General features: G+C 45.4%; 1 protein-coding gene across 11 annotated transcripts; it reads right to left on the bottom strand.

Moving 5' to 3' along the window:
* Nucleotides 1-36,615: 36,615 nt before the first annotated feature.
* Nucleotides 36,616-142,361, bottom strand: SON (SON DNA and RNA binding protein). Of its 11 annotated transcripts, none has more exons than XM_044284441.1 (14): nucleotides 142,213-142,342; nucleotides 135,918-136,039; nucleotides 111,382-111,698; nucleotides 99,452-101,525; nucleotides 89,094-99,418; nucleotides 85,889-86,052; nucleotides 85,309-85,452; nucleotides 79,550-79,729; nucleotides 47,073-47,183; nucleotides 43,723-43,839; nucleotides 41,890-42,037; nucleotides 40,674-40,739; nucleotides 38,542-38,657; nucleotides 36,616-37,535 (listed from the first exon to the last, which is right to left on the bottom strand). In XM_044284441.1, exons 2-14 carry the CDS (start codon nucleotides 136,034-136,036, stop codon nucleotides 37,371-37,373), a joined length of 14,046 nt encoding a protein of 4,681 aa, XP_044140376.1. In that variant the 5' UTR covers nucleotides 136,037-136,039; nucleotides 142,213-142,342; the 3' UTR covers nucleotides 36,616-37,370. The 11 variants fall into 11 exon arrangements, 10 of the variants coding, with proteins under 10 accessions (XP_044140376.1, XP_044140374.1, XP_044140378.1 ...); XM_044284439.1 differs by having other exon boundaries at nucleotides 89,094-101,525; nucleotides 111,382-111,582; nucleotides 111,616-111,698; XM_044284443.1 differs by having other exon boundaries at nucleotides 89,094-101,525; nucleotides 111,382-111,516; nucleotides 111,616-111,698.
* Nucleotides 142,362-144,179: the final 1,818 nt, after the last annotated feature.

The raw sequence follows: 144,179 nt of genomic DNA, 5'->3' as shown, positions 1-144,179 counted from the left end.
GCTTTTTTTATTTTATTTAAATCACTTTTTTTTTTTTTTTTTTTTTTTTTTTATATCTACCCTGCCTGGAACACTAAGGCTACTTTCACACACGCTTCAGTTTTGTCCCAATTCATCATCAATGCGGACAAAACTGAACAGAATAAAGTGCTCCAAAATGCATTCCCTTCTGTTTAGTTCCGTTCCCATACCAGAGAGAAAACCACAACATGTTGTATTTTCCTTTCCGTCCTGGGGATGCAGAGCAAAACGGATCCGTCATGACCCCAATGCAAGTCAATCCGTTTTCTCTGGCACAAGCTGCCACAATAGAAAACGTCTTTTTCAATGGAATTTATGACAGATCCGTCTTGGCAATGTTAAAGATGATAGAATCGGATCCGATCAAACAGATGCAGACTGTTGTATTATCAGTAACGGAAGCGTTTTTGCAGGACTCTGCCGGATCCAGCAAAAACACTAGTGTGAAAGTAGCCCAAGACTTGCAGCATGCCCAAAAAATTATTTTCTGCGATTCAGACTCTGACATGAATCCGGTACAATCTTCCAAGATTGCGTCCATGGTAGCCAGCAGTACTTGTCGTATGCATTACCCCCTTCCTTAGGCAGAGTATTTGCACTACTACTGGATACAGTACTTGCCTTATGCATTACCTCCTGCTATACGTGGACTAACCGCACTGGTCTCAGTGCCAGCCATAGGCGTTCCCCCTTCCGTAGGTGGCGGAATTGCATTTCCACTGGGACAGTACTTTCCGTATGCATTAGCCTCTTCCATAGGTGGCATTATCACTGGTTACAGTGTTTACTGTATGCATTACCCCCTTACTTAGGTGGAATAATTGCACTCCCACTGGGTACAGGACTCTCCATATGCATTACCCCCTTCCATAAACGGCGTAATTTCTCTACCATTGGATTCAGTTCCTGCCGTCTGCATTACCCCCTTCCATAGGTGGTGTACTTGCACTACCTCGGGATACAGTACTTGCCGTATCTGTTACCTCCCTTCATAGGTAGAGTAATTGCACCACCACTGAGTGTTGTGCTTGCCGTAGTTAATTACTCCCTTCCATAGGTGGGGTAATTACACTACCGTTGGTTTACGGTTCTGACTGTCGCGCTACCCCTTTCCTTAAGTGGAGTATTGCTCTACCACTGGATGCTATTTCATCAGTCGTTTGCCACCACCTGCTTCCTGTTGTGTTACCCCCTTCCACAAGTGATCTGCCAACAGGGAATAACTCGGCATCTTTGGATGCTACACTTCAACTTCACCACGGCACTAGATGCCTTGGCTTCCTTCACAGGTGGGGCGTGGCAAGAGTCTGTACCCGCTGGTGCCCTGTACTCTTCATCTAGTGGCATATGGGTACCGCCACTGGATTATGTGGCTACTTCCATATTGTATGCTTCTTTTTCCCCTTTCATCCTCCATGACGGCATACCATGAGAGATGACCCGCCTCCAACCAGGTAGGGACAGGAAGTATAAATTAGACCCTCAGTGTCTTCCTGTCCCTCCAGGTAGATAGATCATCCTCATGGCACATGCTATGAGCTCGTTTCTGTTACAGGCAGGCAGAGGCGGTAAGAAGAAAATAAATGCCTTAAGCACATGAGGGAAGCAGACAGCACCCGTGCCCTAGTTGGGTATTGTGGGGCTGAAAAGATGTCAGGATCCCTGCTCATTACCTCCCGCATGGTGTGTCGGGCGTGGAGGTCCATGTGCGACCGGACACTCGGAGTCCCTCCGGTCTGTTTAGGAGCTCCGCATTGCGATCCGATAGTTTCTGCTCTCGCAAAGAACGCCACCGGAAGTCCTATGCGGTTCACGTGCGTTCCAACTGGAACTTCTGCTCTGTGGAACGCATGCGGTGGGGGCGGAGCGGCAAATCGGCACGCTGATCATAGCGGTAGTTGCCCACTGATCTGAGGTCTGCAGGTGAGATCTCTCTCCCTCTCCTAATGCAGAGTGATAACGATATAGCTCCGAAAAAAGCTAGTCCAAAAACTAAAAAATGTGTTGTGTTCAGCTAGATTGCCCGACGCTTATAACAAAAAACTTTGCAAAAAATGTACCTCTAATATGGTGAAGGACTTAGTTCCGTCAATTAGAGAGGAGCTACGAGATGTAATACGAGAAGAAATGAGATCTGCTATGGCAGAAAGTCTGGTTGTTACTCCTGAGACATCTAGCTCTAAACACAGAGATCCTAAATTGACCATCTCCGTGCCATCCTCTGACTCAGAGCCTGAGTCGGATTCGGAGGATGAAGATTCCGAGATCTCTTCCGGGTCTGATTCAGAGTATAAAAACTTCCTTTTTTTCCTCTGAGGACACAAAGGAGTTAGTAAAAGCCATTAGGGCTACTATTGGGCTCTCAGACGAGAAAGTGCAGAGGTCGGTCCAAGACCAAATGTATAGCGGTCGAGAACAAAGGAAAATAGGGTATTTCCAGTCCATAAAAACATGATAGAACTAATTAAAAGAGAATGGAAATCTTCAGATAAAAAACTATTTATCCCAAAAACAATGAAACGTCGCCTCCCATTCTCTAAAGAAGACGAGGCCCTATTAACAACTTGGCCCCAAAGTGGATGTATCTCTATCCAAACTTGTGAAAGGGGCTAATGCTCTCCCATTTGAAGATATGGGGACCTTAAAGGATCCCATGGACAAAAAAACTGATCCGGTTCTTAAAGTCTGGGAGCAGTGGCGTCGCCAGGGGGGGGCCAGAGGGGGCCACGGCCCCCCCTACATCAAGCTGTGCCCCCCCAACTAAAATGTCTCCCATTCATTGTTGGTGTATGCTGCGCTGCTGTGCACTGTGTAGGCACTAGGCAGCCCTACCGGACATCATCTTCACATCTGATGATCTGAGTCACCGACTCGGTGCAGTTGCGGTCTCACTCTCGGGTCTCCACCCACCGCCGCTGCGCGGCGTCCCCGGCTCCGCCCACAGCTCCGCCCCCGGCTCCAGGACCTGACCAGATTCATTCATCTACTGGCAGCAGCTGCTTAAAGTCATATTTTTTTTTTTTTCAACTTAAATTCCTTATAATGCGATACATTAATATATAGGGCTCTTACTCATTTTGGTTGGGTCGTTTCTTCAAAAAACAGACTTTTATAATATGTAAATGAGCTCTCTACCAGGCAAGTAAGGCAGTTACTTGCTGGTAGCAGCCGCATCCTCCTTTCATAAAGACGCCCCCTTCGCATGTTGGTTGACAGGGCCAGCGAACGCGCTCGTCTTCTGGCTGGCCCTGTCTGCGTTCAAAATCTGGTGCCTGCGCCGTACTGGTCTTCAGTCGGCGCAGGTGCACTGAGGGGACGACGCTCGCTCGGCCGCTCCATCCTCAATGCGCCTGCGCCGATGACGTTACATCTACACCCGGCGCAGGCGCACTGAGGAAGGAGCGGCCGAGCGAGCGTCCTCCTCTCAGTGCGCCTGCGCCGACTGAAGACTGGTACAGCGCAGGCGCCAGATTTTAAACGCAGACAGGGCCAGCCAGAAGACTAGCACGTTCGCTGGCCCTGTCAATCAACATGAGGAGGGGGCGTCTTTATGAAAGGAGGATGCGGCCGCCCTACCTGCTGGTAGAGAGCTCATTTACATATTATAAAAGTCAGTTTTTTGAAGAAACTACCCAACCAAAATGAGTAAGAGCACTATAATATATCGCATTATAAGGAATTTAAGTTGGCAAAAAAAAAAAATATGACTTTAGTGGGGTGACAGAAGCCCTTTAAGCCAGCCAGGCCCAGACTAGAGAACAGACAGTGTGTGGCGTGGCGTGGCCCTACCCTACCGATACCGATACCGAACAGACTGGACTGAGCCTGACCTAGTGGAGACGGTGTGTAGCAGGTTAACTTAATAATAATAAGGTACAACTTACAAGTAGTGACTGAGTGGACTGACCTAGGCCTCTTTCACACTTGCGTTTGTCCGGATCCGGCGTGTACTCTACTTGCCGGAATTACACGCCGGATTCGGAAAAACGCAAGTGAACTGAAAGCATTTGAAGATGGATCCGTCTTCAAAATGCGTTCAGTGTTACTATGGCAGCCAGGACGCTATTAAAGTCCTGGTTGCCATAGTAGTAGTGGGGAGCGGTATACTTACAGTCCGTGCGGCTCCCGGGGCGCTCCAGAGTGACGTCAGAGCGCCCCATGCGCATGGATGACGTGCCATGCGATCACGTGATCCATGTGCGTGGGGCGCCCTGACGTCACTCTGGAGCGCCCTGGGAGCCGCACGGACGGTAAGTATACCGCTCCCCCGCTCTCCACTACACTTTACCATGGCTGCCAGGACTTTAGCGTCTCGGCAGCCATGGTAACCATTCAGAAAAAGCTAAACGTCGGATCCGGCAATGCGCCGAAACGACGTTTAACTTAAGGCCGGATCCGGATCAATGCCTTTCAATGGGCATTAATTCCGGATCCGGCCTTGCGGCAAGTCTGCAGGATTTTTGGCCGGAGAAAAAAGCGCAGCATGCTGCGGTATTTTCTCTGGCCAAAAAACGTTCTGGTCCGGAACTGAAGACATCCTGATGCATCCTGAACGGATTTCTCTCCATTCAGAATGCATTAGGATAAAACTGATCAGGAGTCTTCCGGCATAGAGCCCCGACGACGGAACTCTATGCCGGGTCCGGACAACGCAAGTGTGAAAGAGCCCTAAGTCTCTTTCTATTCTAACTAGAGAGATTAGATCTGACTGAGTCTGAGAGGAGAGCTGGCTGGCGGCTGCCCCAGAATCTTCCTGATTTAAAAGTTAAAGGGGTTCTGCACTTTAATTTAACTGATGATCTATACTCTGGATAGATCATCAGCTTCTGATCGGCGGGGGTCAGACACCCGGGACCCCCGCCGATCAGCTGCTTGAGAAGGCACCGGCGCTCCAGTAGCGCCGCGGCCTTCTCACTGTTTACCGCCAGCCCACTGACGTCACGACTAGTATCAACTAGTGTGGACGCAGCTAAGCTCCATTCAAGGGACAGAGCTTAGCCGCGCTCAGGCTAGTTGATACTAGTTGTGATGTCAGTCAGTGAGAAGGCCGCGGTGCTGCTCGAGCGCGGCTGCCTTCTCAAACAGCTGATCGGCGGGGGTACCGGGTGTCTGACCCCTGCCGATCAGAAGCTGAAGATCTATCCAGAGTATAGATCATCTCAGTTAAATGAACGTGCAGAACCCCTTTAAAGTTACTGTCAGTGCAGCCTGGATGATTACAGTGTTCACTTCACCGTTTAGAGAAATCATGTTCAAATGTGAGCGGTGGGAGGGTGATCTGTGGTCTGTGGATGTCATTACACTGGTATACGGGGGGGGGGGGGGATCTGTGGATGATACTCTTATAGTGTTATAGGGAGGGGGATCGGGGGTCTGTGGATGTCATGAGTCATTACACTGTTATGGGGGGGGGGGGGGGTCTGTGGATGATACTCTTAGGCTACTTTCACACTAGCGTTCATGGGTCCGTTCGTGAGCTCCGTTTGAAGGAGTTCACGAGCGGACCCAAACGCCTCCGTCCAGCCCTGATGCAGTCTGAATAGACGCGGATCCGCTCAGACTGCATCAGTCTGGCGGCGTTCAGCCTCCGCTCGCCTCCGCACGGACAGGCGGACAGCTGAACGCTGCTTGCAGCGTTCGGGTGTCCGCCTGGCCGTGCGGAGGCGAGCGGATCCGTTCAGACTTACAATGTAAGTCAATGGGAACGGATCCGCTTGAAGATGTCACCATATGGCTCAATCTTCAAGCGGATCCGTCCCCCATTGACTTTACATTGAAAGTCTGAACGGATCCGCTCAGGCTGCTTTCACACTTAGAATTTTTTCTAAGTTATTAATGCAGACGGATCCGTACTGAACGGAGCCTCCGTCTGCATTAATATGATCGGATCCGTTCAGAACGGATCCGATCAAGCGCAAGTGTGAAAGTAGCCTTATAGTGTTATAGGGAGGGGGATCGGGGGTCTTTGGATGTCATGAGTCATTACACTGTTATGGGGGGGAGGGATCTGTGGATGATACCCTTATAGTGTTATAGGGAGGGGGATCGGGGGTCTTTGGATGTCATGACACTGTTACGGGGGGGGGGGGGAATCTGTAGATGACACTGTTATAGGGGGGGGGGGGAGATCTGTAAATGACACTGTTATAGGGGGGGGGGGGAGATCTGTAAATGACACAGTTATGGGGGGGGGGGGATCTGTGCCACTCTGTGGATGACACTGTTAGACTCCCTTCAGACGTCCATAGCAGCGGCAATGTGCGGGTCCGCATTTTTTTTCGGGAACGGAATTGTGGACCCGGAAGTGCGGGACCGCCTTTCCGTATCCGGCAGCACGTCGTGCTGCCCTATAGAAATTAATGGGTCCGCAATTCCGTTACGCAAATTTCGGATGTGTGAATGGGGCCTTATAGGAAGAGGGATCCCGATATGACACTGATATGGGGTGGATCTGTGGATGACACATAGCATGAGATGCTATAAACGGTATGTGTCATCCACAGATCCCCCTCCATAAGTGTCATCCACAGATCCCCAGGCAGCTAGGAGATGTTGAAATCTGAGTGATTGGGGTTTTTCTTCCCTATTGCGGTTTTAGGTATTGGGTAAAGTATCGCAGCATTTCGAAGCGTACTTGTGTAAATGTATCGTTGTTATAGCTGCCCCCCTACTTTTGTCCTGGCCCCCAGTGTGCCCCCCCAAAATTTGAAAGCTAGAGACGCCACTGTCTGGGAGGCTAGCACAGCACTATTCAAGCCTAATCTGGCAGCCACATCTGTATCAAGGTCTCTAAAACAGTGGCTGTTACAGTTAGAGGTTCTCCTGAAAGAAGGAGCCTCTTATGATACTTTAAAAGACTCCTTTCCCCTACTAGTGAAAGCAGTTGATTTCCTGTCAGACTACGGCAGTCAGTCAGAATGGCCGCTAAGACCTCGGGCCTAGCAGTTGTAGCTAGGAGAGCGCTCTGGTTAAAATCCTGGTCCGGTGATACCGGTTCAAAAACAAGGCTTTGTAGTTTGCCCTTTCATGGGAACCTACTGTTCGGCCAAGATCTTGAATCCATTTTTCAGAGAAGGCCGTGGACTCAAAAAAATAATTTCCCATAGATACAAATAAAAATAGAAAAATGAGCGGGCACTCATACACTTGGCTACCAAATTGAGATATGCAGAAAATATTTATTGTTCCCCATAAAATAATAAAATGATAAAAACAATATACTAAAATCAATAACATACATAAAATACAATCATATATAATAAATGGGGTATAATCGATAATGTATTATATACAATAATCTATGAAAATTAATATTCGATACTATATAAATCGATAAATTAAGTAATGTTCGATAAATCACATCAAGTATCTTCCAGTAATATACAGATCTTATATGTGCTGTTGTTGCAAAGGAGGAGGTATTTCCTCTATATTTCTATCCCAGGTTGGGAAGGTGAATGTCATAAAAAATATTGCAAATACATTCCCCTAGAAGCGTAATGTATTCCTAAAGCATCCGCAGGAATCCGATAATAAACTGAAAGTCTTTTATGGCATTTCCTTTTTATATGAAGGTAAACTTTAAATCGATATTTAGCTTACCGTCTAATGTCTGCTGTCTCCCTGTTTTTTGAACGGAGCTTAGAATGTTTGCCAGCTTGTTTGATCGCTCCTAGTTCGAATTACCGCTGGAGTTCCAAAGATCACGGGAATTGACACTGTGTTCCGCAATTTCCATTGGTACAGCTTTCAACGAAAACGGTATTTATTCCTTTACTGTAAAGATTTTTCTCCGTATGGCCATACAGTTTTATCGGCGGCTTTTTAATGCAGGTACATCATTTGTTTCACCATACGCGTTTCGGGTAGATTCACTCTCCCTTCCTCAGTGGTCAAATGTCTGCCTGCTTGGCCTCCATTTTTATCCTGTCTTTAATTGCTTCCAAAATCACAAGCACCTGCTTTTCATGCTGTTCCCAATCAGTCAGGAAATCCTCCTACATAGTCAAGGGATAATCCTATACCGCACTATCCTCTTATTTCTATATGCGGTTTTCATACGTTTTTTGAGGACACATGCGTTTTCTTGCCCAGATGTCCCAATAGTAGTGGTATACAACTGTATGTGATATGAACTTGATATCTGATTGCTAACACTATATAATCCTTATTTTGGTAATAAAAATGTTATTAAATATTTCAATACGATTAAAAATTAAAACACTCTTAAAATACATAACCCCTAACACTTACAAAAATTGTATAATTTTTGAGGAATCTTGAGGAATTGGAAATTTTGAAGATTTGATAGAGAAAGAAGGATGGGTATCAAATCTTCAAATTCTCCAAAATTTCCCAAACTTCCAATTCCTCAAGATTCCTCAAATTTTACAATTTTTGTAAGTGTTAGGGGTTATGTATTTTAAGAGTGTTTTAATTTTTAATCGTATTGAAATATTTAATAACCTTTTTATTACCAAAATAAGGATTATCTCACTCGTCGAAAGCTGTACCAAAGGAAATTGCGGAACACAGTGTCAATTCCCGTGATCTTTGGAACTCCAGCGGTAATTCGAACTAGGAGCGATCAAACAAGCCGGCAAACATTCAAAGGTCCGTTCAAAAAACAGAGAGACAGCAGACATTAGACGGTAAGCTAAATATCAATTTAAAGTTTACCTTCATATAAAAAGGAAATGCCATAAGAGACTTTCAGTTTATTAATATCGGATTCCTGCAGATGCTTTAGGAATACATTACGCTTCTAGGGGAATGTATTTGCAATATTTTAAATGACATTCACATATAAAGATCTGTATATTACTGGAAGATACTTGATGTGATTTATCGAACATTACTGAATTTATCGATTTATATAGTATTGAATATTAATTTTCATTGATTATTGTATATAATACATTATCGATTATACACCATTTATTATATATGTTTGTATTTTATGTATGTTGATTTTAGTATATTGTTTTTATCATTTTATGGGGAATAATAAATATTTTCTGCATATCTCAATTTGGTAGCCAAGTGTATGAGTGCCCGCTCATTTTTCTATTTTTACATTACTTTCCAATAGAGGGTGGGGTGAACCCCTCCATTAAGCTTGTAGCACCATACCATAACTACTAAACGAGTGAGCCACCACAACCCATTATTATCTTGAACAAATAAAAGGAAATTTCCCTTTTGTAGGAATAAAAAAAGGGAGTTCTTTCCAGGCCAAGAGAACCTTTAGGGACACTCCTTGGTCAAAAGAGAAAAATCAAAAAAGTGGTAACAGGGGGGTTCCTATTTACCCCAAGAAATACAGATTCCACTAAACAATGACGCCAGAGAGGTAGGAGGAAGACTGAAGCTGTTCTTAAAGGAATGGGAAAATCTCACAATAAATCCCTGGGTGTTAAACATTATTTCAAAAGGTTACAATATTACCTTTCGCCTTCCTCCTCCCCAAAATGTATTCAGAATAACCCCCATCCAAAGATCGGCTGTGTTACAGAAAAATTTGGACGGTGGGATACGGGATTTGTTGGCCCAAAAGGCCATTGTCCTGGTTCCTCTCTCTCAACAGAGGAAAGGTTATTATTCAACCGTTTTTCTGGTAAAAATAGACTGAACATCTCGACTAATAATAAACTTAAAAAAATTAAGCAAATTTATATAAACAAGTCCGGTTTAAAATGGAAACAATAAGGTCCATAATAAACCTGTTAAAAGAAGGAGATATTTTTTTTTAGCATCAATCGACTTAAAGGACGCTTATTTCCATATCCCAATTGGTGAGGAATCCCAAAAGTTTCTCCGAATAGCGGTTTTCTTAGGAAAAAAACTGTAATTTCCAGTTTCAGGTACTCCCATTTGGAATTACCTCCGCACTAAGGGTATTTACCAAGGTAATGTTGGAGGTAGTGGCTCACTTAAGACGAAATATCCTGATATTCCCTTACTTAGACGACCTGTTGATCGTAGGCAATTCAGAGACAGATCTCAAAAAGAATCAGTTTTTGACTTGCCAAACTCTGTACCGTACAGGGTGGCTAATAAATTGGAAAAAGTCAAATCCTTGCCCATCCCAGAACCTAACCTTCCTGGGGTTTCGTCTAGATACAATCCACCAAGAGAGAGTTCTTACAGACCAGAAGGTAATGGAAATAAGCGAAAAGGCAACAAATTTCCAAAATCAACCTGTATGTACGATCAGAGAAGCAATGAAACTACTGGGCTCTCTGACCTCATGCATCCTGGCCGTAAGATGGGCTCAGTTCCACACCCGGATCCTGCAGCAATGGATTTTAGCGTGTTGGAACAGAAGCCCGGATTCTCTAGAGGAAATAATTCAAATTCCCGGACCAGTGTTTCAGTCCCTACAGTGGTGGAAACAGTCAGAACATCTGTCAAAGGGAGTTCCTTGGAACCCCGAACACTTAGTCGTTATCACGACGGACGCAAGTCTTTGGGGATGGGGAGTGCATTGTTCTCATCTCTATTCCCAAGGAGAGTGGTCTGTCACTCAAAAAATCTCTGTCGTCAAATCAAAGAGAACTCATGGCAGTCTGGGAAGAGAGATAAAGGTGTTTGCCCACCTTATACAAAACAAAGATGTTCAGGTAAGAACGGACAATACAACAGTATTTGCTTACCTGAACCATCAAGGCGGGCCAAGAAGTTTAGCTTTGAGCAAACTAACTGAAAAAATATTCTCCTGAGCGGAGATTCAATTAAAATCCCTATCATCAATCCATCTAAAAGGATCCCTAAACATAGAAGCAGACTTTTTAAGCAGAACTTTCTTAAAAACACAGAATGGAGCCTAGAAAGACACGTCTTTCTCCAAATCACAAAATTGTGGGGAACCCCACAAGTAGATCTTTTTGCTTCAGCCACAAACACAAAACAAAAAAAGTTTTTTCCTCTGAATTTCTCGTTCGACGGAAACATAGGGGTAGATGCACTGTCCCAAAAATGGGCATTTTCAACTAGCATATGCCTTCCCCCCTTTTCAACTAATTCCCAGGGTCCTAAAAAAGATTTGGCTAGACAGGGCTCATGTGATACTAATAGCCCCTCTATGGCCCAAAAAAAAACAACTTTCAGTCCACAGCCCATGGATCCTTCCTTGGCAACAGGATCTACTATCCCAGGGCCCGATCTACCATCCCCAGATAGAAAGGTTACACCTAACAGCTTGGAACCTAAAAGGATGATTTTGAGAGTTAAGGGCCTATCAGAAGCCATTATTAACACTATGTCAGCCAGCAGAAAAGATGTAACTTCTAAAATTTATCGTAAGGTGTGGAATAAATTTTGCTGTTGGTGCATCCAGGAAAAAACTTCTTCACAGAAGTTCAGTCCAAGCAGTTCTAGGTTTCCTGTAGGCCGGCTTTGAAAAAGGCTTACTCCCAAACACGTTAAGAGTTCACATATCAGCCTTAAGCGCAGTGTTCAGTGAAAAAATTGCGGAACATCCTTGGGTGATCCGTTTTCTAAAAGGAGCAGATAGGTTAAGACTGTTCCTAAGACCTACAGTTTCCCCTTGGGATCTCAATGTAGTGCTATTAGGTTTGACAAACGCTCCGTTTGAACCTCTGTCAGAAATCTCGTTGAGATATTTATCTCTGAAAACTTTATTCCTGGTATCAATCACCTCAGCGCGAAGTGAAATCCAAGCTCTAAAAATAGTGGAATCTTTTTGCACCATATTTTCGGACAGAATTGTATTCAGACTGGACAATTCTTTTCTTCCTAAAGTGGTATCAAACTTCCACAGGCAGGAGGAGATTATTGTCCCATCATTCTGCTCAAACCCAAAAACAGAAGGGGAAAGGAATTTTCACAATTTAGATGTACGTAGGGCTGTGTTACTCTATCTAGAAGTTACAAAAACGTTCAGGAAAACGGACTATCTATTTGTCCAGTTCAATGGAACACATAAAGGGCAAAAAGCCTTAAAAAACTCCTTATCCAGATGGAGAAAAATAGCAATTTCAGAGTCATATAAAGTGTCTAATATGCCTCCACCAAAGTCCTTTACAGCACATTCCACAAGATCTGTGGCTGCATCCTGGGCAGAAAGGGCTAGTGCCTCATTAGAACAGATATGCAAAGCAGCGACATGGTCAAGTCCTTATACATTTATTAAACATTATAGAGTGGATACTACAGCTAGTCAGGAGCTCGATTTCGGCAGGAAGGTGCTTCAGGGCGCCCACCCAATAAGAGTATTAATCTGTTATATCTCATGGTATGCCGTCATGAAGGATGAAAGGGAAAAACCAAATTACTTACCGGTAATTCCCTTTTCATGAATCCTCCATGATGGCACGGATTTCCCACCCTAATTAAGTATATGAATAAATATATGTAGGAATATGTACATACAGGCCCACATATAGGCCCAAAAATTAGGTGAAGGTGTGTGTGGGTGTGAATGCAAAATAAATAAATAAATATTTGTAGATATATAATAATCCTTTATATGTGAGGATAAGACTCTAGGCTATCGGTCCAGAAAGACACTGAGGAAGAGCTGGAGGAGGGTCTAATTTATACTTCCTGTCCCTACCTGGTTGGAGGCGGGTCATCTCTCATGGTATGCCGTCATGGAGGATTCATGAAAAGGGAATTACCGATAAGTAATTTGGTTTTCTTCCGGTGCTGCTTGGGGGCACAAATATGTCGACCTCTGACCTCTCAGTTTTTTTTTTTACCCAGCAACACTTGTGTCCTAGAGACCCCCCCATCCCCATGGGCCTCCACCGTTCAGGTCGGTCAGGGTATTGGTCCTCGACAACATGTAGTGCGTACGCCTTTGCACAGAATATCATGATTACGATCCAGCGAGCTGAGTATTGCACTGACTGTGTATTCTCTGTCCACCACTCCTTATCTAGGTGAAGTGGTTATGCTGGCACTCTGGATTAGCTACTACAGTGTGTTCTCTTCCACAGGTGATGTTGTCACGATAGTGCTAGAGATTATAGTCGTTGCAGTGGGGGCATCCCCCTCAGGTAGGGGTTCCTCCCTGGCGCTGGCTTCGGCGGTTTCTCCTGTTCAGCGCCCTTCCCAGGTGGAGTGCTCTACTTAACTGGGGCAGTACGGTACCATGGCTCCTATCGGATGTCCTCAGGCCTCCCCCTCCGTTTTGCGCTGGCGGGGCATGCTGTAGCTACTACTGTATAAGGGGTATTTGCATTACCATTACATACTAGGGTTCCTCCTGCATGGCTCCTTCGTCAGGTAGTGAATTCTAGCACTGGATTTGGTGGCCTCTACTGTGTGGCCTTCTCCTCAGCTGCAGTATGGAGTTAGAATTAGATTTGTGGCTCCCCTTGTATGGCCTCCTCCTCAGGTGGAGTATTGCACTACCACTAGATTCTGTGGCTACTTCTGTATAGCGCCAGTCTCAGATGGGAATGGGCTTTACCCCTAGCCTCTTACTCATTTACACTACCGATAATTGCCGTTGCTCTGACAACTGTTGTCCTTCGGTCGCCAACATGGGTTTGCGATTGCATAATTGCTATAGCTGATCAGCACCTCGCTTCAGGTGCGCTCTACTGGGTAGCTTAGTCCCTATGGCACTCATCTACCAGTAGGTTGCCGTTATAAGCGGAACTTGGATGCTAATAGTTGAGGCTGTGACGCCATCGGTGCTACCTCTCTTCAGACATGAGTAATGATTACGTTATGTCGGTCCGATGGTGGTCATACCTTTCACTGCTCATTCCGTGGGTGGACTACGAGTCTCCCCACGCCAGGCAGAGTGGGTGGCTGTCACACCTTGCCATTGCTGGTAGGGGTTTCATTCCTCCTTTCTTGTCCCTCCTTGAGCTGAATGGTTGACTGCCTCCCCCTTCTGTCTACCTGACCAGTAGCCATGTGTGGTACGGCTCTGGAATCCCAGCTCAATTTTTTTGCTCCTACGTGACCATCCGGCAGGAGTATTTCTCTAATCTTGGTCCTGCTTATTTGCCCCTTCAGGCAGAGTTGCCACACTTTCAATATATGGACACTGACGAGGCTTCCAATCGCCGGTAATTCTCACATCGGCTTTACTTCTACCTATCTCCAAGGTGTTGGTTTTTGGGCATGCCTGATTCAGGCGTGTTTTTTCTCTGTGGTTTATCAAGCAGCTTCTCTCTCGCTAGAAGTCTCACTACAAGCCTCTACGGCTCTGGGGGCATCGGTCTACCAATTTACCGCTTCCTAGGGAGCGTTTCTCTTTACCAAAGGAGGATCCTGCGGCCCTGGATTTTTTGTTCTGCTTCCACAGTTGCGCCCAGGTAACCGGCGAATTTCGGAGTTGGTAGCGCCTTCTTGTACATACATTTTTCTCTTGTCATGCACCCACACAAGGCAGTGCTCCGACCAATACCTTCTTTTTTTTGCCGAAGGTAGTCACCGCCTTCCACGTCATCACAGACATGGTTTTCCCTTCTTTCTCCCTCGCATTCTAGACAGCGGGCTCTCGATCAGCCATGTGATTTGGCCTTCGAGGTTTGCTTGTCCATGACTAGCTCTTTATGACATATGGACTCTTACCTTTTTTTTCCTTGTGAAGGCTTGGCGGCCTCCAGGATGTTTCCAGGCGGATCTGTTTGATAGTTGCTGAGGCATTCAGCTCCCGGGGCAAGGCACCGCCCAGCTGAGTTAAGGCCCACCTGACCAGCGGTTGACGCTTATTGGGTTCATCTCCACCGTGCATTTACAGTTGTATAAGGTAGTGTCTTGGTCTTCCGGGCACATGTTCACCAAGTTTTACCAGGTGCTTGCCTAGGCATCGGCGGATGCTGCTCCGGGCCACAAGCTCTTGCAGGCGGCAGTGGATTACACATCCCCGAGGGCGTTTTTTTCCCATGGGCGTGTGATTTTTATTTTATTTTTTTCCTCCCCGTGGACTGCTTTGGGACATCCCACGGTCCTGTGTCCCCCAATGATACAAGCGAGAAAACAAGATTTTTGTGAACTCACCTGTAAAATCTCTTTCTCGCTTAGTTCATTGGGGGACACAGCACCCACCCTGTATTTATTATTGTTGGTGGTGGTGGTGGTTGGTTGCCGGTCGGGTATTCAGCTCGGGTTCGCTTCCGCCGGTATTTGTTGCGTTCTCTTTTGCTTCGCACATGTTTCTACTGTTCCTACTGCTTGGGCACAAACTGACAGCTCCTCCCCTGAAGGCTATCCCCCTCCAGCCTGGAGAGAGCATAACACTTTACAGCCTAGTGTCACCTCCTAGTGGCAGCAATACCCACGGTCCTGTGTCCCCCAATGAACTAAGCGAGAAAGAGATTTTACAGGTGAGTTCACAAAAATCTCGTTCTTTACAACGCAGAATCCTTTTGTGCAGTACATCAAATTATTTTTAAAGGATAACTGTCACACTTAGACCCTAATTTCAATTTTCATATATGTAGTTACTAATAACATGATATTCCAGAATCAGTTACTATTAGACTGACTTACCCCATATTTAATAAGATTCAGCCCTTAGCAACCAGTCTGCATAAAACTGCAATTTCACTATTCAGTTAAGATGGCCGCGACTGCCCTCACCCTGAGGCTAATCCCGCTGCCCTCACTAGCCAGTAACAATAGCCCCCCAAAAGTGTCAGTAACCAGAGCCCTCCCCCATAAAGGGTTAATCTCCTGCAGCACAAAGGGGTCCTCTTACCACATGTTGCTTTCATTTATACACTGAGCAGATGGCAGATCTCCCTTCTCTGCTCTGCGCTGCTTCAACTCTGCATTGTCCCAGTCTGCTGAGTGAGGGAGCGTCTGCCAAGCGCAGGGACAGGGAGAAGTGCACACAGCCCAGGCACTGTTATCAGCTGCTGGGGAGGACCTGGCTTTAATCATTTACTTACAGTCCCTGGCTGTCAGCAATGTGACCTTGCACGCTGCGTGCTTCTGCGTCCTCCGTCTGGACCATGCCTAGCAACCTGATTTTAAGCAGAGGTAAAAATAGGCAGTACAGGGAACAAAACTGTGGAATTAAGGGGTAATTGAATACACAGTGAAAAGTTGAAATAGGGCCACCAAGGAGATATTAATCACCACAATCCAATACTCCCCCAAAAAAGTTATACTTTAAGATATATTGATGATGTGTTTATGGTGTGGACAGGTACCATGGTGCAATTCAATGCGTTTGTGGAGCATATGAATGACATCAATAATATGAATATGCGGTTCACCAGCAGAATTGAAATGGAGGAACTTGAATTTTGAAATGTGAAAATCAAAATTAAAGACTGTACTTTGTGTACTACTGTATATAGAAAACCTACATCCATGAACGAATTGTTGCATCACAATAGTTTTCACCCGCCCCATGTAAAAACAGCAGTCCCCTATGGCCAATTGGGTCACAGACAAAGCAGAATTTGATGCACAGTGTAAAGAGTTAAAAAAATTTCCTCCAGAGGGGATATCCGGAACATGTTATAGAAGCAGCCTATATGAAGTCACGTAAATCAAGACAGGGCAGGACAGCTACACCAGGGAACCCGTCACCAGGATTTTGGGTATAGAGCTGAGGACATGGGTTGCTAGATGGCCGCTAGCACATCCGCAATACCTAGTCCCCATAGCTCTGTGTGCTTTTATTGTGTAAAAAAAACGATTTGATACATATGCAAATTAACCTGAGATGAGTCCTTTCCCTGAGATGAGTCCTGTACGCGAGACGAGTCAGGGACAGGACTCATCTCAGGTTAATTTGCATATGAATAAAATCGTTTTTTTGACACAATAAAAGCACACAGAGCTATGGGGATTGGGGATTGCAGATGTGCTAGCGGCCATCTAGCAACCCATGTCCTCAGCTCTATACACAAAATACAGGTGACAGGTTCCCTTTAAGAAAAGTCATGTGGAGGTGACCGGTGCTGAACTAGTCAGCACCTGTCTCCTCCTAGGTCAGGCAGGGGACACCAGTGTTTTGGGTCCCCTGCCAGCGCTGCTATTGGCTGGAACAACGCTCCAGCCAATGGCAGCGCTATAGCTGCACATGAAGAGGCAGCACTTCCCTGTATGCAGCCATTCTAGCTGGTGACTGCATGCAGCGGTTCTGTATCTTTCTGTGCTGCTGTTGGCTTGCTGGGACTTGTGGTGCACCACTACTGTGATTTAACCCTTTCACGCTGAAAGAAGAAGAAAAAGAACAACATCTGGAATAGCTGCACTGATTTATTTTTATTTTTTTTCATTTGCAGCTGTCCCAGATCCCTAAACCACCCTCCCGTCCCTTTTTTTTTTTACGGACGCCATTCTGTCCGTGCACTTTTTTTGGTATGTGTATATCTATATATCAATCATCTTCTATCTATCATAATCATCATCTTCATCTATCATCATCATCTTCTATCTATCATTTTCCAGCTCTGCACCACTTTTTCTGCGTGTGAGCTGTGACCGCCAAGTGCTGTTCAATACGTACCTGCCTGATCAGCACCTGGGGATTTTTTGTACTGATTTTTTTTTGGGGGGGGGGGGGGGGGGGGTTAAAAAGAACTGGTAGCTAAGGTTATATTATAAATGTATAGAGTGTGTGTGTGTGTGTGTGTATATATATATATATATATATATATATATATATACACACACACACACACCGGTATATGATTTATTTTTTTAGCCAGTGCTCACTGTAGTGAATTTTTATACTAGTTTTTGCATGCACATTCTGTGTGCGTGCTACAGAGCACCGATCAGTAGTGTGCTCTGTAGCATCTGCACATTTGATTTTTTTTTATTTAGTTATTCATTTATTTTTGTGTGTGTGAAAAAACTGGTTAGTGGTAGTTAGTTAGCAAAAAAAGAGGAGAAAATATACTGGGGTGCATTTTCTCCTTTAACCCCTTGTGAAAGTGAAAAATTGGGGTCTGCTAGTAATTTTTTCATTTTTACAAATGTCTGCTTTGAAATGCTTTCTCTAGTATTTCTGCCTTCTGTGAGTCACCTGTTTGCTGAAAAGTACCCTTTCCACCACTTATGTTTGTACGGGGGTGCTCTTTCTGAAATGGGGTCACTTATTGGGGTTTTTCATTTCTGGGGACCTCAGGAAATTTATTTAATGTGACATGTCTGCCAATTCAGGCCAGTTAGCAAAATCCATATTTAGCTGTTTGACTCTAGAGCCCTGCTGTGTGCCCATACATCATTTTTTGAGCACATATGGGGTGTTGGCGTATGCGGGGGGTGGGGGATGGGGAACAAAATGTGGGGTGCATTTTGTCCTGTTACCCCCTTGTGAAAGTGGAAAATGTGGGTGTAAAGCAACTTTTTCTGGAAAAAAATAAAATTTTTCATTTCCACAGCCAACCGTTTCCTAATTCTGTGAAAGGCATGATGGGTCAAAGTGCTCACTACACACCTTGAAATATTTCTTGATGAGTGTAGTTTCCGGAATGGGATCACTTTTTGGGGGTTTCCACTCTAGGGGTACCTCAGTGTGTGTTCAATTGCAAGAGGGCGCCTGTCAATTATTCCAATCTGCCTTCCAGAAGCCATTTGGTGCTCCTTTCCTTCCGACCGGTGGTACGCCCCTATAGCAGTATAAAAGCACAGATGGGGTATTGCTGTAATCAGGAGGAAATGGTCAATATATACATAAACTAGTCAAGTTTTCGGCAAAAATAAATAATCTATTTCCTAATTTCCCTGGTTCTCTTCTGACCCTTTGTTAGTACCGCATGTGAACAATCTCTGAGGTTTTCCTTGTGAATATTTGTGCCCCTCCCCCCAGTCTGCAAAGGGAGTGAATACAAGTCCTGCCCTGAGTGACATGTCTGACTGCTGGGATACTCAGCAGCATGTTGTATGTAAAGGACTACAAGTCCCAGCTGTACGACACTGCTGATACAGGCAGGATCTTCCCTGTTCTTGTGCAATGCTCTGCAGAACTCCTCTAGTCTGTCAGCTGTGTCTCTGCAGGATGAGGAGGGAAGATCCTGAGCATGTCTCCATTACCTGCAGCTGCTCAGCAAAGCCTCCAGCCCTCGGTGTGCGCTGCAGAAGGGGTTAATCTTTCCTGAAGAATCCAGTGGAGAGACACAAGGCAGACAACAGTGCAGGGGACCTGGAAAGCACAGTGACCTCCCCTATACAGAGACATATCTGCTCTCTCAGGCTTGTGCAGGAAACATCAGAGCAGGGAGAGAAGCTGACATCACAGGTCATGTGACCCTCAGTGAAATATGAGAAAGAAGCAACTTAAGTCAATTGTAAACCCCTTACATTTGATTAGTTAGAAACATACAAAGTAAAAAAAACTTTAGCAAACAGCATTTATCACGTAGTGAAAGCTGATACAAGACACTTATTAATGTATTGTGATTGTCCATATTGTTTCCTGTGCTGGCTGGATTTATTTTTCCATCACATTTTACGCTGCTCGTTTCCATGGTTATGACCACCCTGTAATCCATCAGCGTGGCCGTGCTTGCACACAATAAAAAAAAAAGAAGAAAAAAAGCACCAGCCTTTGTGAGCTCCCATGATCACTGTCACCAGAGGGGCAGTCTTTTTTCCTGATGGATTGCGGGGTGGTCAATACGTTAGTAAGTATTTACTTTCTTTACAGGATAACTGCCACTTGAAGTGACAAAACCCCTTTAAGTCCAGAGTTAAAGATTAAATTCAAACCGCCATGTCATCTAAACAAAAGTTCTAGATACGTACTGTCTTCTCATAATGTTTCTAAAGAGGAAGGAGAACAGGATGACCTTTCTGAAGAGGAAGGGAAGTTTTTTCTGCTTCTAGAAAAATTGCGCTGGAATTGAAAAAGGCCAGATCTATACATGACGCTGTGTTTGGGGATAAGACAAACAAGAGTTTTTCCTAATAAATTACATAAATTGAGAGTGAATGGCAAAAACCCGAACAAAAGGAGGCAGGAAACTGGCACTCGGTATCAAAGACTGATGTTGCTGTATCAAAACCAAAAAAATGCAGAAGAGACAATAAAGCAGAAGGAGTAATCAAACCGGTCATCCAGCATTATTAAAGGGGTTTTTGCAGGATTTTAATGTTGATGACTAGTGAATCGACTTCAGATGAAACATCCAAAGTCGATTCGCATAAAACTTTGTTTCAATACTGTACGGAGCGAGCACTCCGTACAGTATTAGAATGTATTGGCTCCAATGAGTGGTACCTTGGAACCGAACCCGGGAAATGTTTTTGTTTTTTTTACAATAGAAATCAATTTATGAAGTTTTTACACAGTCTTGTGAGACGTCATAAAGTAATAACGTTGGCTCATCAGAGCCAATACATTCTAGTACTGTAAAGAGCTCCTGCTCTGTACAGTATTACAACACAGTTTTATGCGAATCGACTTCGGATGAAGCATCCAAAGTAGATTAGCTCACCACAAGTCATCAATATCAGATCGGTGAGGGTTCAACACCCGACACGCCCGCGGATCAGCTGGTTGAAGATAAGCCTTCCTGTCATTGTTTACTTGCTCACCGTTGACATGACAGCGATGAGCAGTGTAATTACACAAAGCAGTCCCACTCAATTCTACGGAACAGCTGGTTCCTGTATACTTGAATGGGAATAAGCCGTCCCATTGAAGCGAATGGGCGGGCTTGTAATTGCACCTGCTCACCGCTGTGCTCTGTGTCTCTTCAGCCAGCTGATCGGCATGGGTCCCTGGTATGATAAGTCACCTGTATTAAAATCCCCGAAAACCCCTTTAAAACAACAGTTTTTATCTACCTGTGTGGCAGGACCTTTGTGCGTCTGGCTAGATCAACTAGAAGTTTACTTTTCCTTAAAGAGTCACTGTACTTTCACACAATTTCATGTAATAGAAAATAGTGTAACTAGCACATTTCTAAATAACTTCATTTAAAACATCTGCATCCGCTCTAAAAAAAACAACAAAAAAACCCTGTAAAGTCATGGCCACTAGGGGTCTCACTTCCACTGAATTTGCAGTCCACCGCCTGTAGTCGAAAGATCCATCCCTAGTAATAGAGACACGGAAGATGGCAGAGAGAAAGTTGGTGGGGGGGGGGGGGGGTCAGAGCTAGCTGAGATCGTGATAAAATAATTTCTTCTGCACAGCTTCTAAAGATTATAGGAGCCTCCTGTGGAAGGCCTCATGCACACGGGTGTCCGTGCTGCAGGGTGCCGGCCGTCTGCTGAACAATTCACTTCAAGTGAGCTAGCGATCCGCGCCACAAAAAAAAAAGTACTACATGCACTACTTTTTTTTTTTTATTTTTTTTTTTGAGTGCAGAGGCACAGACAGAAGCACTCCATAGTGCAGGGATGGCCATTGGCCAACCTGCGGCTCTCCAGCTGTTGTAAAACTACAACTCCCACTATGCCCTGCTGTAGGCAGTGTGGGCATGCTGGGAGTTGTAGTTTTGTAACAGATTGAGAGACTCAGGTTGGCCATCCCTGCCGTAGTGCTTCCGAGCAATGCCTCACCGCATCATATCTTCTGGATAATGGGTGCACATCAGTGATGCAGCATTCACACGGCCAGTACCTGTATATTGCGGACCTGCTATGTGCATGAGGCTTCAGTGTGATTCTCCCTACACTTATGTGAGCTCTGAAGCTTAATACGAACGAAGTGGGAAGTAAGGGAAAGTACATCACAGCACCATAGTGCGGACAGATTTCACAGAAAGGAGACACAATCTGCTTCTTAGTTAAATGCATCTTGCTGTGCAGCTGAAACAGAATAATATGGCTGGAAGAGACATTAGGGAAGCCCAAATAAGTGCCTTCACAGTTATTATCGTACAAAGACACACAGACATTATGCAAACGCTTTTGGCCAAAGATGGCGGCTGAGTGTTTTGGCAGACACTTCAACGAAATTAGAATGGCAGCTAGAACATCCATCTAAGGTTAATTTCACACTAGCGTTTTTTGATTCTGGCAAGCAGTTCCAGCAATAGAACTGCCTGCCGGATCCAGCAAGCCGTGAACAAACTGAAAACAATTTTTTTCCGGATCTGGTGAAATACCATATCATCTGGAATAACAGATTTAAATTTTTCAAAGATAAAAAGCCCGGCGCAGACCAGATCAGGCGATGCTGCAATTTCCGTAACACTTGGTACCGGATCCGGCATCTGGGAATTGCGGTATTGTTCTGGGATTTTGGTCGGAAAAATTACCCTACAAGGGACGGAACGGAAGACATCCTGATGCATACTGAACGGATTCCTTTCCATTGAGAATGCATTAGGACAAAACGTTTTTTTCCCCCCAGTATTGAGACCCTTTACTGGATTTCAATACCGGAAAAGAATAACACTAGTGTGAAAGTACCCTTAGATCCATTAGAAGTTTCATGGCTGAACTCCTGGAAATGAGATATGGCATCCAAAAACAAACTCTGCTCTATACACCCTCACAGTCCGTATTTGGTCCAGGTGACTAAAATCCTTGAAAAGGTAGCCGATCAGTAAGTAGGGATGAGCGAATCGACTTCGGGTGAAACGAGCGAATCGACTTCGGGTGAAACATCCGAAGTCGATTCGCATAAAACTTTGTTCCAATACTGTACGGAGCAGAAGCTCTAAAAATACACCCCAAAACACATTGCCCTACTTCTTCTGAGTACGGCGATACCACACGTGTGACCCTTTTTTGCAGCCTAGATGCACAAAGGGGCCCAAATTCCAATGAGTACCTTTAGGATTTCACAGGGCATTATTACGCATTTGGATTCCAAACTACTTCTCACGCTTTAGGGCCCCTAAAATGCCAGGGCATTATAAATACCCCACAAGTGACCCCATTTTGGAAAGAAGACACCCCAAGGTATTCTGTGAGGGGCATGGCGAGTTCATAGAAGATCTTTATTTTTTTGGGCACAAGTAAGCAGAATTTTTTATTTTATTTTTTTTCTTACAATGTCTCATTCCACTAACTTGTGATAAAATTTTACATGAACTCGCCCCTCATGGAATACCTTGGGGTGCCTTCTTTCCAAAATGGGGTCACTTGTGGGGTATTTATACTGCCCTGGCATTTTAGGGGCCCTAAAGCGTGAGAAGTAGTTTGGAATTCAAATGCATAAAAATGCCCCTTTGACATTTTGGGCTAACTAAATTTAGGGGGTATTCCTCTGAGACTACCTAGGAAAAAGAGCACACCTGCCTAGTAAAAAGGAGTGCTTGCGACTAGGGATGAGCGATCCCGAACTGTATAGTTCGGGTTCGTACCGAATTTTGGGGTGTCCATGACACGGACCCGAACATTTTCGTAAAAGTCCGGGTTCGGTGTTCGTCGTTTTCTTGGCGCTTTTTGAAAGGCTGCAAAGCAGCCAATCAACAAGCGTCATACTACTTGCCCCAAGAGGCCGTCACAGCCATGCCTACTATTGGCATGGCTGTGATTGGCCAGTGCAGCATGTGACCCAGCCTCCATTTAAGCCGGAGTCACGTAGCGCCGCACGTCACTCTGCTCTGATCAGTGTAGGGAGAGGTTGCAGCTGCGACTGTTAGGGCGAGATTAGGCATTGATTAACTCCTCCAAAACACTTAAGTCAGTGATCGATCTACAGCTGTGGATCATTGAACTGCTGCTATTCAATTGCTCACTGTTTTTAGGCTGCCCAGAGCGTTTTTCAGTCACTTTTTTCTGGGGTGATCGGCGGCCATTTTGTGTCTTGTGGTGCGCCAGCACAAGCTGCCACCAAGTCCATTTAACCATCAATAGTGTGGTTATTTTTTGGCTATATCCTACATCAGGGGTAAGCTGCCACCAAGTCCATTTAACCATCAATAGTGTGTTGTTTTTTTTTGCTATATCCTACATCAGGGGCTTGGCTGTGCTTGCTATTTTATTGAGGGGTGAAATACAATTGCCAAAATAGCAGTACCCTAAATCTGGTGTTTCAGCTGTGGCCAGCCATATGTAATACTGTCTGGCAAAGGATATATTTTTGTTCTGGGTTGAAATACAATTCCCAACTTAGCAATTCCCTAAATCAGTGGTTTCTGCTGTATCAGGCCTACTTTAAATCTATCCCTAAAAGGGTATATCAGATTCAAGGTGCTGATAGGGTCATTCTCAATAACTTCACACACAAGCTTCCATGCATTTCCAAGTCTAATTCTGTCCGTAAACGTATACCTGTCACCCAGCGCCTAAATAATAGGCCGCAAATTTATATTCATCTAAATCTGTGGTTATTGCTGTAGATGGTTAAGTTATTTTGTGTCCGTCAAAGCAGTTTTTGTTCTGGGCTGAAATACAATTCCCAATTTAGCAATTCCCTAAATTAGTGGTTTCTGCTGTATAAGGCCTACTTTAAATCTATCCATAAAAGGGTATATTAGATTCAAGGTGCTGATAGGATCATCCACAATAACTTCACACGCTACCATGCATTTCCAAGTCTAATTCTGTCCGTAAACGTATACCTGTCATCCAGCGCCTAAATACTAGGCCTACAATTTATATTCAGCTAAATCTGTCATTACTGCTGTGCCTGTATTAGTGTAATACGGTACCTAAATAACTTGTAGATAAACGTAAAAGAGAGAGTTAGGTAACTCATATTCCTGCTGTAGTACTGCAAAACTCTTGAGGGATTTTTCTGTGTATAGCTTACACATTCGGTGAAGACCATATCGTTCCCAGGCCCTAGCAGTCGAAACCTTATCCAATTCCTTATAGGCATAATTCGGCCATATTGGGGTAAAGTTCGTGTACCCATGAATTCCTGCTATATTCCTAGCTTTCCACCATACCTTATGTATAACACGCAGAAGGGGATCCAGCACGTTCACATTATCTCCCACCCAGTCTTCTGCAGAAAGCGCACAGATGGCGCCTGAAAACCAACCCCATCAGTCTGTCACATCACCCCCATGCATACCAGGGAAACTGTCTGAGCCTCAAGTTATGCAGCAGTCTCTTATGCTGTTTGAAGACTCCGCTGGCAGGGTTTCCCAAGGGCATCCACCCAGCCCTTCCCCAGCGGTGAAAGACATAGAATGCACTGACGCACAACCACTTATGTTTCCTGATGATGAGGACATGGGAATACCACCTCAGCATGTCTCTGATGATGACGAAACACAGGTGCCAACTGCTGCGTCTTTCTGCAGTGTGCAGACTGAACAGGAGGTCAGGGATCAAGACTGGGTGGAAGACGATGCAGGGGACGATGAGGTCCTAGACCCCACATAGAATGAAGGTCGTGCCACTGACTTTCACAGTTCGGAGGAAGAGGCAGTGGTGAGACCGAGCCAACAGCGTAGCAAAAGAGGGAGCAGTGGGCAAAAGCAGAACACCCGCCGCCAAGAGACTCCGCCTGCTACTGACCGCCGCCATCTGGGACCGAGCACCCCAAAGGCAGCTTCAAGGAGTTCCCTGGCATGGCACTTCTTCAAACAATGTGCTGACGACAAGACCCGAGTGGTTTGCACGCTGTGCCATCAGAGCCTGAAGCGAGGCATTAACGTTCTGAACCTGAGCACAACCTGCATGACCAGGCACCTGCATGCAAAGCATGAACTGCAGTGGAGTAAACACCTTAAAACCAAGGAAGTCACTCAGGCTCCCCCTGCTACCTCTTCTGCTGCTGCCGCCTCGGCCTCTTCTGCTGCTGCCGCCTCGGCCTCTTCCTCCGCCTCTGGAGGAACATTGGCACCTGCCGCCCAGCAAACAGGGGATGTACCACCAACACCACCACCTCCGTCACCAAGCATCTCAACCATGTCACACGCCAGCGTTCAGCTCTCCATCTCTCAAACATTTGAGAGAAAGCGTAAATTCCCACCTAGCCACCCTCGATCCCTGGCCCTGAATGCCAGCATTTCTAAACTACTGGCCTATGAAATGCTGTCATTTAGGCTGGTGGACACAGACAGCTTCAAACAGCTCATGTCGCTCTCTGTCCCACAGTATGTTGTTCCTAGCCGGCACTACTTCTCCAAGAGAGCCGTGCCTTCCCTGCACAACCAAGTATCCAATAAAATCAAGTATGCACTGCGCAACGCCATCTGTGGCAAGGTCCACCTAACCACAGATACGTGGACCAGTACGCACGGCCAGGGACGCTATATCTCCCTAACTGCACACTGGGTAAATGTAGTGGCAGCTGGGCCCCAGGCGGAGAGCTGTTTGGCGCACGTCCTTCCGCCGCCAAGGATCGCAGGGCAACAGCACAGCCCAGGGTAAACGTCAGCAGGCCATTCTGAAACTCATATGTTTGGGGGACAGGCCCCACACCGCACAGGAGTTGTGGCGGGGTATAGAACAACAGACCGACGAGTGGTTGCTGCCGGTGAGCCTCAAGCCCGGCCTGGTGGTGTGCGATAATGGGCGAAATCTCGTTGCAGCTCTGGGACTAGCCGGTTTGACGCACATCCCTTGCCTGGCGCATGTGCTGAATTTGGTGGTGCAGAAGTTCATTCACAACTACCCCGACATGTCAGAGTTGCTGCATAAAGTGCGGGCCGTCTGTTCGCGCTTTCGGCGTTCACATCCTGCCGCTGCTCGCCTGTCTGCGCTACAGCGTAACTTCGGCATTCCCGCTCACCGCCTCATATGCGACGTGCCCACCAGGTGGAACTCCACCTTGCACATGCTGGACAGACTGTGCGAGCAGCAGCAGGCCATAGTGGAGTTTCAGCTGCAGCACGCACGGGTCAGTCGCACTACAGAACAGCACCACTTCACCACCAATGACTGGGCCTCCATGCGAGACCTGTGTGCCCTGTTTCGAGTACTCCACCAACAAGGCCAGTGGCGATGACGCCGTTATCAGCGTTACAATACCACTTCTATGTCTCCTTGAGAAAACACTTAGGGCGATGATGGAAGAGGAGGTGGCCCAGGAGGAGGAGGAAGAGGGGTCATTTTTAGCACTTTCAGGCCAGTCTCTTCGAAGTGACTCAGAGGGAGGTTTTTTGCAACAGCAGAGGCCAGGTACAAATGTGGCCAGCCAGGGCCCACTACTGGAGGACGAGGATGAGGTGGAGGAGGATGAGGACGAGGAGGATGAAGCATGGTCACAGCGGGGTGGCACCCAACGCAGGTCGGGCCCATCACTGGTGCGTGGCTGGGGGGAAAGGCAGGACGATGACGATACGCCTCCCACAAAGGACAGCTTGTCCTTACCTCTGGGCAGCCTGGCACACATGAGCGACTACATGCTGCAGTGCCTGCGCAACGACAGCAGAGTTGCCCACATTTTAACGTGTGCGGACTACTGGGTTGCCACCCTGCTGGATCCACGGTACAAAGACAATGTGCCCACCTTACTTCCTGCACTGGAGCGTGATAGGAAGATGCGCGAGTACAAGCGCACGTTGGTAGACACGCTACTGAGAGCATTCCCAAATGTCACAGGGGAACAAGTGGAAGCCCAAGGCAGAGGAGGAGCAAGAGGTCGCCAAGGCAGCTGTGTCACGGCCAGCTCCTCTGAGGGCAGGGTTAGCATGGCAGAGATGTGGAAAAGTTTTGTCAACACGCCACAGCTAACTGCACCACCACCTGATACGCAACGTGTTAGCAGGAGGCAACATTTCACTAACATGGTGGAACAGTATGTGTGCACACCCCTCCACGTACTAACTGATGGTTCGGCCCCATTCAACTTCTGGGTCTCTAAATTGTCCACGTGGCCAGAGCTAGCCTTTTATGCCTTGGAGGGGCTGGCCTGCCCGGCAGCCAGCGTTTTGTCTGAACGTGTATTCAGCACGGCAGGGGGCGTCATTACAGACAAACGCAGCCGCCTGTCTACAGCCAATGTGGACAAGCTGACGTTCATAAAAATGAACCAGGCATGGATCCCACAGGACCTGTCCATCCCTTGTGCAGATTAGACATTAACTACCTCCCCTTAACCATATATTATTGTACTCCAGGGCACTTCCTCATTCAATCCTATTTTTATTTTCATTTTATCATTATATTGCGAGGCTACCCAAAGTTGAATGAACCTCTCCTCTGTCTGGGTGCCGGGGCCTAAAAATATCTGACAGTGGCCTGTTCCAGTGTTGGGTGACATGAAGCCTGATTCTCTGCTATGACATGCAGACTAATTCTCTGCTGACATGAAGACTGATTCTCTGCTGACATGAAGACTGATTCTCTGCTGACATGAAGCCTGAATCTCTGCTATGGGACCTCTCTCCTCTGTCTGGGTGCCGGGGCCTAAATTATATGACAATGGACTGTTCCAATGTTGGGTGACGTGAAGCCTGATTCTCTGCTATGACATGAAGATTGATTCTCTGCTGACATGAAGCCTGAATCTCTGTTATGGGACCTCTCTCCAATTGATATTGGTTAATTTTTATTTATTTTATTTTTATTCATTTCCCTATCCACATTTGTTTGCAGGGGATTTAACTACATTTTGCTGCCTTTTGCAGCCCTCTCCTGGGCTATTTTACAGCCTTTTTAGTGCCGAAAAGTTTGGGTCCCCATTGACTTCAATGGGGTTCGGGACGAAGTTCGGGTCGGGTTCGGAACCCGAACATTTCCGGGAAGTTCGGCCAAACTTCTCGAACATCCAGGTGTTCGCTCAACTCTACTTGCGACGTAAAGCTGCGATCGCTAATAAAGATCCAAAAAGCTCAAAAGTGATCTTTAGAGCTAACAAGTAGCTAAGTAACTGGCAGTGATAAGGGAGTCTTTATGAGGTGATCAGGGGTTGATAAGTGACAGGGGGGGGGGGGGGGGGGGTGTAATGTGTGTGTGGTGCTTTGTGCTACTTACAGAGCTGCCTGTGTGTCCTCTGGTGGTCGATCCAAGCATAAGGGACCACCAGAGGAGCAGGTATATCAGACACTATTTACAAAATAGCGTCTGATATACCTATTTGATTGGTAGGCTGTAGTTAAACTTGTATAGTGCACACTCCTGTGAGCGCGCGTTCACAGTAAATCTCAGGTCTCACGAGATGACGCCAATAGGAGTCACTGAGACCTGAGAGTGCTGCCGTCCGGACACCTATCGGCGTTACCGTGACGGCAAGCGGTTAAATATTCTCTCCTCTTTTACCTTGTTGATTCCCTTTAAGTTTTTAAAAAAGTTTCTATCATATCCCCTCTGTCTCTTCTTTCTTCCAAGCTATATAGAAACAAACATGTATATATACATATATAGGAACATGTATATAGAGGAACATTACTGAATAAAATACCTAAAACAAGATTTTTGTATAACTTACCAGTAAAATCTCTCTCGCTCTTTCCTTGGGGGACACAGAAGACCTTGGGTATAGCTCATCTCCATAGGAGGCGTGACACTAAGTGAAGACTGTTAAGCCCCTCCTCCACAGCTATACCCTCAGCCTGGAGAGAGAGACTGCCAGTTGCGTGTCCAAGCAGTGAGAAAAGGCAAAGTCCAACAAGGAACCAACAAGCCAACTACCCAACGGGTAACAAAAACTCGGAAACCGTACAGAGAAAAAACAATGAATGGGTGGGTGCTGTGTCCCCCAAGGAAAGAGCGAGAAAGAGATTTTACTGGTAAGTTATACAAAAATCTCGTTTTCTCGCCCAGTTTCCTTGGGGGACACAGAAGACCTTGGGACGTTCAAAAGCAGTCCAAAAGGGGGAGGGACCACAGCACCAAGGTGAAGCACCCGAAAGGCATCAATGAACCGCCGCCTGCAAACCCAGGCGGGGCAAGGCAGCATCTGCCAAAGTCAGAGTATGCACCCTGTAGAACTCTGTAAGGCAGACCTGTGGCCGCCTTGCCCAAATGCATGGCCGAAGCCCAATGCCTCCGGCCCAGGAGGCACCGACCGCTCTGGTGAAATGAACGGTGACACCAAAGACAGAATCCTGCCCTTGGTGCGGTAACCTCAGCAATAGCCAATCTGATCAAGCGGAGGAAAACCACCCTGGAGTCCGTCAACCCTATGCACAGACCTCCTGGAAACCCAAGAGGCCGAACGTCTACAAGAGTCGGAGATCTCCAAGTAAAAACGGCAAGGCCCAAACAACGTCCAAATAGGTGAGGTGTTGAAGCGAAAGGCAAACACCACCTTCAGAAGGAAGGAAGGAAGAAACGGGATGTAGAACAGCCCTGTCCTGGAAAAGACAGAAGGCTCGTAACAAAAAAAGGGCCATTCCGGCACCCGTCAGAGACACGACTGATACGGAACACAACCGTACAGGACAGAAGGGGTAGAGAGAACTTCTGTAACGGCTCCAAGGACAAGATTGGAGCGCCGAGAGCTCAGTAGATAGTCCCCAGGGCGGTACCGAAGGACAGTACAGAGGAACCAAAGAGCCACTCCGAGGAAGGTCTTGGCAGGCCCAGAGGGCCGAGAACGCTGGAAGAGGAAGAACAGCGCCGACTTTTGACACCTCAAGTAAAAGACAGAACCATGGGGAGAGAAATTCAGAGTGGGGAATGCACAGCTTCCCACAGAACCCCAGACAAAAAAACCTAAGTCTTACGACAGATCCTGGACGAAACACAGCCAGGAGTGGACAGTAGCGAACCCGCTGGAGTCGCCTGGCAAGCGGGCGAAAACCCAATGTGATCAGGCGCAGACCAGCAACACGGGCAGAAGGGTCGACAAAACTAGTCCCGTCGGCCCTCGAACAACGCTGTCCCGTATCCACCCGAGTGGGGGAGCAGAAGGACAGATGGAAAGAACCCAAAGGATCCGCCAGATGCCAGGAGAAGACAGGCTAAAGTCCATGCTGATGTAACCACGTTGTACAGTCCCGGTGTGGGAGATCAAGGACAATCTGGACCGAAAAGGAAGTCCCCCCAAGTTATCGAGAAGGTAAGTCTACAGCAGGACCATCGTCTTAGAATGGGCCACGCAATCTGCACTCAGCGGGAGGACAGAACGCGGTAGACTCGGTAAATAGGCACACAGCTAATACAGCCAGTGTGAACAAGGGAGACAGTACGAGGCCAAAAGGAACACCGGAACCATCCACATGAACAACCATGCTCTCCCCAGAGGGGAGGACAGTGAAAGAACAGCCTCTGAAGTCTGGCGGGAAGCCACATCGGAGCGATCTGTACCGAGCGGGAGCCAAACAAGGCCGGCGAGATAAGGCAGTCGAGACAGAGGCCGGCATAACACCCTCCAACCGAAAGGAGGAGGAGTGGGCAACAGGGAAGCCATAGGACAGCTCAAAAGCAGAACCCGCTACACTGTGAGACGCCCGGTCCACCGCCTCGCAGAAGGCGAATACCTTGAAGAACCCAAGGCGGAGGTCCTCCGGACCTGGGTAATCGAGCACCCAAGAGAAGTTGGGTGACCTTCCCGAGAAGAGCAGCCCGAACCTGGTAGCAGATCAGACAGAAGCGTAGAGGCGCCAAGAGGAAGGACTCATACCACACTGCATCCGAAGAGGAGGAAATTGCAGCAGGCAAGGGAACCGCAGTCCTGCCAGAGCCAACGAAGAATTCGAGAGGCGCTGCAGACAACAGCACTCTCGACCATGTGACCACTAGCGCAGGGAAGCAATGCCGCAGAAGGACGAATGGGCATGCATCTAGGACCCACGAACACTCCCTGGAATGAAAAGCCAACTAAATGAATGAGCACCACCCAGCTCGGTGCAGCAGAGAGCAATAGAGCCTGTCCGGTCAGGAGGACAGAATGAACTCCTTAGAGACGAGTGCAAGGCTTGCGGCAAGCATCGTATCCCAAGAAACAAAGGTATGCCGCAGGAAGCAGGTGAGGCATACGTACGAGCAGCCCCGTAAGCAGCGAGAAGGCCAACCCACCTAGAAAAAGGGGGGCTCGCCCCAGAGTGCCACAGCATGTACGGAATTGCAAAGTGCAACCTGAAAGGGAGTTATGCACAAACCTAGTATAGCATGCGATGGAACGCAACCAGTCCACCCCGAAAGGGGGGAAATTGTACCTGGCCAACAGCAGTCGGCAAGAGTGCAAAGGCCCGTCCCAAAAGGGAGTGATGCCTAAGGCCGTACCTACTTCAGAGAAGCAGGACATACCCTATAAACCAGCAGGAACGCAGGAGGTCCACCTAGTGAAAGGGGAACATGCACAGGGGTATCCTAGCATTAAGTGAGTGTGCAATAATACACCCAACACTGAACTCAGCGAGAGTGCAACTACTCTGCCAATGAAGGGGGACATGTACAAGTCCAGCACAGCCATATAAGGACAGCCGTGAATCTCATGAGCGTGCCAAATTCTGCCCTTGAAATGAGAGGTGGTCACGCACAAGGCCAGCACCGTATCCAATGGAAGTGCAAGCGTTCCACCCATGTTAGAGGGCCATTCTCATGGCCAGCAATGTATCCGGTGAGAGTGTAGCATGCCGCCCAGAAAAAAGGGGGGTAAAGCACATGGCCAGCATCTCATCCAGGGAGAGTGCGAGCACACCGCCATGCATGGGAGTCATACACATGGCCAGCAACGTACTGGCGAGAGACAAACACAGTCACTAAGAATGCGTGCATGTCGCCTGAGGAAGGAAGGCATGCCCCTGGCTGGCAGCGAATCCAGCAAGAGTGCGTACACCGCCCACGGAAGAGGGGTCATGCATATGGCCGACAGCGGATCCAGCGAGAGTGCAAGCACCCTGCCATGTATGGGGCACATGCACATGGCCAGCAACGTACCTGCGAGGAAACAACCACAGACAGAGGGATGTATGTATGCTGCCTGAGGGAAGGAGGCATACCCAAGGCCGGCAGGGAATCCAATGAGAGTGCAGCATACCGCCTAAGAAATGGCCGGCAGCGAAACCAGTGAGAGTGCAGCATAATAACATAGTACATAAGTACATCATAGCACATCACTGAGAGTGCAGCATTCCGCCTATGGAAGGGGGTCGTGCACATAGCCAGTACCGTATCCGGTGAGTGCAGTATTCCGCCTAAAAAAAGGGGGTCATGCACATGATCGGCAACAGATCCATTGAGAGTGCTGCGTTCCGCCCAGGAAGGGGGTCACGCACATGGCCGGCAGCGAATCCAGTGAGTGCTGCGTTCCGCCCACGGAAGGGGGTCACGCACATGGCCGGCAGCAAATCCAGAGAGTGCAGCGTTACGCTTATGGAAGGGGGTCGTGCACATGGCCAGCACCGTACCCGATGAAGGTGCAGTATTCCGCCTAAGAAGGGGGTCATGCACATGGCCAGCCAGGGAGAGTGCAGTAGCCCGCCTAGGAGGGGGGGGGGGGATGCACATGGCAGGCACCATAACTGGAGAGATGATGAATGCTGCCTACAGAAGGGCCGAATGCACTTGGCCAGCGCCGTATCCTGGAAGAGGCAAGAAAACCGCCTAAAAGGGGAAATGCCCTAGCAGCGACGCAGGCTGGGAGCGCAACACCATGCCGCCTGTGGAAAGAGGTCATGCAGACATGCAGCATTACTGATGAGGCTGCAGCGTCCTGCGCAGTCCAATAGAAATCATGATCTATTATTTTTTATTTTATTATTATATTTTTTATTTTTATTTTATTTAAACACAGCCTCTGAGGCTAAAGGGGAGCCACCATATAGGGGCACCTGAGAGACAGGAGAAAAGGGGGACAACTATACAGACCCATTTTTGGGAGCCGGCCTGTACCCAAAGGGTTAACAGGGATCCGGCCTGGAGGGCGGCGTGCGATCCCCTGGGGGCGGAGGAACCTCCAGGCGGGAAAAATTTGCGCCTGGAGAAGTTCCCGCCCCCTCCACCAGAGACCGGAATATTGCGGCCTAGTAGGCCGCGAAGCCGGGGCTAAATTGCGGCGCCCGGCCCGTTATACCGCCGGGACCTGAGGCGGAATGGCGCTTCAAACTGGCCGCGGGAGCCCACCCCGCGGGCCGGTCAGAATTGCGGCCCAGCAGGCCGCGAAGCATGGGACCAAATTTGCGGAGCCCCGCCGACCGGCACCTGCTGGGGCATAGTCAAGCCCAATGCCGGCCGCGGGAGCCCACCCGGCCGGCCGGAAGAGACAGGGACCCGGAATGGCGTTTGCCAGCCGCGGGAGCCCACCCGGCCGGCCGGAAGAGACAGGGGCCGGAATGGCGGCTTGCTGGCCGCGGGAGCCCACCCCGCCGGCCGGAAGAGTAAGGGGGCCCGGAATGGCGGCTTGCCGCGGAGCCTAAAAATTTGTGCGGCGCCCGGCCGCACCGGAATATTAGTGCTGGCCGGAGGCGAGGCCTTACTCCACTGCGGCGTCCTTGATCAGGCGAGATGGGGGGGGGGGACCCAGAGACGGGATGCCCGTGAGGAGAAGGCAGGTGACGGCCGACAGCCACTAGCTGCACGTCCTATGAAGGCCAGGAAAAAAAGGGGGGGGGGGGGAGGCAGGGAGCAGATTGCCGCACTGCGGCACCCCAGGGGCCAGCCTAGGTCCAGCAGGGGAAGGGTCCAGAGGCCCAGTATGGGGGGTCAGGCACGCAGGAGACCATTGGGTGGGGGGTGGGGGACGTAGGGCTGGAGAAGCCACTCTCTTACCACAGCCGTCTTCACCCTCGGTCCATTCCAGCAGGGTCGCCCCTTCAGCTACTGGCACCGTAGTGGCAGGACGCTGGAAGAGGGACTTGGCGTGCGGGCGACCCTTGCGCTGGCGGGATGTAGGGGAGCTAGGCTGCCCTGATCCACCTTGCCTTCTGTGGGGGAGGCAGCAGTGCGGTGACCGGCACTGGCGCAGCTCAACCCCGGGAGAAACAGAGAGGTCTAGTGCGTCTCTGTTGTCCCTGATGATCTGGAACAAAAAGAAAGAAAAAGTAAAAATCTAAAATTTAAACATGGAGAAAACAGCCCTGCAGAGCAGGGAGAGTCTTGCCTCCTTGGACACTAAGCAAAAAACTGGCAGCCTCTCTCTCCAGGCTGAGGGTATAGCTGTGGAGGAGGGGCTTAACAGTCTTCACTTAGTGTCACGCCTCCTATGGAGATGAGCTATACCCAAGGTCTTCTGTGTCCCCCAAGGAAACTGGGCGAGAAATATAGATTTCAGAGGTAACACTGATTGGAATAATTTCATTCCATAGTCAATACCAGGCTTGATAATTTATAATGCTACCCCATTATCCGAGATTTGTCATAGTTTGTGCAGAGCAAGGATTCGTATCTTTTATTAACGTTATTGAGTTTTTATATATCTCAAATGTGTGGTCAGGATGTTATATTTCATCTTATGTCTGAGAGGTACTGTGTATACACTGGTATTTGTGTTGGTGCCAATCTAGTGGTGAATTTTGGGTACTGCATATCACTGTGTATCATTGCAGATTGAGTTTTACATTTAATAATCTTTGATTGTATTTTAAATTATTGTATAATAAATCATTTATATTTCTGCATAGATGCTTGTACCTTGTTTTACTGATTGCACAATATAATTAAATAACCCATTGAACTCTTTTTGAGGTGTTATATATGTCCACCTCGAGGATCAAAAATAATTTGAAATTTCTACTTTGATCCTTTCTTTTATATAAAGCCTTTTGCTTTATATCCCCGACAGGTGTGATGTATAAGTGGAAAAGGAGTTTAAAATGAGAATCGCTTAACCCTTTACAGTCACGTGCTGGGAAAGTATGTACATAATACAGTTCTTACACAGTCTGCCCTCAGAAGTAGAATCGGTGCCGACTAAGGCTACTTTCACACCTGCGTTCAGGTGTCCGCTCGTGAGCTCCGTTTGAAGGGGCTCACGAGCGGCCCTGAACGCAGCCGTCTGGCCCTAATGCATTCTCAGTGGAGGCGGATCCACTGAGAATGCATCCTCCTGCCAGCGCTCAGCCTCCGCTCAGTGAGCGGACACCTGAACGCTGCAAGCAGCGTTCGGGTGTCCGCCTGGCCGTGTGGAGGCGAGCGGATCCGTTCCGACTTACAATGTAAGTCAATGGGGACGGATCCGCTTGAAGATGACACCATATGGCTCAATCATCAAGCGGATCCGTCCCCCATTGACTTTCAATGTAAAGTCTGAACGGATCCGCTCAGGCTACTTTCACACTTAGAAAATTTTTCTAAGTTCTAATGCAGACGGATCCATTCTGAACGGAGCCACCGTCTGCATTAATATGAGCGGATCCGTTCAGAACGGATCCGATCGAACGCTAGTGTGAAAGTAGCCTAAGGATGAGCTAATTTCATATTTTGAAGTTCGTGTGCAGGTTCATTTGGTGGTATTTACTGATTTGCGTTATGTATTCAGTTATCACGGACCATGACGGAATGCATAACTGGATGCCTTTAGTGGCATTCCGTTATTCATTCTGTCATAATAGAAGTCTATGGCCTGCATAACGGATCTGTCAGGTTTACGTTATGCTGGAGTCCTCTCCTGCAGGCCAGAGACTTCTATTATGACGGAATAAATAACGGAATGCCTCTAAAAGCATTCATTCATGGAATTGCGTTATGGCCCATGGTAACGTAAATTTAAAACTTCAAAATAGGAAATTCGCTCATCCCTAGTGCAGATGCTGTCAAGCAGTATAATTTTGAAAGCAGCTTAGGATGCGAATGGACAGAAAGATATGGCACATCTAAAAATCAATTCAGCAAAATTTCCCACATTTTATCAAGTTTTAGACTATAAATAGCTAGCGGCTGTGACCTCATCCTTATCTTCCGCTTTCATACAGTCCCTCAATGAAGTCATCCAATAAATCAGCCGAGGCGTCAGAGTTTATTATTAAGATTTATTTACAATTACACAACATTTGATCTCTTGCAGACCACGTTTCTGGCCAAGATAGATTTAGCTCCTCAGCTGAAGCTATAAAGATCCGTACAGATTCATGTATAAAATCACAAACGAAACAGGCACAAAAAAAAAACAAAACAAAAAAACAACAACAACCTGGAAGAACAGAGGGCTTTGCCGGTTACCTTACCATCAGCTCTTGGGGAGTATGAAGGGAAGCTGTCTGGAGCAGTGGTCTCCATACTGTGGTGAAACTACAACTTCCAGCTGTCAAGGCATGCTGGGAGCTGTACTTTTACCACAGCTGGACAGTACTGCTCTAAGAGACACAAATTATATTACAAATACGTGTTTGCATCATGCTAGCTGGGTATGCATAAAACAATCCTTGCTCCTCATACCTGGATTTGGCATCTTGTAACATGGCTGGAAGGTGCAACCCTGGTGCCTTCACCACACCCAACGTGAGAAAAATCAATGGCGCGTTTACCAAACATAAACGTAGTCCCGACAAAGCTGTTCCACCAGCAAATCGAAGGAAGTATAAAGTATAAAGGTCGACGTTCCTTACACAAACAAGGAAGCAATTATAACCCAAACAAGCCATAAACTACAAAAAGCCACAGACTCTGCCTTGGAAACAAAACACATTAATTCCATGCAATTATAAAAACAGTCAGATATAGGTAGAGTTTCCTCACATCCGTGTGTTTCACTGTTTTACTCCTCTATAGACCTACAAGGTGCTGGTTGAGGCACTGCAGAAGTTGCTTGTTGAGGTCATGCTCTCCTTCGGTAACGCCCCCAGGGCCTGGAGGGCGGTGGCGGCCGCCGTAGCCTTGGCAAGCTTCTTGGTAAGACTGGGCTGACTTGGTTGACATAAAACTCCATTTACAGTTACCTGCCAAAATAGAAAACAACCACCTGAGTGAGAAAATTGTATGTATTTTTTATATATACAAAAAAAAAAGTGGACTTTTTTTTGGGGCACAATTTTTTTTAAGTCACCCCATGTTTAGTAGTTCCTGTCCTGAGTCTTTAAAGTGGCTGGCCAATTTCCAAACAAAGTTATCAAAATGACATAGTCATATGATCCATAGAAGCATAAGTGACTATACTGCTCTCCCACTGTCCGGTGAAACCAGGCAGTCAGGAGCCTTCATTAGAAGTTAGCATACTTACCTGTCATCCTCCACATCCATGGACTGCAATATAGCAGCAACCGCTTCCTCTAGCCGTGCCTGGGTACCTTCTATGCCATACAAATAGAAGTGTGCAGCGCAGATATAGGAGATTCTGCTGCTTGTATCTACACATGCGCCAAACGTGTTTATTTGTATAGAAGGTAGCCAGGAATAGCCATATAAATCAGTCACCGCCATCTTGCAGCCCATCGACATAAAGGGGACTTCACTGAAACGGGGGCAGCCGAGGGCCTCCATTAGGACAGCATACAGTCATGACTGTATATGGCAGTCAAAGTTTGGAAACTGGTCAACCTCTAACTTCCGGAGACCGACTGCTGGGATCCCCACCAACTGTAAGAACGAGAGTTGCTGAACTTGGTTATCTCCATCAGTTCCACAGTCAATGAATAGAACGCTTCACGCATAGGTACTACAGTTCCGATCACACAAGGTACTTGGAAGCACCTGTTCTCCAGATCAGTGGAGGTCATAGGGGTCAAAACCCCTACGGATAGGTGATATTGTTTACGTGAACCTATGATATCCACCGGGTCAGTGCTCCCACTGCTGATGCTCCCTAGTGAAAGCCATAGGATGCCAATTTATTGGTCCTATGGTAAAGAACTGACATGCCACAGAATGACTGAACCCCGTGTAAACCTCTAGGGACATTCTGAGGATAAGACACCAATACTGCAGATTGCATGTTATGTTTCTTACCCTAAAAAGGAATCGTTTGCGGTGCTCGGGTCCGGTGTCGTCAACAAGCTCAAATTCTGGAGGGGACCATTTCTTCTTGTTGCAGAGCTCCATCAGAGCAGAGATGGGATGTTTTCCTGCAATAAAAAATTAAATAAAAATAAAAATCAAGCTCAGGCAGACGCAACTTCAATTGTAAAATACAATGCTAATTACTCGCCAAGTGTCTGCTGGGCGTTCCTTCCACAGCAAAGTGTCCTGTGAACTCAGCAGCAACGCCTCCCACCAAGGATTGAATGTCTTCTCTATGCAAGGATAATGCAGAGGTGTCAATCAAAGGAGGTGTTGCTGCCAAAAATCACTGGACACTGACCTGCTGAAAAAAACGTCCAGACACTTGAAGGGGTTTTCCCATCTAAATAATTGTGGCATATCGCTAGGGTATGGCATCAATGTCAGAAAGTTGCGGGTCTACCTACCTCTAGAATAGGGCCTCTGAAGTGAAGGAGTGCACACTGCGCATGCATTGCATGTGCTCCATTCACTGTTATAAGACTCCCGAAAACAGCTGAGCAAATGCGCTTTGTTATTTTCTGAGGTCCCACAGTAGTGAATGGAGAGCAAGCCGCGCACGTGTAGCTACATCACCATTCACAGCTATGAGACTACCGGGAATTGCCGAGCCAGCACTGGTTATTCTGTGAATGGAGGGTGGCTGCGCATATGCGGCTGCTTTCCCTTGACTTCGGGAGCACCGTTCTTAAGATAGGAGCGGGTCCCAGCAGTGGGAGACTCACCTCTCTCACATTTGTGGCATATCCTTGCGATATGCCACAAAATGTTTAGATGGGAACTCTTCTTTAAGACAATTTGCCTATGGCGCTGGTGTTGTTTGGACAGCTTTTGCGAAGGTATCTTATTACTACAGTAAATAAAAAATTGTCAAGGTATGACACTTTCTATTTAGGATTCTCAAATTGATGGCCTATCCTCAGGATATGTCATCGGTGTGAGCTTGGTGCGAGTGTGACTCCTGGCAACCCCCTCCGCTCAGCTGTTTGAAGACACGGCGCTCCGGTGAGCATTACAGCCTCCTCGCAGTTTACCAGGCATGGCGCCGTACAATGGATAGCGGCTCTGCCTGACATTACAGCCCATTCTTAGGCCATGTGACCAATGAACGTGACATCACATGGCCTAGAAAGAGGCCTAAGCACTCAATGAGTGCTCTGGCCTCTTTATATCACTGATCAGGGGTCGGATCCTCCGTCGATCTGATATTGATGACCTATCCTCAGGACAGGCCATTAAAGTAGAACTCCCACAAAAAGATTTTTATTCAGTGACCTGTTAAAGGGAACCTGTCACCAGGATTTTGTGTATAGAGCTGAGGACATGGGTTGCTAGATGGCCGCTAGCACATCCGCAATACCCGGTCCCCATAGCTCTGTGTGCTTTTATTCTGTAAAAAAAAAAAAAACAATTTGAAACATATGCAAAACATAAAAGTCATATCTTGCTTGTGTGACCAGAGAAGAGTCATATTTTCAAGCTCTGACTCATCTCAGGTTAATTTGCATATGTATCAAATCGTTTTTTATACACAATAAAAGCACACAGAGCTATGGGGACTGGGTATTGCGGATGTGCTAGCGGCCATCTAGAAGCCCATGTCCTCAGCTCTATACCCAAAATCCTGGTGACATGTTCCCTTTAAGGTACATGATGTAATCTGTAGTGAAGGTAATCTTCTTACCAGGGGCTGTATTTGTGAGGCATAACCTCCCTTCTGATCCTCAGCTGTGTCATGTGACCAGCACTCTGACCTCCAACTGACACAGGACAGGAAGTCAGTTACTTCTCTATTCATTCCTATGAGGCTCCCATAGGAATATATAGAAAAACTGGCTTCCTGTCGACGTAAGATGCTGTGTTATTTGAAAAGTCTGATTGCTGGTCACATGACTCAGGTGACAAGCAGAAGGGAGGTTATAACTCACAAATACAGACACCGGTAAGAATATTACCTTCACTAACGATTGAATCATGTACCTAACAGGTCAGGAAATAAAAGTTGAAAACATTTTCAATATTTTATTTACAAAAAAAAAGAAAAGAAAAAAACAATGAAAGAAAACTAAAGGGCAACTCACCAGACAGATCCTTCATTGCGGGCAGAGCCAGTTTGTTAGAAGCTTTTTCCCCATCTGCTACCAAACCTACATGACAAAAGCAAGTAGTGAGAACTGCAGCAGCTCTACCAGTTGAGGAAACATAACTTAAAAAATGCTAAATAAAAGGGGGTTAAAAATGAAGTGGTACCTCATGGATTCCCTACTCTACTGGTGCCATTTCAACTGGCAGAGTTCACACTCATGCACTGAGTGAAAGCAGATGGCAGATCACAGTAGGGGGTATCATCAGAATGTGAGTGGCAGACTGACCAGTGAGGTACGACTTTTCTTAAGCCATTCTGATCCGTATTTAGAAACTTTTTTATTTTGTGGACAATTCCTTTAAAGCTATTCCCCCCTCTTCTGTGCCATATAGCAAAAATAACAGGGAATAAAAACTCCTCCTATAGGACTCCCAAAGAGTTCAGACTCATTTCTGGCTGTAAGGTAACTGGCTGCAGCAGGAACCCCTTCTGTTAATAACCTTAGTCTGGCAACTCGCAGCCCAAAAATAGGAGAATTCCTACAAGACCGTTTCCAGAGTTGAAGAAAATCCTGTAGACTGAAAACAGTGAGGGCAAGTTTGTATCTTGCTTATTTGATCCCCTTGCTGGGGTTGTCCAGCTTTCACTAAGTGATGGACGATCCTCAGGATACTCCATCGCCATCCGATTGATCGGCGGGGCTGTAGGGCATCAGACCCCACCAGTCATTTCAGTGTAGCTTTATTGTCGAAATTACACAGCTCTATCAATTGTGTAGTGGAGGGAGCTTGTTACTATAGCGCTGCTCCCAGTGAAATCAATGGGAGTGACGAGCGCTGTCCACTACAATGCAGACAGTGCTCTGCAGCTCTAGAGCTGACATCCAGCAATGGAGCTACACAGAACAGATGATCGCTGGGGATGTTGGGCGTCAGACCCCAGCAATCAGCTAGTGATAGCCTATCATGAGGATAGGCTATCACTTACTGACAGCTGGAAAGCCCCTTTAAGGACAGCCACCAATCATACACGGCAGAAGTCTATGGCTCAAACATGGTGCCGCTCAGAAACTCTGCCTGCCACTTCATCATCAGGACGAACCCCCCATTGTCAGGATCGGTGGAGGTCCTAGAGGCTCGTCTCCTACTGATCATAGGGGATCATAGGCACAACCCTACAAAAAGAGCTGGCTAAAATGTTGACAGGCTTACCTTTCCGGTCAGTTTTAAAATCGAGAAGAATTGGGTCGACGTTTCCTTCATTATTTCTCCCGAGCCCTTCTCCTTCCTTCCAGCCCATTTTTCTCATGAGCAGGGCACCGCGCCCTCCGGTGACAGGTGCAGCCTTCAGAAACTGATCCTAGGAGAAAGACATGAAAGAGAGAAAATAGCCGAGACAAGTATTAGTAAGATATCAGCTGCAAGATTTCTCCATTTCATGTCAACCCAATGAAGGTCGCCTCTAAACCATTACTATACAGATACGGCTATGAACGGTTACAGTACAGACTTCCTACGGTAACAATCCTGACTAGTTAGTCCTCTGAGAATAACGTTAAAGAGGTCAACGCACCATTTGTACAAAGCAAATGAAATGTAAAGACTCTTGAAAGGCTTACGTACCTATGCCTCTGTGGCCGCAGTGCTGTGATAGGAGAGCAGGCAGAGACCATGGACACGAGGCACATACAAGGACCTGACCCTGCAACAAGTTTCCATACAGAGCGGTGAAAGTTCACAGGTGACTGTGAACTATCCCCTCTCTTGCCACCCATTGCTTACCCAAGCAGAAAGCTGTCCTACCGTCTTCCTGACACCTGAATTCTAGACTCATCACTTCATCCGGGACTGTGGCAAAAAAAAATAAACGGTTCCCCACCCCTCCCACGTTAGTGTGATATATCGAGCAGCCCCATCAACATGGTACAGGAAAAAAGGTTAAGCATATTCAAAGTTACCACCAAAATGTAGAATCGCCTTTGAAAGCAAACTGGCCTCTGACCTGTCATGTCCAGATATGTTGGACTTAACCAGATCATGCAGATGAAACTCCCTCCATGCTGGATCTCCTCGCTTTCAACACCCAAGGGTTTACTTACTTATGAGTTCCATTCGCCCTTCTCAATGCCAGGACATTTTCATAAAAGAAGGGCCGGGAGTGACACAGACCCCAGCCATAGTCACACCGGGGTCCGATTCCTCTTTAGAACCTGCTTTGTAATGATAGAATTTTCAACATCAAGGTCTGTTTCGCTGTGCCGTCACAATGCAATACAACATGTGCACCTCCTCTCTGTCCATGAGCTCCGTGTAGGACGTTCACATGGTAACAGACAGAAAATCGAGCAGACCGTTTCAATCAGGGTGGAGAACGACTCGGTTGAAAGGTCGCCTGAAGGGAGCGCCATTACTCACTGCTGTAACTGAATGCTGGAGCAGCATCTGACAAGCAGAGGGGAGAGCCAAGCCTTGCTGAGGTCCACCAGAAGCTTCTCAAGGAGGCCACGCGATCCATCCTCACCAGGGACAGTCTTCTCCTACTTGCTCAGTGGTTTTCCATTAGCCGATCTTCTCTTGGTCAACGCGGTGACATCTCCACTTCTCTGCGTACCATCAGTTACTGCTCTTCATCAGGAGTCTGGCAGAAGAGCAAGGGATTTTGCTGTATCACAGTGTATGGACCACGAGGGTCTTCAGAACTGTGTGCGTGAGATGTATATTCCGGTTTCTTATCATGTGAACGACCAACACAGCTAAAGGAACAGTGAAACAGACCGGTTTTGGGAAACATAGGAATCATTTCACCAAAAGGGGGGAAAAAAGTCAGATTTCAAGGACTGACTATGTCACCAAACCAGCCCACAATGAAACGGGACGGGAAGATTAGCAAAAGGTCAAACGTTACACGTTACGTCTTTTTGGTTTCATTTTGTGGCGGTTTGTGACATGTGGCAATGGCAGGCTTACATGTGCTGATATTCTAATGGAAGCAAGCGCTGGCCTCCGCATGGTCCAAGCCAATACCTCTGCTTGCTTGACATATACCTTTTTAAGCCAGGCTTGAGGGCCACTGTTGCTGATTTCCTCTGCAGATAGTACTTGTGCTCCGGTGCTTCCGGTGAACTGTCCAGGAATCGATGTAGATTGAGCCCAGGCATCAATCTGCAGAAGAGGGAATAATGAGAATTTTTCCGGAAATGTGTCGCAGCCGCTTACAGATGTTACATATTCTTTGTAATGATGATTACTGGAAATGTGTCTTTAAAGCGGTCGTCTCATCTTGGACACTGGGGGCATATCGCTCTGGGGCCTGCACCTATCCTTCGAATGGAGCCCACAAAGTGAAGGACGGTGCACAGAGCATGCGCGTCGCGCTCGATTCATTTTTATGGGAGTGCCGAAAATAGCAACGCACTCGATAACGCCGTCACTTTGCGGGTTCCCACCAGAGGTGGGACCCGCACCTATGAGACATTGGGGGCATATCCTAGTGATATGCCCCCAATGTCCAAGATGAGACAACCCCTTTAAATTAAAGGAATTAGGGTCTTATATAAAAGTTTGACGTTCAAGGAAAAAAATAATAACTGCTCTCCTCCCCTGGCTGGCTGTAGGCCAGCCTAGAGTCTCCTCCTGACGTCCCTAGCCTGAAATCTGATACCACTGCCCACAGCCTGTATTGTAAGGCACATGCCTGGTGGTGATGTGAACATTTGCTGGATTTCAGTAGCAGATGTCAGGAGGATACCAGGCTGGGACAAGGGAGGGATTATTGCCAAGTAACGACTGGGCACTCGGGCACTTGCAGCAATAGGCAACACACCTGGGCTCTCCTTTGCATATGGTTTCAAAGTTCCTTTTTGGACTATCAGAGCAGCCGACAAGGCAATAAAAAGGTACCATTTGTGAACTGTGTATGCGACCTACAGTGTGATTTGAGCAGTTTTACACGAGTAAAACAGATGACAGTTTGTGAACTCCTAGATTTCCCTCCCGTGACACTATGTGGAGTTGAAGGGAACTTGTCATCAGAAAATGACTAATTGCCTAAATCGTTTTTTTATGTCTTTTAAATATTTTGGGATAAATTTCAAAAAGTGTATATAACCTTGCAATTATCACACTGGTCACGATCTTGGGTCATGAGTTCCTGTTCTGTAATTAAAGGCTGTATTACACTGGCGATCTTGCAGTGTATTACTGCCACCGATTGCCCAAGGGATGAACTTGCAGGTCAGTGAGCATAAACATAGCGTAGAAGTCAATATTTAATAAGTGTGAAAATGTATATTTAATTTAAACCTATTCGGCTCCTGTCCCCACCAGGCTGTGGGTTCTGTCAGTTCTTAGAAAGCAGGAGGCAAAGAAGAGGAGCAGTGTGAAGCTGAATCTCAAAGGATATACATCCAGCAATCATACAAGGGGGGGAGCACATCAACATGACAAAAGGCTGAAATTAGGATCAGGCTGAAGACTGAATATCAGGAGTCTAAAAATGGAAGGATTGAAGATAGCAGACAGAAAACGTATTTTTGACTCCATAAGATGCACTTTTTCCCCCCAAAAGTGGGGGGAAAATAACAATGTGTCTTATAGAGCGAATACAGGTGAGCGTTTCCATTGTGGAAGTGCTCACTAGTACACAGTAGGATTGGGGAATGGTGACTACAGTGCTCCTGGTGATGGCTGTACTCACTGCTCCCTGGTCTTCTCTGGGCCCACATTGCACTGTCTTGACTGTGGACAGCATCAGGACGTAGAGGGTGCAATATGGCCTGGCGCTGTGCGATGTCTGGTCGTAGTGCAGCGAGGGGTTCAGAGAAGACCAGGGAGTGGTGAATGTAGGAAGAGCCGCCACATCTGCAGAGTGGTGGCGCCGTCTGGAATGGGAGAGGTAAGCTCATTTATTTATTTTATGCCTGATGGGGTCTGATCTGAATTCTAATGAGGAAAGGGGGTTTGTTCTGAAATCTGATGTCCAATATTCAAAGGGGGTCTGATCTGACATGATGGGGGTCCGATGAATATTTTTTTTCTTACTTTCTTCCTCTAGACCTTAGCTGCGTCTTTTGAAGCGGAAAAAAATAAAATAACTGAGGGTCAATTCACACGTCCGTAGAATGGGTCCGCATCCGTTCCACAATTCAGCGGAACGTGTGTGGACCCATTCATTCTCAATGGGGACTGAAAGGATGCGGATTGCTGTCCGCATCTGAATTTCCGGTCCGCGGCTTCCCCCCAAAAAAACATGTCCTATTCTTGTCCACAACAGCAGACAAGAATAGCCATTTCTATAGGGGTGTTGTTCCGGTGTATTGTGGATCCGCCATACACTACGGACGTGTGAATGGACCCTAAGTGTAACATGTTTTACATGAGGTGACCACTAACATTTAATAATTTTTTCCACATCAAAAGCTGTCCACAGCCTTAAAGGGACACTGACAGGGCCAATAAGCATATTGAGGTATATATATGGCAGTACAGGTCTTATAATGGGTATTACAATCATATAAGTATCCCCCCTGTCCACATTATACATACAGTAAACTTAAGTTTTATAACCTGCTCCAACGGTCTTCAATCTGCCCAAGGGGCGGCGTTTCACCCCTCTTGCGCCCAGCCAGCCTCCCCCAACTGCCGCTTTGAAGCGCCGCCCAGCTCATGAATATTCAGTTTGCTGGGCGGCTTCTGCGGTCCCCGCTCTGAAGCGCTTCGCTTAACAGTGCCCGGCGCATGCGCCGGATCTTGTGAAGTCCGGTACAGTAAGCGCCGCCCAGCTCATCAATATTCACTTCGCTGGGCGCCGCTTACTGTCCCCGACTTCACAAGATCCGGCGCATGCGCAGGGCACTGTTCAGCGCTGCGCTTCAGAGCGGGGACCGCAGAAGCCGCCCAGCAAACTGAATATTCATGAGCTGGGCGGCGCTTCAAAGCGGCAGTTGGGGGAGGCTGGCTGGCCGCAAGAGAGGTGAAACGCCGCCCCTTGGGCAGATTGAAGACCGTTGGAGCAGGTTATAAAACAAAGTTTACTGTATGTATAATGTGGACAGGGGGGATACTTAGATGATTGTAATACCCATTATAAGACCTGTACTGCCATATATATACCTCAATATGCTTATTGGCCCTATCAGTGTCCCTTTAATGTATGACCTATGGCATAATTTGAGAGAGTATTACAGACCGAAGGTGTTGCAATAGTAATAGTTGTAGTTATTCAGACTTGGCTTGTATTGGGGTAGTCAGGTGCAGCATCATCTTTACAGCCAAATATACTGGAAATGGAAACACAGGCTCCGAACACAGATGTGAACCAAGCCTTAGAACTTGAGCTGAAACGTAATACATGCTAAGAATTATTTTATAAACAAGAAAAAGGCAAAATGACAAACCTGCTCCTGCGCACGGTTCAGCATGTACAAGGCTTCAATGTCATATGGATTTCCTGTAAGCCTGGTCTGGGCGACCGCACGTTCGTTCATTGCAGAGGTGATATCCACTGGCTGCGAAAGAGGGGAAAAACAGGTTAATACACATATACATATAAAGCAAGATTGCAGCTATATATATATATATACATATATACATATATATATATATTATAATGAATATCCTGATGAACATTAACGCAGTAATTTTTTCCTTGATAAGTGCATATGTTTGGCGATTAAAAAGCCGTCAAACAGGTAGCAACCATTTGTGAATTACAAACATACAGGCAGAAGCACAGTAAGCAGAGATCCTGAAAATAGCAATTAAGCACAACAGTATAAAACCAAGCTGCACAACTTTCCTGGTTAGCGTAGTAGTCCTCTATGATCATGGCCTTTAAAATTAGAGCAAAAGCAGCACTTCAAAGTTTGTATTAGTTTTATCATGTAGCTTTTACCATGTAGCAAAAGTTAATACAAGTCACTTACTAATGTATTTTGATTGTCCATATTGCCTCCTTTGCTGGCTTGATTAATTCTTCCATCACATTATACACTGCTCGTTTCCAGGGGTTACCACCACCCTGCAATCCAGCAGCAGTGGCTGTGCTTGCACACTATGGGGGAAGGTATCAGCCTTTCTGGCAGCCAGGACGTGAGAGAGCACATAGGCACACGTGCAGACGCTCCCGTACTGGGGACCTGGTATCTGCGCTGCAGAGCTGGCCTTAACCCCTCGAAATGAGCAGTGTATAATGTGATGGAGAAATGAATGAAGCAAAGGAGGCAATGTAGACAATCACAATATACTGGTGAAACTCGAAAAATTTGAATATCGTGCAAAAGTCCATTTATTTCAGCAATGCAAATGAAAAGGAATTGCAGCTTAAAATTAGAATTTTGTAAAAAGGTTCAATATTTTAGGCTCAAAGTGTCACACTCTAGTCAGCTAATTAATCTATACCCCCTGAGCAAAGGGTATCTCAAAATTGTGACTGAGGTTTCATAAGCTGTAAGCCATAATCATCCAAATTATAACAAAGGCTTGAAATATCTCGCTTTGCCTGTAATGAGTCTCATATGTTAGTTTCGCCTTTTAAGTTGCATTACTGAAATAAATGAACTTTGCACAATATTCTAGTTTTTCGAGTTTCACCTGTAGTAAGTGCCTTGTATTAAAGGGAACCTGTCACGTTGAACATGGGGTCTGAGCTGAAGGCACCATGTTATAGAGCAGGAGGAGCTGAGCAGATTGATATATAGTTTTGGGAAAGAAGATTCAGTAAGGGTACTTTCACACTAGTGTGTTTCTTTTCCGGCACTGAGTTCCGTCCTAGGGGCTCAATGCCGAAAAAGAACTGATCAGTTTTGTCCTAATGCATTCTGAATGGAGAGTAATCTGCTCAGGATGTCTTCAGTTCAGTCATTTTGACTGATCAGGCAATAGATAAAACCGCAGCATGCTACGGTTTTATCTCCGGCCCAAAAAACTGAAGACTTGCCTGAATGCTGGATCCGGCATTCAAAATACCAGAATGCCAGACCAGTCCTTCCAGTCTGCACATGCACAGACCGAAAAAAAGGTGAGAAAAAAAAAAAAATTTACAGATCAGTTTTGCCGGATGACACCGGAAAGACTGATCTGGCATTTCAATGCATTTTTCTGACTGATCAGGATCCTGATGGGTCTTACAAATGCCATCAATTGGCGTACGTTTTGCCGGATCTGCCTGCCGGGTCACTCTGCCGCAAGTGTGAAAGTACTCTAAGACTTAAAATTTTTACATTGAAATTCCTTCTCATTCGGGGCTTTGAAGTCCAGGAGGCGGTCCTATAAGTTATTGACAGCCTTTCCTCTATGACTGTATATAGAGAGCTGTCAATCACTGACAGGACCGCCTCCTGGACTCCAAAGCCCAGAATGAACATGGATATAAATGGATAAAATTACCCAATAAGTTTTACTAAATATTTTCCAATAAAACTATATAATCAATCTGCTCAGCTACTCCTGCTCTATAACATTGCGCCTGCAGATTTAGCATTTTCTTGGAGACTGGTTCCCTTTAACTTCATCTACATGATAAATGCCATTTGCTTAAGTGAAACGACCCCTTTAAAGCATGCTTATAGAAAAAAAAAAACTTAACAGTCCTCTTAAGAGATGCAATACTTTTCTGCAAAACTGTACTGCTTGTGCAGAAGACCTCTTATTTTTTTCCCAACTGAGAAAGATATAACTATCCTCTATGATTCAAACGGTGCTACAGTTCAGTCCTGGTCTCCATCTTTAATACTACACACTAAGAACTCTTTGCAGAGGCTGCTGTAATCACAGGACTTTATAAACTAGCAAATATGCTGTTACAGAAACAGAGTAATCTCCTGTTTGGGGAAGGTAATCAAGGTATTTGCCCTGCAGTTGACCAGGCAATTATCAGGGGGAAAAAAAAGAAAAAAAAAAGTCTGTTCCCAATGATTGCCCTAGGTAAAGTAGCAATTACACGCTGCAGTCATTTCCTCTGTATGAGGACAAACAACCACTACTAAGAACAATAGTTCCCATACAGATTCATTGTTTCTGGGCACCAGATCCCCGTTTACACAGGACGATCAACTGCTAAAACTATGAATTTGGAGTCTGCTTATTCATCGGGTGGTTTACATGGGCCAATTATTAGGGATGAGCGTTCGTACAACTTTTATTCTAAATAGCCAGCCTGTGTAAAGGGAGCACCTCAAGGAGGAAGTAAAGGGCTGCAGAAAATGAAGTGTCTTCCTACCCTGTCCCAATGGGTGGAGCGCACAGCCTAACAGCACAGAGCACTAGTTTTGAAACTACTTTACACATTGAAGTGAATACCCTAGCTGGGATCACCGGGGGTACCCTTTATCATTAGCCACAAGACATTGCTAAATGGAATATAAGAATACAAAACATACACACACATCCATGTAATCTGTACCCACACACTTTAATGCACTACCACAATTACGTCTGTATTACAGCAATAACTCAAGGGTGAGAATTCCAAAGTAGAAATTTATAGAAAATAACCATAAAGTCCTTTGTGTAACTGGTATATAGTGGGGGAAATAAGTATTTGATACACTGGAGACTTTGCAAATCTTCCACCTACAAAGAATGGAGAAGTCTGTAATTTTTATCGTAGGTACATCCAGGAAATCAGATTGTATGTTTTTTAAATAATTAATTTCCTTTTTATTGCACAAAATAAGTATTTGATCACCTAACACCCAGCAAGAATTCTACTCTGCACTCATTACCTTTATTAATTGCACCTGTTTGAAATTGTTATCTGTATAAAAGACACATGTCCACACAATCACACTTCAACTTCTCCACTATGGCCAAGACTAAAGAGGGACAAAATTGAAGACCTGCACAAGGCTGGGATTGGCTACAGGCAAGCCACTTGGTGAGAAGGCAACAGAAAATGGAAGAAACACAAGAGGACTGTCAATCTTACTCGGTCTGGGGCTCGATGCAAGATCTCGCCTCATGGGCTAAGGATGATCCTGAGAAAGGAATAAGCCCAGAACTATACAGAAGGACCTGTTCATTGATCTAGAGAGAGCTGGGAACAGTCTCAAAGATTACTGTTAGTAATACACTACACAGTCATGGATTAAAATGCTGCAGGGCACGCAAGGTCCCCTTCTCGTGCCAGGCCCGTTTAAAGTTCGCCAATAACTATATCTGGATAATCCAGAGGAGGCATGGGAGAAGGTCATGCGGTTAGATTAGAGCAAAAATTTGATTTTTGTTACCTCACCTGTAAAATTTCTCTCGCTTAGTTCATTGGGGGACACAGGAGCGTGGGTATAGCTGTTTGCTGCCCCTAGGAGGCGACACTAGGCTGAAAACTGTTAGCTCCTCCTCTGCCAGCTTCAGCCTGGAGAGAGCATATCAGTTTGTGCCCTAGCAGTAGGAGAAGCAGAAGGTAAACCGAAAAACAAACGAACTGCACAACACCGTAGGACCAAACCAGAAGCTAGGTCCCAACCATCAATAAACTGCCCCTTACATGCCGTACTAAGAAAATTGGGTGGGTGCTGTGTCCCCCAATGAACTAAGCGAGAAAGATTTTACAGGTGAGTTCACAAATCTCGCTCATATCATTGTGGGACACAGGACCGTGGGATGTCCTAAAGCAGTCCACGGGGAGAGAAAACCAAAAACCCATGGATAAACAACTCCCTCGCGGAAGTTACTACACTGCGGCCTGCAAGACCCTAAGGGCCCAGAGCAGCATTCGCCAAGGCCAGAGTGTGCACCCGGTAAAATTTTGTGAACGTGTGCAAGGAGGACCAAGTCGCAGCCTTGAACAATTGAGAAGCAGATGCATGGTGAAGGTGAGCCCAAGAAGCCCCGACTGCTCTGGTAGAGTGGGCCGTGATCCCAGGGGGATCTACAGACAGGTAGATCCTCAAAGCCTGCACGACATCTAGCCGATGGAGCTCACGCTTTCTTGGAAGAGAAGGCTGAGGGCAGAACGAGGGGAGAACAATATCCTTGTTGACATGAAAGGCCGACATCACTTTTGGCTGAAAGGAAGGCACTGGGCGGAGCACCACTTTATCTTGGTGAAACACCAGAAAGGGCTCCTTGCAAGAAAGAGCTGCCAGTTCCGAAACCCTCCCAACGTGATGTCCACTAAAAAGGCCACTTTCTAGGAAAGTAATTGAAGAGAGACCGCATTCAGAGGCTCGAACGGAGCAGACTGGAGAGAGCCCAGGACCAGGTTCAAGTCCCAAGAATGCAATGCGGGGCAATAAAGGAGGCAGTGTGTGAGACACCCCCTGCAGAAATGTCTTTACAGGGCCTAACAGAGCCAGGGACCGCTGGAAAAATATGGGCAGGGCTAAAACCTGTCCCTTCAAAGAACTGAGCGCGAGTCCAAGTTCCAATCCGGACTAAAGAAATGCCAGAATGGAAGGAAGGGAGAAACGTCTGGGAGGGAGACCGCGTTCCTCACAGAAATGCAGGAAGAACTTTCAGGTCCTGTAATAGATTTTGGACGACGTGGGTTTTCTGGCTTTATTCATCGTACGAATTACCGTATCAGAGAAACCCCTCTGCCTCAGAATGAAGGTTTCAATAGCCACACCGTCAAACGTAGCGTATCTAAACACTGGTGGAAGACCGGACCCTGTAAGAGAAGGTCGTCCCTGAGCGGAAGGGGCCACGGTGTGTCCCCCTAAAAGAAGAATGAGGTCGGTATACCACGCTCGACAGGGACAGTCCTGATGCCCCCCATTCTGATTTAGCATAGAATCCTAGGCAGGAGAGGAAGGGGCGGGAAGACGTACAGGAGAGAAAAGCCGTCCCATGGTGCCACAAGGGCGTCTACGTCGTATGCCTTGGGGTCCCTTGTGCGAGAGAAGTAGTAAGGGAGCTTGTGATTGAGCCTGGACGCCATCAAGTACAAATCGGATCGGCCTCAATGGAGGAGATCACCTCGAACACCTCCAGATGGAGGGACCACTCCCTGGGGTCCACCCCTCGTCCGGCTGAAAAAAAATCAGCCGTCCAATTGTCCACCCCTGGAATGTAGACCGCAGAGATGACCGGAACATGGGCTTCCACCCACTGTAGGATCTTTGCTGATTCTTTCATCACCGCAAGGCTACGGGTCCTCCCATGGTGGTGGATATAAGCCACCGCAGTGGCATTGTCCGACTGTACCCCGAGTGGTCGGCCCTCCAGGAGAGGGGTCCAATGCCGAAGGGAAATAATGGCTTGGAGCTCCAAGACATTGATGGGCAGTTTGGACTCTGATGGACCCTGGACTGTCGGGGTGGCGAAGACCCCGCCCCAACCTTGAAGGCTGGCGTCGGTGGTGATGACAATCCATGTTACTGGGAAAGGACTTCCCCACTTCCAGGTTCTATCCACCACCTGAGTGCCGACCGTACTTGCCGAGACAGGAGAATACGCTGGTCCAGGGAATACGGGGACTTGTCCCATAACGACAATATGGCACGTTGAAATGACTGTGTGAAACTGTGCGAAAGGACCTGCCTCGAAGGAGGCTACCATCACACCTAGTATCCGCATACAATTGCGGATTGACTGGCTCCGGCGCTGGAGGAGAAGACTGATCAACCGCTGAAGGTCCAGCCTCTTGCCCGGGGGGAGGCGAACCTACGCCGAGCCCGAATCCAATATCATTCAGAGGAACCTGATCTGTATGGCGGGCCGCAGTGAAGACTTCTGCAAGTTCACCAGCCAGCCGAAGAGAGTGCGTGTCCAGTGTGATCCGCAGACTTCATTCGCACTGAGTGACTGTAGGAGCTTTGATCAGTCGTTCAAATAGGGGAGCAGAGTAATGCCCCTGGATTGCAGAAGGGCAAGGAGGGGAGCAAATACCTTTGTGAATACCCGCAGAGCTGTCGCCAAGCCAAAGGGCAGGGCAACAAACTGGTAACGGCACGACTGAATAGCGAAATGGAGAAAGCGTTGGTGGGCGGCTGCAATAGGGATGTGCAAGGAGGCTTCCTGAATATCTATGGACGCTAGGAATTCCCCTTGGATCAACGAAGCAACCACGGAGCACAGGGACTCCATTCTGAATCGTTGAACACAGAAACCGGTTTAAAATATTGAGATCTAGAACCGGGCAGACAGTGCCCTCTTTTTTGGGCACCACAAACAGGTTTGAATAAAAACCTGTAAACCGTTCCTCCAGAGGAACCAGAGTTATCACCCCCCGTGCGAGGAGGGATTGAACCGCATGGAAGAAAGCCACCTCCCGAACTGGATCCCTGGGGGGTTGAGAGTGGAAAAAACTATTGGGAGGGGTGGAAGTGAACTCGATCTTGTAACTGGAGGTTACGATCTCGAGTGCCCATGCATCAGAGATGTGAGCCCGCCAGGTTTCCTGAAAGAGGAGACGAGCCCCCACCCGCGAGGGATCTGGCAAAAGGAAGGCCCGTAAGTGAGCGCTTAGAGGAGAAATCCGCCACCCAAACGTTAAGCCAGAGTTCTCAGCGGAGAGATACAGCGAGGGCAGAGGAGCACACGACCATAGCCCCAGCGTCCAGGGACACCTCTCAGATATTTTCCTGCCTGCGAGATTTGCACTGCCAAGGACTGGAGCTCAGCTGGGGGAAGATCCGTCGCCAAGTCCTGGTTCAAACGGAGAGCCCACTCCGAGACCGCCTTAGCTACCCAGGCAGAGGCGAAAATGGGCCATAGTGCTGAGCCACTGGCCACAAATACAGACTTGGCGAGAGACTCTATGCGACGGTCTACTGGGTCATGGAGAGAGTATGTCAGCTACCGGAATAGCCGTATTTTTTGACAGGAGAGCGACCAGGGGATCCACCTTTGGAGGGGAGGACCATTTCGCCATGCACTCAGTGGGAAAGAGATAAAGTAGGTCCAGTCGCTTTGGGATCAGAAAGCACAGACCTGGCTGGTCCCATGCTTTGTCATCGTACAAGGGGAAAGTCTTGGGTGCATGCTTCGAGCGAAAAAAAAAGACCTCTTGATGGCTGGTGGAGGGAAGATCATCCTGCACCTGGAAGGTATCCCGGACACCAAATAGCAGGCTATCTACAATGGACGCAATTTGGGGACTGTTTTGGAACACCATCAGAGTCAGAATTGGCAATCTCGCCCTCTGACATAGCTTCTCCCGCCCTGAGACGGTGCAGATTGGTTGATAAATCGCCACCTGCGCAAACGACCCATGAGAGAAAGGGTGGATTGGGATATCTTGGATAGGTCCTTCATTGTCTGAACCCAGTCTGGTTCCACACTGCCAAATTGATCCTGCACTTCTCTGGGCTGGAAAGGAGGAGGGGGGGGGGGGGGGGGGGGGGGTTGGACCTGGGCGCCAGGCATGCCGAGCACAGAGTCTGCCTGTCCACGAGGGAATTTTACTCTACAAATGGTGCATGCATAGTAGGTGGCCCTGCGGGGAAGTATTGATTGGTTCATTGGTGTGCTGTGGATAGCGTCTCAATGCTGGAGTGGGTAGCGATATCCTAGCAAACTGTCCGGTGAACCCAGGTCCTGTGTTCCCACACAGAGAGCTGCGAGGTCCGTGAAAGAAGGAAGGAGAGAACTCCTGGCGTGGCGGGAAAGCAAGCCACTCTGCATGAAGAAAACTAGCCACGCCCGCTGCCATTTTCCGCATGCACTCTGCGGCGCTAAGGGTTTCTGACAGGACGGTCAGGACCCCATAATGGCACGTGTAGCAGGGCACAGTGGCGGGCAAGTAAGGGAGATACAGAGGCGCTGGGATTAAGAAGAGAGCCCCTAGTGCCCACAAAATAATTAACCCCGCATGGCCGGTGGCGGAGCGAATGGCGCCTGAGAAGTGGAAATAGCTAACCCCCCCGGAAGACCCCAGCGGGCCAACTCTGGACTAGGTAGGGAGTTGAGGCCGAAAGGAAGGCAGGGGGAGAATATACTCACTTGCCTTCATCTGTGTTCTTTGCGCTTCCACCATGGACCAGCAGGGCCACCACTAGTGTCGCTGGGGACTTGTGAGGGAAGGGATTGGACAACAGGTGGCCTTTGCGCTGGCGGGAAACTGGGGGAGACAGACAGGTGGGACAACCGTCCCCGACCGGCCGGCCCCCCCAGGTAGACAATGTGACTGTTCCCCATCAAGAGGAAACAAGGGGGGGAGCGACTGCCTCCTACAACTCTAAGCTAAAAACAGATAGCTTCTCCTCTGCCAGCCTAGAGAGAGCATAACAGTTTTCAGCCTAGTGTCGCCTCCTAGGTGCAGCAAACCGCTATACACACGGTCCTGTGTCACACAATGAGATACGAGCGAGAAATAGAACTTTTTGGTATAAACTCCACTCGCAGTGTTTGGAGGAAGAAGGATGAGTACAACCCCAAGAACACCGTACAAACCGTGAAGCATGGTGGTGGAATCTTCATACTTTGAGGGTGCTTTTCTGTAAAAGGGTACAGGACAACTGCACCGCATTTAAGGAAGGATGGATGGGGCCATGTATCGTGAGATTTTGCCCAACAACCTCCTTCAGTCAGTAAGGGCATTAAATATGGGTCTTGGCTGGGTCTTCCAGCATGACAAAGACCCGAAACACACAGCCAGAGCAACTAAAGAGTGGCGCTGTAAGAAGCATTTAAAAGGTCCTGGAGTGGCCTAGCCAGTCTCCAAACCTGAACCCAATCGAAAATCTTTGGATAGAGCATTAACTCAATGTAGCCCAGCGACAGCCCCGAAACCTGAGAGCTCTGGTGAAGATCTATATGGAGGAGTGGGCCAAAAAACTTGGTCAAGAACTACAGGAAACATCTGACCTCTGTAATTGCAAACAAAGGTTTCTGTACCAAATATTAAGTTCTGTTTTTTTTTTTTATTGTATCAAATGCTTATTTCATGCAATAAAATGCAAATGTATAAATAAAAAAAACATACAATGATTTTCTGGATTATATATATATTCTGTCTCACAGTTGAAGTGTACCTACAATAAAATTACAGACCTCTCCATTGTTTGTAGGTGGGAAAACTTGCAAAATCACCAGTGCATATAATGCATATAGTTCTTCTGTAAGTTGCATAATAGCTTCCTCAATTGACAGGGCTCTGTACATAGCTTTATAGTATATATACACCGCATAAACTAAAAAAGTCCTATACAAACACTTAAAAAACCATGCCAATTCTATGCATTTGTTTGTGCAAAGGGATTGAAAACCAGGTGTTAACACCTCACATTTAGCCATGCATGTGTCTCATCTGAAAAATTATGGTTATAAAGGGGATGTCTGAGTGGATTATAAAAGTCTGCTGCCCCAGACACAGTACTGCTGTCATTAAAGTGAATCTGTCAGCTTCGAAAATAGAGTAAGCGGTGAATAGCAGGGCTCATTAATGTAATTTTTATCTTCAGAATTACTTGCATTCTGAGACTGCATTACCACAAACCAGCAGTAAAGTCCATTGAGAGGGCTCCTCTTCGAGTCCCCCAATTATGCGCATGAGCTCGTCAGTGCTCCAAATGCATTTTACTGCTGTTTGTGAGAGTACAGCATTGGAATGAGAGCATGAAAATAAAAATATTACCAGACTCTGCATCACACTATTCACAGCTAAGGGCTCTTTCACACTTGCGTTGTCCGGATCCATCGTGTACTCATTTGCCGGAATTACACGCCGGATCAGGAAAAAAAAGCGTAAGAACGCATAATGTTTTCTTTCCGGATGCGTCTTTCCGCCTTTTTTGGTAAGATACTGATCCGGAAATCCTGAAGCCAACATCAACTTTTTTTTTCGGATCCGTCGTACGGATCCGGTATGGGGCAGGATCCGTACGACGGATCCGGAAAAAAAAACGTTGATGTTGGCTTCAGGATTTCCGGATCAGTCTCTTTTCGCGCCAGCCAAGCCCTTCCTACTTCCTGGGGCAGGCGCAACTTCCGGATCAGTCGTTGCGTCGTAACAACTGAAGATGTTAGGACGGATCCGGAATAATACATTTCAATGGGCTATTATTCCGGATCCGTCGATGCGGCAAGTGTTCAGGATTTTTGACCGGAGCAAAAAGCGCAGCATGCTGCGGTATTTTCTCCGGCCAAAAAACGTTCCGGTCCTGAACTGAAGACATCCTGATTCATCCTGAACGGATTTCTCTCCATTCAGAATGCATGGGGATAATCCGGATCAGGATTTTTCCGGCATAGAGCCCCGACGACGGAACTCTATGCCGGAAAACAAAAGCGCAAGTGTGAAAGAGCCCTTACTCTGAGTGGTGTTTAGTTGCCGACAGATTCCCATTAAACTGAAAAGGGGCAAGCTGCAATACCATGGTCCGGGGACAAAGGTGATGCTACTTGTGTGGGGGAAAGGGGGACACAATCAAAAAGACTCTGAAGTGACCAGACCTTAAAACCTTCAGATCAAGCCATTCCAGGTCAAAATTAAGTATCAGACAGGATCACTGTGTATATAGTCATAATAAAGAAATTCTATATGGTTATTACATTATTCACTAACAGATTAAAGACTCAGTATCAGAAATATTATATATTTCAATTCATTTATTTCCTTTTTCTTAACATATTCCGCAAGTTGTACATTCAAAGCATTTAAAGCAAAAGCCCCATAAGGTGCATTGTCCATGAGGCACCTGGAACTAGGTCCAAGTCTTCAAAAAACATTTCTATGGATTTTAGGTTTATTTAAAACAGCAATATTTAAAAGTTCCTCCCAATTTTAACAGGTCATTTCTATACTAAGGATGTGCGCTTTGTCTCCAGTGCACTGGAACAACGTATCGTTTCAAGATCAAGGTCAGTTAGATGGGTTCTTCCTTTCTTCACCGCCCTCATGGTCCAAAAAAAAACCTTGGTTACGATTTGTCTTCATTCTGTGATGAGCATTCAGGTCTACATCGAAATGCTAGAATGAGGACTTTGTAAAGAGTTTATACAATCTTCATCTGATGTTCCATGGGTCTCGACACCAACTTCTTAACAGTCATCAACACAGTTGATAGAACTTCAGCCAACTTTCCAATGGATGTTCTATCCAGATCTTTATTTTTTCTTTTGTATCTAACTGTATCTTACAAAATTCATCCAAAACTGGGAACCAACAATGCAGACTCTTCTAGTGTTATTCCAATGTTAACACATGCAGTTAATAAAGGTGTAAAGCGACATTAGTACTACTAGTACAGGATGAAGGTGTACTTAAACTAATACTGTTGACTTACGCAAAGGTTTAGGAAAAGGCGAGAAGGATGAAGCAGCAAAAAAAATGTGTGTAATCCACTACTATGAAACCCATCATAAAGTATGAGGTTGACTACAATTTACAAAAAATACATTCACCATGACAAACCGTATAAACGTATGCTCAGACCAGTGCCTTACAGAAAGTCACTTTGTACAAATGGCTTTAAGCAGGCCCACCACGCCCTATACTTAGATTTGATGTCAAGCATACACAAGATGAGGTACTGCCATTTTGTTGTCCCTGGTGTCTAAGTACACTTAAGAGGTTTAATGGTGGTTGATCAAACAGGGAAACTCCATTAACCCCTTAAGGACACAGCCTTATTTCACCTTAGGACCAGGCCATTTTTTGCAAATCTGACCAGTGTCACTTTAAGTGGTGATAACTTTAAAACGCTTTGACTTATCCAGGCCATTCTGAGATCGTTTTTTCGTCACATATTGTACCTCATGACACTGGTAAAATGAAGTCCCAAAAATTATTATTATTTTTTTTGCAAAAAAATACCTAATTTTGGAAAATAAAGAATTTATAAAAAAATAAAAATACCTAATTTACCAAAAATTGGACAAAATTGCAAATTTCAAAGTTTGTTTCTCTACTTCTGTAATACATAGTAATAGCCCTAAAAATTGTGATGACTTTGCATTCCCCATATGTCTACTTCATGTTTGAATTATTTTGGGAATTATATTTTATTTTTTGGGGATGTTACAAGGCTTAGAAGTTTAGAAGCAAATCTTGAAATTTTTCAGAAATTTACAAAAACCCAATTTTTAGGGACCACTACAGCTCTGAAGTCACTTTGCGAGGCTTACATAATAGAAACCACCCAAAAATGACCCCATTCTATAAACTACACCCCTCAAGGTATTCAAAACTGATTTTACAAACTTCGTTAACCCTTTAGGTGTTGCACAAGAGTTATTGGCAAATGGGGATGAAATTTAAGAATTTCATTTTTTTGCCTAATTTTCCATTTTAACCCATTTTTTCCAGTAACAAAGCAAGGGTTAACAGCCAAACAAGACTGCATCTTTATTGCCCTGACTCTGCCGTTTACAGAAACACCCCATATGTGGCCGTAAACTACTGTACGCCCACACAGCGGGGCGTAGAGTGAAAGGTGCGCCGTATGGTTTTTGGAAGGCAGGTTTTGCTGGACTGGTTTTTTGACCCCATGTCCTATTTGAAGCCCCCCTGATGCAACCCTAGAGTAGAAACTCCATAAAAGTGACCCCATCTAAGAAACTACACCCCTCAAGGTATTCAAAACTGATTTTACAAACTTTATTGACCCTTTAGGTGTTGCACAAGATTTAATGGAAAATAGAGATACAATTTCAAAATTTCACTTTTTTGGCAGATTTTCCATTTTAATATTTTTTTTCCAGTTACAAAGCAAGGGTTAACAGCCAAACAAAACTCATTATTTATGGCCCCTGATTCTGTAGTTTACAGAAACACCCCATATGTGGTCGTAAACCACTGTACGGGCACACGGCAGGGCGCAGAAGGAAAGGAATGCCATACGGTTTTTGGAAGGCAGATTTTGCTGGACAGTTTTTTTTTTTACACCATGTCCCATTTGAAGCCTCCCTGATGCACCCCTAGAGTAGAAACTCCAAAAAAGTGACCCCATTTTAGAAACTACGTGATAGGGTGGCAGTTTTGTTGGTACTAGTTTAGGGTACATATGATTTTTGGTTGCTCTATATTACACTTTTTGTGCGGCAAGGTAACAAGAAATAGCTTTTTTGGCACCTTTTTTTTTTTTGTTATTTACAACATTCATCTGACAGGTTAGATCATGTGGTAATTTTATAGAGCAGGTTGTCACGGACGCGGCGATACCTAATATGTATACTTTTTTTTACTTATGTAAGTTTTACACAATGATTTCATAAAAAAAAAAAAAAAAAAAAAAAAATTTTAGTGTCTCCATAGTCTAAGCGCCATAGTTTTTTCAGTTTTTGGGCGATTATCTTAAGTAGGGTCTCATTTTTTTGCGGGATGAGATGATGGTTTGATTGGCACTATTTTGGGGTGCATATGACTTTGATTGCTTGCTATTACACTTTGTGACGTAAGATGACAAAATTGCTTTTTTTACACCGTTATTTTTATTTTTTTACGGTGGACACCTGAGGGGTTAGGTCATGTGATATTTTTATAGAGCCGGTCGATACGGACGCGGCGATACCTAATATGTATACTTTTTTTTACTTATGTAAGTTTTACACAATGATTTCATTTTTTAAACAAACAAAAAAAATCATGTTTTAGTGTTTCCATAGTCTAAGAGCCATAGTTTTTTCAGTTTTTGGGCGATTATCTTGGGTAGGGTATGATTTTTGCGGGATGAGATGACGGTTTGATTGTTACAATTTTGGCGTACATGCGACTTTTTTGATCACTTTTATTACCTTTTTTGGAAAGTAAGGTGGGCAAAATTTCAATGTTCTCATATAGTTTTTATTTTTAGGGCGTTCACCGTGCGGGGAAAGTAACATAACCGTTTTATAGATCAGGTCGTTACGGACGCGGCGATACCCAATATGAGTAGTGTATTTTTAATTAATTTTTTATTCAGTGATAAATGGTTTTTTTTTCTCTTAACTTTTTTCACTTTTTTTATTTTTTTTTGACCCAGACCCACTTGGTTCTTGAAGATCCAGTGGGTCTGAGGTCTGTATAATACAGTACAGTACACCATATAGGGTACTGCACTGTATTTTACTTACACTTTGTCTGAACAGATCTATGCCTTTAGCATAGATCTGTTCAGCACCATGGACAGCAGGACGCCTGAGAAGGCGTCCTGTTGCCATGGGAACCTTCCCCGTCTGCACAGTAGTGGTCAGAACTGAGCAGACGGGGAAGGGTAAGGACGGGGCTTCGGGGGGGCTGTCTGGGGGCACTCTCCCTCTCCCATCGGGGGGCTGCAAAGGCACAGCAGCCCCCTGATGGGAGAGGGAGGGAGCTCCCTGAGCTGTTAACCTTTTCCATACAGCGGTCCGTACGGACCGCTGTATGGAAAGGGTTAAACGGCTGACATCGCATCACCGATGTCAGCCGTTTATACCAGGGTGCCAGCAATGTGCTGGCACCCTGGTATACCCACTAGACGCCAAGGATTATTAAATGGGAGGCGGGCGGGGGATCGCCCTGTGTCCTTAAGGGGTTAAAAAGGACAACCTACAGCTATTTGATTGCGTAAGGTCCTGAAAACCTAACTACAACCTTTAGACAAATCCATACTTTTCTGCTCCCCGCTGCCCCACTACAGCACTCCGTATCTCTTAACTGGTTTTGCAGTACTAGTCTGTACACTTCTGTACAGTCATGTGCGTCACTGCAGCCAATGACTGGCCTCAGCAGTGATGCGTCACCAAGCAACATGTCACTGTTGGGTCATGAGTCCCTTGGAAACAGGTCAACACTGAGACCAGTTATTGGCTAAAACGGTGCATGTGACCCCATCTGTGCGGAGGGCGACAGGCAGGGACTGGAGGGCCATTGAAGACAGCCAGGGAGCCAGAATGGAGCAGCGGGAAAGAGGAGAGTATGGATTTTTCCCAAGTTATTCCAGGCTGAGATGACAAAAAAAAAAAAAAGGTTTAAAAACCCTTTAATCATCAAAGATGTTGTTCTCATTGCTGGAGGCAAACATGGAGTACACATTTACCATATTACATGGCGCCCACTGACGTCAATGGGTGACCATGTAATAGCCCACTTGGGACCATCTAAGAATGTATAGTGCCCATTTACCAAAGTTTTACATACAGTAAGGTCTCTTTTTTACATGAGCGGATCCCGTGCCTGGAATCCGCTGCGTGAAGGAGCCAAGCCCCGCTCCGGACAGCAGAGACATGACTGATAATGCTCTTTGCCTCTCAGTTACCTTTTTACTACAAAATCACAATGACAACTTTATCTCACTGTGATTTTGTAGTAAAAAGATCACAGAGAGGCAAAGAGCATTATCAGTCATGTTACTGCTCAGTGTCTCTGCTGTCCAGAACGGGGCTTGGCTCTCTTTCGCGCAGCGGATTACTCGCACGTGTGAAAGAGTCCTAAGAGGTTCTGAAATTCATTACTATCAACGATGCCAGATATTTTGGGGAGCTTATAAATTATTACTGCATCATGCACAGGCAAGAGTAATTCTGGAATAAATTAGGACAACTGTAACCAGTCATATCATTGTGTATTTCACCTACAGGCACTTAAAGGGGTTGTCCCACGAAAAAGAGCCTACATTTTTCAAACCAGCACTGGATATAAATACTATTGTAATTGCACATCATAAAAAATTCAGTATAGCCACTGAGCTATTCAATAAAATGTATCTGTATAGCGCCACCTGCAGTCTGTTCCTTATTTCTATGTCCACTAAGCTGTCGGTTGCACATGCTCAGTTCAATACTCCAACTGCCGCCAGCCACATCTACTACTAGAAGCTGCAGCAGAAAGGACATGGTCCCCCAAGTTGCCAGCTTGAAATAAATCTAGCAGAGCAATTGGAGCAATGAATGAGGAGATCTCTGGATCCATGTGAGGTTTGGGGCTGGTTCTACTGTAGAACGTCTTATTACCCCTTTAAATAAAGAATCTGTGTTCAATGGAAGGATTCCCATCATTTTATCTTTTCCAGCTCATGACCAAAACGGCCAGTAGGAGACATGGCTGGAAGTTTGGGAAGTAAAGTTGCCAAGAAACCCATATCACACTCAAGGCCTTACGTGCAAAGTTCCTATAATTTAAAGGTGGATAAACTTTTTAAACAGCTATTCCTTCTGACTGCTCATACACACGCAAGCTCGGCCAAGCGTGCATGTATGATCATAGGTAAAGAACAAGACACTGCTAGACATTTCTGGTGGTAGCAAATCTTTTTTCTTAACAAAAGGGTTAGGCATGTCAATACCCTAAATGCCTGAATCTCTCTCCTCCCCCTCCCCCCCCCCCCCCCAAACTGCAGTCAAGGGAGGGTAGGGTGATGAGCGATCGGTTGAGCCAGAATCTGTGGGTTTGGTTGACATTTGGCTTGTGTGTGGGCACCTTTGCTTAGGCGAGGACTTTGGGCATGGTACTGCTGCTTCAGCAGATAAGATAATCACCCAAATAAAAAATCCTCATCATCCAAAGCAACATGTTTTCAATGTGTCTAGTAAAATTTTTGGCTAAATGTACAATGGCTAACTCACAGACCCTCACCAATTGTTTTTGCAATTCCTGTAGCATTGCTAATTAGCTTCTTTAACTATACGTGATTCACCAGGGTGGCATTCGTGGTGCCTGCCAATCTGATGCTGGGTTAGGTTTTGCTAATGGGCTGCTGACTAAGGACTCTCAAACTGGAGTAACCAGATGGTGGGGATTTTGAGTTTGACAAGCCAGTACATTTGAGTGGAGTATGAACTTCCATAATTTTTTTCACCTCTTTATATGGCAAAATCACGGGTATAAAAACTAGAGGGAAATTCTGATAGCGTGAACATATGTCTGAATATTTTGCCCTTGCTTACCTTTTGTACATAAAGTCCAATATCTTGTTAAGAGCAGCATTAGTCCTCCCTTTCCCTGCTTCCCCTCATTCCCGATACGAGCAGCACTAGAGACAAACAATCTGATCAGCATTTACCAGTCCACGAATAAGATGGTGCGGCAAACTAGTGACAAAATACATTTGTATAGGCCACACAAGTCAATCTTAGCACTTAAGCGCCTCACCATTTGCTGAGCCACTAAAATTTTAAGGCATGAGAGGAGGGGAAATTATTGCACAGAATAAAAGCATGTGTGCAGCTATCAGGGGTTCTCTGGGACTTAAGCCTCAAGCAGACGTCCGTGGAACACGGTCCGCGAGATACCGGACTGGCATTGCAGGAGCGCACGGCGTCATAGCAACCAATGACGCCATGCACTCCAGCAATGCCAGTCCGGTATCTCACGAACGTCTGCATGAGGTTTTAAAGGGGTTGGCCACCTTTTGTTTTTTTGGGTCAGAGTGACCTACAAAACGTAAGCATATATATACCTGCTCCCCGGCACTGGGTCATGTCTGCTTCACTCCTCTGCCTCGCTCAGGTCTTCCACTGTAAACTTCCGCTTTAGCCAATGACTGGCAGCAGCGGTGGCCTGCCCCCCTTGTGTCACGTGACCGAGTGATGCAATGGGGTCAAGTCACTGCTGCAGCCAGTCACTGGTTGCAGAGGCGTCAGTGGATGTTTACAGCCGGGGACAACAAGCCGTGGTGGGGAAGTGAAGAAGCCGGGACACAGGAGGCACAGAGCAGGTAAGTATATTTCCTTTTTTCAAGCCAAGAGAAGGGATTGAAGAAAAAACAAACAAAAAACTAAAAGGTGGTCTACCCTTTTAGGAATAGCTGAGCTATCCTTAGATAGTCATCAATATCAGTTCAGGGGAAGGGGAAACTCCCCATTTAAGTTCACCAAGCTGGGGCAGCGGTACTGTAACCAGGCACAGCCATTAAAATACTGGACAGAGCTGTGTAGGTTTTGGGCCTGGTTCCAGCGCTATAAAAAGAGCTAGCACCTCCCCGATCTGATATTTACGACTATTCTAAGGGCAGATCAATACTTAAAGGGGGTGTCCAACTTCATATATATGTATTTTTTTTAAATCGCCCCACCCCCACCTAACAGGATCTGTTGGGACGCATAAACCTGCTCCATGAATCCACAGCTAACACTGTGCTTCTGTCCCTGCATATAAACTGCTGGTATAGTTGGGGGGGTCACATCACTGCAGCATGTGGCCCCAACAGTGATGTGCCATTTGGGGGTACATTACCGCTGTGGCGAGTCATTGGCTGGAGCGGCGCACATGACCCCTGTACAGTTTTTTTACATGGAGTGAACCTACAGGTGGTGGAACCTAATGAGCTTGAAACAAGCAGAGGAGCAAGAAAGGTTGCTTCCCTCAACAGGTCCCGTTGAGTGGGGTATTAAGAAACCTATATGAAGTTGGACAACCCCTTTACGTCCTGCAGAAACTCTTTGAGACTAAGTCGTAAGCCATAATTACCAATGGATGGCTAGGAGCAAAAATCCTAATAAACCACACAAATGTATTTTAATAAATTCCCCACGAGAATCTAACTGAACTGTAATACAAAGGAAGATTTGCAGGGCAAGAAGGAAAATGTAATGGTGAAAGGAGGATTTGAAAAAAATTATATATAGAGAGTAATTGTCATATGGTCCAGGGAGGACAACTCGAACCCAACACTGCTGCCAAAAAGATGCATATGAATGGTGACCTACTTTCACATAAGCAAAGTATAGTCAGGTATTCTACTAGGGCCCTAAGACTTGAACACTGAGCAGAAGATTATGCACATTAATTTAAACCCCATCAGAGAAGCTGGTCTATAAGGGCACATGCTATCTACCGCTTTGGGTTTAGAGGGACAAATTCAGCCAACCCTGAAAATTCAGATTTCAAATGAAGGGTCTCAAAATTTATATTATTAGAGCTTGTAAGGGTATGTAGAGTTTTGATCAATTATATGTGCTGCATCTGCATCTAAATGAAAACTGAAGCATGTCTGCAAAATGTACTGATTAAGGGTTGTGTATACAGCGCCTAGACAGGCCTATCCATCTGTAGGGCAACAGACTACAAACAAGCCATGTGTGGTCTAATCCTGCAGTCAAATCCACCTTTCCACCTGCCCTCTCTTTCTTGCCAATCTAATATACATTAGCAATTAAAGGGGTTCTGCAGTTGTTTTTTTTTAAACTGATGATCTATCCTCTGGATAAATCAGCATCTGATCGGCGGGGGGGTCTGACACCTGGGACTGCCGCCGATCAGCTGTTTGAGAAGGCAGCGGCGCTCCAGCCTTCTCACTGTTTACAGCTGGCCTAGTGACGTCAAGACTAGTATCAACTGGCCTGGACAGCGGTAAACAGTGAGAAGGCCGCAGTGCTCCTGGAGCAGACACCGCAGCACTCCTCAAACAGCTGACACCTGGGACCCCCGCCGGTCAGATGCTGATGATCTATACAGAGGATAGATCATCAGTTTAAACAAACTGCAGAACCCCTTTAAAGGGACGGCAGAAAAAAGTGTAGTCAGATTGTCTGTAGTCTGTTACCATGGAGACACAGATCCACAAAAACTATATACACAAGAAAATTTGCTAGGTTACTTCATTACTCAATGAAACATTCTTCAATTTTCTAATATAATTTAAAGGATCAGTTCCTCCGATTTTCAAGATTCCTGCTTGCTGCCAGCGACTCAATTTCTATACATATCCCGAGGATGGAAACCTGTTCTGATCACGTCCCATTGACACATGCACAGTGTGAAAGCTCTAGGACACACTGTACTGGCCAGCTGACACAAGTACATGGCTCTTAGTTGGGACAGGTCTCCAGCCTCTGGTAGCGAATAAGAATTGTAAGCATCCACTGAAATTAAGGGGTTGTGCAAGAAAGGAAGGGAGGGGGGAACCTCCTACTTCTTCCGGCCTGCGATGCTCACCTGTGCTCCCTCGCTGTAAACATCCGGTTTTCCATCGTCACAGCCAATCACTGGCAGCAGCGGCGACTGGTTTCCCTTGGATCATGTCAACATTTGTCATGACTTAAAGAGGACCTTTCACCAGTTTTTACTTTATAAAAGCAATACCTCACACTGTAGCCCATGTTCAGTAGATGTCAGATAGCTAATTTTATTTCATGATATTCCCCTCCGTTGCGCCGCTGTGGCCCCCCTTTCGGTTTTGGAGCATGGTATGCTAACTAATAGCATTGGTATAGGGAGGAGACATCAGCTCTCCTCAGTGGGCATCTCCTTCTCCCTGGCTGTGGCGCAGTCCAATTGCAGCGGATCGCGTCACAGCCAGGGAGAAGGAGACGCCTATTGAGAAAAGCCAACCTCTCCTCCTCCCTCTACCAGTGCTATTAATTAGCATACCAGGCGCCAAAACCAAAAGGGGGGGGGGGGGCACATCGGTGCAATGGAGGAGCATATCATGAAAATAAATAGCAATGTGACATCTACTGAACATGGGCTACAGTGAGAGGTATTGCTTTTATAACGTAAAAACTGAAGAAAGGTCCTCTTTAAGGGGAGCTGATCACTGCTGCAGCCAGTAATTTGCTGCAGCTATGTCAAACAGGATGTTTACAGTGAGGGAGCCCAGGGGAAGCTGGGCTTGGAGACGGAGCAGGGACCTGCGCCGAGAAGCAAGCCTCCCTTTAGAGCTTATTCACACAACCGTATGGTCACCATGCCAGTGTTGCAGACCGCAAACAGCAGGTCTGCAATACACGGGCACCGGCCGTGTGCCAGGCCAACCAACTTGAATGGGTCCACCATCCGCAAAATACAACAAAAGATACGACATGTCCTATCTTTTTCCGTGCAGAGGCACGAAACCGAAAGCCCACTGAAGGGCTTCCGATCTGTGCCTCTGCAGCACAAAGGATAGGACATGTCGTATCTTTTGCGGATCGTGGACCCATTCAAGTCAATGGGACCGCATCCACAGCACAGAGTTCATACAGCGGCCATACGGTCGTGTGACTGAGCACTTACAGGTCCGGCCAAGTGCAGGTGTTGGTCACCCCCAACATACACATTCTTGCACAAACCCTTTAAGGAAAACCTTTGAATATACTAGAAAGTTTTATCATAATAATAATTAAAAAAAATAAAAAATCTTTAAAGACTATGGACACATTTGACAAGGAAAATAATTATTTCACATATATGTTAGTGAACTTTTTTTTATATTAGTGTGTGAGTAAAAAAAAAAAAAAAAAGTTGAGCTAATTCTTTCTGCAGTCTTCATTCCCATACTAGTTTTCAGACCCCTGATATTCAGCATACAACCTGCCCCTAGCTTCTGTATTTTCTCATGTGAACATGTCCTTTCCAGTAATAGAAGCAGAATCTGTGAGTCCAGGATGCTGCTTTCTTCCCCTGCAAACTGCCTTGCACGTGCTTTACCCCTCATCTACAGCCTTTTGTCAACTGGCCTCCCTGGATGCTTCCCCTTTTTCCACTCTCTCATCTGCCTCGTACAACCTCCTTCCATCTCTAACACAGAGAAGGGGGGAGGAGAGCAAAGAGCAGTCAGAAGCAGGAGTAGAATTCTGACGGATTTATGGCAGGTTTAGTAGCACCCACAGCTAAGTGAAAGGAGATATATATATATATATAAATTGCTTAAAGGGGTTAGACTACCATAACAACTTATCCCCTATCCCTGTGATGGCTAACCTCTGGCACTCCAGCTGTGGTAAAACTACGATTCCCAAGATGCACACTTGCTTGGCTGTACTCAGAACTCCATAGAAATGAGTGGAGCATGCTGGGAGTTGTAGTTTTCACCACAGCTGGAGTGACGGAGGTTAGCCATCACTGCCCTATCCTATTCATCATTTTAGTATCTGATGGTTTGGAATCAGATGGCAGGAACCCCCAACCGATCACAAGAACGAGATGCCAGGGACCAAGGGTGATTGGAGTGGGCGGCAAGCACATGAATGGAGCATTAGGTGAGCAGGTGTGCTGCCACTCAATTTAAAGGGGCTCTCCAGACTTTTAATATTGATTACCTATCCTCAGGATAGATCAACGATATCAATCAGATCAGTGGGGGTCCGACACCCCTGCTGATCAGCTGTATGAGGAGACAGCACGCGCAGTCTCACGTCTCTCTTCCATAGACATAGCAGCAGCAGGAAGGGAGACGGCACATGCACACTGATGATGGGCGGGGGTACTGTGTTGGACCCCGCCAATTTGATATTGATGACCTGGGGATATTAAAAGCCTGGAGAACCCCTTTAATTCAATGGCACTAGCCATAGATAGCATGAATGGAGCAGAAGCATGCATGCATGACCGCCACTCCAAGGACTGCAGTGTGATTCCTGTGATCAATGGGGGATCCAAGCAATCGGCCCGCCACTGATCAGATTCTTAGGGGATCCAGTCTAGACGTTAAGCTCTTACAGTGTGATTAGGAAGAAAATGAACAATAAAAACATCAATGCAAATGTGTCCACAGCCTTTAGGCATAATCAACCACACCATCAGCAAAGTGGGATGCTTTTTAGCACTGTTTACATTGGAAAGTTGGTTGAGCATTTTTTATTTTATTTTTTTACAATTTACATTGGGGGGCATTTTGCACCCCGATATATAGACCGCTTAGGAAGTTAATTCACTGGTAACTATCTTTTGATGTTTAATCAGTTTGAGGGAGACTGACAAAGCACAATCCTGCATTTTATTTTCACCTTGGTTATAGTGGGAATCTGCATTGAAAGGTGAATTTTCAAGTATGGCTGGAGTTGTCCACTAATAGCAAAAGCAAACACAGGAAAATATTGAAAAAATATTGGGTAGAACAATCTTAATATCATGCAGAAGAAAAGGTAAAAATAAGAGATGTATAGAAAAAGGCTTACTTATCTTTATTTTAGGATTTTATTTGTTCCCTTCCTGCCCCAGAGTGACATCAGCACTGGATCAGCATCATCCACCTGTTTAACGGATCCCATCTGGTCAGAACTTCTGAGCGCAATCACGGCCTAACTACACTAAGGAATCAAGCTCTGAAGTTATGACCTGACTGGAGGAAGAAAAATAAAATCCTGAAATAAAATAAAGCTTGAAAAATATTTAACAAGGGAACATATGGAGTAAAAAACCTAAAATAATAAAACTATTTAGTAGAACGGAAGTTAGCCACAAATTACTCCTTGGGCAAGTCTATACTCTATCCATAGGAAGTCTAATATAGGATATTCTCACCCAATTTTTTTTTTTGAGAGATTATACCCGAAATGTCAGAATGACCACTTAATTTTCTGGCAAGGCCCTCTGTGGGTTTCTGTAAAAAGTGAAATTGGATAACGTAGGCATACCAGGAATTTAAAGGAAATGTGTCACCAAAAACTGCCAGTTAAAACCAGATGGCAACATATCTCCTTTTTTTCAGATGTGTTTATTTTCTGATTACAGATTCATTTATCCTATTTACTAAACATGATTACGGAGGCGGCCATCTTTTGTAAACATGATTACAGAGGCAGCCATCTTTTGTAAACATGATTACAGAGGCAGCCATCTTTTGTGAACATGATTACAGAGGCAGCCATCTTCCCTAAACTTGATTATGGGGCGGCCATCTTTTCTGAACCTGATTATGGGGGCGGGCATCTTGCCTCAACATGATTACGGAGGCGGCCATCTTTTCTAAACTTGATTATGGGGCGGCCATCTTGCCTGAGCTATTCTAAACAGCATTTAGAAAGCATCAAGAAAATTGCTTTACGGCAGCCCCGTGGGCCAGACACAATGGTCAGGGGGGAACTCATTGACTGTGGAAGATTGTTCTAGGCATGCTCTGACCTGTGCAGAGGAGAGGAGGAAGTAGATAAGCGGTGACAATCACCTATTGTGAATGGTGGATCCTGTCTCATCTATACACAGAGGTGATGATATCATTACAGACAGGATTAGAATGACAGATAAGCAGGTAACTGCAGTAAAGTCATCTGTACAGACCAAGAAGTGGCGCCAATTATTAGGCTTAGTTGCCAGTACAAAAACTGCAGGATTTTTTATTTATATGTTAAGCATAAAAATGTGATTTAAACAATAGGTGACATTCTGATGACACATTCCCTTTAAAAGGAGTTGTCCGGCAGATTAAAGATTTTATGAAGAAAAAAAATGGTTCAGAACAATGCAAAATAACACCTTATTGATCCCCTACCTCTCCTGTCCATCCTCCTGCTCAGCTCATCAGTGACCAGGATATGGGATAAAGTGTCTGAGTTGCGGGGGTCCGAGCACTCATGCATGTCTATTGCACCATTCAAAACAAAGGAACACTGGTGCCCCTTCTAATGATCAAAGGGGGACCTAGCGGCTGGACCCATGCAGTTCAGACACTGGTAGAGTGGTCATTCCCGGTGTTTCAAGAGGGACATGGAAGAGACTGATGGAATTTGTCAAGTGTCAAAACAGAAGCAGTAGGGTACCAGTGAAATTATTTTACTTTGTTCCAAGCCCAATTTACAAAGTTTTATCCTGCCGGACAACTCCTAAAATTAGTAATGATACCCATCTTGCTTTTACGAAACCGACACAGGGGAAAGTTACTGCATTGGCCAAAATCTAGATCTTCTCCACAGTTCTGTAGGGCATTTAAAAAAAGTGGAGAATATACAAATATATAATGACTTGTATGACTTTCGACTGAAGGTATGAAGTAAAGTTGAGTACGGCATTACCTGTCAACTCCATTACAGACAGCTGAAGCCATCTCCCACATCTTTAGGACATCTCACAATGGAATCTGACGATGGTCAAAAACGTTGAGCTGCTGTGACATCACTGCCCCTGTGTAAATATCTACTGACCCACAAACAGTACATTCAGCTAGCCTATCACAAACAGGACATTCATTTTGAGAATCGCATTCCACATAACCGTCTTCAGGTTCAAACAGAGCATACATCTTCCACTATAAAACATCAGACCCATTATGTTCCGATAAAAGTACTTCTTAATATAGTAGCTGCATAACCTCATTTATTTTATGGAAGGGATTTGGTGAAGACATATCTCCAATGCTACCAATTTTTGAGGTCAATAGACCAATTTCCCGCTAATGAAAGCAAATGCCAACCAATGCATGACCGATATAAAACGGTTCCCCTTGATGTCCATTTACGACCATCTAAGCCATCAATGGAGAAGAAAAAAGAAAAAACCTGGGGTCTTCAGAAGGGTTGGCATTTGGGCTGCGTAGAGTAAAAAAACCTCTTACCACGTACAATGGTTTACAACTTATGTCACAGATGTTTTCTGTGGTCTATACGTAAAGGCTATAGATACCTTCAGGCCATTTTTTTTATGATTGTACTTTACTGATTTGGGGCTAAAAATCTTTTGTTTTTAATTTGTCTTTACTAAAGTTTTTAGCGGCGTTTGTGATGGTCTATTTTCAGACTGTCCCTCCTGAGTCAGCTGACAGCTCATGTGAAGCCTCATCTCTGAACTCCTGACCTCATATCCACTCATTTAAGCCACATTCGTATCAGCTTGATAAGAGTTTAGCCATAATGAGTGTTTATAAGGTCAGGAAATCAGAGGCTTCACATAAGCTAACAGAAATGAGAAGCTGATATAATGCAAGCAGACTGATTGTTCATCAAATCACAAAATCTGTTGAAAAATTTCAAGAAAAAGTGAAAAGATAAATGATTTTTAGACCAAAATGAGTAAAATACAGTTAAAAAATGGCCCAAAAGGTGTACACAGCCTTTAAAGTGACTCTCCAGTAAGGAGCTTAAAGGGAGCCTGTCAGCTCAAAAATGCATCGACACCCGCCAGCAGTACCTCGTAGTAGCCCGCAGCCTGTTAATCATATTTCATCCTGTTGTCCGATGCTGTGCAAGTTCAAAAAACGTGGTTTTATTCTCCATCAGCGCTATAGTGCCGGCCAGCTTGAAGTCAAGGGGGCAGCGGCCAGCTTGAAGTCAAGGGGGCAGCGGCCTCCTTCAAGTCAAGGTAACAACGCCCCCTAACCGTCCCCTCTTGCCTGAGAGTGACAGCCTGCAGTGCGCCGTGATTCCCGAGTCTCTCACATGCACATTGCACCGCTGAAACCCGGCTAAAAGCGGTAGCAGAAGATGGGATAGATAGCCTGCAGTGCAGCCACGATTCCCCAAGTCACGCGCATGCACGGTGCGCTCTGTAGTAATGCGCTATCCCATCTCTTGCTGCCGCTTTTAACTGGGTTTCAGTGGTGCAATGCGCATGCGAGAGACTCGGGGAATCACGGCGCACTGCAGGCTGTCACTCTCAGGCAAGAGGGGATGGTTAGGGGGCGTTGTTACCTTGACTTGGAGGCCGCTGCCCCCTTGACTTCAAGCTGGCCGGCACTATAGCGCTGATGGAGAATAAAACCGCGTTTTTTGAACTTACGCAGCATCGGACAACAGGATGAAACATATGATTATTAACAGGCTGCGGGCTACTACGAGGTACTGCTGGTGGGTGTAGATGCATTTTTGAGGTGACCGGTTCCCTTTAAAGCTTATATTAAACTCATCACCTCTAAAGGGATGAGTACAAGCGGCTTGGTTGCTTTTTAACTTCACTTCATTAGGGCAGAGCTGTGATTTGTGACTGCAGCTTAGATACAGTGCTTACAGGGATTCTGAGATGCAGCCCGTTCCACCTTTGGTTGATGTCGCTTCCCTCTCCCTCCTCAGACTGGCTGATGTGTATAAAACATAAGCCCATCCTCAGTTCACCAGGAAGGCTGCGGATGGAGAGCCGATTTCCAGCAAGTCCCAAAAAAAAAAAAAAAAAAAAACGCTGATTATTAGGTTCTTGCCACACACAGAGGCAAATGAGGCTTGTAAAAAGGGAAACCACTACTCTCACCTCAAAGTTTTTGGACATTGACTTAGGGCAAAAAAAAATTAAAATTATAAGTCTCCATGTTACATTTTCTGCTCCCAGACACACTATTTGACTATGGCAAGAAACCAGAGTCAAACTTTTAGCACAACCTAAAGTGTCATGACATCCAATTAAAATTATGCTAATTAATAATGAATAAGAACATTTAAGACACACAACATTTTGGACCATCTGTTTATTCGTTTTCAAAATTACATTTCCAGGAAAAAGAAATTAAACATTTACAAGAAGGTGTTATTTGGTATCTGATGTGAATCAGAAGGTTCATCTGACCGTTTTCTGATGTTGCCTTACGTTGACTTATTCTCCATATAAAAAAAAAACACCACATATACGGACACTTATGAAAAGTGGTTTAACCAATCAGGAGAACACCTGAAGGACCAAGGTGCTTTGATATCTCCCCCCCAAAAAAAATAGACATCAGGGATTAGACTGGTGACGTAGTTCATAATGTCTTTTTCCCCCCGAAGCCCAGTTTTCATAAATGCCCATTAAATTCTCTGCCAACACAATTTTGAACACTTAAAAACCCATACAAAGCAATTCTCCCCAATAATCTGGCTAAAACGACTAAAAGTGAAGATGGCATGTTCTATCAGTCAAAAAAAAAAAGGGACTTTGGGCAAAGTCAACATAAGCTGCGAAAGGTAGTTGTATCAGCTTCTTTCCAAGGTTACGAAAAACCAAAGAAAGGCTGAAAACCAGTGGAGTATGACATTACAAAAACATGTCAGATCAATTCGTGCTTTTACAAAAGGTTGCAAACAAGACAAAAAAAAAAGGGGGGAAAAATAAAATCAACAATGAATTCACACAAATCTTCACAAACGAAGAGAATTATCAGAAACATATCCGGAAAAGAAAAAAAGAAAAATTTCTGGCGTAAAACGTAAAGCACAAGACTACTCTGCCCGTTATTCAACTATTTTCATACGTTTTAAACATAACAAATAGGTATATACAGCGCTATCTGACTTTATAGTGAGTCCATTTACAATAGAAACATATTTACAAGCAGTTTCGACTGCTCTGCTACCAGAAGCGTCCATAGTGCAAGGCACCGCATGTCTCTGGCAGTGGAGGGATTACATGTCGAGTGGGTTCTAAAAACCATACAGCTTTTGCGTATTTTGCGCCTAGAGGTGCCGCCGGTAAATTTACAAACTGAAATCGTGTGAGCTCTCTGGAAAACTTTAACAATTTAAAGCAAAAACAAAAAAAAAAGGGATCATTTTTATTTTGAAACACGCAACACTAAAAAGGGCCGTAAGGTTACTCACTAGCACGTTCGTTACTTGACGCGCCACACTAGATCCTCACAGGTCTTGCCAGATGAGGAGCAAGGCTGTGAAAACCCAAAAAGTCTTATGTAGCTTTAGGTGATGGTTACAGACCAGGAAAAGGGGGGGTGGGAAAGCCGAAGTAAGATGTGTTGTTTTGAAAGGTTTGCCTGTAAAAGCTAATTTAGCAAGGAGAGCAAGAGAACCGTAACTACAAAATGTACCAAGTTGGGAAACGTTAAATAACGTAAGGTCTGCTGGACAAAAAGGCTTACTATGATTAGCTTCGATCTTTACACCCTTGAAAAATCACGCTTTAATAGATGCTGAAATTCAAAAGCAACGCAAGCAGAAGAGGCATTCCTTAAGCCAAATCATAAAAAAAATTATTAAAAAATCCCCAGGGTCTTGACCAAAAAAGAAGCACTTCAGCAGGGGCGGGACCAGTTAAGGACAAATTGGTGGCTTATTCCTACAGTAAAAGCCAAAACAATCTGAAACATTAAAGACAGTAGGTACAGTCCTCAAGCCTGGCAAAATTTTTCATATATTTTTTACTGATTGCATTACAGCCTACTCGTCTGCATTCTACTACAACGCCAAGGCACTGCCGCTGTGTACCAATCTACCGTGCCAGGAAGGATCTACAACACTGCAGTCAACTGACCAGTAACTAGACTGTCATCAATATTAATTGGCAGAGTTTGCATTAAATCTATGCAGTCTATATATTAGCTTAGGCAGGCTGCGTATAAAAAGGACAAACCATAGTTCAGGAAGCCTGCGGGTTACCATCCTTGACTACTGCGCCAAGAGAAGACGACCAATCTATTTGCGCCGTAGTTGTCAATGGGTGGCCATATTACAATTATACTATTCTTCTGTTCAGCCAGTTAGAAGGTCCATCCTGGCAAATAATTTAATAAAAAATTAGAATGCAGATTATATTATGTAAAAGTGGACTAGCTGAAAAATCGTCAACTCTGAAAATAAATTTCTTAAAACACCACTGAAAGTAGATCCATGCAAAGTAAGACCTTGCTTCTTCCCAGCACCTATATTATAGCCTAGTCCTCCAACTACAGCTACATACGGTATGTGAAAAAACACAAGGTGCGATAGCTTTACCAAATGTAGGTTAAGCTGCAACTTTTTTTTTTGTTTGTTTTATTAAACTTTTAATTTACAAAAAAAAGGAGAGGGCAGGGGGAGTGTGAATTATTACACCTCTACTGAAAGTGATTAACTGTTTATGGACTTTGCTTCATGGTTGCGGATGCTTCATACCATGACAATACGTGGACAAATGCCGAGAGTGTACACAACTTTGCACAGAGAGGGAAGAAATATATATGTCCATAGTTGATGAACTTTACATAGTTACTGCACATCTGGGGGCTGGTGGTCTTTGCGTTTTCCTGTCGCTGTTAGGAATCAGTCCTTTAGTGTTCTTTAATGACCAGTTTGCAACCAATCAGAACTCAGGATCTGGAAGCATTAGGTCCATGTGAGGCCATTAAAGAAGGGAGGGTCTCAGCCCATCAGTACGTTGGTTTGGCAACAGGTATATAAGTGTGGTTATAATCCACCTTCCTCAAACAATTCTAGAACTGTAAAACAAGAAAATGCCATATTGCAATAGGTATTTTAAAAAAAATATAAAAAAATAAAAAGTATGAAAAACAGATTTAGATACAGAAGACACTTTGGTATTTTATTCCATGAGCAGCCAAGCCATAGGTCGGCTGGATGGTTGCATTAATCAGTAGTACAAGGTATGCACATCCAGAGTGCATGTACCCTACCAACTTGGCAATAACGCCATTTGACCCATCACGTTATACGCTACCAGGTGATAAAACATATATAGAAGGAAGGAACGAAGAACATTTTATACTGTGCCAATTTGGCAAGTTTTCACGAGTGCTGAATCCCCATAAAACAGCGCTCTGTTGAGAAAATCCTAAAATGTCTATGCATGATTACATTGACTTTAAAACCCAACAGAGGGTCTAAAACGGAGGTTGTTTTATTATACCCGATATTATTACAAAATCTAAAATCAACTTAACCAATGCCATTAAAAGTAATCAGATTGGGTCCTGTACAAACACATAAAAGGGTATTTCCATCTTGGACATTCATGGCATATCTGTAGGATAGGCCATCAATATCAGGCGTGGGTCCCACTTCTGGATCCGCTCCTATGTCCAGAAAGCAGTCACCCTACATTCACAGCTATGGGAGTTTGTAAAGACCTGAGTACTCACTTGGCAATTTTTGGAACTGCCTTAGGGATTGAAAACATGCAGTGGGCGCCTTCACTTCAGGGGCTCAGTTCTCCAGATACAGTGAGGAACAGAACTATTTGAACACCCTGCGATTTTGCAAGTTCTCCCACTTAGAAATCATGGAGGGGTCTGAAATTCACATTACCACTCATACAGAATAAAAAAATAATAATAATTTCAGGAAATCGCATTGTATGATTTTTAAAGACTGTATTTGTCTTGCACTGCTGAACATAAGTATTTGAACACCTGAGAAACTGCAAGAATTCTGGCTCTCAAAGACCTGTTACTGTGCGTTTAAAAAGTCCACCTCTACTCCACTCATTAATCTAACTTAGTAGCACCTGTCTGAGCTCTTTAAAGACACCTGACTACCTAGTCAGTCAGACGCCAACTACTACCATGGGCAAGACCAAAGCGCTGTCAAAATACACCAGAGACCACATTGTGGACCTCCACAAGGCTGGAAAGGGCTACGGGGCAATTGTCAAGCAACTTGGTGAAAATAGATCAACTGTTGGAGCAATTGTTAGAAAATGGAAGATTCTAAAGACGACTGTCAGTCTCCCTCAGACTGGGGCTCCATGCAAGATTTCACCTCATGGGGTATCACTGATAAGAAAGGTGAGGAATCAGCCCATAAATACAAGGGAGGAGCTGGTCAATGACATGAAGAGAGCTGGGACCACATTTTCAAAGGTCACTGTCTGTAGAACACTACGCCGTCAAGGTTTCAAATCATGCATTGCACAGAAGGTTCCCTGCTCAAGTCATCAGATTTCCAGGCCCGTCTAAAGTTTGCCAATGACCATCTGGATGATCCAGAGGAGGTCGTGGCTGGGTCTTCCAACATGACAACGACCCAAAGCACACAGCCAGGATAACCAAGGAGTGGCTCCGTAAGAAGCATATCAAGGTTCCGGAGTGGCCTAGCCAGTCTCCAGACCTAAAACCAATAGAACATCTTTGGAGGCAGCTGAAATTCCGTGTTGCTCAGCGACAGCCCCGAAACCTGACAGATCTAGAGGAGGAGATCTGTGTGGAGGAGTGGGCCAACATCTCTGCTGCAGTGTGCAAACCTGGTCAAGAACTACAGGAAATGTTTGACCTCTAATTGCAAACAAAGGCTTCTGTACCAAATATTAACAGATTTTCTCAGGTGTTCAAATACTTATGTTCAGGAGTGCAAGTCAAATCAATTCTTTAAAAATCATACAATGTGATTTCCAAATTTTTTATTTTTTTATTTTCTTCTTTCAGAGTGGGAATGCACCTACAATGTGACTTTCAAACCCCTCCATGATCTCTAAGTGGGAGAACTTGCAAAATCACAGGGTTTTCAAATACTTCTGTTCCTCATAGTAGGTACAGGTCCCAGAAATAGGACCCGCACCTATCTGACGTTGATGACATACCCTAGCAATATGCAATGTTCAAAATGGGCCAATCCCTTTAAGTCTGATAACCTCAGCACACAAACCAGCAGGACAGGAAAAGAAAACAATCTTACAACCTTCATCATCAAACTCATGATTAAAAGGTGACCTGGCCTAGAGAATGAATGGACAAAGGTGAGATTACTGCAGATACACACAACAATGTCTTACCTGTGAAGGACCTGTGTTTGTGAAGACATCATCTTTGCTTTCTTCTGTATTTTTAGCAACTGGGACCCATTCTCCATATACCTTATCAGACTCCTTCTTCCGGTGCTGAGAACCAGAAGACACCGGGAACTCCTTAGTCAAAGTTACCTGGGTTTTGGGAGCTGGTTTCAGGCTAGGATTCTGTTAAAAAAATAAAAAATTGTAAAAGTAAATCAGTTATAAAGTAGACATATAAATACAGACGATAAAATCATAATGATTAACTATTACTGCGCCAGTTTTAACCTTATGTAGGAGGAGCTAATCAGACCCGCAGAAAATACACTGCCTCTGATAAGAACATAATGAAATAAACGGCTAAGGGCTCTTTCACACTTGCGTTGTTCTGTTCCGGCATAGAGTTCAGTCATCGGTGCTCTATGCCGGAAGAATCCTGATCAGGATTATCCCCATGCATTCTTAATGGAGTGAAATCCGTTCAGGATGCATCAGGATGTCTTCAGTTCCGGACCGGAACGTTTTTTGGCCGGAGAAAATACCGCAGCATGCTGCGCTTTTTGCTCCGGCCAAAAATCCTGAACACTTGCCGCAAGGCCGGTGTCACGGCTGGCGGTGGGGGAAACCCCCAGCCGTGCGGTACCCGGAGATGTTTGGTCGCTGCAAGACCACAGGATCAGGGAGCAGGTCACCTCCTAAAGTCTCCCTGATCTGACCCTAACTCCTAACCTGCATGGGCCGACCTTTAAGGTAGGAGGACCCATGCGCAGGAACCTCGGGTCCCTACTATCCCTCCGCAGGTCCCTAGGCTAGGAGCTGGATAGACTACCTGTTCCTCCAGAACACAGAGGAACAGGAGCCTAGAAAGGCCAAGCTGGAAATAAAGGGAATCCAATACCACTTATGGCAGTGGCAGGTATGTGGAACTTCAACCTCACCTACCTGCCACAAACACACCGCCCAGAACCCATGCAAAAGTGCTGTCTGTCTACAACAACAGAGAAGACCACAGCACACACCATACATCACACAGGGAACCATAAGGTGCAACAAGCCAGCAACCACATACACATAAACATATCAGACAAGGTAACAAAGGTTTTACTAACAAGGTTTTATGACCAGAAGGATGGTCCTCACCAGGCAGATGGAGGAGACAGGAGGCTGCTCCAGCCAGCATGGCTGAGAGCAACCTACTGAAGCCTGCAAGAGACTCAGGCTATATAGGCCAAAAGGCCACACCCACCAGTCAACCACACCCAGTGACAACACACACACTGGGAAGGGAGTTAACCCTTCCTACACCACAGAAGGGAAAACACCAACTTAAAGGGGAATAGCACACACACTCACTTGTCACCGCTGGCAACGGCATGCGTGGCCACCGTGTCCTGCAGAACAACCAGCAGGCAGAGACCCTGCCACCACATGCACAACACCAGACGTTGCCGCGGACAACCGCAGGTGAAGGGAGGTGTCCAAGTGCATACAACCACTAAGTGCCCCCAGCTGCGGTTGCGACAACACCAGACCGCGGATAACTGCATGCGGCTCCCAAGGAGTCACGACCATGACCAGGGGTCGTGACAGCCGGATCCGGAATTAATGCCCATTGAAAGGCATTAATCCGGATCCGGCCTTAAGCTAAACGTCATTTCGGCGCATTACCGGATCGGACGTTTAGCTTTTTCTGAATAGCGTCCTGGCAGCCATGGTAACCAAAGTCCTGTTTGCCATGGTAAAGTGTAGTGGGGAGCGGGGGAGCAGTATACTTACCGTCCGTGCGGCTCCCGGGGTGCTTCAGAGTGACGTCAGGGCGCCCCACGCGCATGGATGACGTGATCGCTTGGCACGTCATCCATGCACATGAGGCGCTCTGACGTCATTCTGGAGCGCCCCGGGAGCCACACGGACGGTAGGTATACTGCTCCCCCGGTCCCCACTACTACTATGGCAACCAGGACTTTAATAGCGTCCTGGCTGCCATAGTAACACTGAATGCATTTTGAAGACCGATCCGTCTTCAAATGCTTTCAGTTCACTCACGTTTTTTCGGATCCGGCGTGTAATTGCGGCAAATGGAGTACACGACTGATCCGGACAAAGCAAGTGTGAAAGAGCCCTAAGGAAGCCGAGTGCTACTTGTAGATACACTGGTAATCCCACTCGCAGCAAGCCCCAGCAGCATCAAAACAGAGGTTCTGTACAATATAGAATTTGTTCTGATCCATGATGGCATCACATATAGGTACTTGTCTGTATTTTTTTTTTTTTTTTTTTACATGCTCGATAAAATCGCTCTAAGCATTACTGTCTATTAACTAAATAGAGACTGTGCATGACAGACAAGATTTGAGTACTAAGCTTCCGGAACTGCTTCTGAGTATATTATTAAAGTTTCAGCTCTACTACAAACAGACTGGTGAAGGTTCCATTCTCATAACATATGCCACCGATGGAATATATTGCAGCTCATAGAGATCAGTCAGCCCAAGCAGAAAGTTAAAATCAGGAGAAAAATAAATGATATACATATATAGTATATATAATAAAGTCAGGCAGCACCAATCAAGATTTGAAATGGCCGGGTGCACGCTCAGGGGAATAAAGCTTACCCAAAATATAGTGTGCAAAGAAGAGCAGCACTTCAACGCAGGATAAAATAAAATACAGAAAGTTTATTCACTCTTGGTGTAGCAACGTTTCGGCTCCACAATTGAGCCTCTCTTACCCTGGGTTCACACCTGAGCGTTTTACAGCGCGTTCAAACGCGCTGTAAAACGCTCAAGACATGAAAACCAATGCTTCCCTATGGGAATGGTTCACACCTGGGCGTTTTACAGCGCGTACGAACGCGCTGTAAAACGCCCGACGCTCAAACAAGTACTTGAGCTTCTTTGGGGCGTTTTGACGCGCGTTTGTGGCCATAGGACACTGCAGTCAATGACACAAACGCGTGTCAAACGCGCGTTTACTATTACAAAAACGCGCGTTAAAAACGCGCGTTTAACGCGCGTTTGGGAAACGCTCAGGTGTGAACCCAGGGTTAAGGCTTGAGAAAGGCTCAGAAACGTTGCTACACCATTAGGGCGATTAATCGGGAAAAACGACAAAATTACAAAACAGAGGTTTATATGATCTTACTTGAAAAATTATGTTCAAAGGCCATATTAAAACAAATTGTGGGCGACACTATTATGGGGGATCTGTGGGCGACACTATTATGGGGGATCTGTGGGCGACACTATTATGGGGGATCTGTGGGCGACGCAGTTATGGAGAGGGGGATCTGTGGGCGGCGCAGTTATGGAGAGGGGGATCTGTGGGCGGCGCAGTTATGGAGAGGGGGATCTGTGGGCGGCGCAGTTATGGAGAGGGGGATCTGTGGGCGGCGCAGTTATGGAGAGGGGGATCTGTGGGCGGCGCAGTTATGGAGAGGGGGATCTGTGGGCGGCGCAGTTATGGAGAGGGGGATCTGTGGGCGGCGCAGTTATGGAGAGGGGGATCTGTGGGCGGCGCAGTTATGGAGAGGGGGATCTGTGGGCGGCGCAGTTATGGAGAGGGGGATCTGTGGGTGGCGCTGTTATGGAGAGGGGGATATGTGCACTGTTATGGGCATAACAGTGCACAGATCCCTTTCCCCATAACAGTGCACAGACCCCCCTCCCCATAGCAGTGCTATACACAGACCCCCCTCCCCATAGCAGTGCCATAGACAGATCCTCCCCCTCCCCATAGCAGTGATATACACAGACCCCCCTCCCCATAGCAGTGCCATAGACAGATCCTCCCCCCTCCCCATAACAGCCCCGGCCCCGATGCTTATAAGTCGGACTAATCACTGCATCTTTATTTTACCTTTTTACAATGACGCTCCTGTAACAGCCAGGCAGAGCGGAGGGCGGCGCAACGTCACTCACTCACGTGACGCACCTGCTCCGCCCACCTCATGAATGAAGGAGGCGGAGCAGGCGCGTCACGTGAGTGACGTTACGCCGCCGTCCGCTCTGCCTGGCTGTTACAGGAGTGTCATTGTAAAAAGGTAAAATAAAGATGCAGCGACCGCCCGCCCGCCCGCATAGCAACGAATCGGCGATTATTCGATAACTGGATTCGTCGACAACGAATCCAGTTATCGAATATAATCGATTACATCGATTAATCGTTGCAGCCCTATACACCATGGGTGAATAAACTTTCTGTATTTTATTTTATCCTGCGTTGGAGTGCTGCTCATCTTTGCAGAATACCACTCATTATGTGGTGCATTATTACTGTTATCTACATAAAATACAAAAGTCCCCCAAAAATTTTAACATACAGTTGTATGTCAAGAATGTAACTATCTTTGTGTTAAAATATAAAAAAAATCTTAAAGATTTACTAAACCTCTTAAAAAATGTAGAAAGTGTAAGCTTAAACTAGGCAATCCAAAGACCTGACAAATCAAAAAGTTCATCAATATCAAAGAGGTGGGGGCCCAAAACACAGAACGGCACGGAGAGAGACAGTAGGATTACAGCAGCTATGTTCTTATTCAAGGTAAAGGTGGTAAATTGTAAATTTTCATACAAAGGATCCCATCCATACTCTTACCCTGGGTTCACACCTGAGCGTTCCTCAAACGCGCGTTTTACGCGCGTTTTTGTCGCGCGTTTTTTGTAATAGTAAACGCGCGTTTGACGCGCGTTTGTGTCATTGACTGCAGTGTCCTATGGCCACAAACGCGCGTCAAAACGCCCCAAAGAAGCTCAAGTACTTGTTTGAGCGTCGGGCGTTTTACTGCGCTTTCGTACGCGCTGTAAAACGCCCAGGTGTGAACCCTTCCCATAGGGAAGCATTGGTTTTCATGTCTTAAGCGTTTTACAGCGCGTTTGAACGCGCTGTAAAACGCTCAGGTGTGAACCCAGGGTTAAGGATACACTGGTTATGCACCTAAAACTACACGTTTAGGGTCCATTCACACATCCGTGTGTGTTTTGCAGATCCACAAAACACGGACAGCGGCAATATGCGTTCCGCATTTTGCGGACCGCACATTGCCGGCACTAATAGAATATGCCTATTCTTGTCCGCAATTGCGGACAAGAATAGGACATGTTCTATATTTTTCGGGAACGGAATTTCGGATCCGGTTCGCAATTCCGTATCCGTATTTCCGTATATAGAAATGAATGGTCAGCAATTTCGTTCCGCAAAATGCGGAACGAAATTGCGGATGTGTGAATGGGGCCTTAGGGCTCATGCACACGACCGCACCGACATGTTCTATTTTTTTGCGATCCCACGAAACGGAGCAACGGATGTGGACAGCAGACTGAGTGCTGTCCCCATCTTTTGCGGGCCAATTGAAGTGAATGGGTCTGCATCCACACCCCAAAAAATGCGGCTCAGATGCGGAACCAAATAACGTTCATGTGCATGAGCCCTTAACTTGCAGATTTTGTTGCGGATTTCATGCAGTTATTCTGCAGATCTCATCCTTTGCATTGCAAAGAGTGAAATCCGCACCAACAATTGACATGCTGCAGATTGAAAAATCTGCATGGCAGGTCCATTTCCGCACGGAAACAAAAATGCAAAGTGTACGTGAAATTAGTTTAATCTCATTCACTCTGCCTGTGGATTCGCAGCAGGTTTGATCCTATGCACTGCCTTTTTAATGAAAAATAGTTTTTTGCTATTGATAACCACCTCCCCCCATATTGATCTATCATCACTTAATAGACACTACAGTAATTCCCCAACTAACAAGTACTCACCAGTAAACTAAAGGAAATTGGTTTGTGTTCACTGACTTTAAACGGATGATTATAAAAAGGTCGGTCTTCTTCCTCGTCATCAGAATCGTGAGGTTTATTTACAATCACATCATCTTCTTTACTCTGAGCAATTTGTTTGCATTTCTTTGAAGAAAAAAAAAAAAAAAAAGTTAACTCATCGGAAAAAAAATAAAATATTAAAAAGGTCAATTTCTGACAGTGAGGATGCCACACCAAAAATCGTCCATAAAGCAGAGTACAATACATTCAAAAGGGGTTAAAAAAAATAAAAAAACTATTCCCAGACAACTGAAAACATGCTAACGCTTTTTAGCACGCCATATAGTCACAATATTTTCACCTGTCATAATGGATTTACAGGATACAATAGCAAAATCACAAGGCATAGTAATGTATGGCAAATCACAAATTCAATAGTGAGCAAAATACCAAAATTATGACCAACACTTCTCATCTCTATTGACTGATATTTTATCTATCAGGCAAAAAAAAATTGGCTACAACCAGTAAAAGTTCCAAGTTTTAGTGCCCCGCACCCCAGATTCTAGCATTTACTAACCTCAGTAAGTTCCTGTATGGTCACACCATACGTCCGATGGGGATTCTTGTCATCCATTGGTGCAGCAGGTGTAGCAGGCTTCAAGCTTGCTGGTAAAGGAACACCTGCCTTAACACACATGGCTGCAGCGTTGGCTTTGGCAATCTCCAGAAGCTGGGCCTTGTCTGAAAAGGCAATTAGCACATTGTTATAAGGGCTCACGCACATGGCAGTATTCTAGAAAATACCCGTTACAAACTTAGTTTTTCTTTTTCTCATTCCAGAAAAATCAATGCTAAAATTTAGAATTCCCGAACTTCTACTTATTTTCTATATTTAACCTGTATTAATTACTTACCTGTATCACTGGGGGACCCAGAAGACCATGAGGATGAAAAAGGGGCGAGTAGGTGGAACCAGGGTATAAATGCTCTGTCCTTTCACTTTCCCATCCCACACTTCACTCATCCACCTCTCTCCAGTCTTTCCATCCTCCTAAGCCTGAGCTTACTCTTTATTCCCTTGGAGCTTGCGCTAAAACCCCCTACCCCCAAACAAACCAGAGCCCGCCGGTGTGCTCCGCACGGTTGCATCCCTCTTGAGGCAGCCACTACACCTTAGTTCCAGGCACTGGATATGCCCGTCTCAGGGGTCCCTCGTTCAGAAATATCAGTCGTCATTCCAGTTGAAAGTCCTTCCAGTTGGCCACACTCCTACTCGAGACCCCAGCTTTTACAAGGCTGTATCCACTGGGTCCACCACACTCACCCCATCTTCATCCTCATGGTCTTGTGTCCCCCAATAAACTCAAAAGTATTTTACAGGCAAGCACAAAAAAAAGGCAAGCACAAAAAAAATAAAAAAAAATACTAATAAATCTATATTTATATTGCAGTATAATACCAATATAAAAAGGAGCTCACCCACTGAAAGGGGTTGTCTGAGATTTTAATAATTCTGACATAACCCTTAGAAAAGGTCATCAGTATCTGATCAGTGGGCATCAGACTTCCAGAACCTCTGTTGATCAGCTATTTGAAAAGACTGAGGCACTCCTGTGAGAGCTGCAGCCTCGTCCTAAGTCTGTGACGTCATGTCCATTGGCCTAAATGTAGCTGTCCTAGTCAAGTGAATGGGCCAGGGCTTTAATACTAAGTACAGCCGCTATCCAATGTGGTCACAAGAGATGCAGTAAGGGCCACGACTACCTCACACAACTGATCAGAGGGGGTGATGGCAGTCAGACCACTGCCGATCCCATACTGATGACCTACTGTGAAACACTAGCAAAATTCCTTTAAAGGCTATGTACACCTTTAGAGGCAATTTTTTTTTTATTATTGTATTGTACTTCATTTGAGCGAAAAATAATTTTCTCAATTGGTCTTTATAAAAAAGTATGGAATCTTTTTTTGTGTACAGAACTGACATGCTTTACTAGCTGCCTGTAGATTTTTTCGTCTTTTCCACCATTTGAGAAGCAGAAGGACTTCTTATCTCTGCCCTCTAACATTATAAACACTCAAAGATTAATCCTTATATTACTGATAAGAATGTGGCCTAAATAAGTGTCTAAGACCTCTTAGCAGTTAAGAGATGAGGGTTATAAGATGACCAGCGCAAAGTGAAAAGTACCAATCACAGAGTTAGAAAAAACATAACCCTTTGTGACAGAACGGTTCAATATTTTTAATAAGTGTTATTTTTTTTTGCTAAAAATTAGTTAAATGCAATCTTTAAAACATTGCCTCCAAAAGGTGTACATAGCCTTTAAATCTAGTTCTACATACTTCTCAAATTGGACAATCTTGACTGACCAATTTATAGATTTTGAGCAAACACTTCTCTGTTGTGAAAGGAGACTGGACATTCAGGTTCACAGGACCAGTTGGGGTCCCATAGGTTAGACCAGTGATGGGCAAACTGCGGCCCTCCAGCTGTTGTAAAACTACAAATCCTATCATGCCCTGCTGTAGGCTGATAGCTGTAGGCAGACTGGGCTTACTGGGAGTTGTAGTTTGACAACATCTGGAGAGCCACAGTCTGCCCATCCCTGGGTTAGACCAATAGCAACTAAATTTATAGAATATTCAGCAATTCTATCATAGAATACAGTTTTGGACAGTGTTTCACCAGTTATATGCAAAGAAATAAAACTGGTCACAAATTGTATCTCCCTAACATTTTATTACTGGGGTTAGTTTTATGCAACAAAGCAGAACATATTGACCAACGTACATGTCGCCCACCACTGACATAATGACCACAAAAAGAAGCTGCAGAGGAGGTTCCTAACTACCAAGACAGGAGACTAAAGGTAAGCTAGTCTATTCTTGTTATATGAGCGTGCACCACGCCACTGGACAATCAATGCTCAAAAGAAAACTAAACATTCAAAAAAATCTTGTACATTATTTTATTGTATATACTTGGTGGTAGACCTTCACTGAGGGTCACAGAGTTTCCAAAAAAACATTAATATGTCTGAGACATTTTAAAAGTTAGATCAGTGGGGGTCCGAGTTGAGCGGCGAGACAGCCACTGATTGCTAGAATGACGAGAGAGAGGGGCCCTTGCATATCTTCTCGCAGCAGAGGACGGGATCGAGATGGGCCCATAGACTTCTACTAAACCAATCTCCTGCAGTGAAGAGAGTGCGACTTTCTCCTTCTAGCGATTGGAGGGGATCTCAACATATGAAACATGAAAAGTCTTTTTGAAAACTCAGTGACACTAACAGGATTTAAAGAGACTGACAAATCGCCTATTGACAGGTCTGATTGGTGGGGACCCCAGCTATCTCGAGTCCCCAGCACTGTCTCAGTCCCATAGACTTTGAAAAGTGTGTGCCCATGCATGGCCGCTTCTCCATTCAGACTGGGGACATAGTCCCATTCTAGTGATCGTAGAGGGTTCCAGCAGTGGGACCCCAGAGATAAGTGTCTATCTTGGGACAACAAATTTAAATATAGCAAAATTCAGCTTCACCATTCTCCACCTTTAGCTCAGTGGCATTAGACTTGTATAGGACAGACTGTTTGCTGGAACATGCTGCCTGAACACACAAAAAAAGAAAAGAAACTGTTGAACGTATGCTGACAGCAGAGGAGGAAAAGCAGTTTGGCAGTTGTCAAGCCATTGTAACCTGGGGAATTTATAAAGTAAAAATACAGTTTTTTTTTTTTAAAGCTATATGGTCAGAAATAGATATAAAAAACATATTTACCAAGATCTGTGAGACGTTTTGGTGATCTGACAGAGTCCAAAGACTTATCCCTAGATCTCGATCGCTTTCGCCGTATGGGAGACCTGCTGAAACTCTTCCTTCTTACAGGTGATCTTGAACGTCTCCTCCTCACTGGAGATTTGCACACGCTTCCTCTCCGGCTAGGAGATCTTGACTTTTTCCGTCTTGGAGGTGTTCGACTTTTCCGCCTTTGTTTGATGCTGTAGTAGTCTTTAGAAGAATCTTTAGAGCTAGACCTTTTTCTTCTCTTTTCATCAGTTTTCTTGTCTCTTGATGAAGATCGTGATTTCCTCTTACGTGACACCTCACTCTGTGAGGGACTCCGAGATCGATCAGACTTCAATTGTTTGCCTGTTGGCGATTTTGATGGAGATTTAGATTTGGACCTTCTTTTTCTGGCAGCAGCAGGAGAACAGGAGCGCTTTCTTTGAGAAGCAGACCGTGAACGTCTTCTGCGGGAGGCAGATGTGGAACGGGAGCGTCTTTTTCTCGTTAGAGATGGGGATTTCTTTCTTCGAAACTCAGGTGAAGGAGAGCGTCTCCTGCGTGATGCAGCAGGTGAAGGAGAGCGTCTCCTGCGTGATGCAGCAGGTGAAGGAGAGCGTCTCCTGCGTGATGCAGCAGGTGAAGGAGAGCGTCTCCTGCGTGCTGCAAAAGGTGAAGGAGAGCGTCTCCTGCGAGATGCAGAGGGTGAGCGGGACCTCCTCCTGCGAGTGACAGAGGGTGAGCGGGACCGCCTCCTGCGAGTGACGGAGGGTGAGCGGGACCGCCTCCTGCGAGTGACAGAGGGTGAGCGTCTCCTGCGAGTGGCTGGTGGTGAAGGTGTGCGTCTCCTGCGAGTTGCAGGTGAAGGGGAGCTTTTCTTACGAGTTGCAGAAGCTGAAGGTGAACGCCTCTTGCGGGACAATGAATGTGATCTTTTCTTGCTGGTTACTGAAGGTGACCGAGACCTCTTATGAACTTCGGGTGAGCGAGAATGCCTTTGGCGGGACTGAGAATGCAAGCGCCTCCAAGAAGATGACCGAGAGCGCTTTCTAGGAGACAGTGAGGAGGAGCGAGAACGCAGTCTACGTCCCCGGGATGCTGACCTTGAGGATCTTTTATGCACCACAGATGCAGATTTTTTCCTTTTTACTACAGGAGATTGTCTGTTGCTTTCAGTAGAAGCGGAGCGTGACTTGGTTCTCCTTGATCTTGCCAAAGATTTAGAATGTGACTTCTCTGTCTGTGTCACCGATTTAGAGCGAGAACGCTTATTTTGTGACGCCGATTTAGATGTAGATTGCTTTCTGTCTATGGATCGTGAACGCGAATGTTCAGGTCTGCTTTTCACTTCTGAAATGTGATCTGTCTTTGTACATACAGACTTGGGTTGTTGACACTCAGCATTTGTCAAGGACATTAGTGGTGAACTTTTCCCTGTGGTTTCCAGAAAAACTTCATCTTGCATCAAAGGCAAAACCCTTAACGTTTCAGATTCCGAGGTATTCTCCAACTCATAAGATGAAGAGAACTGTTCAGCATTGGTGTCAGGAATATTTGTTAAAGGAGAGGTTTGTTCTGTATCATTTTCATCCCTAGAAACTATATCTGCTGGGATCTCGGAATCTAAAACTGGCTGTAAAACAGGTTGCTCATTTTCTGCTAATGGCTGAGCAGTATGAAGGTGCTCATCAGTTGAAGACTGGGAAGAACTATGATCCTCTTGTGTGCAATCAACAACTGCAGATGGAACTGAAGGTTCTTGCAAAGTATCTGAAATAAACTCTTGCTCTGTTGAAGGAACCTCTTTTATAGAACATTCAGAAGATACTTCCTTTACAAAATTCAACTCATCGTTAAACGTTTGATTGGAAGGCTCACATTTCTGTGGGATCTCATGCATATTCAGGCTTTCACTGTTACCACAGTTTTCCCCAGAGTCGACTGAATGCAGATCTAGAACTTTGTTTGTTTCATGATGGCTAACAGTTGACTCATACTCGGGTAGTTCTTTTCCAGTAGGTTCTGTTGGTTGGTTCTGCAAGACAGCGGGTTGATCAGAATCATAGGGCAATAACTCAGGCGGTGCATGAAAGTCTAAAGAACCTTGTTCAGTAGAATAATCTGAAGTACTAAGAAAAGAGTTTGCAGGTTGCTCAGAATCATAAGGCAGAAGTTCAGGAGGTGGCTGTGAGTTGAATGAAACTGGCTCAGATGAAGGTTCAGAACACACATCCGGTGGCTGATCAGAATCATAAGGCAAAAGGTCTGGTGGAGTAGATGTAAAATGGTTATCAGTTTTAATACATTCACCAGAGTTCTCAGGTTTATGCTCCATACATTCAGACAAGTCCGAAGTTTGGTTTGAAGTCATACACTGTAGTTCATCTTGGTTTAAGCATGGCAAATCTGTTGGAAACGAAGTATTTTCAGTAGAAAATGGTTTTTCAACAGACCCGTCAAATTCTTGTGATTGGAAAGCATCAGTGTTAGAGTCACCAGTTGTAATAGTTTGGTCAAACCTTTGCTTGATTTTGGTAAAATCTTCTGGTTGTGTGCTTTGGTCAGCATCTGTCGAATGCTCTGGCAGAAAACGGTTAGGACAATCAGATAGTTGTTGTGAAGGGGATGCAGAACCGCTATCTTGAGAGTCATGCAGCACAACTGGGTCTGAACTGTGAGGTTTTTCTAAGAGCTCATCAACTTGAGTTGTAACCAATTTGTCAGAAAGATCGCAACCAAAAGCAGCTTTACTTTCTTCTGAGTGCGAATGTTGAGGGATCGTTTCTTGTTCAGGTATGTCTGGTAAAGGCATGATGGGATCTTCATCTTGCAAATTTATGATGGTATTTGATACAACAGTAACACACAAGTTTTTGTCTGGGTGGCTAATTGAGTCAGCAGAAGGGTGTTCATATTCTGTAAATGGTACACGAGTAGCATTAAGGCATTGCTCATTTGTGTGTGGTACAGATGGACTTAGAACATTTTCTTGAGGCTGAACTGGTATATTATATGTTTTGTCTTGCACTTGTTCTGAACTGATGAAGTCTTTATGTGGTTGGGAATCTTCCTCAACAGAATAAAGTTCTTTTGACTGGCCATGCTCATCTGTTAAACACTGTTCGCCCGGAAGCTGGTGATTGGTGGTAACACAAGATGAATTGAACTTTGGCTCATCAGAACTACATGAATCAGAAGGCTTGTTGTTAGTGATGATACATGATTCATCATGATGAACTGGGTGAGGACTGCAAAGCTGGGAAGGGCTTGAAGAGGGCTCCAATGGAGATCCTGAAGGCATTTCTACAAGCTGACCTTCTGTCCAGGAACATTCTTCTGCAGCTAATTCCTTGGGAATAAAGCTGCTTTCGGATGAAGTTTTTAGAAGATTTGGGCAAGGAACCTCTTGCACAGATACACTTGCAGAAGTTGCTTCACTGAAATGAGAATAATCAACTATTTCATCTTGTTTTTTGGCTAGATCTGAGGTCACAGAGTATTCATGCACTTGGGAAAAATCACTTTTGACATCTGAACTATCAGAGCATGGGGAGTCTGAATTTACTTGAGTGCATGTCACAGCTGCATGCGTCAGAATATGGACTGAGTCAGAATGTTCTTCAGGTTTTTCAGCAAGGCTACAGGTGTTTTGCACAAGGGCAGGACTTATTGGTCGAGAAGTTTGGCTCTGCTCCGTTTCGGGTTCAAACAGCTGTTGCCGATCTGGGCTAGCATATGGTTCAACTAGCTGTGGAAGGTCTGGGCTTGCATATGGTTCCACAAGATGAGGATGCTCTGGACTGGAATAGAGTTCCACTAATGGGCGGTGCTGTGGGATGGGGTAGGGTTCAACCAACTGGGGATGTACTGGACTTGTATAGGGCTCCACCAATTGAGGATGGTCTGGGCTTGTATATGGTTCAACAAGCCGTGGTTTTTCTGGACTAACACAGCGTTCAGTCTGATAGGGGAGGCCAAGGCTAGGATTCAGTACCACTTGCTGAGAATGGTCAGGAGTACAAGTTTCACTTTCACAGACGTCAGAAATACTGTGAGTGTCAATTTCCTGTGTGGTGTTAGAATTAACAGAGGTTTCATTTTGTAATATGTCATCATGGCTGGCGTAAGGTGAAACCCATTTGGTAGAGACAGATTTTGAACACACTTCCATTATCACCATATGATCAGAACTATTATATGATTCAGCCTTTAGGCTGTCGTCAGTCATTGAGTTTGTTACAGCAATTAGAGGCTGATCACGGACTTCGTTGGGTTCAACACATGCCGTTTGTATGGGACTGGATTGCGATTCAACAGAAAAGTTAGAGTTAGCATGGGGTTCAAACTGTAAGGAAGTGTCCGAATTTTTATGGCAATCAATCAACTCTTCTTGTGTATGATTTGACTCCACAGATTCAGAAGGGACAGAGTAATCAGAGCTCTCAGAGGAAGCAAAAGAGGCATCAGATGACCTACATGTTACACTGTTAAGATGAGGTTCCATGGCAGATTCTACTTGTGGAGGGTTAATTAACACATGTGTTTCTGCGTCTTGATGTATCTGTAGGTCACCTTTGTCTAGGGAGATGTTTTTTTCACTCAACTCAGTTGACAGAGTGTTTTCTGTACAAACTACTGGCAATTGCTGCACAGAGGATAACGTTTCCTCCATTTTAAAATTTTGCAAAACATTAACATTAGGCTCCAGTGATGACTCCTGTACAAAAGCACAAGAATCAGATTCTTCTTGATGTTTAGAAGATACATCAGGCTCTCCATAATGTGAATCCTCAACTGACTCTTTAGGTGCCAAAGACATATAGGCTTGTGTAGCAACAAAATCAGACATCTGATTTTGTGCTTCTGTTGCCACATCTGGCATGTGTATTGTAGCAGCAACATCAGGTACTGGCAACTGTGCCGCAACATCAGGTAATGGAATTCCTGCGGCAACATCAGGGACAAATGTTGAACTTGCAACTGGCACCAATGCTTCAGCAGCTACGTCAGGCATCATGTTATGCTCTTCAGAAGTTAAGTCATGTTCAGGAGGTAGCTGAGCTTCAGCTACCATGTCAAACCCAGGCACTTGTGCTTCAGCAGCTAAATCTGATCCAGGGACTTGGGCTTCAGTGGCTAGGTCAGAACCTGGAACCTGAGCTTCAAGTGCAAGGTCTGAGCCTGGGACTTGCGCTTCTGGTGCCAAGTCAGCCCTTTGTATGTGTGCTCCAGCAGTGAGATCAGGCACAGCCCACTGTGCTGTTGCTGCCAAGTCTGGTACTGCCCACTGTGCTCCAGCAGTCATATTAGCCATGGCCCACTGAGATCCTGCAGTAAGATCAGGCACAGCCCATTGTGTTCCAGCAGCCAAGTCAGGCACTGCCCATTGTGCTCCAGTGGCTACATCTGGTACAGCCCATTGTGTACCAGCAGCAAGATCAGGCATAGACCACTGTGCTCCAACAGTCAAATCATGCATAGGCCAATGTGAGCCAGCTGTTAGATCAGACATAGGCCACTGAGTAGCAGTTCCTAGGTCTGTCATAGACCACTGGGTTCCTGCAGCAATGTCAGGTACAGACCATTGTGCTCCAGACATATCTGGTACATGCCATTGGTTTGCAGTGGTTAAGTCAGGAACAGACAACTGTGTTTCAGCAGCTAAGCTAGACATAGAAAGCGGTTCTGCAGGAGGTACGCTTGGCATAGGAATTTGACTTGCTGCAGACATATTAGGTAGAGGTACATCAGCCAGATTAGGAACCGGGATCTGTCCAATAGTGCTCATGTTAGACATAGAAGCCTGTGTTCTTGCAGAAAATATTGAAAACTGTGATCTATTTGTTGCAGTAGGTAAAGGTACTTGTTCCTTAGACAACTTTCCAGCTGATCCTTGTGATTTGGCTTGGGATAACTGTTTCTGAATAAGAGACTTTAATCCGATGCTGTGCTTAAAACCTGCTGGTTTTGACTGGGCAATTTTTTTCTGTGTTGGTGGTAGCAGTAGCGGTTGTGGGGAGGCTGACTTGCGTTTACTTAGAGGAGACTTATCTTTCTGTTTGTTTTGTGATCGTGACCTTCGCCTACGACTAGGTGACAAGGATTTTCTTTTCTTAGTTGATAGAGAAGGTCTAGATGTTGATCTAGAGCGACGTCTGGAGGTTGAAAGAGAACGTGAACGACGCCATCTTCCACGAGATCTTGAACGATGCCATCTTGACCGCGATCTTGAAGGACTTCGTGCAGCTGGAGATCTTGAGAAAGAACGCCTCTTATTTATTGAACGGGAACGTCTTAGTGGAGAAATAGATCTTGAACTGGAATGGGAAAGTTTCCTATGTAATGAAGGCTTTGAGCGGGAAAAGCGTTTCCAAGATGCAGATACTGATCGTGAGCGACTTCTTGAGGATAATGATTTAGAGCGTGATTTTCTCCTCCGGTTTGAAGATTTGGACCGTGATCGCTTTCTAGAACTTGATGTTTTAGAATGTAAATTTTTTCTTGGTTGTGATTTACTACGTGACCTCTCTTTCTTTTCTGGAGTCTTAGACTTTTTTCGGGTTTTTGATGTAGAACGCGATTTCCTCTGCTTTCCTGAAGATTTAGAACTCCCAATCTTCTCTGATGATTTTGATCTGGAGTGCTTTCTTTTTCCTGACAACTTCGAAGTAGATCGTTTTTTCTTGCCCTTGGATTGTGAGCGTCTCTTACGTTCTCTTGATCGGGAACGCTTTTTTCTGTCAGACTTCGAATGTGAGCTTTTCTTTCTGGCTGTTGACTGGGACCTCTTTTTCCGTGATGAAGATTTAGAATGTGAGCGTCGCCTTTGAGAACCAGAACGTGAACGAGAGCCATGCCCTCTGTCTACAGAAGGTGTTCGACTGTCTTGAGCTACAGATCTTGACCTGTACTGCCGCTGCTTCACTCCCAATTTAGATGCAGCATTAGAAATATGGGGAAATGTGTGCTTGGCACTTGAACCAGTCTGAGAGTCATCTGCTGCCTGGAGGCTTTCAGGCTGCAAGCCATCTTTCTCAGAAAGCTGACTGGACTGATTGTCTGATTGAGAGGATTCTGTAACAGAAGCGCAGGACTTGGAAGGCTCTACACCAATATCAGACGTTTGTGGAGTAGTTGGTAATTCTGAAGTCTTCATACGAGACCTTGACGTATCTGATGCTGACAATGTAGTGTTACGCATAACAGAGGAAGAGGTGTTAACTTTAGAAGATTCTACATCAGATGAATCTTCAGATGTGCTACAAAGCTGAGATACACCAAGAGTCTTAAAGGTTTTGCTAAATTTGAACTGAACTGGCATAGAAGAAACAGAAAGCCTCCCTGTCTCATGCAATAAGGGCTTAGGTGACAATTTTGTATCTTCTGTAGACATACTTGGTCTTAAATCACCACAAGTAGGTTCAGCATTTGCTCTCTGCTCTGGTGTTTGCAATTCAGGCTCCTTAGTTAATGACTTAATTGAACCTTCTTCCTCAAAATTCATCCTTTCTTCAATTTTGGATATGACTTTTTGTTGTATACGAAAACTCGGACCACTTTCTGGAGTACAAGATTTAACTCTATTTCCTTGGCTGTTGCAGTCATCACTTATAGCCAAATCTTTTGAAACAGACTGATTGTGCTTACTAACAGAGTCTCTCTGTGGAATACTATTCGCAGAACAATGTTTTTTATCAGTCTCTGTATTTGCAACAGTGTGTTCAATGTTTTGAGCTAAAAAAAAATCTTGATTCTTCTGGTCAACTTTTTCAAGGCTCCCATCAGAACTTTGAGATGCACTGAAGCACTGTTTTTCACTAAAGGGAGCAGTTAAAGAATTCTGTTCTGTTGCACAAGTGTTTTCTTCAAAATGACAGATGTCTTCAGGGACACTGCTTGGCATACTATTTGAAGAACTCTCCAACCGGGCACCATCACCATGCAAAAACGTGTCCACATCTTGTTTTGTGCAGCTTTCATTCCAATTGTTAAAAGGGGAAGGTTTTGGAACTCTTTTACATTCATCAGAGTAGGATTCTGCATTAATAGTGTTTGAAAGCACTTTACCAGGTCTTTGGATTTCCATTTTATCTTCTGCTGAGTCAGTTAAAGACTTCTCATTGCATGAAATAACAGACGTGCAATCAGTATTCTCTTCAGGCGATACTTCACTGATCTTAGTGGATGAACATAGCAATTTGCTAGGATGTGCTTGAGAAGTCAAGTTTGTAATATTTGAACCATCTGAAGTAGTTAGTTCTTTGGATCTTGAGTACTCAGTGTCATCCACATGTAATGGAACTGGAATATTCTGTGGGGTACTTTCAGAGGCAGGCTTTTCTTCCATGCTAGAATATTCACTTTTATTGAGAACATTTAGCTTCTCTACCTCAGAAGGAGAGGTGGTCAAAGGTGTAATCATGTAAGGCGAGGATCCTGGTAAGATATTAGATTCCACAGCTTGACAAGTACTAGTAAGATCTTCATGGATGTGCATGCTAGATAAACTCTGCTTATTTTCTTTCATTAGCTTTACTTCTTTAGTCTTGCTCTCAAAAGGGTGTGATACTTCAGATTCACCCGTTTCCTTGAAATTATAATCATTTGACACAAGTTCCTTATATGTAGAATTGTCTAGTAAATCACTTTGAGCAACAAAGCTGGGGTCACTTTTTTCTGTTTCACTGTATATACGAATGTCATGACTTGAACTCTGTTTTGCAGGGCTGGAAATACTGTGCTCAGCACTAAGAGTATCTTGAACAATTTTTAACTCCATTCTTTGCAAATGTGCTTCAGACTGACTAGATTCAAGAATTTCCTCTTTAGATTCATGACTCATATTTGAAATATCATAATTGATGGTTGGTGACTTGAAATTAGGAGTGCTTCTCTGGTGGGAAAAATTATCATTTAACAAATTTGTAGACATCTCTTCCTCAGTGTGCTTCCAACCAGGGGACATAGTGCTTGGACTACTATGTCCTGAGAATTTGTGGCTTTCATTTGAAACTAAACTATTGATTACAATATTTTCTTGCTTATTATATAAGATTTCATTATTTGAGATTATTGGAGAAACATATGCTTTTCCTTCAGTATGGTCAGTTGTTGAAGAGCTCTGCAAAGATTCCAATTGATTTTCTGCATTTTTCATACATGTTGACAAAGGATCCGTAATTGGTAATGTTAAGTCTGGAGATTTGGTTATAGCAGGTGAATTTTCTATTGCATTTAAATAGGTTTTGCATATAGAATCCGAATCTTTTTGAGCAAATTCTAGTTTATCTTCCATGTTAGGCTTAATGAGACATGAGGAATTGGTTAGATCTTGAACTTCTAAGGGAGCAACCATGGACCTCTCATCACAAACGTCAGACTTAATACGTTCTGTGGACTCCATGGTACAAGAGCTTGCCAGCTGTGAGAGTCCATGGAACTGACCAAAGTCTGCAGAAGAACTCCGAGTCCCATCTACTGCAGTATTGCCTAAAGTCTTTTGCTCAGGCTCATCAAGAATTAGATCTGCTACCTTTGTATTCTCTACCTCGGATGCTTCTTCAGGGAACTTAACCACATTTAGAAGTTCCACTGGTTGTTCCATGCAATCAGTCTCTATAGGTGTAAAAGAGATCTCCTCAATATCCATGTCACATTCTGTAGAATTAGTCTGGTCAGTTGGAGATTTGAAACATGCAAATTTCATGTGATCATCCTCCACAGACATGGTTGATGAACTATGCACATTATCTGCTGCTTTAGACTCTGAAGACTCAATTTCTATACCATTATCATTGCATGGCATGGGTGAACTGGTTTTAGATTGAGATGCACAGTTTTTTGGTTCAGTCAGTGAAGTTGAACTATCGAGCAATTTCATTTCAACATGCTTTTCTACTGTAGATAAATTTGGACCAACTGATTCAACAATTGACGTAGAAATGGAAAGTTGATTTTCATCTAATGACATTGTTCCAGGGATTCTTTGTTCAGCAACAGATTTGGTTTGCAATGCAGGTTCACTTTCCGCAGATTTTGAGTTCAAAGGGATAGACCTAGATCTTGACCTTGATTTTTCATTTTTTCCTTTCGACCTTGATCTCCTTTCCAAAGAAGAGCTTGACATCTTGTCATCTCTTGACTGGACTTTACTGGCACTTGACAGCAATGTGGATTGCTCTCCCCTTGCAACTGATGTAGACCTAGACTTTCTTGTTGCTGAAGATTGTGACTTTTGTCCCTGTATGCCTGAACTAGGCCTCCTAGTGTCTGAACCAGTTCCTGACTTGCGCGTTTTGGAGGCTGACCTTGACCTGCGCCTCCTGGACACCGAGGGAGACCTCGTCCTGCGCCTCCTGGACACCGAGGGAGACCTCGTCCTGCGCCGCCTGGTCACCGAGGGAGACCTCGTCCTGCGCCGCCTGGTCACCGAGGGAGACCTCGTCCTGCGCCGCCTGGTCACCGAGGGAGACCTCGTCCTGCGCCGCCTGGTCACCGAGGGAGACCTCGTCCTGCGCCGCCTGGTCACCGAGGGAGACCTCGTCCTGCGCCGCCTGGTCACCGAGGGAGACCTCGTCCTGCGCCGCCTGGTCACCGAGGGAGACCTCGTCCTGCGCCGCCTGGTCACCGAGGGAGACCTCGTCCTGCGCCGCCTGGTCACCGAGGGAGACCTCGTCCTGCGCCGCCTGGTCACCGAGGGAGACCTCGACCTGCGCCGCCTGGTCACCGAGGGAGACCTCGACCTGCGCCTCCTGGTCACCGAGGGAGACCTCGACCTGCGCCTCCTGGTCACCGAGGGAGACCTCGACCTGCGCCTCCTGGTCACCGAGGGAGACCTCGACCTGCGCCTCCTGGTCACCGAGGGAGACCTCAACCTTAGTCTTCGAGAGACCGATGGAGACCTTGACTTTTGCCTTCTGGAAACTGAAGGAGACCTTGACCTGCGCCTTCTCAAAGCAGAGCCAGATCTTGACTTGCGTCTTCTGGAATCTGAACCAGTTCTGGATCGGTGTCTTCTGGAAGCTGCACCCGATCTGGACCTATATTTTTGGACAGCTGATCGAGACCTTGATCTATGTCTGACAGGGGAGGATGTTTTTGACTTTTGCCTCCTACGAGGAGATGCAGACTTTGATTTCCGTTTCCTTGAAGGTGAGCTAGACTTTGGGGAAGTCCTTACGGCAGATCTTGATTTTCGTCTACTTGCTGATCTTGAACGATGCCTATGTTTGCGGCTAGTTGATCTGGACTTTCTTCTATTTGCAGATCGAGATCTTGACCATATTCTTTTTGCACTGGATCTTGTCCTTGAATAGTGACCCTTTTCAGATGATCTGGATCTTGACCGACGTTTCTTTGCTAAGGATCTTGACCGGGACCGTCGCCTTCTTTCAATTGACACAGACCTTTGTCTGATTTTTATTGACTTTGACCACCAACTCCGTATTGGTGATTTAGAATACCGTGCCGGAGTGCTAGACTTTGATCGTCTTCGTCTAACTGGAGATTTGGATTTTGATCTCCGTCTCTGACCAAATGAGCTGGATCGTGACCTTCGTCTTCGTACGATGGAGCTAGAACGTGATCTCTGCCTAGATTTTAAATTAGCTTGTTTCTTTGGCACCTTAGTCAAGGACTTGGACCTCGATTTTTCTCTTGCTAATGATTTTGACTTAGATTTTTCTCTTGCTTTTGACAGATTTTCACCAGCCGATTTTGACTGTGGCTGCAATGGTATTGATGAAATATTGTCAGATTGTTTAAGGGGATCTTCATTTGTTTCAGAACCTAATCTACTCCCCAATTCAACAGTTTTTTCTTCTGAAAGAGTTAAGACTGGCTGGGGCAACAATATTTCATTTTGGAGGGCCTCAGCAGTTTCACAGTTTGTATGTGGTTTTTCATTATTTTCCTCACTACATTTCAGGTTTTCAATATTTTGCTGACAATCAACGGGCGGTTCTTTTGACAGTTCTGTCATTTCAACTTCACAGATTGTAAGATTATTTGAAAAATGCATTTCATTTGGACACTTTGGACCAAAGAATCCTGAATCAATATCGGACTGAGGCCTTGCAGGATGTTCTTTCACTGAATCCACATTATGATCTTGAACACTCATTGAAGGCAGGGGATCTACATTCTCTTCCATTTGGGATAACGAAGTGTTTAATGTGTTTTGCTCGCTCGGAGATGAAATGACTGGTTTCCAAGCAGACTTTGATTCTGAAAGGACATTCTCTTGGTCCTCAACACTTGAAGCCGACTTTGACCTCTTCTCGTTTTTCTCTTTTTTCTTTTTCTTTTTTTTCTTTTTGCTTTTGTGTTTTTTGTGCTTTTTTGACTTCTTCTTTGATGAATCCTTTTTTCCATCATCATCTGAGCTTAGGTCTGTAGTTTTCAAGTCTTTCGATTCACTTTCCTTTTCTACGGATATAAAGAAAATATTTTAATATAAAACTACTGAGGTGAAGAAAATCAATAATTCAAAATTTGTAGTACTTTAAATGGGTTGTCCGAGATTAGCAAATACTGGGGCACATGTATAAAAAAATAAAAATAAAAACAAAAAAATAAAAACATTGCTTAACTGTGGAATCACCCACAGCTCAAGCAACGCTATACAAGCCCTCACCGATAGTCTGTTTACAAGACTGCAGCGCCAACAAAACGTCAACAACATGTGACTGCTGCATCTAACCACTAGCTTCAACTGTGTTATCTTTGAGGCCAGCGATTGGCTAGAGCAGCCATGACATCAGCACTGCAGTCCTGTAAACAAAGACAGTCAAGGAGGACTGAAATGGTGGGCAATTCAACAGGTGAGTAAAGCTTATTTTGTTGTATCCCAATTTCTACTAATCTCTTGAAACCCATTTGAGTGTGATTAACCATAAAAAAACGTTAAATACGTTTTCTGGACCTTCAACATTGAGGTCACATATTCTGTTTAACCAAAGTACCACTCTGACTCCTGGATAAGTCACTTGAAGCATAATGCCCAACAAAAGCCAGACAAGAGCTGCACTTTGTCTGAAAATAATGCAATGTGGCTCCAGGGGCTCTTCGCTTGGGGAAATGCCTTCAATGTTTCCAGAAGGATCAAAACCTTTAAAGGGGCTGTTCAAATGGAGTTTATTTTTATTTATTTCTTTTGCAGAATGAATTTGGTGCAGATTCTGTGTGGAAACCACCTCCCAATGGTTCATGACTGCAATTAGATTCTTTGTGCAATTCCAGGAAACTACGATTGCATAAAAAGCAGCACAGCCTCACCCTGAAAACAAAGGGAGGTGGTTTCCACAGGGGCCCCTAGCAGCTTTTTGGTATGGAAACTGCAACAAATTTAGCCTGCAAAAAGATAAAAACAAAAAAAATTCCACCTTAGAGGCTCCTTAAAAACTGTCAAGCTGCAAAATAAAATGCTGACTTGTAAAAGTTAGGTCAGCAAAGTTAAACGAATATGCAGCTAAACAAATTTGGAGCCGCGACATCCGGAGCAAGACGGGTGTTTATTTTTTTTACTTTATATGCTCTGTGGCATGGGGGCTGAGGAGAGGCATGGGGCTCTAATCTGAGGTCTGACGGGGTCATTCACATTGGGGTTGAGCTGAAGTCTTATTGGCATCTTATTAACATTAGGGGTCTGATTGGTGGTCTGACCTGAGCTCTAATGAAAAAAAAAATAGAAAAAAAAAAATCTTATTGTCCTCCTCTAAAGCCTAGGTGTCTTATTGTTAACCTTCAACATCTGTCAAATGAACACTATCAGAAAACTGTTCGAAAACAAAAAGCGCCGTTGAGCATGCATGTGTTCTCAACCTCTTGGCCAGACATTCATCTAATATGTATGGGTACATTAACCCCTTCACGCAACATCACGTACATGTACGTGGGGGAATGTGGTGCCTCACCGCATCCCCACGTGCATGTACGTGATCGGCTTCACTGTCCGCGCAGGGACCTAAGCGCTGAAGATTCAGTGAAGCCGGCGTGCTGGGGTTGCTAGGCAACCAGAGAAGCCGGAAGGAGTTGTATTAGACCCCTGACCCGCCCACGATTGCTGTGATTGGTCCAATACTGCAGAGGGACCAATCGCAGCGCATCGGGGCAGGTAAGGGGGGTTAGGGAGGGACTGTGTGCTTCTCCTTCTCTGATCGTCCCCATTCCTGTCAGGGAAGCGATCAGAGAAGGAGAGTGTGACAATCTACTGTACCCATCATATGTATACTAGTCATGGAGCACTGCTACTTAGCGCTCCATGACTAGTATACTCGTCATGGCATAAAACTGTCACCATGTCTGCAGACATGGTGACAGCGCTGAGTGCCGGCTGTTACACACACCCAGGCACTCGGGCTCAATGCCGAGGGGGGTCCTGTGACCCCCGTATCGGTGATCGGGTAGTTAGGCACCCCCCCTATGGGCGATCGCTCAATGTCGTTTCTGATCCCTGCGGTCCCTGACCGCAGGGATCAGAAACCTAAAAATTGCCCCAAATCGATTTTTTTTTTTAACCCCCCTGCACCCCTGAATTCCATTTATGTGGCGGGGTGCAGGGGGCGGTTTGTGGGCGGTGCGGGGCGGTGTGGCAGTTGCGGGCGGTGCGGCAGGCGGGATCACGATCCCCCGCCCGCCTCCCATTATAATCATAGTTGGCGTCTAGTGGGTTATACCAGGGTGCCAGCACATTGCTGGCACCCTGGTATAAACGGCTGACATCGGTGATGCGATGTCAGCCGTTTAACCCTTTCCATACCGCGGTCCGTACGGACCGCGGTATGGAAAAGGTTAACAGCTCAGGGAGCTCCCTCCCTCTCCCATCGGAGGGCTGCTGTACCTTTACAGCCCCCCGATGGAGAGGGAGAGAGCCCCCAGACAGCCCCCCCAGAGCCCCGTCCTTACCCTTCCCCGTCTGCGCAGTTCTGAACATAACTGAGCAGACGGGGAAGGTTCCCATGGCAACAGGACGCCTCTCAGGCGTCCTGCTGTCCATGTGCTGAACAGATCTATGCTGAAAGCATAGATCTGTTCAGTGTAAGTAAAATATAGTACAGTGCAATATATATTGTACTGTACTGTATTATACAGACATCAGACCCACTGGATCTTCAAGAACCAAGTGGGTCTGGGTCAAAAAAAATGTGAAAAAAGTAAAAAAAAAAAGTTAAAAATCAAAAAACACATTTATCACTGATTAAACATGAGAAAAATAAAATTCCCTACACATGTTTGGTATCGCCGCGTCCGTAACGACCTGATCTATAAAACGGTCATGTTACTTTTCCCGAACGGTGAACGCCATAAAAATAAAAAATAAAAAACTATGATGAAATTGAAATTTTGCCCACCTTACTTCCCCAAAAAAGATAATAAAAGTGATCAAAAAAGTCGCATGTACTCCAAAATTGTAACAATCAAACAGTCATCTCATCCCGCAAAAAATGAGACCCTACTTAAGATAATCGCCCAAAAACTGAAAAAACTATGGCTCTTAGACTATGAAAACACTAAAACATTTTTTTTTTTGTTTCAAAAATGAAATCAGTGTAAAACTTATATAAATAAAAAAAAAAATATACATATTAGGTATTGCCGCGTCCGTATCAACCGGCTCTATAAAAATATCACATGACCTAACCCCTCAGGTGACCACCGTAAAAAAATAAAAATAAAAACGGTGTAGAAAAAGCAATTTTTTGTCATCTTACGTCACAAAAAGTGTAATAGCAAGCGATCAAAAAGTCATATGCACCCCAACATAGTGCCAAACAGTCATCTCATGTCGCAAAAAATGAGACCCTACTTAAGATAATCGCCCCAAAACTGTAAAAACTATGGCTCTTAGACTATGGAGAAACTAAAAAAAATTTTTGTTTTAAAAATGAAATCATTGTGTAAAACTTACATAAATAAAAAAAAATGTATACATATTAGGTATCGCCGCGTCCGTGACAACCTGCTCTATAAAATTACCACATGATCTAACCTGTCAGATGAATGTTGTAAATAACAATAAAAAAAAACGATGCCAAAAAAGCTATTTCTTGTTACCTTGCCGCACAAAAAGTGTAATATAGAGCAACCAAAAATCATATGTACCCTAAACTAGTACCAACAAAACTGCCACCCTATCCCGTAGTTTCTAAAATGGGGTCACTTTTTTGGAGTTTCTACTCTAGGAGTGCATCAGGGGGGCTTCAAATGGGACATGGTGTCAAAAAAAACTGTCCAGCAAAATCTGGCTTCCAAAAACCATACGGCGCACCTTTCACTCTACGCCCCGCTGTGTGGCCGTACAGTAGTTTACGGCCACATATGGGGTGTTTCTGTAAACAGCAGTCAGGGCAATAAAGATACAGTCTTGTTTGGCTGCTAAGCCTTGCTTTGTTAGTGGAAAAAATGGGTTAAAATTGAAAATTAGGCAAAAAAAATGAAATTCTCAAATTTCATCCCCATTTGCCAATAACTCTTGTGCAACACTTAAAGGATTTCTGTCATGAGAAATAACGTTATGTACAGTACAGACCAAAAGTTTGTACACACCTTCTCATTCAAAGAGTTTTCTTTATTTTCATGACTATGAAAATTGTAGATTAACACTAAAAGGCATCAAAACTATGAATTAACACATGTGGAATTATATACATAACAAAAAAGTGTGAAAAACAGAAAATATGTCATTCTAGGTTCTTCAAAGTAGCCACCTTTTGCTTTGATTACTGCTTTGCACACTCTTGGCATTCTCTTGATGAGCTTCAAGAGGTAGTCACCTGAAATGGTTTTCACTTCACAGGTGTGCCCTGTCAGGTTTATGAAGTGGGATTTCTTGCCTTATAAATGGAGTTGGGACAATCAGTTGCGTTGTGGAGAAGTCAGGTGGATACACAGCTGATAGTCCTACTGAATAGACTGTTAGAATTTGTATTATGGCAAGAAAAAAGCAGCTAAGTAAAGAAAAACGAGTGTCCATCATTACTTTAAGAAATGAAGGTCGGTCAGTCAGTCCGAAAAATTGGGAAAACTTTGAAAGTGTCCCCAAGTGCAGTCACAAAAACCATCAAGCGCTACAAAGAAACTGGCTCACATGCGGACCGCCCCAGGAAAGGAAGACCAAGAGTCACCTCTGCTGCGGAGGATAAGTTCATCCGAGTCACCAGCCTCAGAAAATCGCAGGTTAACAGCAGCTCAGATTAGAGACCAGGTCAATGCCACACAGAGTTCTAGCAGCAGACACATCTCTAGAACAACTGTTAAGAGGAGACTGTGTGAATCAGGCCTTCATGGTAGAATATCTGCTAGGAAACCACTGCTAAGGACAGGCAACAAGCAGAAGAGACTTGTTTAGGCTAAAGAACACAAGGAATGGACATTAAACCAGTGGAAATCTGTGCTTTGGTCGGATGAGTCCAAATTTGAGATCTTTGGTTCCAACCACCGTGTCTTTGTGCGACGCAGAAAAGGTGAACGGATGGACTCTACATGCCTGGTTCCCACCGTGAAGCATGAAGGAGGAGGAGGAGGTGTGATGGTGTGGGGGTGCTTTGCTGGTGACACTGTTGGGGATTTATTCAAAATTGAAGGCATACTGAACCAGCATGGCTACCACAGCATCTTGCAGCGGCATGCTATGCCATCCGGTTTGCGTTTAGTTGGGCCATCATTTATTTTTCAACAGGACAATGACCCCAAACACAACTCCAGGCTGTGTAAGGGCTATTTGACCATGAAGGAGAGTGATGGGGTACTGCGCCAGATGACCTGGCCTCCACAGTCACCTGACCTGAACCCAATCGAGATGGTTTGGGGTGAGCTGGACCGCAGGGTGAAGGCAAAAGGGCCAACAAGTGCTAAGCATCTCTGGGAACTCCTTCAAGACTGTTGGAAGACCATTTCAGGTGACTACCTCTTGAAGCTCATCAAGAAAATGCCAAGAGTGTGCAAAGCAGTAATCAAAGCAAAAAGGTGGCTACTTTGAAGAACCTAGAATATGACATATTTTCAGTTGTTTCACACTTTTTTGTTATGTATATAATTCCACATGTGTTAATTCATAGTTTTGATGCCTTCAGTGTGAATCTACAATTTTCATAGTCATGAAAATAAAGAAAACTCTTTGAATGAGAAGGTGTGTCCAAACTTTTGGTCTGTACTGTAGCTGACTGACAATAGCGATGTGCCAATGTCAGCAGTACATAACAGTGTGCTTTATAACTCCCTGCCTGCCGCCGTTCTTTTAAAATAAAAACTTTTAAAATATGCTAATGAGGCTCTAGCTGCTATTAGGGCGTTGCTTTAGCACCTAGAGGCGCGGTCTACTTACCTTTTGGCAGGCCCAGGTCACGTTGATTGACTTTCGAGTTCTCCTCAATCAACTGGACCTGGGCGTGCCAAAGGGTGAGTAGACCGAGCCTCTAGGTGCTGAAGCAACGCCCTAATAGCACCTAGAGGCAAATTGGCATATTTTAAAAGTCTTTATTTTAAGAGAATGGCGGCAGGCAGGGAGTTATAATGCATACTGTTATGTACTGCTGACATTAGCACATCGCTAATGTCAGTCAGCTACATAACGTTATTTCTCATGACAGAAACCCTTTAAGTGCACATACAGAATTATACCAGAATTGAACCAAATTTAATTCTAGACATAGTTAATGCAAACAATGTTTCAATCTTTCATCTTACTCTTCCCACTTTTCTCAAACCTCCTGCAATACCCCCACATCCATTCACCCAGCAAGGAACTATACATCTCTTCCTCCATCTTACCTTCTCACCTGACCGCTTGCACAAACCTGTTTGGCAACGTAAAAAACACTTCCTTCACAAACACACACAGATACCTCCTGCCCCCTCTTATTTTCACCTAACAATTTCTCTGCTTCTCCTTATTGCTGGCGATCTCCCTCCAAATCCAGGCCCTCCTCAGCAAATTCCCACTATCACCTCTACCTCCTACTTTAAATCTCCATCTACAAATTTCTGCAACCCCTTAAAACATATTAACCGTTCCTCTGGTTCCTCTTGCAGGAGCATTATGGAATAAACGCTCTGTCTGTAACAAACTGTCCTACATTCATGACCTCTTCATCTCTCGAGAAACATGGCTCACACCTCCTCCCCTGCTGCACTCTTATAGTGAATTTCATTTTACTTCTGCCCCGGCTGCAAACATGGTGGAGGAGTTGGTCTCCTCCCATCAGACACCTGCTCCTACAGCCTAGCTCCGCTTCCACCCTCTATTACACTCACTTCGTTTGACGTACACTTTCGCATCTACTCTCCCTCCAACCTCCATGTAGCTGTCATTCACCGACCCCCAGGCCCAGCCACCATCTTTCTTAACCACATTAACACCTGGCTCCTACACTTTTGTTCTGCCGACAACCCCACTATCACGGGTGACTTCAACATCCCTATCGACACCTGCCACTTAACAGTCTCTAAACTCCTATAGCTCTCTTGCTCCTTCGGCCTCTCACAGTGGTCTTTAGCTCCCACCCAGAGAGATGGTCACACTCTGGATCTTATCTTTACCCATCTCGGTTCCCTAGCTAACCTTCCTAATTCACCTCTCCCCCTATTCAACCACAACCTACTCACCCTTCTCTTCACTGGTCTCTTCTGCTGCTCCCCGGTCCACACACTAGCCCTGCCGAAACCCCCACCCCCGCAGGAACCTTAAAGAGGACCTTTCACTCGTATACAAACTAAAAACTAACTATCTGTGGGCAGAGCGGCGCCCAGGGGTCCCCCTGCACTTACTAGTATGCCTGGGCGCCGATCCGTTCGCCCGGTATAGGCTCCGGTGTCTCAGTTCCGTCTGTTGTATTGGACTGATTTTTTGTAGGAGGCGTGTCCCTTGCTGCAGTGCTGGCCAATCGCAGCACACAGCTCATAGCCTGGCTATGAGCTGTGCGCTGCGATTGGCCAGTGCTGCAGCAAGGGACACGCCTCCTACAAAAAATCAGTCCAATACAACAGACGGAACTGAGACACCGAAGCCTATACCGGGCGAACGGATCGGCGCCCAGGCATACTAGTAAGTGCAGGGGGACCCCTGGGCGCCGCTCTGCCCACAGATAGTTAGTTTTTAGTTTGTATATGAGTGAAAGGTCCTCTTTAAACATATCGACTTTCACTTGCTTTCTGACTCTCCTCCCACTCTCTGCCATTTGTTCCCTCCAAGACCCAGATACTGCCACCACCCTATAACACCACAGTAAGTACAGCTCTGGACATTGTTAGAAAGCCCCCCACCCCCTTGTGCTGGCCCTCTCCTAGATCACATCATACCTAACAGACTGGACGTTCAGCGTCTCCCACTCTCACACCACCTCCTCGTCTCATTCACTCTCTGTTGGTGTCCCGCAAGGCTCTGTCCTATGACCCCTGCTCTTCTCCATCTACACTTTTGGCCTGGGACATCTCAGAGTCCCATGGCTTTCAGTATCACTCTTATTCTGACGACACACAAATCTACCTCTCTGGCCCAGACATCACCACCCTACTATCCAGAATCCCACTCTTGCATACCTCCAATCTATCCTCAACTCTGCTGCACGACTGATCCACCTCTCACCTTGTTACTGCTCTGCCTCTCCCCTCTGCCAATCCCTTCACTGGCTCCCCAACTCACTACCTCAACATATCAGATTCTTACCTACAGTGGAATCCTTCAAAAGAAAGCTAAAAACCCAACTCTTCAGACAAGCCTACAACCAATGACCCTGCTGCCGCTATACCGCCATGACCAGCTTCACCCTCACCTACTGTGTCCTTCTCCCATACCATGTAGATTGTAAACCCTCATGGGCAGGACCCTCTCTCCTTCTGTACCATTCTGTAACTCGTCTTGTTCATGCTTATTGCAATTGTCTGTATTATGTATGTATACCCCTTTTCATATGTACAGCGCTATGGAATGTCTGAAAGTTCTCATTTATCCAGGTCATGGTATATCTGTAAAGAATAAATCAAGGCAACTGGACGTACTGTAGATTTCTTGAAAACGTTTCACTAGTTTTTTCAACGAGCTTTCTCAATTCTGAGCGACTGTACAAGAATTCTCTGGGAATAAATATGTAACTGAACCAACATTTGGTAATTATACCCAGCATGGGGTCAGAGGTCACTATACCCAGCATGGGGGTCAAAGGTGTTGATTCCATTATCCTAATTGAAGTCAGTAGGTGATAAAGACTTCCCAGAAAAAGGTGTCAAGACAGCATTGTATGTGGCAGATAATAGATGTCTAACCCCCCGCCTCTATTCAAGCTTGGCTTCTCCATTTTTACGTAGATTGCCTCCTTCACACCTCGTTTGTACCAATCGGCCTCCTTATCCAAAACACGTACTTCAAAAGGTGTGACCTGTTCCTTTTAGATGTAAGTACACGGCTGAATCTTGACCAGAGGTTTTGGCTCTTCTATGCTGAGCCATACGCTGATGTAGTCGTTTTGTTTGTTTCGCTGTCTTGACACCTTTTTTTGGGAAGTCTTTATCACCTACTAACCAAATTAGGATAATGGAATCAACACCTTTAACCCCATGCTGGGTATAATTACCAGATGTTTATTCAGTTACATATTTATTACCAGAGAATTCTTGTACAGTCACTCAGAATTGAGAAAGCTCGTTTGAAGAACGAGTGAAACGTTTTCAAGAAATCTACAGTACGTCCAGTTGCCTTGATTTATTCTTTACAGATATAGTGCAAATTTGGTACCAAAAGAAGCCAAGTTCATCATATCTGGCATAGTTGGATAGGGCTGCACGCTGACAGCCGGACAGAAATCTGGCACTTAGGCCTGGATCCCTGTCGGATCCCACTGTAGTCAGTGGTGCGTGGCCATATTGGGCTATGCCGGAAACGGTGAACTTGAAAAGTCTGCTCCTCTGTCAGATTTCACATAGCATATGTGAACTTAGCATTAAAAAGTATGTGCAGCGGATAATTTTTTTTACAAAAAGGTCCCTTCCTCCCTCCTTCAAACACAGGAAATGAGCACTCAGCTACTCACTGTCTGAGGCAAGTCAGGTCAGAGATGGCCAGTGATTTTCTGAGCAGCCATTTGCAGTCTGTTGAGAGACCAAGAGACCGCCAAGGAGGGGGATTCATTCGGTAATTGAGCCTACACAGCGCCAAGGGATTCTTTATGAGAGAATGCCATGACAATGTGAACACAAATAAAAAAATACACTGGCTGCAAAAGAAAATGCGTGACTACTCTTGTGGGCACATGCATCCAACACAGGTTAAAAAAAAAAAAAACTTCATTACCTGGATTCTCTGTCTCCTCAACTTCCATGAGCTTTGATTCTGTGTCTTCAGTGACCGTCTGACGTCTCTCTTCGTTCTGGGTAGCGACCGTCTGACTGCTCCCTTCGTTCTGGGCAGCGACCGTCTGACTGCTCCCTTCGTTCTGGGCAGCGACCGTCTGACTGCTCCCTTCGTTCTGGGCAGCGACCGTCTGACTGCTCCCTTCGTTCTGGGCAGCGACCGTCTGACTGCTCCCTTCGTTCTGGGTAGCAACTTCTGAAGCATCTTCTGTCCCTGGGGCGGCGAGTTCACCATTAGGAGAGCTGTCCATGTTTTCACTAAGGAAACCAAAAGAAAATCATTTACCAAAACAGACCAAATCTCCCCTGAAAATAAATGGTCGGACCTCTAAGATAAAGGGTCTCGACTGGTGATAAGTGCCCCCCCAGTGGGTACACACAGTGGGGCTAGAATGCCATTTTGTGCAGAACCCCAACTATCTGGACACAAAAATGCTTCCCTTTGTGTGGCTGCCCACATGTAGTTTCCATGTCAAAGAGGAGAGGACATGGAAGACATCTCAGTGGAAGGGATGGGCAGGTACTCTTGATGCACCGTGTAGCCATCTCAGTGTCCTACTATATGAGAATGGGTACCCTCGACCCGTTTGGCACTCCAGAAAGCAGTATATGATTTAGGAGGTGGCCCTCTAGGAGTGTGGGGCTGTGCATTGTAGTTTCTAAAAGCTGTGAAATGCTAGGCTGTCACCTCAGGGGCTGCTCGTGTCGGCCATAGGTAGGATCCAGCACACCGCTAGGACATAGCAGGACTTAAAGGAAATCTGTCACCAGGATAATCGCTATTGAAGCAAAGCCGTGGCCTAATAGCACTTAGTACCTTATTTCCAGATGTGCCTTTGTTTCAGCAATAGATGTTTTTTATCCTCTGAAAATCCCGTTTTTTTGGTCCTCCTTCCTGCAAGAGTGATGCCCGCCTGGGCACCTTATTGGCTCAAAAATAAACTGGTTTTCAGAAGATAGAAAACATCTATTGCTGAAACAAAGGCACATCTAGAAATAAGGCTATGGCTTTACTTCAACAGCAATTATCCTGGTTACAGATTTCCTTTTAAGGCTGTGTACACCTTTGGGGACAATTTTAATTATTGCATTCTACTCATTTTGATCTAAAAAGTTTTTTAAAAATTGGTCTTTATTAAAATATGGAGTCCTTTTTTCTGTACAGAGTTGACATGCTTTACTGGCTGCCTCTGTCTTTTCCGTCATCTGGGGAGCAGACAGACTTCCTTATCTCTGCTCTCTGACATTATAAACAGTTTCGGTTTTTGTCTTACTGATAAGAATGTGGCTTAAATAAGGCTACTTTCACGCTAGCGTTCGGGGCTCCGCTTGCGAGTTCCGTTTGAAGGCTCTCACAAGCGGCCCCGAACGGATCAGTACAGCCCTAATGCATTCTGAGTGGATGCGGATCCGCTCAGAATTCATCAGTCTGTCGGCGGTTGTCCTACGCTCCGCAGACTGGCACAAACTTTTTTTTGTTCGTGGTAATGCAAACGGATCCGCTTAGATCCGTTCTGAACGGATCTAAGCGTTTGCATTATAGGTGCGGATCCGTCTGTGCAGATACCAGATGGATCTGCACCTAAAGGCAGGTGTGAAAGTAGCCTAAGTGTCTATGACCTCTCAGTAGTTTAGCGATAATGGTTATTAGATGACCAGCACAAAGTGAAAGTACCAGTGACACAGTTAGAAAAACTGTTAATCCTTTGTGACAGAACAGCTCAATATTTTTAATAAAGGCCAATTGAAAAAAAATAATGATTTTTAGTGTGTAATATATATATATATATATATATATATATATATATATATATATATATATATATATATATATATATATATATATATATATATATATATATATAGTCTCTGAATGTGTACATAGCCTTTGAATTTTAACAGAAGTGAGCATGACTATATAAAGAATGGTTGCCAAAGTGAATCGGCAGTCTACGCATGAAACACTCTAATGACCAGCTATCAGATACTGAAAAACGTCTCAGTGTCTGTTCTAAGACCCTCAGCACTCTGCCGCTATACATGGAAGCTGGGAAGAGGTGGCATCAAGACAGGCAGAGAAGTTACGCATTATGTTATTTATGTACCAGATTTTTTTTTTCTCTTATTGTTTTGTCCATAGTAAAACATTGCATTATGGCTCAAGAAAATACACTGTGTTGCAAAAGATTCCCACCAATCACCAGAACGAGGGTCAAGTTCCCTCGAATGGAGTAATATTTCATGCGAGACCGCTGCTGCATCATTCATTCTCTACAAGACTGCAGGAGACTAGTACAGCGTTTGACCATCGCGGGAAGGTCCCATAGAGATGAATAAAGGGAGACAGTGCGCATGCTTGACCTGCAGCTCTGTTCATTTGGAGGGTCCCTGTTCTCATGAACGGAGGGGGTCCCAGTGATAGGACCCCCATTGATCTAACACATCCTTTACCCTGTTGAGAGTGGGTAACTTTATTTGACTGGAATGCCCCTTTAACGAGGGGAAAAATGCTGAAAAACCATTAAGGATTAAAGGGCTTTTACAGGATTAGAAGAAACATGGCTGCTTTGTACCAAAAACAGTGCCACATCTTTCCATAGGCTGAGTTTGGTATTGCAGCTCAGCCTCATTCACATCAATGGAGCTAAACTGCAATAACAGACACAACCTACGGAAAGGGGAAGCGCTGTTTCGTGAAGGAAACCCCACAGAGCACCCCTTCACCTCCGACTTCCCTCCTTGGCAGCTCCTCCCTCCTCTTTAGTGTCAGTAATCCCCTGACCATGCGCCACTGAATGATCAACGAACGCATGTGCAGTATGAATGTCAAACAGAGAAAGCCCTCTGACATACTGCGCATCGCCAAAGGGAGTGGGGGGGATGCTCCGAGAGCTAGGCCAACCGCTCGGTTCTATGAACACCTCATTATTAAACGCAATAAAACAGGTTTCTCAAAAACAAGGCCTTGGACTTAAACAAGAGTTGTTTCACTCAGAGGATCAACCCTACCATACAGGATGTTTAGTTTAATAGAGTTGACCCTGCTGACAGATAGTCTAAGGTTTTAAAGATACATTCAATAACATACACAAAAAAAGTCCCCTCCCTCCCAAAAATTAAATATATATTGCATTTTTCATTTTATTTTGGTTGAAATGCAGCAAAACAAAGTTCTACGTCTCTGTGGAAGAACAATACAGAAAACGAATGTTAAAATGCGTCAAAAATGCACTGTGTGAACCCAGCCTACCAGAAGGGGTGTGCACATACAACTAGGCAAGCCATTGGTAAATGATATTAAGACTAGGACTGAAACGATTCATTGATATAATCGATGTAATTGAGGGAAAAAAAATCCTCAACGCAGTTTTTCTGCATCGAGGATTCGTTTAAATTACGTGACCATGGAGCATGAGTGAAATGAAGCTTCTCACTCACCGCTCTGTGGCCTCTCGTCGGCACCGCGCTGCAGGACCTTGCGTTCACACGCTGGCTGATGCTGTGTGCGACGTCGGGTCCCACAGTGCATGCTGGGATGAAGACACGTCTCCTGCGGACTCCATGTGTCGGCGCACTCTGCACTGAAAGGTAAGTATAAAGCTATTGGGGGGGGGGGGTTGGGGGAACCTGTGATTTGGCACACTGAGAGGCTGATCTGATGGCACTGGGGGACATTGTGTATGGCATAGGAGGCACCGGGGAAGAGGGACATCAAGGCAATCGGGATGGCATGGATGGGCTGATGGCAGTGCCATCATGCAGGCACAGGGCATGGATGGGCTGCTGATCGAATGACACTGGGGGATTGGGGGACATGGTGGATGGCATGGAGGCTCTGGGGAAGGGGGATATCATGGCAATCTGGATGGAGGGGCTGATGGCAGTGCCATCATGGGGGCACTGGGGGACATGGCATGGAGGGGCTTGCTGCTGATCTGATGGCACTAGGGGAGTGGGGAACATGGTGGATGGCATACATTACTTGAAGGTTTTTCTTATTAGATTACTCGATTAATCGTAAAAAATAAATCGATAGAATACTTGATTACTTAAATAATAGTTTACTGCAGCCCTAATTAACCAGACTACATACATATATACACACATACACAAATATATATAAAACGCATTTGAAATCTGCATGTGGTTCTACCATAATTTGCGGTATGGTTTTACCACATTTGTCTTCCATGTTTCTCCAGTAATAACCATATGGCCATTTACTGCATCACAGGATCGTGGCCATAGGCAATTAAAGGGGTGGTCGAGTTTCAGGAGAAAACAATGAACCAAACACCATGTATGATCCACCTGTAATAAAGAAAAGATAATCACTTTTTTCCCTGTCCTGCCGACAGGGCTCCGTTTACCTGGCTGCAGCGGTGACATTGTGTCAACATGATGGCTGTAGACAAATCAATAGCCTCAGCAGTGCAATGAAGAGGTGGGTGATTGGCTGCAGTGGTCACATGTTGTTGACACGACATTACTGCTGCAGCCAGGTAAACAGCGCCTTGTTAAGAGCGCCAGAGCGATGGTGCAAAAGCTGTCAGGTAAGTGAATATTCCAGGGATCAGCAACTTTTGGCACTCTAGGGGTGGTCTAACTACGACACCCAGCATGCACACTTTCTTGGCTGTTCTCTGAACTCCCACAGAAGTGAATGGAGTATGCTGGGGGTTGTAGTTTCACAACAGAGGGGGTGCCAGAGGTTGCCGACTCCTGATCTATACTTAACTGTAGACGGATCACAAGTGCTGTCCACTTTCCTCCTGAAAAAGGACAAGTCCTTTGACGTGGGGCCATGTGAATGAGGCCTTACCCTTTAGAAAGCAATCTTTATAAAAATCCGACATCATACAGTCTAAACTAAAAGGCGAGGCACACTACAGTATGTATTTTGCGGTCCGCAAAAAAATACGGACGACGTCTGTGTGAATTCCGTATTTTGCGGAACGAAACAGCTGGCCCCTTATAGAACAGTACTATCCTTGTCTGTAATGCGGACACTTTTTGCGGAACGTAAATACGGACATGCACACGGAGTACCTTACGTTTATTTATTTTTTTTGCTGACCCATTGAAGTGAATGGTTCCACATACGGTTCGCAAAAAAAAAAAAAAAAATAAAACGGAATTGACACTGAAATAAAATACGTTCATGTGCATGAGCCGTAAGGAGGATACTTTGGTGAGGATATTGGGAAGCCGACATGAGAAAGAAGTCCCATGTTACATAATCAGTCAGATGCATCAGGTCTGCAGACTATTCATGCACAAGCACAACACTGCATGGTACTGCCCCGGATTCTAGCGCAGACTGTCTACATCCACGTCAAATCCAGTGCCCACCTGCATCACGTGCATGCAAGTCTTTCTGCAACTCCAGTCACACAAGAAACTTCCTGCACGTATTGTTCTGTAGCACATTAAGAAGCATGCCGCCTATTTCATCAATTTCTACACTGAAAAGCAGAGAATGACAACGCGGCCAATCCACAAGCGGATTCACAGTATGTAAATAGGATCTGTCACCACAAAATGTAGTGTAATGTGCAGGCAGCATGTTATAGAGCAGGAGGAGCTGAGCAGATTGATGTAAAGTTTTATGGGAAAAGATTCAGTAAAATGTGTTATTTAGAAATATAAATCTCAGCTTTTTCTGACTACAGGGGAATTGTTATCAATGACTTAGCATTCCCTGTGTAAGTGTGTATACAGGGATAGCTGTCAGTCGCTGATAGCTGTACACAGGGGGAGGTGTTAACACGACCGTATCAGTTTAAAAGGACAGCAAAAGATGCTGACAGCACTCCAAGTGCTGTCTGCCTCTGTTGTTCTGCGGCCATGCAAAAAAATAAATAGAACATGTCCTATTCTTGCCCGCAATCACGGACAAGAATAGGCATTTTTAGAATGGGAAAAAAATACTGGGCTGAAACCATGCAATTTATTGAACATATATTTATTTGGTGAAAGACCCCCGGACAAACCACATGAACTTTTCTCCAACATATGCTGAAATTAACCAAGGCTGATTTCCACCAAAGTACGAACACCCTGTGAGCAACGAAGACCTGACACTCCAACTACTAAAGTATGCAGCACGAGGATACAAGGTATCGTGTCTGAGTAAATTAGGCGTGGGAGAAGGCGACCGAGTGTCAGGGGACACCGGCTCTCAGGAACTACGAAGCGGTGCCCAGATCCATTCAGGGTGACTGCAGTGGAAGCCTGTGAGACAACATCTACAGCACGAGATTGGACCGCAAGCACAGTAGTAGAAAACTTCCAGCGACACGGCGCTGCGCAGCGAGTATAGCGACACGCCGCGACAATACACTCACTAGTAATCAGCAACCAAAACTGCAGTATCATAACCACTAAGAGGGGACTCAAATTGTGGGTTATAAAAGGACTTCCAGAGAAGATATTTATTAGCCGCAAGGTACATTTAAACGGCTAGTTTGGTTCTCAAAACCCTATTGTCCACAAGGTATCGCATTGTCAATATTTGTAAGAGACTATCAGATGGATATGTTAGCACAATAGTCTTATTGTGGTTTTAGCTTGACCATTATCTAGCGATTTATTGCACGATTATACCAAGTTGTTTAGTGTTTTTTAATTATTTTTTATCTCGAAGGTATTATATATATATATATATATATTGTGGGGGTTTAGCTCTTCTCCGGGGGTCATTCTCACAGGTTACTTCACCAGACACGTATATAATGTCCAAACATTGCATTTATTGTGCAACACCAGCAACAACAAGATGACAAAATAATAAACACTCGCCCGTCCATGCTCTAACTAAACACAAAGTTTCCTGACTCACCTAGGTCAGAGTTCACACCCTGCGAACTCATGCGGCTTTGTCAGCCAATGTCCCCCAACTCCAGGCTACCACCCAGCCTCGTGGCCCCTCAGCCTTGCCTGGCTGAGACCACACTCACAGAGCCTCCAGGCCTCTGTCACAGTCTCTGTCCCAAGACAACACTTCCCCCTTGCTGACACTCTGGGAGGTGCTTTATGCCAGCCCTTATTATCTCCCGCTTGCCTCACCTGTGGTGGAATAGGGGTGTGGACCGCACTATCCACCCCTTCCTTGTCTCTAACCTGAGTGAGACCTGTCACTGTCTCACAAAATATATTATATATATATATATATATATATATATATATATATATATATATATATATATATATATATATATATACACACACACACAGGTCCTTCTCAAAAAATTAGCATATTGTGATAAAGTTCATTATTTTCTGTAATGTACTGATACACATTAGACTTTCATATATTTTAGATTCATTACACACCAACTGAAGTAGTTCAAGCCTTTTATTGTTTTAATATTGATGATTTTGGCATACAGCTCATGAAAACCCAAATTTCCCATCTAAAAAAATTAGCATATTTCATCCGACCAATAAAAGAAAAGTGTTTTTAATACAAAAAAAGTCAACCTTCAAATAATGATGTTCAGTTCTGCACTCAATACTTGGTCGGGAATCCTTTTGCAGAAATGACTGCTTCAATGCGGCGTGGCATGGAGGCAATCAGCCTGTGGCACTGCTGAGGTGTTATGGAGGCCCAGGAGGCTTCGATAGCGGCCTTAAGCTCATCCAGAGTGTTGGGTCTTGCGTCTCTCAACTTTCTCTTCCCAATATCCCACAGATTCTCTATGGGGTTCAGGTCAGGAGAGTTGGCAGGCCAATTGAGCACAGTAATACCATGGTCAGTAAACCATTTACCAGTGGTTTTGGCACTGTGAGCAGGTGCCAGGTCGTGCTGAAAAATGAAATCTTCATCTCCATAAAGCTTTTCAGCAGATGGAAGCATGAAGTGCTCCAAAATCTCCTGATAGCTAGCTGCATTGACCCTGCCCTTGATAAAACACAGTGGACCAACACCAGCAGCTGACATGGCACCCCAGACCATCACTGACTGTGGGTACTTGACACTGGACTTCAGGCATTTTGGCATTTCCCTCTCCCCAGTCTTCCTCCAGACTCTGGCACCTTGATTTCCGAATGACATGCAACAGTCCAGTGCTGCTTCTCTGTAGCCCAGGTCAGGCGCTTCTGCCGCTGTTTCTGGGGAATGCGGCACCTGTAGCCCATTTCCTGCACACGCCTGCACACGGTGGCTCTGGATGTTTCTACTCCAGACTCAGTCCACTGCTTCCGCAGGTCCCCCAAGGTCTGGAATCGGTCCTTCTCCACAATCTTCCTCAGGGTCCGGTCACCTCTTCTCGTTGTGCAGCGTTTTCTGCCACACTTTTTCCTTCCCACAGACTTCCCACTGAGGTGCCTTGATACAGCACTCTGGGAACAGCCTATTCGTTCAGAAATGTCTTTCTGTGTCTTACCCTCTTGCTTGAGGGTGTCAATGATGGCCTTCTGGACAGCAGTCAGGTCGGCAGTCTTACCCATGATTGTGGTTTTGAGTAATGAACCAGGCTGGGAGTTTTTAAAAGCCTCAGGAATCTTTTGCAGGTGTTTAGAGTTAATTAGTTGATTCAGATGATTAGGTTAATAGCTCGTTTAGAGAACCTTTTCATGATATGCTAATTTTTTGAGATAGGAATTTTGGGTTTTCATGAGCTGTATGCCAAAATCATCAATATTAAAACAATAAAAGGCTTGAACTACTTCAGTTGGTGTGTAATGAATCTAAAATATATGAAAGTCTAATGTTTATCAGTACATTACAGAAAATAATGAACTTTATCACAATATGCTAATTTTTGGAGAAGGACATTATATATATATATATATATATATATATATATATATATATATATATATATATATATATATATATATATATATATATATATAATGTTTAAATGTCTATATGTTCAATAAATTGCATTGTTTCACAAAGAGTGAGTGCCCAGTATTTTCACACTTTTTTCGCATTACTTGTTAGAGGAGGGGCGAATCCTCTTTAGGCTACTTTCACACTAGCGTTCGATCGGATCCGTTCTGAACGGATCCGATCATAATAATGCAGACGGAGGCTCCGTTCAGAACGGATCCGTCTGCATTATTTTGGCATATAAAAGCTAAGTGTGAAAATAGCCTCGGACGGATCCGTCCAGACTTTCAATGTAAAGTCAATGGGGGACGCATCCGCTTGAAGATTGAGCCATATTGTGGCATCTTCAAACGGATCCGTCCCTATTGACTTACATTGTAAGTCTGGACGGATCTGCACGGCCAGGCGGACACCCGAACGCTGCAAGCAGCGTTCAGCTGTCCGCCTGTCCGTGCGGAGCGGAGGCTGAACGCCGCCAGACTAATGCAGTCTGAGCGGATCCGCATCCATTCAGACTGCATCAGGGCTGGACGGAAGCGTTCGGGTCCGCTCGTGAGCCCCTTCAAACGGAGCTCACGAGCGGACAGCCGAACGCTAGTGTGAAAGTAGCCTAAATGTGAGCACCTCCACCTGATTTTATTCACTCCTGTGCGTCACTATTTTATTTGTCATTTTTATAATGGGCAGCCTGTTCTGTAAATTGCAGAATGCACATGGACGGCATCAGTGTTTTGCAGAGCACAAAACTGTGCGGTCATGTGAATGGGCCCCAAGTGTGTATACAGAGATAGCTGTCAGTCACTTATAGAAACCTCTCCGTGAACAATGAAATAAGAAATTGCACAAATTTAAAAATGTACAAGTAATGGTAATGCAACTCAGGTTGCGTTGTCAAATGTTCTGGCAGAGTATGTGAAAACCGAAATTAAATGGAGCCGTTTCGTTTAATACATCCAGATGTAGCCGTTTTGTCCGGATCAGTTTGTATTAAATAAAATCCTAACAAACCGGATATGGTGTGAAAATCATTGCAAGTCGATACGTTTTTTCCCTGCTAAGAAATAATTAAAAAATAAAATTAAAAATTTAAATAAAAGACACAGCACAGCACCCTTGACTTACATTGATTTTCATGCCACACCTGGTTTGTTCCGTTTCGCACACTGGACACAAAACCGCAACTTGCAGTGGTTGTGTGTCCGACACCAAAACTGAACGGACGCATACTTGTGCATCTTAATTGGGGACAAAACTGAACCGTTTAATTCCAGTTTTGAGATCCCATGCCGGATCTCAAAACCGGAATTGAAAACGCAGATGTGAAAGTAGCCCGACGGGTGCATGAGGCCCGAAGGCTGAACTCATATTTGCAGACGTATTATACGGGGAAAATAAATATTCGATTACACGAATTCTCTCATACAACATCAACAAGTAATACTCCTTCATTAGACTAACGGGGCACGGGATCTCAGGACGGTGCTGCAGAGCGTGGTACTTGCACAGACAAATTAAAAAAAATTGCACGTTCATTTAAATAAATCAGTGCATTTTACTTTAGAGGCAGACAAAAACAGATAGGGTACAACCGTTGTGACGCTGTCGAGTACCACGTGCCGTATGAGACCTGTCTGAATTGTCCATGACCACACGGCACCTCCAATACCGCACAGCCATTAACAATGCAGACAGACTGAACAGTGCGGTCTTCATTAGTTACAAGAGCAGCCGCTGCGCGCGCACGGCCGTGTCACGTCGTGGGGGTCGCATTCTTAGGAGGCAGGTCCTATTTTCAGGCTTTCAGCCTCTCATTTCCCCTCGCCCTCAGGTGTGTCCTACCTGATGTAACAGCTCACACTCCAGACGCCTCTGGGATTTATAATCTCCAGGACGGCAGCAGCCCAGTTATGTGTCAGTAAAAGTGACAGCGTGCCAATAAAAACACGGCACATTCCAAAGAAAGAGCACAACGAAGCACTTTTCACTACAGCAGATAATTACAGTAATTACGCTTCTATTATTACCACTAGAAGCAATAGAAGTCAGCTTTCCGAATAATGCAACCCCGTAAGTGCAGTTTGCCCGGCAGTGCACAAATAAATCTGGACACCGGCAGCTGACCAGTGACGTCACCAATTTCACTGGCTGGCGTCAAGTACAGATGGGGTATCACCAGTAACCCTCCTAAATTTCTCTGCAGAATAAAGGCAGCAGGCTCCAGAGAAAACTCATCAGGTAGGATAGGGACACTGACAGGACAGACATGCGCCAAGATTTATAGGACCAGCGCTGTGACAGGAAGTGGGAAACGGCAGGGGAATCAGCAGTAGTGCTTTGGACATTTTAAAATTTCTCCCCAGAGACCCCCCTCAGTGCTCCAGACAAAAAAAATAAAAATACCTAGTAGCCATTGGCTCCTGAACTGAAAAATCTAGGAGCCAAATTACATTTTTAGTCGCCAAATCAAAACCGAATCAAAATTTTGGTATCGTGACAACGCTACGCCGATCAGATCGGCATAGGGTTGTTTCGATACCAAAATTTTGATTCACTTTAGTCACCATAAAAAAGTATTGCGATACTCAATACCGCACACACAAAAAAAAAAAAAAAAAAAAAAAAAAAAAAAGACGCGTGCATTTCGCATTTTATGAAACGTTCGGCCCATAATAAAACAGTCCTATAATATTTTTTTGGGGTGACAAGGTGACTAAAAAATGGCGAATGCTCACCGCATAGGAGATATTTTTTTTAATAATTTAATAGTTTGGACTTTTCGGACGCAGCGCTATGTAATATGTTTATTTTTTAATACGTTATTTTTTATATATTTTATATGTAAAATTGGGAAGGGGGGGGGGGGGGATTTAAACTTAATATTTTAGGGTACTTTCACACTAGCGTTTTTCATTTCCGGCATAGAGTTCTGTCCTAGGGGCTCTATACCAGAAAAGAACTGATCAGGCATATCCCCATGCATTCTGAATAGAGAGTAATCCGTTCAGGATGCATCAGGATGTCTTCAGTTCAGTCGTCTTGACTGATCAGGCAAAAGATAAAACCGTAGAATGCTACGGTTTTATCTCCGGCGAAAAAAAATGAAGACTTTCCTGAATGTCAGCATTTTTCCCTATAGGAATGTATTAGTGGCAGATCCGGCATTCAAAATACCGGAATGCCGAATCCGCCCTTCCGTAAAAATGTGTAAAAAAAATTACAAGACGGATCCGTCTGTCCGCATGACAAGCAGAGAGAAGGATTCGTTCTTGCAATGCATTTGTGAGATGGATCCGCATCCGGATGCATCTCACAAATGCTTTTAGTCACATCCAGATCGGCGGGTCTGGCGGGCAGTTCCAACGACGGAACTGCCCGTCGGATCACACTGCCGCAAGTGTGAAAGTAGCCTTAGTGGTTTTTTTTTTATACTTACTATTAGCTCCCTTAGGGGCTGGAACCCTTGTCCTATTCACCCTTAGGCCCCTTTCACATGGGCGAGATTTCTGCGCGGGTGCAATGTGTGAGGTGATCGCATTGCACCCGCACTGAAGCCGGACCCATTCACTTCTATGGGGCCGTGCACATGAGCGGTGATTTTCACGCATCACTTGTGCGTTGCGTGAAAAATCGCAGCATGCTCTATGTTGTGCATTTTTCACGCAAGGCAGGCCCCATAGAAGTTAATGGGGCTGCGTGAAAATTGCAAGCATCCGCAAGCAAGTGCGGATGCGGTGCGATTTTCACACATGATTGCTAGGATGAAAGTCGATTCACTGTATTATTTTCCCTTATATAACATGGTTAGTAGGGAAAATAATAGCATTCTTTAATACAGAATGCAAAGTAGAAGGTAAATATAATAAACATTATATACACCCCAGTATAATAAACATAAGTGGTGCACTGCTGGGGGGCCTCTATGGGGGGGGGGGGGAAGAGGACGACACCACCACCACTGCTGGGGGGGCCCTCTATGTACATGGCAGGGGTTGGGATATAAAAGAAAATACACTCAGGTTCATAAATATTGGGACATCGACACAATTCTAACATTTTTGGCTCTATACACCACCACCACAATGGATTTGAAATGAAACAGACAAGATGTGCTTTACCTGCAGACTCAGCTTCAATGTGAGGGTATTTACATCCAAATCAGGTGAACGGTGCAGGAATTACAACAGTTTGCATATGTGCCTCCCACTTGTTAAGGGACCAAAAGTAATGGGACAATTGGCTTCTCGGCTGTTCCATGGTCAGGTGTGTGTTATTCCCTCATTATCCCAATTACAATGAGCAGATAAAAGATCCAGAGTCCATTTCCAGTCTGCTATTTGCATTCGGAATCTGTTGCTGTCAACTCTCAAGATGAGATCCAAAGAGCTGTCACTATCAGAGAAGCAAGCCATCATTAGGCTGAAAAAACAAAACAAGTCCATCAGAGAGATAGCAAAAACATTAGGCGCGGCCAAAACAACTGTTTGGAACATTCTTAAAAAGAAGGAATGCACCGGTGAGCTCAGCAACACCAAAAGACCCGGAAGACCACAGAAAACTGTGGTGGATGACCGAAGACTTCTTTCCCTGGTGAAGAAAACACCCTTCACAACAGTTGGCCAGATCAAGAACACTCTCCAGAAGGTAGGTGTATGTGTGTCAAAGTCAACAATCAAGAGAAGACTCCACCAGAGTGAATACAGCGGGTTCACCACAAGATGTAAACCATTGGTGAGCCTCAAAAACAGGAAGGCCAGATTAGAGTTTGCCAAACGACATCTAAAAAAGCCTTCACAGTTCTGGAACAACATCCTATGGACAAATGAGATCAAGATCAACTTGTACCAGAGTGATGGGAAGAGAAGAGTATGGAGAAGGAAAGGAACTGCTCATGATCCTAAGCATACCACCTCATCAGTGAAGCATGTTGGTGGTAGTATCATGGCGTGGGCATGTATGGCTGCCAATGGAACTGGTTCTCTTGTATTTATTGATGATGTGACTGCTGACAAAAGCAGCAGGATGAATTCTGAAGTGTTTCGGGCAATATTATCTGCTCATATTTAACCAAATGCTTCAGAACTCATTGGACGGCGCTTCACAGTGCAGATGGACAATGACCCAAAGCATACCGCAAAAGCAACCAGAGAGTTTGTTAAGGGAAAGAAGTGGAATGTCATCCAATGGCCAAGTCAATCACCTGAATCCGATGGAGCATGCATTCCACTTGCTGAAGACAAAACTGAAGGGAAAATGCCCCAAGAACAAGCAGGAACTGAAGACAGTTGCAGTAGAGGCCTGGCAGAGCATCACCAGGGATGAAACCCAGCGTCTGGTGATGTCTATGCGTTCCAGACTTCAGGCTGTGATTGACTGCAAAGGATTTGCAACCAAGTATTAAAAAGTGAAAGTTTGATTTATGATTATTATTCTGTCCCATTACTTTTGGTTCCTTAAGAAGTGGGAGGCACATGTGCAAACTGCTGTAATTCCTGCACCGTTCACCTGAATGTAAATAACCTCAAATTAAAGCTGACAGTCTGCAGGTAAAGCACATCTTGTTCGTTTCAAATCCATTGTGGTGGTGTATAGAGCCAAAAATGTTAGAATTGTGTTGATGTCCCAATATTTATGGACCTGACTGTAAATAAATAGATGCAAAAAAGCTGAAAAAAGTGGCCATGAAAAACTGACAGCGTTTCCTTTTTTCATGGCCATGTGTGAATGCAGCCTAAGGCTACTTTCACACCTGCGTTTCGGTGCGGATCCATCTGGTATCTGCACAGACAGATCCGCACCTATAATGCAAACGCTTGTATCCGTTCAGAGCTGATCCGTTTTGACTTACATTGAAAGTCAATGGGAGGCGGATCCATTTTCAATTGCATCATATTGTGTCAGTAAAAACGGATCCGTGCGGCTCAGTTTCGTCAGACGGACATCAAAACGCTGCAAGCAGCGTTTTGGTGTCCGCCTCCAGAGCGGGATGGAGGCAAACTGATGCATTCTGAATGGACCCTTATCCATTCAGAATGCATTGGGGCTGAAGTTACTGATCCGTTTTGGGCCCCTTGTGAGAGCCTTAAACGGATCTCACAGGCAGACCCACAAACGGCAGTGTGAAAGTAGCCTTACGTGTGCAGCGTACTAACACATTGCAATGTCTATTATCTGGCTCACTACATTCAGGGCTTGTGTAACAGAAGGACAAATGTACTTGGACTTTGTAATATGTACTTTGTTAGAGGCGGCGAGAATTTCTTTACTGCTACACGTCCATGTACCTGAACATACTGCAGTCACACTATCCAGGTGTAGGTACCTACAATGCATATGTTCAAAGTCCCCATGATCCCATATTGGACAGCATATGCTGCCATATAGTGCCACCTAAAGACAGTGGGCGATGGAAAAAGGACCACACACACCAGAAGGGGCACCGAGGTGTGGACTCTGTGGTGCTGTATGACAAATCACCTGCGACTAGGTCTTCACACGCGGTGGATATTGTTACCGAAATATCTTCAAACTGAACGAGGCTTTCAGAATTCCATGGAATTGATTTTCAGCTACGAAAATAAGGACGTGTGCATGCGACGTGTAAGATTAATTGTAATTAATGGGCCTGTATTGTAGGAGCCGATGATTGTACTGTATTTAAAAAGCACCTACACCGGCATGTGCATCTAACCCCCACGGTTGACGTTCTTAAGCCAAATTATACAGTGACCATGACATTTAGGCTACTTTCACACTTGCGTTTTTGTTTTCAGGCATTGAGTTCCGTCCTAGGGGGTCAATACCGGGAAAAAACGGCTCAGTTTTATCCTAATGCATTATGAATGGAGAGCAATCCGTTCAGTCCCTCTTACGTTTTTTTGGCAGGAGAAAATACCGCAGCATGCTGCAGTTTTATTTCCGGCTAAAAATCCTGAACACTTGCTGGAATGCCGTATCCGGCATTAATTTCCATTGAAATTTATTAATACCGGATCTGGTGTTCCAGAAAACCGGATCCAGTTTCCCGATCTGCGCATGCGCAGGCCTTTTAAAATGAGAAAAAAATACCGGATCCGTTTTTCCGGATGACAACCGGAAAGACGGATCCGGTATTGCAATGCATTTGTCAGATGGATCCGCATCCGGATCAGTCTTACAAACGCATCCTGATTGCCGGATCCGGCAGGCAGATCTGGCGACGGAACTGCCTGCCAGAATCCCCTGCCGCAAGTGTGAAAGTACCCTTAGCTAGGCGCCACCACCTTAGTCCTGCCATACAATATTAAGGGATTTACGACAGGACGGTATTCCAATCCTCAGGAATTTGCTGCACGACGTAGAGCACACAACCGTTTGCCAAAAGCCGTACTAACGGAACATTATATTTATGCACCAATTAAAAAGAGGCATTCTTAAACTAAGGCACACAACAGATCGGCATTTTTTGCGGACCCATTCACCTCAATGGGGGTTGCAAAAGATGTGGACAGCACACCGAGCGCTGTCCTTATCCGTATGTCTGTTCCATGGCACCCGCAAAAAAACAAATATGTCCTATTCTTGTTTTACGGACAAGGATAGGACCGTTCTAGAGGGCAGGACGTTCCGTTAATTTCTGATCTGCAATTTGCGGACCGCAAAACAGGCTACGACTACGTGCATGAGCCCCGAGCACCGACTAAGCCAACTGGGCAGATGTTACACGCCGCACCTTATATTTACAGATATCTTTAGAGACACTTCCATCATTTTTTAAATCACAACCTAAGGCCTCCTGCACATCACTGCATCCGTTTAGTCCACAAGTCGCGGATTGCCTGCCAAATGGACAAGAACAGGACACGTTCCATCATTTGCGACATGGCCGCGGACCGCATGTGTTTGACGTCAGTGTGACGTGCGTTTTTTGTTTTTTTTAAGCCTCAGATGAATGGGTCTGCATTCTAACCGCAAAATATGCAGATCGGACGCGGACTAAAAATACAGTCGTGAGCATGAGGCCTAAATGTGAATATTCCATAAAGTTTTTTTTGTTAAAAAAAACAGGTGGATGGTTTTCTGAATATAATTTTTGAAGTTACTACATGTGTTCTACTTCCTGTCCTGGCTCTTAGAGGCTATCCAGGAATTTGATATTAAAGGCCTATCCTCATGATAGGTCATCAATATCAGATCAGGGGGTCCAACTGCCGAGACCCCCGCCAATCAGCTGTGCCCACCAGAGCTCCAGTCTCTTCACAGCTTACCAAGCACAGCGCCGTCCACTGAATAATGGCTGTGCTTGGTATTGCAGCCCAGGCACATTCACTTGAATGGGACTGCAGCAAGTATAGAACATGTTCTGTCTTTCTTCGGAACGGACACAGGGATGCAGAAAGCGCGTGGATGAATTTTTATAATTCTGTAAATATTGAGGTAAAAAAAAAAAAAAAAAGGCAATCTGACATTACTGTCCATTTAGGCTGCGTTCACACGGATGTGTGCAGTCCATGAAATGCAGTTGGTGGGCCGGCCATACGCATGCTGCAGACCACGAATTGTGTTGTCCGCGATGCACAAGCACCGACCATGTAGCCACTGTCTGCGGACACGGACCTAATTCACTTGAATCAGGTCCGAGATCCACATCCAACAGTCTGCACCGCAAAAAAGTAGTGCACGTAGGGCTGCAGTAAACGATTATTTAAGTAATAGAGTATTCTATCGATTATTTTTTACGATTATTCGAGTACTCTAATAAGAAAAACCTTCTTAAAATAGTGTATTGCTTTATAAAAATGTCCCCCTTTCCCAGTGCCTCCTATGCCATCCACCATGTCCCCCAGTGCCATCAGTTCAGCAGCCCCTCCATGCCATGCCCCCCAGTGCCCCCATGATGGCACTGCCATCAGCCCCTCCATCCAGATTGCCATGATGTCCCCCTTCCCCAGAGCCTCCATGCCATCCATGTCCCCCATTCCCCCAGATCATTACGGGAGTGCGGCCCGGTCTGCAGAGACGCAAAAAAAAAAAAATATAGAACATGTCCTATTCTTGTCCGCAACTGCGGACAAGAACAGGCAGTTCTATGGGGGGGTGCCGGCCGGGTGTATTGCGGATCCGTAATACACCACGGACGTGTGAATGGACCCTTATAAGGGAAAATAATAGCATTCTTAATACATAATGCTTAGTAAAATGTTGCTTGAGGGGTTAAAAAATAAATAAAAAATTACCTCCCCTCATTCACTTGATTGCACAGCCGGAATAGTCTTTCTTCTTCTTTCAGGACCTGCAAAAGGACATTTGATTACGTAATCGCGCTCACCACATGGTGAGCGCAGTAAAGTCAACGCAGGTCCTGCTGAATGAAGACAGATGATTCTTCTATCTTCATTCAGCAGGACCTGCGTTGACTTTACTGCGCTCACCATGTGGTGAGCGCGATTACGTAATCAAATGTCCTTTTGCAGGTCCTGAAAGAAGAAGACTATTCCGGCTGCGCGATCCAGTGGATGAGGGGAGGTAATTATTTTTTTTTTAACCCCTCAAGCAACATTTTACTAAGCATTATGTATTAAGAATGCTATTATTTTCCCTTATAACCATGTTAAAGGGGAAAAAATACAGTAAATTTACTTTAATCAATCAATTTACTAACATCATCTCCTAGCAACCATGCGTGAAAAATCGCATTGCATCCGCACTTGCTTGCGATTTTCACGCAGCCCCATTCATTTCTATGGGGCCTGTGTTGCGTGAAAAACGCAGAATATAGAACATGCTGCAATTTTCACGCAACGCACAAGTGACGCGTGAAAATCACCGCTCATCTGAACAGCCCCATTTAGTGCGGGTGCAATGCGTTCGCATCACGCATTCACACTGGCGAGAATTCCGCGCGGGTGCAAAGGGGCCTAAGGCCTCTTGCACACGACCATATGCCCTCTGAGATAGGGCTGCAGTAAACAATTATTTCAGTAATCAAGTATTCTATCGATTATTTTTTATGATTAATCGAGTACTCTAATAGGAAAAAATTTATTAATAGACTGGTTTCCTTTATAAAAACTCAGACCCCCTGCCATCAGTCCCCAACTCCCTTCGTTAACCCCTATGCGACCAGCCCAAGTGCATCAGTTCCTCCATTGCCATGTATGTCCCCCAGATCGGCCAAAAATCATTTGCAATCGAGGATTTTTTTTGTGTAGAATTACTCGATTCAATCGAGCAATCGTTTCAGCCCTACTATACGGTCCGTGAGCGACCCATATGTCCCGGAGCGGCATTGATCGTACGCATGGGAGCACACCGCATCATAGATTACAATGACGCGGTGCACACAGGGCCGCCCACGGTGCTATTGTCCTGCACTCATCATCATTGTAATCTGATGCTGTGTTCTCCCATGCGCATGATCAATGCCGCTCCAGGACATGTGGCCCACTCACAGACCGTATATCTTGGAGGGCATACAGTCGTGTGCAAGAGGCCTAAGGCTGAGAATATTAGCAGTATCCAATCACACATTTAAATCTGCATTTTAAGAAATGCAGATTATACTAGAAAAGCTACAATTTTGGGGGAAATTGTGTGAAGTGTTCTTGCCTCCACCAGTAGTCTACAACTGGAGTGGGCGGAGTAACTGGGTAGAGTGGCTTGAGTAACTGTTGTGTGGTTGGAGTGGGTGGCTGGAGTAACTGTGGAAAGGTTGGACTGGGCAGAGTAACTTTATGGAGTGGGCAGAGTAACTGTGCCCTTCAAATTTGAGGTGGCTAGAGTGGAGTTTCAACTGGAGTGGGCGGAGTTACTGTTCTGTGGTTGGAGTGGCTGCAGTAACTGTGGAAAGGTTGGAGTGTGGTTCAATCACTCTACAGCAAGGGCAGAGAAGAGCGGTTAAAAACAAACTGCTCCAACTTGCTCACTTCACTGGCTGTTGCCATCTTCAAACAGTTGTAATTTTAAAAACTATAAATCCTACAGCGAAGAGCGATATATTGTGAGAATCACAAGACCCAGACCTACATTTTGCTGCATAGTATGTCTCTGAAATATTAAAAATGAAGGCACAGTCGCAGTTTAGAAATTGCCCTTCAAATTTGAGGTGGCTAGAGTGGAGTTCCAATGAATGTCCATGGGTGGCGTGAGTTCCAAACAAACGGTCATATTGTGAAAACTATCAGGACTATGGCTTAGCCACATTTTTTGTGGCAGCAGGCATAGCTGAACGTTTTGATATAAGATTTATGTAGGTGGGCTTGAAAATGAGGGAGTGGTGGCAGTTTAGAAATCATGTCCTGATTTTTCAGCTCCTACTCTGGTTTTGAACATTACGGTATTCATTCCTATGGGACCAATTTCACCACAAAAATGCTGATATTTTGTGAACCATTCGGCGAAACGTTCCACAAAGTAATAGCACACCAATCGGGAACAATCAGCATGTTTCTGTATATTACTGTCTATGTAGTGTAAAAACTGTGGGAGGAGTTAGGGTGGTAAATTTGCCTATAAGGATGTGTTGGTTACAGCTGCCCTGCCCTATAAAAAACACACACCAGTTCTGGGTTTGCTTTTCACAAGAAGCATTGCCTTATGTGAATGATGCCTTGCACAAAAGAGCTCTCAGAAGACCTACGATTAAGAATTGTCGACTTGCATGAAGCTGGAAAGGGTTATAAAAGTATCTCCAAAAGTCTTGCTGTTCATCAGTCCACGGTAAGACAAATTGTCTATAAATGGAGAAAGTTCAGCACTGCTGCTACTCTCCCTAGGAGCGGCCGTCCTGTAAAAATGACTGCAACAGCACAGCGCAGACTGCTCAATAAGGTGAAGAAGAATCCTAGAGTGTCAGCTAAATACTTACAAAAGTCTCTGGCATATTCTAACATCCCTGTTAGAGAATCTACGATATGTAAAACACTGAACAAGAATGGATTTCATGGGAGGATACCACAGAGGAAGCCACTGCTTCACGTTTACAGTTTGCACAAGAGCACCTGGATGTTCCACAGCAGTACTGGCAAAATATTCTGTGGACAGATGAAACCAAAGTTGAGTTGTTTGGAAGAAACACACAACACTATGTGTGGAGAAAAAGAGGCACAGCACACCAACATCAAAACCTCATCCCAACTGTGAAGTATGGTGGTGGGGGCATCATGCTTTGCTGCGCCAGGGCCTGGACGGATCGCTATCATCGAAGAAAAAAATAATTTCCAAGTTTATCAAGACATTTTGGAGGAGAACTTCAGGCCATCTGTCCACCAGCTGAAGCTCAACAGAAGATGGGTTTTGCAACAGGACAACGATGCAAAGCATAGAAGTAAATCAACAACAGATTGGCTTAAACAGAAGAAAATACGCCTTCTGGAGTGGCCCAGTCAGAGTCCTGACCTCAACCCGATGGAGATGCTGTGGCATGACCTCAAGAAAGCGATTCACACCAGACATCCCAAGAATATTGCTGAACTGAAACAGTTCTGTAAAGAGGAATGGTCAAGAATTGCTCCTGACCGTTGTGCACGTCTGATCTGCAACTACAGGAAACGTTTGGTTGAAGTTATTGCTGCCAAAGGAGGTTCAACCAGTTATTAAATCCAAGGGTTCACATACTTTTTCCACCTGCGCTGTGAATGCTTACATGGTGTGTTCAATAAAAACATGGTGACATTTAGTTCTTTGTGTGTTATTAGTTAAGCAGACTGATTGTCTATTGTGACTTAGATGAAGATCAGATCACATTTTATGACCAATTTGTGCAGAAATCCATATCATTCCAAAGGGTTCACATACTTTTTCCTGCAACTGTATATGTGAGATAACAGTAAGTGGTCTTGCCATGCAAGAACACTTAAAGGGTTTGTGCCAAGTTTAGAGGTTAACAGTTATTCACATGATAGCTAAATGTCACCCACAGGCCCATGTTAAATCAGCAATCTTTCATGACACCACTATATTCATATAAAAGTTATAAAATTCAATACTAAAGTATAAAACAGGTTTTCCGAGATTTTGATAGGTCATCGGTATCTGATCGGTGGGGATCCAACACTAGGGACCCTCGCAGATCAGTTATTTGAAGAGGTGGCGACTCTCCTGTGAGCGTCATGACCTCCTTTGTGCTCACCAAGCACAGCGCCATACATAATACAGCGGCCATGCTTGTTATCGCCCTCAGGCCCATTCACTTCTATGGGTTTGAGCGCGATACCGAGCACTGCCGTTATACAACATACGGCGCTGTGATTTGTGAGCCGAGTAGGTTGTGGCGCCCTCTCCCACCAGAAACTAAGGATAGGTCATCAGTATCAATCTCTGAAAACCGATTTAACTGTGCAACTTATCTACATCTTCTGGAAAAGAGCAAAAAGGAAAAGAGCAAAAAAAATAATTATATATATTTAGTGCCGCATGTGCTATGTTAGGGTACTTTCACACTTGCGGCAGGACGGATCCGACAGGCTGTTCACCCTGTCGAATCCGTCCTTCTGCTATTTCGCCGTGCCGCCGCTCCGTCCCCATTGACTATAATGGGGACGGGGGAGGAGCTCCGGCGCACCACTAAAAGTCCTGCATGTCCGACAGCCTCTCACCGCGAACTACGCCGGAGCTCCGCCCCCATTATAGTCAATAGGGATGGAGCGGCGTTCCGGCGAAATAGCAGAAGGACGGATCCGACAGGGTGAACAGCCTGTCGGATCCGTCCTGCCGCAAGTGTGAAAGTACCCTTAGGCCTCAAGCACACGGCTATTGTGCAGCAGTTCCGTGCATTGGGAACCGCAATTTGCGGTCCCCAATGTACGGGCAACATCCGTACGGCGGCCAGGATGGATTGAGACCCATTCTACTTGAATGGGTACGTGATTCATCCGCACCGTAAAAAAATAAACATGCTCTATTTTTTTGCAGTACGCGGACAGAAACACCACGAAAGCACTCTGTAGTGCCTCCGTGGGGGTCCGATCCATGCTTCCGTTCCGCACTGCATCTCCCGGATTGCAGACCCATTCAAGTGAACAATGACCGTGTGCATGAGCCCTTATTATGAGGCTCCATAACAGAAACCCGGTGGACCCCATTTTAGCCAAAATGGGTCCATCAGGGGTTACTGTCATGTGACGCATATGTCTGTGCTGTTTTTCTAGAAAAAGACTGATAAGCTTATCAAGAATGCAAGGCAGAGGTATATTCTAACATCTAATACCAGGGGGGGCAGACCACGTTCTCCTTTACCACAAAGGTTTGGGTACTATATAATGCGGAACACTACAACCTCCAGTATACCCTGGTAACTTTAATTTAAAGTGGTATTCTGGCTACATTAAGTTATCCTCTATCCACAGGATAAGGTATAACTATTAGATCAGTGGGGGGTCCTACTGCTGCGACCCGATTACAAATATGGGGGCCCCATACCCACCACAGCCCCCTGAAATGAACAGAGCGGCCAGTCCAGCATGGCCGCTCCACTCATTTCTATTGGAGTTCAGGAGATACCCGAGCGCTGTACTCTGCCATCTCTGGAATTCCCACAGAAATTAATGGAACGGCTGCACCCTTGCCCGTCTGGCCGCTCCATTCATTTCAGTGGGCTGCAGGAGGTACGAGGCGTCCATTCTCATGATCGGTGGGGGTCCCAGCAGTAGAATAGGGGATAATTAAATGTAAACTGAATATCCCTTTAAAGCTATAATCCATGTGGTTGCTTTGCTATAGCATCCACATATGCAGCAACACAGAGCACAACAGCAAATAGTTTTAATTCACAGATTGCGGGGGTCATTTATCAAACTGGTGTAAAGTAGTGCAGGCTTAGTTTCCCATAGCAACCAGATTGCTCCTTTCATTTTCCAAAAGAGCTGTCCAAACTGAAAGAAGGAATCAGATTGGTTGATATGGGCAACTAAGCCATTTCTACTTCACACCAGTTTGATAAATGAGCCCCTTGGTCCTTTTGTTAGTGAGAAGCTGCAGAAAGCACACAGGTCTATTTGCAAAGGATGGCCATGGGGCTGATCTGATGGCGCTGGCTCTGGGCCCCGGGGGACATGTCTGATGATGGCAAATGCCATGGGGCTGATGGCACTGGCTCTGAGGGACATATATGAAATGTGTGTTTTACTAACACTTAGTCTTCATCTTTTCATTGTTTGGAAAAAGATCTGTTACACAACAAACATGAAAAATTTATTGGAAAAGTTTTGTAATTTATATCTTTGTATACATACAGAAGAAAATAATATATTGTAATATATATCGCACATGCTTCAAATAATATCGCAATATAGATTTTAGTCCATATCGCCCACCCCTAAAGCACATGACCCTTTAACAATTTTGTACATGTGCATGAACTGTTAAAATGGTGTTTCCAGCCTGAAGAAATTGATTATCTATCCTCAATATCAGATTGGAGGGGGTCCGACACCTGACACCCCCACCGATCAGCCGGCGTCTGAAACTAAACACTGGACGCCATCTCGATGGAGCCTTCTACACACGGCTCCATCCACCATTTGGTTTCTGGCATTGGCAGCTGATCAATGGGGGGCCGGGTCACCCCCACCATCTGATATCAAGGATAGGTCATCAATTTCTCCGGACTGGACATCCCCGTTCAACCCAATATCCCCCCTTCCCCCCCCCCATGTTACACTCACAGAGGTCCTGGAAGCTGGGTTATGAGGAGCTGTTTGATGGGGTCCTCACACTGTAGAGCTGCTGGCCCTGTACCTGCCTGTGATATGGACAGATCGCTCTTATCACCGGTGATTTTCATTCCCTAACAAACAAAATAGCGAAAAACAAAAAGATCAATTTTTGACTTTAGACTTGTTAAACCTTTGACTTGTTAGTCAGGGTAAAAAATGCACAGGTGACAACAGCATCCCCTTTATATGCAGTACAGGGACGGGGGAAGCCGCTCTACAGGACTCAAAGATTGCTCCTCGGAAAGCAGTAGGATGTTATAGGGGCTATCCAGGAAAAGATAGTTCTGTCTTAGGCGCCCTGCACACGAACGTATGCACCCCGTGGTCGCGCTGCGGCCCGCAAAATGCAAGCCGCAATGCACGAACACAGTGCGTGGGGCAGGCGCAGCGGATCACGGACCCATTCACTTTAATGGGTCCGCGATCCAGCCATTCCGCAAAAAGATAGGACATGTTCTATCTTTTTGCGGTACGGAAGTACGGGACGAAACCCCACAAAAGCACTCCGTAGTGCTTCCGCAGGGTTCCGTTCTGCATCTCCGGATTTGCGGACCCATTCAAGTGAATGGGTCCGCATCAGTGATGCGGAATGCCCACGGAACAGCACCCGTGTATTGCGGGTCCGCAATACGGCAAAAGGAAGCACACGTTCGTGTGCAGGGGGCCTTATTTTCAGGATAGGTCATCAGTATCAGATGATCGGGGGTGCGACACGCAGGACCCCCGGGGTCAGCTGCTAGGCCAGTGACATCACTGTACATCAGTCACATGCCCTAGTTGCAGCTCAGCCCCATTCAAGTCAACGGGGCTGAGCTGCAATACCAAGAACTGCCTCAATACAATGTACGGCCCTTTCCCGATAATGGCCTGCTTGGCAAAACATGTAAACGCGCCTTAACACTGTACGCGCTGTAAAACGCTCAACAAGGAGAAACCAATGATTCCCTATGGGAATGGTTCACACCTGGGCGTTTTACAGCGCGTACGATCGCGCTGTAAAACGCCCTACGGTCAAAAGTACATGAGCTTCTTTGGGGCGTTTTGTCGCGCGTTCCCGTACATAGACATTTGGGAACGCGCGACAATGGGCGTTCGCTTGTCTCTGTATGCGCGATTGTAAACGCCGGTACAATCGCGCATGCAGAGCGCTCCTTTCGGAACGCTCAGGTGTGAACCCAGGGTAAGAGAACCGTCACACGGTGCAGATTTGTATCCAGAAAATCCACAAAATCTGCACTATTGGTCGCTGTTTTGGTGCGGTTTTTGTTGCAGGTTTTCTGTTAACAACCCCATTGAAGTCTATGGAGAAATCCCCTCTACAGAAGGCGCTGAACCTCACAAACAACTGACATGCTGCAGATTATAAACTCCACACGGCCGGTCAATATCCACAGGGAAGAAAAAAAGCTAAGTGTACAAGAGATCTGTCAAATCTCATTCACTTTGCTTGTGCCGCATTACATGACGGTTTTTCTGCATGAAAATCTGCACAGAAAAATGCACGTAATCTGCATCGTGTGCAGGCAGCCTTAGGCCGGGGTCACATGTGACCGATTAGCTGCGGATTTGCTGTCGCGGATTTTCACTAGATTGTACAGAATTGTACAGTGGCAGCAACGTGGATGAGAATTTCTGAACTCTCATCCACGCACTGGGTAAGAAAAAATAAAAATGCAGCTGAAAAAGTGCGGCATGGCGAATATGAAATCCACAGCAGATCTCACTCTTTGCAATGGAATGTGTAAAAAAATAAATAAAAGTTTTGCTGCATTTTTTTGCTGTTGAAATCTGCAGTGGATTTTCAGTCACTTGTCTCAGTAAGGCCCCTTTCACACGGGCGAGTATTCCGCGCGGATGTGATGTGCGAGTTGAACGCATTGCACCCGCACTGAAAACCGACCCACTAATTTCTATTGGGGTGTTCACATGAGCGGTGATTTTCACGCATCACTTATGCGTTGCGTGAAAATCGCAGTATGCTCTATTTTGTGCGTTTTTCACGTAACGCAGGCCCCATAGAAATGAATGGGGTTGCGTGAAAATCGCAAGCATTCGCAAGCAAGTGCGGATGCAGTGCGATTTTCACGCACAGTTGCTAGGAGATGATCGGGATGGAGACCCGATCATTATTATTTTCCCTTATAACATGGTTATAAGGGGAAATAATAGCATTCTGAATATAGAATGCATAGTAAAATAGCGCTGGAGGGGTTAAAAAAAATTTTAACTCACCTTAGTCCACTTGATCGCGCTGCCCGGCATCTCGTCTGTCTCCTTTGCTGAACAGAACCTGTGGTGACGTCACTCCGGTCATCACATGTTCCATCACATGATCTTTTACCATGGTGATGGATCATGTGATGGCCGGAGTGACGTCACCATAGGTTCTGTTCCTGAAATGAATGCTCACCACAGGTCCTGTTCAGCAAAGGAGACAGATGAGATGCCGGGCTACGCGATCAAGTGGACTAAGGTGAGTTAAATTATTATGTATTTTTTTTTTTTAACCCCTCCAGCCCTATTGTACTATGCATTCTGTATTCAGAATGCAATTATTTTCCCTTATAACCATGTTATAAGGGAAAATAGTACAATCTACAGAACAACGATCCCAAGCCCGAACTTCTGTGAAGAAGTTCGGGTTTGGGTACCAAGCATGCGCGATTTTTCTCACATGAGCGCAGTACAATGTTTTGCACTCACGCGGAAAAATCGCAGGTGTTGCCGCAACGCACCCGCACATTTTCCAGCAACGCCCGTGTGAAAGAGGCCTAAGGCCTTGTTCTTTTCCATTCAGAATTCATTAGAATGCAAACTGATCCGTTTTGGATGGCTTGTGAGAGCCCTGAACGGATCTCAGAAACGGAAAGCCAAAACGCCAGTGTGAAAGTAGCCTAAAGCCTCGTTCACATCACCGTTTCTCCTTTCCGTTCTCCGGCTCCGTTGAGGACTTTCGTCTCCGCTCAAAAATCATGTTCTGAGCGGACACCATTATAGTCTCCGTTAGGTCTGTTATCTGCAGAATCCGTTCTTTCCGTTCTCCTGCTCCTCAAAAGGAGGCAGAGAATGGAAAGGAGAAACGGTGATGTGAACGAGGCCTTAGGCTACTTTCACACTGGCGTTTTGGCTTTCCGTTTCTGAGATCCGTTCAGGGCTCTCACAAGCGGTCAAAACGGATCAGTTTGCATTCTAATGAATTCTGAATGGAAAAAGGATCTGCTCAGAATGCATCAGTTTGCCTCCGTCCCGTCTCCATTCCACTTAGGAGGCAGACACCAAAACGCTGCCCTTAGGCTACTTTCACATTAGCGTTTTTTGCGGATCCGTCACGGATCTGCAAAAACGCTTCCGTTACAATAATACAACTGCATGCATCCGTCATGAACGGATCCGGTTGTATTAGGTCTTCTATAGCCATGACGGATCCGTCATGAACACCATTGAAAGTCAATGGGGGACGAATCAGTTTTCTATTGTGTCAGAGAAAACGGATCCGTCCCCATTGACTTTCAGTGGTGTTCAAGACAGATCAGTCATAGCTATAAAATACATAATAGAACCGGACATTTTACGCCAGAACTGTGGCGCAATAATGGTGCAAAATGGCGCATCTTAGACCCCGCCCCTTGTCGAGCATGGTTAAAGGAGAAAAAAAAAAAAAAGTGTTGATGCGTCAAATCGCACCACTTTTCAGGCAGATTTTTGGCGCAGGCACATTAGTAAATCTGGGCCACTATGTTTACAGTGGGCGTCTGCGATAAACGTCGGGGGGGCGCACAGAGGGGTTCCTGACAGATGTCACTAGTACTGGCTCCCGTGAGAAAAAGCTATCCACGTGAAGCTCATTTTCTTGCACACGGCAGCTTTGTTTTTGTTTTGACGGATGCGAAAAACGGATGACCCACTGAAAGCACTCGAACTAAAAAGCCAAAGTAACTGGGAAACTATTCCACGATGTCGAAAAATCCTCCTTTAATGGGAGAACAGAACAGGTGGGAGTTTTATACGGCTCATCTGAATATAGCCCAAGTATACGAGGGTGCGTCCACATGGGACTTAATTTCCGCAGAAAAGCAGATTCGCAGTAAAGGTTGAAACTCTGCAGCATAAATTGACAGCTTACGGATTTCAAATACTCCCCACAGTAAATGGGGTTTTTGTGGCGTCTAGATGAGATTTTTGAAAATGCCGTCCACTCTGCAATTGCCCTAAGGGCTCATTCAGATGACCGGATATTTGTGTCCGCAGCCAATCCACAATTTTGCCTAACAGGTGCAAACCCGTTCATTTCAATAGGACGGCAAAAGATACGGACAGAACGCGGGGTGAACGTTTATTCCGTGGCACCGCAAACCAATATAGAGCGTATCCTATTCTTGTCCGTTTTGCATACAGGCATTATTAAAATGGATAAAAAAAAATTAATAAAATAAAAAACAACTCGAATGGCATCCGGATTTTCTGTGGATCCACCTTTTGCAGACAATAGGTATTTCTATCATAGGAAAAAAACTGACGATTTTGCCGGTGGAACCTGTCAGAGAGCGGCAGCGGTTTGCTTTTCTTCTTCCCAGCAGGCGGAAACAATAGGAAGCAGATTTGACACATTTCTCACACTGGTTTGCACAGTTTCCACCCAAGACTCAGCGTCAAACTCTGTGTGAACCGGCACCAACTGCAAAAACCGCAGTGTTTTATATCCACGTGGACGCATCCTTAAAGGGGTATTACCATCTCGGACACTGATGGCAGATCTCTAGGATGTTAGACCTGCACCTACCTCCAGAACAGGACCTCCAAAGTGAACTGAAAACAATAGGACCACCTTCCGTTCAACGCTATGGGAGTCCTGGCTTCGGTTATCTCTGGCAGCCGCACAGCGGTGATTGGAGAAGCCGTGGCGCTTGCACAGTGTGCTAGCTCAGCTATCTGATGAACGGAGAGTGGTCAGCGCATGCACAGTGCTCGCTCCTTCACCTCAGGGGCTCCGTTATGGAGTTGAGAGGGCCCCCCCACCTATCTGACAGCGCTGGCACATCCTATCAATATGCCATCAATGCCCCCTTTAAGTTAGGATTTATTTTTGTCGGACCCAACCGGAAAGCATGCAAGGAGTTGTAGTTTGACAACCGAAGCCATCAAGTGCCAATAACTACAACTCCTATCATCTAACACATTTCACAGTTTTAGGACTCATGCACACGACCGTATGCATTTTGGGGTCCACAAAAAAATACAAATGACGTACGTGTGCGTTCGGTATTCTGCGGAAAGGAACAGCTGGACCCTAATAGAACAGTCTTATCCTTGTCCGTAATGCGGACAATAATGGGACATGTTCTATTTTTTTGCAGAACAGAAATACGGAATGACTTTTTTTGCGGACCCATTGAAATAAAAGATGTTCAGCATACGGTCGCAAAAAACAGAACGGACACAGAAAGAAAACAAACAAAAAGAATACCTATAACTCTCAGCATTCCCCTCCTAAGTCTCCAAGTCGCAAGCTCCAAACCCTGCAGGAAACGACCGCTTCCTTTCTCGTGCTGCAGTGCATGCTGAGAGTTGTAGTTTCCCAACCACTGGATCACCACAGCGATCAAGCGCCAATTACTACTACTCCCAACGTGCCAGATTTCGTATTACGTTATATTTATTACTAAGTTTCAGACTGACATGGTAGTGCAATGTGCATATTTATACAGGTTCACATAATCAAACATTAATTGCACTAATTGATCCAATAAATTATCAAAAATATTACTAAGCTTCAGATATGTAAAAAAAAAAAAAAAAAAAAAAATATTATATATATATATATATATATATATATATATATATATATATATATTAAAAAATAATAATAAACTACAACCCTCAGCATTCCTTGTCGAGGTCTCCGAGCTAGCAAACCCTTCAGGAAGCGACAACTTCCTTTCTCGTGCTGCAGGGCATGCTGGGAGTTGTAGTCCCGCCGCACATGCAGGGAGGACACCTATTGGCGGTTACTATGGTGGAGGGCGGGAGGCCTGGTGAGGCGGGAGGCGCCACCGTACCCCGGGCCCGGCTCCCTGTCCGTGCAGGCCGGGATTGCTCACACCACACATGCTTCTCGGCGGACACTCGGGCCCTGCAGTCACACACCGCGCCGTGTAGGCCCGGCCAGGCCGCGGCACCACGGCGGCGCCTCCATAACCTCGCGGCCTTCCTCCCGCCGAACCGAGCGGCCGCTTTGGTCACTAACCTGTTACGGTTTTCCTCCTGAATCTCCTTGAATTTATTCACGACGAAAGAACGGAAGATCTGTTCTATGTTGGTCGCCATGGCGCTCCGGACCTACTCCGCCTCCTCCCGATGGTCCATGCACTTTTCCGACGCAAGGACGTGCGCGCTCCCGCGACGTCGCCGTCCGCAGCGTGTTGTTTGCGCGTTTCAACCAATCAGCGAGCGGCAGCGACATGTGACGTAAGCGTGACTGGAAAGTGAAGCGTGAGCGCCTCGGGCGCGAGGGGGGAAAGGGGGCGGGGCCCGGGCGGAATGCGCGTTCATGGATGGAAATAACGGGGGATGCAGCGGGCACCATGCAGTCAGGGCTTCTGCCTCTCAGGACCTTGTTTGGCATGGGTGTATCTAAACTTTTCCACAGTGTATACCGAAAGTTACTGAAAATGTAAAAAAAAATACTTTAAAAAAATTCACCTCTGCCTTGTTTTTTTTCATGGTTCTGCTGCGTTATAGGAGAAGACCGGCTAAAAGAACGGAAGCGCCGGATGTGACGCATTGTATAGTGGGGCAAAAAGATAGAACATGTCTTACAGACAGTTGACTGCGAAATGCGGACTGTGAACCCATTAAAGTCAATGGGTCGGCAAAAATGCGGATGCTACACGGACAGCAGCACGTGCATGAGGCTAAATGGGCTCAATACCAGGGCATAAACGTGCGGTGCCCCCAATGTGTTTACAACCTTTCATAGGAGGGCACGTGCTTGGTGGTTACACTTACAAAGAGGCTCACGTGCTTTTTCGGCTGCAGGCGCAGTCAGGGCCGTCTTTAATATTGATTGGACCCTGGGCAAAAATTTACTTGGGCCCCCTGGATCCCACCTTAGCATGCAATCACGCCCTCCACCACAACACACACACACAAAAATCCACACATCTGGTAGAGTCCAGTGAATGACTGTAAATACTTCCAGTTCTGAAGACTCCAGCGGCTCAGGATCAGTGCTCTGGGCAGCTGGGCTCAGGCTGGAAGTGGGCACCGCTCTGCAGGAAGGAGACCAGGGCTCGGCTCACCCTAGTGTTACAGTGCACCCCACAGTATGCAGTATATCACCCTATAGTATACAGCACCACACAGTATGCAGTATAGCACCCCACACTATACAGTACCCCACAGTATATAGTAGAGCAGTATACAGCACCCCACAGAATACAGCACCACACAGTATACAACACCTCACAGTAGAGCAGTATAGCACCTCACCGTATACAGCACCCCAAACTATACACAATACAGCACCCCACACTATACAGCCCCCCACACTATACAGTACAGTGGTATAGCACTCCACACTATACAGCACCCACAGTATACAGCCCCCCACAGTATACAGTACAGCAGTATAGCACTCCACAATATACAGCACATACAGTATACAGCCCCCCACACTATACAGGCCCCCCACACTATACAGGCCCCCCCACACAGTATACAGCCCCCCACACAGTATACATCCCCCACACAGTATACAGCCCCCCACCCAGTATTCAGCCCCCACACTGTATACAGCCCTCCACACAGTATACAGGCTCCCCACACAGTATACCAGCCCCTCACACAGTATACAGGCACCCCACACAGTATACAGGCCCCCCCACACACACAGTATACAGCCCCCACACAGTATACAGCCCCCCCCCCCCCACAGTACACAGGCCCCCCCCCACAGTATACAGGCCCCCCACAGTATACAGCCCCCCACAGTATACAGGCCCTCCCCCCCACAGTATACAGTCCCACACAGTATACAGGCCCATACAGTATACAGGCCCCCCACAGTATACAGGTCCCCACACAGTATACAGCACCCCACTATACAGTAGTTTACAGTATATTAGCATAACAGCCCCTGTCACCTTTTTCTGATGTAATCTTCACAAAAAAAGCTCCAAACTTCTCCTGCAACACTCCTGTTAGGACCTGTGA

This window comes from Bufo gargarizans, chromosome 3, assembly GCF_014858855.1.
Source record: "Bufo gargarizans isolate SCDJY-AF-19 chromosome 3, ASM1485885v1, whole genome shotgun sequence".
Classification (NCBI taxonomy): domain Eukaryota; kingdom Metazoa; phylum Chordata; class Amphibia; order Anura; family Bufonidae; genus Bufo; species Bufo gargarizans.
This window is presented reverse-complemented; position numbering and strand designations above follow the sequence as displayed.

Coding starts and splice junctions, on each gene's coding strand:
- SON (XM_044284438.1), bottom strand. CDS start 136,036: ATGAAAATCACCGGTGATAAGAGCGATCTGTCCATATCACAGGCAGGT. Junction 101,526..111,381: donor TGAGGAGACAGAGAATCCAG/GTAATGAAGTTT, acceptor TTATATCCGTAG/AAAAGGAAAGTGAATCGAAA. Junction 42,038..43,722: donor CTCAAGCCTGGCTTAAAAAG/GTATATGTCAAG, acceptor TCTTTCTCCTAG/GATCAGTTTCTGAAGGCTGC.